The 144,179-nt window shown below is 42.8% G+C and overlaps 1 protein-coding gene across 1 annotated transcript; it reads right to left on the reverse strand.

Annotated features, from left to right (window-relative positions):
- Positions 1 to 45,816: 45,816 nt before the first annotated feature.
- CHRNB4 (cholinergic receptor nicotinic beta 4 subunit) lies at positions 45,817 to 98,825 on the reverse strand. Its single transcript, XM_075855133.1, has 6 exons — positions 98,062 to 98,825; positions 63,791 to 63,936; positions 54,861 to 54,905; positions 50,823 to 50,932; positions 47,834 to 48,782; positions 45,817 to 46,103 (listed from the first exon to the last, which is right to left on the reverse strand). The coding sequence occupies exons 1-6, from the start codon at positions 98,111 to 98,113 to the stop codon at positions 45,963 to 45,965; spliced, it is 1,443 nt and encodes a 480-aa protein (XP_075711248.1). The 5' UTR covers positions 98,114 to 98,825; the 3' UTR covers positions 45,817 to 45,962.
- Between the last annotated feature and the right edge of the window lie 45,354 nt (positions 98,826 to 144,179).

Raw genomic sequence — 144,179 nt, forward strand, 5'->3', positions numbered from 1 at the left:
GTGTAATTTGTCAATTTCACCTCTACATTGCCTTAATTCCTGTGAAACGCCTAAAGGGTTAAAATACTTTCTGAATGCTGTTTTGAATACTTTGAGGGGTACAGTTTTCAAAATGAGGTGATTTATGGTGACTTTCTAATATATAAGGCCCTCAAAGCCACTTCAGAACTGAACTGGTCCCTGAAAAAATTGCCTTTTGAAACTTTCTTGAAAATATGAGAAATTGCTGCTAAAGTTCTAAACCTTGTAACGTCCTAGAAAAATAAAAGGACGTGGAAAAAAAATTATGCAAACAAAGTAGACATATGGGAAATGTTAATTAGTAACTATTTTGTGTGGAATTACTATCTGTTTTACAAGTAGATACATTTCAACTTAGAAAATTTTTCACTAAAATTTGAAGTTTGTCACAAATAAATATTGAATTTATCGACCAAATTTTTTCACTAACATAAAGTACAATATGTTACGAGAAAACAATCTCAGAATCGCTTGGATAGGTTAAAGCATTCCAAAGTTATTACCACATAATGCGACACATCAGATTTGAAAAAATCATCTGTCCACAAGGCCAAAACAGGCTGAGTCCTGAAGGGCCCCTGAAACAAGCCATCACCCCCACCCCACTCCTGCGGCACGATCGGCTGTTAACAATAAGGCTGGGTTCACACGACCTATTTTCAGGCGTAAACGAGGCGTATTATGCCTCGATTTACGCCTGAAAATAGGGCTATAATACGTCTGCAAACATCTGCCCATTCATTTGAATGGGTTTGCCGACGTACTGTGCAGACGACCTGTAATTTACGCGTCGTCGTTTGACAGCTGTCAAACGACGACGCGTAAATTGACTGCCTCGGCAAAGAAGTGCAGGGCACTTCTTTGCAACGTAATTTGAGCCGTTCTTCATTGAACTCAATGAAGAGCAGCTCAAGATTTACGAGCGTCACAGACGCCTCGCATAATACGAGGAGCAGCATTTACGTGTGAAACGAGACAGCTGTTTTCTCTTGAAAACAGTCTGTCTTTTCACACGTAAATGCCTGCTATCGTGTGAACATACCCTAATTGTTGTAGCAGCCTGGGGGCCTAATGAAAGCCACCAGGTCTGCCATCTTTGTACTCCTTTGAAGCTCTGCCTCCAGCAGGAAACATTAGTATTTTAGTATATTATGCAGTGGATGATCATTGCAGTGGATCGCTGCTTCAAGCCTACTAGGGCGACTAATAAAAAAAATAAAAAAAACAGTTAAATAAAGGTTTTTTTTATGTTCCAAAAAAAAAATAAAGTATTAAAAGTTCAAAAACCCCCCTTTTAACATTTTTTTCCTTAATTAATATAAAAAAAAAAAAAAAGTTAACATAACTGGTATCACCGTGTCTTTAAAAGTCCCAACAATCACAATATAGCGTTATTTAACCCGCTGGGGGAATGCTGGAAAAAAATGTATAAAACATGCGAATTGCTGGTTTTTGGTCACCTTAGCGCTCCAAAAAAGTGATCAAAAAGTCGCATATACCCAAAATGGTATTGATAAAAACTACATCTCGCCCTGCAAAATTTAAGCCCTCACATCGCTAAATTGATGAAAAAATGGAAAAGTTATGGCTCTCAGAATATGGCAACACAAAACATTTTTTTAATTTAGCAAATAGTTTTATTTTTTTACAAGTGGTAAAAAATAAAACAAAACATATAAATTTGGTATCGCCGTAATTGTATCAACCTTCAGAATAAGGTGAATATGTAGTTTTTACTGCCTGATGGATGCCGTAAAAACAAAACCCCCCAAAAAATTGCGTAATTGCTGTTTTTTGTCCATTTCACCCCACAAATAATTATTTTTCAGCTTCCCAGTACATTATGCGGTACAATAAATGGTGCCATGAAAAATTACAACTTGTCCCGCAAAAAACAAGACCTCATATGGCTATATAGACGGAAAAATAAAAAAAATTATGGCTTTTGGAAGTTGGGGAGAAAAAACAAAAGTGAAAATCCGAAAAATGGCTGAGGAGGGATATACTGTACGTGGTCGTAAAATGCTGTTTGGGCTCAGACGGGAAGGAGTGCCATTTAACTTTTGGAGCTCAGATTTTGCTGGACGCCATGTCGCATTTGCAAAGCTTCTGAAGTACCAATACAGTGGTAATCCCCAAAAAGTGACCCCATTTAGGAAACTACACCTCTCAGTCAATTTATTTAGGGGTATAGTGAGCATTTTGACCCCACAGGTGTTCTAGAAAATTTATTAGAATTGGGCCGTAAAAAGGAAAATACATTTTTTTTTTCAAATAATATATAGTTTTAGCTAAATTTTTTCATTTTCACAACGACTATAGGACAAAAAGCACCCTAACATTTATTACGCAATTTCTCCCGAATAATGTGGTTGTAAACTGCTGTTTGGACAAACGGCAGGGCTCAAAAAGGAAGCGCAATTTTGTTTTTTGTAATGCAGATTTTACTTTAATGGTTTTTGGACACCATGTTGCATTGTCCTGAGGTACGAGTACAGTGGAAACCCCCAAGAAGTGATTTTGCGGGACAGGGGCATAGCTAGAGGGGGGGGGGCAGGTGGAGCATGTGCCCCAGGCGCAACTAAGAGGAAAGGTGGTGGTCGCCAGGGCCGCACCGTCCACGATGGCGGCCTGCTGCTTCTCTGAGGGAGCGGCACCAATGAAACCAGCCGCCGCCACCCCCTCCTGCACTATAGGCGATGAATGACCGGGTACATTCCATGCCCAGCCATTCAGCGCCTTTCAACGACTCAAGCGGCGCGGTTACTTATTTACACTGCTTGGGTCGTTGAAAGTCGCTGATTGACAGGGCAGGTCATAATGCCCTGCCAATCAGCGCCTTTAAATTACGCAAGCAGTGCGATGACGTCATCGTACCACTTGCGGCGTTCAACCCCAGCAGACCTGCTCAGAAGAGAGCAGGTCTGCAGTGTGACAGGATGGCGTGGGAACGGGATTAAGGTGAGTATGTAAAGGTTTTTTTTTTTTATCCTAATAAAAATGTGAGTGACATTATCTACAGGGGGGGGCTATATAAGATGAGTATGTAAAGGTGGGCTATATGTTAGACACTATATACAGGGGTGGGCTATATCTACAGGGGGCTATATACAGGGGTGAGCTATATATGGAGCACTATAGGGCAAGCTATGTGAGGCACTATATACAGCAGTGGGCTATATGTAGAGCACTATTTATAGGGGGAGATATATGTAGGGCACTATCTACAGGGGTGGGCTATATGTCGGACTCTATATACAGGGGTGGGCTATATGTGGAGCACTATCTACAAGGGGGGCTATATGTGGGGATCTATCTACAGGGGGCTACATGTGGGGCCCCATTTTCAGAGGGGGCTATATGTGGGGCACTATATACAGGGGGTGGGCTATATGTAGGGTACTATTTATGGAGGTGGCTCTAAGTGGTCACTATCTACAGGGGTGGCTATATGTTGGACACTAGCTCCAGGGGGCTGTATGTGGGGCACTATCTACAAGACCTCTATGTTGGTCACTATCTACACGGGGATCTATGTAGGGCACTATCTACAGGGGGGCTCTATGGGGACACTATCTACATTGGACACGGTGTGTGTGTGTGTGTGTGTGTGTGTGTGTGTGTGGTGCTATTATAATTAGAAGTGCAGTGTATGGTGATATTATATGTAGGGGCACAATGTCTAGCACCATAAGAACTCTATCTTTGTTCATAGGTGCAGAAATGTTTGAAAAGTGAGAAGCTGAAGACATCTGAGTTGCAAGCTACAGAAATGGGCTGTGGCCGGGAAAAGTCGTCATAGAGGTCTGGACCGGATGGAGAAGAAAAGAGAAAAAGAACAACTAGAATCTGATGTCACCTGTGAGTTACTTAATGTAAATGTTTATTCTGCCTCTAATCAGCACTGTAGTCACTGTATGATCTGCAGCGAGATTATGGGTGATATGATTTTTTTTGTGAAACAGCAACTCCCTTTGTTCCGGTCATACTGGGAGCTGTACACAATTTAGTGCAAACCTATATGGCAGGTGTTGCACTAGATTGAGCTGTATTTATGCAGGTGTTGTATTTATGTACTGAGCTTGGTTCTGGTGCTGTATGTACAGTAAAGGAAATAAGTATTTGATCCCTTGCTGATTTTGTAAGTTTGCCCACTGTCAAAGACATGAACAGTCTAGAATTTTTAGGCTAGGTTAATTTTACCAGTGAGAGATAGATTATATTTTAAAAAAAACAGAAAATCACATAGTCAAAATTATATATATTTATTTGCATTGTGCACAGAGAAATAAGTATTTGATCCCCTACCAACCATTAAGAGTTCAGCCTCCTCCAGACCAGTTACACGCTCCAAATCAACTTGGTGCCTGCATTAAAGACATCTGTCTTAAATGGCCACCTGTATAAAAGACTCCTGTCCACAGACTCAATTAATCAGTCTGACTCTAACCTCTACAACATGGGCAAGACCAAAGAGCTTTCTAAGGATGTCAGGGACAAGATCATAGACCTGCACAAGGCTGGAATGGGCTACAAAACCATAAGTAAGATGCTGGGTGAGAAGGAGACAACTGTTGGTGCAATAGTAAGAAAATGGAAGACATACAAAATGACTGTCAATCAACATCGATCTGGGGCTCCATGCAAAATCTCACCTCGTGGGGTATCCTTGATCCTGAGGAAGGTGAGAGGTCAGCCGAAAACTACACAGGGGGAACTTGTTACTGATCTCAAGGCAGCTGGGACCACAGTCACCAAGAAAACCATTGGTAACACATTACGCCGTAATGGATTAAAATCCTGCAGTGCCCGCAAGGTCCCCCTGCTCAAGAAGGCACATGTACAGGCACATCTGAAGTTTGCAAATGAACATCTGGATGATTCTGAGAGTGATTGGGAGAAGGTGCTGTGGTCGGATGAGACTAAAATTGAGCTCTTTGGCTTTAACTCAACTCGCCGTGTTTGGAGGAAGAGAAATGCTGCCTATGACCCAAAGAACACCGTCCCCACTGTCAAGCATGTAGGTGGAAACATTATGTTTTGGGGGTGTTTCTCTGCTAAGGGCACAGGACTACTTCACCGCATCAATGGGAGAATGGATGGAGCCATGTACCGTCAAATCCTGAGTGACAACATCCTTCCCTCCACCGGGACATTAAAAATGGCTCGTGGCTGGGTCTTCCAGCACGACAATGACCCGAAACATACAGCCAAGGCAACAAAGGAGTGGCTCAAAAAGAAGCACATTAAGGTCATGGAGTGGCTTAGCCAGTCTCCAGACCTTAAAGGAACAGTGTCACCCAAAAAAATTTTTTAATATCAGTTTTATGTTAGGGTTTTATTAAAAACGTTTATATTTATTTGTGTATTTGTGTGTTACTTTTTTCTATTTTTACACTTTTTGTTCCCTATGGGAGCTGCCATTTTTTTTTCCATTTCTGTATGTGTCGATTAACGACACATACAGACATGGAATACGTCAGCTCCAGTCCCATAGGGACTGCGAACGGGGCCCGTTCCATCCACTTTGGTGTACGCCGTGTGTGTGGGAACGGCGCATGCGCCACTCCCACACAGTCCGATTTGAAATGCGCGCCGTCCAGCGCCATTTTCCTGTGGACCGGAAGTCGCGGCCGGGCAGTAAGATTACTACTTCCGGTCGCGGCTTCCGGACTTGTGCACATGGAGCAGCGGCAGCAGACGGAGCGGACGGACCGGAGGGAGCGGCGGCGACTGGAGCAGGTAAGTGATTTCTATGTATGTGCGTGTTTCAGTGTGTTTTACTAGTGTATGTAAACATTCTACACTGTGTGTTAGCTCAAAAAATGGCGACACACAGTGTAGGAGGTTAAACCGTTCAAACCCCTCGTTTCTCCCGGCACTAGCCAGGATAAAAGAGGGGGGGATTCTGAGAGCTCAGGGAGCGAGGGATTTTTTCCCAATTTTGCAGCATAAAGCAATGTGGTTGCTTTACCACATGCAATGCTGCAATTTTGGGAATTGCTCCATCTAGTGACCAGTGCTGGGAAATATTATAAATTGAATCCAATTTATAATATTTCCTGACTCGTGGAAAAAATAAAAAAAATTAGAACAATGTTTAATCACCTATACACTAACTGTTTAACTAAAAAAAAACAACATGTTTTTCTGGGAACACATTCCCTTTAATCCCATCGAAAATTTATGAAGGGAGCTGAAGATCCGAGTTGCCAAGCGACAGCCTCGAAATCGTAATGATTTACAGATGATCTGCAAAGAGGAGTGGGCCAAAATTCCATCTAACATGTGTGCAAACCTCACCATCAACTACAAAAAAATGTTTGACTGCTGTGCTTGCCAACAAGGGTTTTGCCACCAAGTATTCTTTTTTTTTTAAATATAATCTATCTCTCACTGGTAAAATTAACCTAGCCTAAAAATTCTAGACTGTTCATGTCTTTGACAGTTGGCAAACTTACAAAATCAGCAAGGGATCAAATACTTACTTCCTTCACTGTATGTACTGAGCTTCGTTCTGGCACTGTATATATGTACTGAGCTTGGTTCTGGCACTGTAGATATTTACTGATCTTGGTTCTGATGCTGTATATGTGTGCTGAGCTTGAAACTGGTGCTGTATATATGTACTGAGCTTGGTTCTGGTGCTTTATATATGAAATGAGCTTGCTTCTGGTGCTGTATATATGTATTGAGCTTTGTTCTTGTGCTGTATATATGTAATTAGATTGGTTCTGGTGTTGTATATATGTAATGAGTTTGTTTCTGGTACTGTATACATGTACTGAGCTTGGTTCTGGTATTATATATAGAACTATATTGCTTGTAAAATGAACAAATGGCTTTATGCTCGAGTTACATAAAAAAAATGTAAATGACACCTCATTGATTGGTAGAGAAAACAAACATGTCGAGGGGAAAGGAGATGTCGGGAAAGAGGTTTGGGGGGGTTGCCAAATGGAATCTTTGCCCTGGGTGCTGGAGAACCTTGCTACGCCTTTGGGGGGGGGGGGGAACTACACCCCTCAAGGAATTCATTTTGAACCTACAAGTATTAATGGATGTTGTAGAGTGAAAATAGCAATCTTTCCACCGATATACAGGTTTTGCCACCGTGAAACTACAGCTCTCTAATTATTATGCTGTGTTTCCTGATTTTAGAAACACCCTACATGTGGCCCTAATCTTTCCCTGGTATATGACAGGGTTCAGGAATGAAAGAGCACCATGCGCTTTTGAGGTTTAATTTGGTAATTTACACAGCATTGGTTCACAAATGTGAATGCTCTGAGGTGAAATAACAAAACAAAAGAAACCCCAAAGAAGTGACCCCATATTTAAAACTACATGCCTTTAGGCATTCATCTAGGTGGTGTAGTGAGCACTTTGACCACAATTTTTTTTCCCAGAAATGAAAAACTTTTTTCTCTCTTTTCTTTTTTCGGTGTTGCCATATTTTGAGAGCCATAATCTTTTTTTCTTTTTCTGTCGATGAAGCTTTGTCAGGGCTTTTTGCAGGGCCAGCTGTAGATTTTATTGCTATAATTTTGGGGTTCATGCGACTTTTTGATTACTTTTACCGCCATTTTTTTTGAGGCAAGGTGACCATAAATAATAGCTATGGCTGAGTAGAAGCCTAGACAGAGGGGCCACTGTGGATATAGTATTTTTGGACTTTGCAAAGGCATTTGACACTGTCCCTCACAGACGTCTAATGGCTAAATTGAGGACTATAGCCTCATGTGTATTCATTATCAGGACACTTGATTAACGTTAATCTCGTTTACCTCCGTAATCTCGCGAGATTACGCGTGGCTTGCTGGAATCTCACAGAAAAGATTCAGAAGTGTCAGGATTCTGAATACACATGACGTCCAGGCTGGATTTCATTTGTATTCATTATCAGGACACTTGATTAACATTAATATCTGTGTATGTGGCTGCACATCGCTGCTGTGTAAATGACTGGAGAGGAGTGTATGACGCTGACTGGTCACTGATTGGTCAGCATCATACACGTAAACACGCCCAGTTAAAAACACAATACTGTTGGACTTAACGAAAAAAAAACGCCCAGTTGTCCATTTCAAAGCTCATTTGCATATATATAAAATAGCTCATAACTTGATAACAAAAATGAACGTTTCTAAAAAAACAAAACGTTACTGTTATCTACATTGCACATGCATTAGGAGATAGGGATTTGAGAATCTGGTGACAGAGCCTCTTTAAATACAATATATCCCATGCAATGCATAGGGTGAAATCCGCTGAAAATCTGCAGCAAAATCAGCAACTAAATTTGCATGTAAAACATGAGGATTTTGCTCTGGATTTGTGTTGAAATCCATGGTGGAAAATGTCCATATTTCTCCTCTCTTTTGCATCCACTCTTGTGTATAGCTAGCAAAAAAAAAATTAATCAAAAACTGCACGTGTGAATCCAGCCTTAAAGTTGGGGTGGACAGTGGCCAGTTTCTAAACCAACAAGGTTATTCCCTAAACCTTGAGGCTCAAGGCAAGCATATTTAGTATTATTAATCATGTAAAAAAAATCCATAAGAAATGCTTGAAACACTTAAACCCACAATGGTCTTATAAGGCTATGTTCACATGGCATGTGTTCAGGCTGAAAAATTCAAGGCTGATTTCAAGAGAAAACAGCTTCTGAAAACCAGGCTGATATTCAAAATGATTTTCAATTTTCGCAAGCATATTTTAAGTGTATTTTGAGGCATATTTTCTAAGAGGTTTTTTAAAGCATTAATTGGAAAGACTTCAATGTAAAATTCAGCTTGTAAAAAGCTTCAAGAAGTGACGCGCCACGTTTTTCTATTTCTTTTTATGCTGCTTTTTTTTATTCAGCGGCGTAATACTACTACTTGTATTAACTACACAGCATATTTAACATTGAAATCAATTGGAAGTTGTTTACAGCTGTATTGCAAGTGTATTTCGGTGTATAAGGCCACGTTCAGATGTGGTAGAATTTTTCCGCTGCAAATGTTGGTGCAGATTCGGGGAAATTACGCAACGAATCTGCACCAACATTGGCATATCTGACAGGTAATTCAGACGTTGCAGAAATCACAGCGGACTTGCCACAGATTTCCGTTTTTGCATTGCAAAGGCTGAAATCCGCAGTAAAATTCTGCTGCTTCTCCGCAACATAATGTGCATGCTGCGGATGGAAAACTGTGCACCGCAGCCTAATTTCCGCATAGTTATTTTCCGCAACGTCTGAACTAAGTTTCCTAAATATGTATACAAAAGTATGCCGTGTGAACATTAAACTTTGACTCAGTTTCCTGCACTAGAAAATAATAGCTTCCTGAGCTGCTTCAATTAATGAAATAACACAATTTTCATTCTCAAAGTCTATTAAGCAGAGGTAAAATAAATGTTTTCTTTTTGTAGTTGCTGTGTTTTTGCTTTAATTATTATGTTGTTAGTGCTCTGTGTCATAATGGGCTTCAGACTATTCTATAATGCGTGTCAAGACCGGAACCTTGTGTCTTACATAATGTAAAACGTTCACCACATCTGCAGAGATAATGTCAAAGAGCCACAATCAATCTTTATTTTATATGGCAACCCATACACAAGGAATCATCACTGAAAAGAAAAAATAAATAAGTTACCATAATGTACATTTTGATCATCATTCTTAAAATCTGGATGACAAAATATTGAATAAGGGCGCATTTATACACAATGGGGCAGATTTACTAATCTAAAATTTAGACAGCAAAAACTTAGAGACAGTCAGCAGATGCATCAAATTTATCACAGTGATGAACGTTGTGTGATAGATTTGTTGCATCATGTCGCTATGTGTTAGACACTTTCTATTCCTTACCCCATGTCTTTGCTTAGTTTACATCACTATTTTTTTATACAAAAAAATAGTGCACGCCATTAATAAATCTGGCTCATTTTATGAATCCTGCCCTCTTTTCTAGACACTTTACAAATGTGTCTTGTGAGGCGCATATAGTGTCTAAAACACTTAATAAATGTTTTTTGGCTCAATTCTAGACAGAATTCTGGCGCATTTTTATTAGAAAATTTGCCCTAGTGTTAGGGCTTATTCACACGAATGTTGAATAAGTCCATGTGACGGCCATTAAAACAACAACCGTCACACGGACGCATATATTTCAATGGGGCCGTTCACATGGCCGTTGTTTTAATGGACCGTGTGAAGGGTCCATTGAAAATTAGAACATATCCTATTTTCTTCCAATTTCACAGATCCCTCGATAGACTCAAGTCTATGGGGATCCATGAAAACGGGTCCCATACGGGTGAAACTCAGACGTGAAAAACTGCTGTTTTTCACGTCCGTGTTTCCTCACGTTCGTCTGAATAAGTCCTTAAAGGGAACCTGTCACCAGTATTTTAGCTATAAAGCCAGCAATACCTGGTGAAAGTGGGTGAAAAATCATTGTCATCTAAGCTATAAATATGTTCTAAGTAAGTTCTGTACCTTTAGTATTCCGTTTTTCAGTGGTCCAACGCCGTATGCAAATGAGCAGAAAAGAGTCAAATCTTCATCTGAAAAGAGTCAGATTTTCATTCCTCCAGCGTCTCAGAGTGGACTCCACCTCCTTCTTTTTGATTGACAGCTCCTTTGCCAGTCAGCGGCGGACAGGTGCCGGCGGTGGGCGGGGTTAAGAAGCTGCATCCCAGAGGGAAAACGAATTACCATAAAAGGCGGGAAGAGTTTAAACGACTACATTTACCGACAGAGGAGGACTTCAGGAAAGAAGAGAACAGGAACGAACTCTGGACAGCTGTGGCCATTGAGTGGTCAGGCAAGTTTGACAGGTAAGATGTTGATGACAGGATCCCTTTAAGCAGCATTTTTCACTGCCTTTTTTTTTTGCAGCTTTTTTTTGCTGGGAGTCTGTAGTATAATCTAAGAATGTCTACATACATAGCATTTTGTTCAGCAGCATTTTGTGGCATTTATGTGGTCAGTAGCGGGTTTTTTTCAAAACACGGAATGCTGAAGATCTGGTGTTTTTTCAGTTGTTTTTCTGTACATAACACACAATTTAAAAAGCGGCACAAAAAATGTCATGTAAAAAATGCAGAGGAAAGAAACAAATACTTCTTACTTAAGGCATTTTTTACATGCGTTTTAAAACCCCACCAAAAGAAATGCTGACTGAACCCAGCCTATACACACTGCTAGGTCCACAAAGCAAAAGGAAGAAAAAAAAGTAGAAATGGACAGCCACTTTTACAAGGGTATAGTCACGGGCGGCAGAATTGTTGCAGAAATTTCTGTGATTAAAAAATCCATTCCATACATGTAAAAGGGGTTGTTTCTGTAGCATGTGCATGGAGTTCTGCAAGCATCATTCTGAGTCTCATGTGAACAAACCCTGATAGTTACATGGTGCTGCATCGTCTATAGCAGAACTCAAGTGTTAAAGGGAACCTGTCATGTATATTATGCTGCCAACACTAAGGGCAGCATAATGTAGTGACGGACATTCTGATTTCAGCGGTCTGTCACTTATTTGTTAATGTGATGCCGTTTTTCATGCAGAGCCCAGGCATCTGCTGATTCATGATGCCTCAATCAGTAGGGAGTGGGCAGAGGGAGCGGCAGCTCATGATTATACCAGACTAATCTCTGGCAACGCTGCCCCGGTTCTTCATGTCAGTTGTGAAAAGCAGCATCACTTTAGCAAATAAGTGACAGACTGCTTTAATCTAAACACAATTTATGACATGATATTTTTACAGTTAAATTTGGGCAGTATTGTGACACCATGGAAAATAGAGTGAAACCTAAAAATATGCACTTCAACATGTAAATATATATACAGATGTAGCCATCTCCATCTTGACTCATTAAGTACACAGTGGCAAGAAATTTTAACTTTACTTTTTAAATGGTTTTCAATGGCGTAAGTGATAAGATATCACACTGCATCAAGTTATCAGAGTCAAGACAAGGATTGCTACATCTGCAGGATATACACAGCAGCAGGGCGGAAACAAAGCTTTAGGATTAATCGATCTACAGCATCACTTTGTCCATGGACATTTCCGTTGGTTATTAGGCAACATTTGTAGTTAATATCTACTAATGTAGCCCCAGAGGGGTATGGATCTGTAACATAATGGGTTAGACTTACCAATGTATTTACGTCAGTTTTCTGACATGAGTGCATTGAAACTTTTGCCGTTTGGCTTGAATGCTAGATTTACCAATGTTAAAGGGCTAGTATTTAGTGGGGTTCACTGGGCTAGTGTCACTCACTATTACTATCTCATTTTATTAGGGTTACTAGTGTTATTCCTACATTTTCCCTTGTATTGCCCTTTTCTATTTACCTTATTACTAAGTGTGTGTGTGCGCGGTGATTCACGACACAATTGTATAGTAAATAAAACAAGATGTATTAACCAACAGTAATCACACTCAGTTATAAAACACAGTATACACAAAATATATATTTACAATATAGTATCAGTATACTTCAATACATATAACTATCAATATGTATTAAGTATACTAATACTACATGCAGTACAATATGACAAAAAGATATTACAATCCTATCCTAATACCCACCCACACAGGGCCGATTCTAGGTTTTCTGCAGCCTGAGGCGAAAATTGAAATGGCGCCCCCAGATTTTGATTGACATTCCCCTGGCTGTTCTACATCACTAGCAGCCTCCTCCAACACTTGCGGATGCGCTGTTGACTTGTACTGGCATGTGCGGTGCAGCCGGGCAGAGTACACCTCGCTGCACGGTGCATGCCCAAGTAGTACAAGGCAATGGCGCATCCGAGGAAGTTGGAGGAGACTGGTAGTGATGTAGAACAGCCAGGGGGATGTCAATCAAGCATGGAAATTTGGGTTTGGAGGCAGGACTATGTGACTCTTCAGGATAGCGGCAGGTTTGTATGGTGTAAAACTACAGCTCCCAGCATGGTCCAACAATGGTAAGGATATGCTAGGAGTTGCTGTTTTAGGCTGGATTCACACGACAATGTTACGTCCGTAATGGACGGAACGTATTTCGGCCGCTAATCCCGGACCGAACACAGTGCAGGGAGCTGGGCTCCTAGCATCATAGTTATGTACGATGCTAGGAGTCCCTGCCTCGCTGCAGGACAACTGTCCCGTACTGTAATCATGTTTTCAGTACGGGACAGTAGTTCCACGGAGAGGCAGGGACTCCTAGCATCGTACATAACTATGATGCTAGGAGCCCAGCTCCCTGCACTGTGTTCGGTCCGGGACCTCCGGCTGAAATACGTTCCGTCCATTACGGACGTAACATGGTCGTTTGAATCCAACCTTACAGAAAAAAAATCATACCAACTATCATATCGCTGCAGCTCATACAGTGATTACATTAATGATTAGAGGAAGAATAAACATTTATATTAAGTGGCACACCGGTGACTTTCTCACATTCTGGTTGTTCTTTTTCTCTTTTCTTCTCCATCCGGTCCAGACCTCTATGACGACTTCTCCTGGCCACGGCCCATTTCTGCAGTTTGCCGCTCAGATGTCTTCAGCTTCTCACTTTTCAAACATTTCTGCACCTATGAACAAAGATAAAATTCTCATGATGCCACACACTACGCCTTAAATCTAAATATAATAGTGCCATACACTTTACATCTAATTATAATAGCACCATACACTGTCCCTCATTATAATAGCACCATACACTGTGTTCCCCACACACAGTGATCCCTGTGGATAGTGCCCCCATAGAGCCCCTTCTATAGATTGTGCCCAAGATATAGCCCTCCCTGCCCCTCCTGTAGATAATGCGATGCACACTTTTTAAAGTAAAAAACAACTTTACACACTCACCTGGATCCCGTTCCCACGCCGTTCTGTGTCAATGCAGGCCTGCTCTCTTCTGAGAAGGTCTGCTGGGGCTGAACGATGCAAATGACGCGATGACATCATCGCACCACTTGCATCGTTGTAAGGCGCTGATTGGCAGGGCAGAATGACTTGTCCCGCCAATCAGCGCCTTTCAATAATGGTAGCAGCGTAATGATGTCATCGTGCCGCTAGCATCGTTGAAAGGCGCTAATTGGCAGGACAGAATGACTAGCCCCGTCAATCAGCGCCTTACAACAACGGAAGCGGCGCATGTCGTTGAAAGTCGCTGATTGGTGGGGCAAGTCATTCTGACCTGCCAGTCAGTGGCATTGTAAGGCTCTGAATGGTGCCTGGCCATTCTGCGCTTGCGTTCTATAGACGCAGGTACAATTAGTGCAGGAGAGGCAGCAGGCTGCCGCTTGAGGCAAGATGCTGATCTCGGCTCATGGACAGTGCGGCCCTGCACCCACTTACCTAAATACACTTATAAAATACAATACACTTACTCACGCTTACTTCTGTGACCCTCCCCCACCTGGCTTTAACTGTCCCTGTAACTAAGGGTTAATACAATAAGGGGCTGTAGGGAAAGAGAAGGGGCAAAGAGGTTGTAATAGGATAAGGTTTGTGGGATTTGGACGTGAGCTGAGGGCTAGGGTTATAGGAATAAAGGGTTGCTGAAGTGCAGGGTTATGGTAGGACAGGATAAGGTTAAATGCAGTGAGAAAGAGCTGCAGGGGTTAAGCTATTGCTGGGGAGGGATGTAGCAGCTTGTGTAGTTATGACAGGGTAGGGAAGGTTTAGGGTTAGGAATGATACTTAGACTGCTGGTATTAGTGGTTTCAATGGTTGATGGTGCAGCAGCATCTTTTGGAGTTCAGCAGGCCTGCTTTGGTAATCCTCTGCTTCACCTTTGTGGTAAACAAGACAAGACAACTGGCCGGTGCCAGATTGTGCTGTCTCGTTTCGAGGACCCTAAAAGGAACCTGTCATGTACATTATGCTGCCCTCGCTGAAAACCTCACTGTAGTGATGGGAACGTTGAGTTAAAAAGAATAGGCTGATTATTATTTCCCTTGGTTATTCTATACAGCCCTGATGATAGGAAAGCAGGGGGTGACAATCTGACAGAATAAAGCTTTCCACCTTGATCACCTCGTTCCTCTATAATATTTACTGAATACATATGTAGCTCTCTTGATAACATTCTGCTCAACATGGATTACTGCAGTCACTCAATGATCTTGGCTGCTCGCTGCACATTTCAGCAATCATCCCCTGCCTCATCAGGAGCGGTTTTGTTTGAAAATAACTAAAGATCACATCCAGCACTGATATTGTGCTGGACATGTGATAGAATGAGGCAGTGAATGATTCATCTGATGAAACGCATAGAGAGCAGCTAAGACCAGAGAATGACTGGGGTAATCCATGTTGAGTACAATATTATCATAGAGCTACATATGTATTCAGTACATATCAGGGAAGAGCAAGGTGATCAAGGAAATTAAAATTGGATAGACAGCAATTATAAAGGCAAAATGTATACGTTTCTCGCATTATGTTTCTTTAGTACATATAAACTTAAACTACAAATGTTGTCTGATAACCAAGGGAAATGTCCATGGACAAAGAGGTCATGCTATAGACTGATTCATCCTAATGCTTTGTTCCCTCCCTGCTGTGTGTATATATATATATATATATATATATATATATATATATATATATATATATATATACATATATGTAAGTATTTAAGCGTTGATGCGCGTATTTATAAGCTTTGCTCTATTGTTATGATGTCATAATACTTTGTGGGTGTCTCTGTAGACTGAACTCTTTTGTGATATTGCCACAATAATGTTTGTATATTTATACGCTGTGCTTTATAGTTATTTTGTTACAATATTGATTTTATATTTAAATTATTTTCGTTATTGCACATAAACTGCACATAATTGGGCAGATATTACAATATTGTTTGTGCATGTATTTATGCAGTTTTTTTTATTGTATTGTAGTGTTTTTTTATCCCAATAGTGTGTGTGTGTGTGTGTGTGTGTATGTGTAAATGTGTTTGTATTTACAGGCACTGCGCTTCATGATGTCCCAATAGTGTATGTGTGCTTGTATTCATTTAGGAACTGTATTCGAATATGACTTTGTGTGTGTGTGTGTGTGTGTGTGTGTGTGTGTGTGTGTGTGTGGTGTGTGTGTGTGTGTCTGAAATCCCTTTAGATTGTCACAACAATGTTTGTGTTTATAGCCTGCATCAGTGGTGTTGCTAGGGTCTTAAAAGATAAGGGGCACTAGCCCCGAGACATATTTACCCCCCCCCCCCCCCACCAAGAAAAATAAATATTTTTTTTACATATATATCAGAGATAGCATATCTATAAGACTAAGACTCCTTTAGCTACACCGCTGGGTAGAATTGGATGCATTGTCTCAGCAGACAGTAACACACATGAAAGGCTTAGATACATGGCCTCAGTAGACAGTATCATACATGATAGGCTTAGGCCGAATTCACACGAGCATGTGCGTTTTGCGCGCACAAAAAACGCTGCGTTTTGCGCGCGCAAAAGGTCCATAAAAGCTCCGTGTGTCAGCAGCATATGATGCGTGGCTGCGTGATTTTCGCGCAGCCGCCATCATTATGACACTCTGATTGTATGTTTGTAAACAGAAAAGCACGTGGTGCTTTTCTGTTTTCATTCATAGTTTTGACTACTGTAGCGCGCATCACGCGCGGCACACGGAAGTGCTTCCGTGTGCGTTTTTCACGCACTCATTGACTTCAATGGGTGCGTGATGCGCGAAAAACGGGCAAATATAGGACATGTCGTGAGTTTTACGCAGCGGACATACGCTGCGTGAAAATACCTGACAGTCTGAACAGCCCCATTGACTAACATAGGTCCGTGCAAGGCGCGTGAAAATCACACGCGTAGCACGGACGTATTATACGTTCGTCTGAATAAGCCCTTAGATACATCGCCCCAGCAGACAGTATCATACATGATAGGCTTAGATACAAGGCCCCAGTAGACAGTATCATACATGACAGGCTTAGATACATGGCCCCAGCAGACAATATAATACATGATAGGCTTAGATACAGGGCCCCAACAGACAGTATCACACATGATAGGCTTAGATGACCCTAGACAGACAGAAATAACGCACAACACACGGACCCATTGATATCAATGGGGCTATTCACACATGCCTGAGTTTTCACGCAGCGAGTGTCTGTTGCGTGAAACTCACTGCATGTCCTATATTAGTGCGTTTTCACGCCCCTAGTCGCCCATTGAAGTCAATGTCAGTGTGCTGTCCGTGTTTCATGCATCAATTACATAGAAAAGTCCTTTAGACGCGTTTTTTTACGAGCGTAAATCTGTCATGTCAATTTAGCCTTAGATACAGGGCCCCAGCAGTAAGTATCCTTGCACTAAACCTCAGGGGCGAATTTGGCGTTTCTAGGGCCCCAAGCAAAGTTATGTCTCGGGGCTCTAAGTGTCACAACCCCCTGTAGGGTTCCACACACAGTCCCCCTGCCATTCATCACCCTTGTAGACCGTGCCATGCAGTCCCCTGTAGGTAGTTCCACAAACCCACCTTGTCTCAGCAGACAGTATCATACATGATTGGCTTAGATAAATGTACCAGTAGACAGTATCACATATGATAGGCTTAGGGTATGTGCACACACACTAATTTCGTCCGTAATTGACGGACGTATTTCGGCCGCAAGTAGTGGACCGAACTCAGTGCAGGGAGCCGGGCTCCTAGCATCATACTTATGTACGATGCTAGGAGTCCCTGCCTCGCTGCAGGACAACTGTCACGTACTGAAAACATGATTACAGTACGGGACAGTTGTCCGGCAGCGAGGCAGGGACTCCTAGCATCGTATATAACTATGATGCTAGGAGCCCGGCTCCCTGCACTGAGTTCGGTCCGGACGTAATTAGTGAGTTACGGACGTAATTAGTGTGTGTGCACATACCCTTAGATACAGGGCCCCAGGAGTCAGTATCACACATGATAGACTTAGACACAGGCCCTCAGCAGTAAGTATCCTTGTACTAACATATGTCCACCCCCCCAAAAAAGTGTGCGTGTATGTATGTGTGTGTGTATGTATATGTGTGTACATATATATAAATATATATATATATATATATATCTCTCTGAGACAGCATATCTGTAGCAGTCTGACCCTAAAGCTATGGATAGGATTAGATACATTGGCTCAACAGACAGTATCACACATGATAGGACTAGATATAGGGCCCAGATCGCTGACATTGTGGCTCCAGCGCTGGACCCAGGAAAGGTAAGTATAAGAATTGCTTTGCTTTTTTATGTGTTACTAATTTTTTTGTGTTTTTTTACAGGTTCTGTTATTGGACTACTTCGGATTCGAGGACTACTTCGATTGCGGCTTTTTTTATTCTCAATAAAATGGTTAATGAGGGTTTTGTGGGGGTTTTGTATTTCAAAAAAATATTTTTTTTATGTCTTTGTATTTTTTTTAACCCCTTCCCGACCACCCCACGTAGATTAACGGGCTGCAGCACTGGTCCTTGTACCTGCAGCCGTTAATCTACGTGTGCTCCTTAGGGCACAGCCAGACGTGGCGGAAATGCTGTGGAATTGCGCTGTGGACAGTCCGCAGTGGAATTCTCCAGCGGTCGTTTTTTACAGTTGTTTCAATACATTTTTAGGCAAGTTAGTTCAGACATTGCGGAAAACTCTGCTGCGGACCATAGGCTGCGGTGCGTAATTTTCCCTCCGCAGCATGCACTGTCTGTTGCGGAAAAGAAGCGGAATTTCACTGCGGATTTCAGCCTTTGCAATGCAAAAACTGAAATCTGTGGCAAGTCCGCTGTCTTTTCTGCAACGTCTCAATTACCTGTCAAATATGCAAATGTTGGTGCAGATTCGTTGCGTAAATGCCCCAAATCTGCACCAACATTTGCTGCGGAAAAACTCTGCCACGTCTGGCCGTGCCCTAACGCAGAGGCGTAGCTAGGTTCTCCTGCACCCGGGGCAAAGATTCAGTTTGGCGCCCCCCCCAACTTATTTCCCGACATTTCCTTCCCCCTCGCCATGTTTTCTTTCCCTACCAATCAATGAGGAGGTCATGCGGCGCAGGCAGCGGCGGAGTTCCTTCTGACTAGGGTTGGTGACAGCGAAGGCCGGCCTTAGCTTGGATGGCGCCCTGTGCGGGACTCTCTATTGCCGCCCCCTACACAAACCAAAACGTAACCACATATATGGACACACTAGAACATATATACTGTACATACATAAAGACAGATATTTAGACATACAGGCAAATATACATACACACATCTGGAATATATACACACAGGTAAATATATAGACGTACAAACACATACACACACACACACACACACACACACACACACACACACACACACACACACACACACACACACACCGGCAGATAAATACACAGACAGGAACATATACAAATACATAAAAGGCACAAATATACAAGCACAAAGACACATTCACAAACAGACCCATATATACACACACAGGCACATATCTAAACAGCACAGATAATGTAGTAGTGTTACCTGCAGTCCTATGTAACACCACAGATAACACATAGTTATAACTCTCTGATTACAGATAATGTAGTAGCTGTTGCCTGCAGTCCTATGTAACACCGCTGATAACACAGTGATAACTCTCTGAGTACTGATAATGTAGTTGTGTCCCCTGCAGTCCTATGTAACACCACAGATAACACATTGTGCTAAATTACAATCTCAGCTCTGCTACACAGTACAGATAATGTAGTAGATGTTACCGGCGGTCCTATGTAGCACTACAGATAGCACCAGGGGCGTAACTAGGAAAGACTGGGCCCCATAGCAAACTTTTGACTGGGGCCCCCCCTCCCCTGGGTGTCACACAACCCCCCCCTTGTAGATAGTGCATTTTTTACAGCCCCCCCTGTAGATATCTACAAAGGTGGCTGTATGGCGTTATCTACAGGGGGGGGGCTGTACGGCGTTCCCTACAGGGGGGGGCTGTATGGCGTTCCCTGCAGGGGAGGCTGTATGGCGTTCTCGACCGAGGGGTCTGTATGGCGTTCTCTACAGGGGGGTCTGTATGGCGTTCTCTACAGGGGGGGCTGTATGGCGTTATCTACAGGGGGCTGTATGGCGTTATCTACAGGGGGGGTCTGTATGGCATTATCTACAGGGGGGGCTGTATGGCATTATCTACAGGGGGGTCTGTATGGTGTTCCCTACAGGGGGGGCTGTATGGCGTTCCCTGCAGGCGGGGGCTCTATGGCGTTATCTACAGGGGGGGCTCTATGGCGTTATCTACAGGGGGGCTGTATGGCGTTCCCTGCAGGGGGGGCTGTATGGCGTTATCTACAGGGGGCCTGTATGGCATTATCTACAGGGGGCTGTATGGCGTTCTCTACAGAGGGGGCTGTATGGCGCTAACGCCATACAGCCCCCCTTGTAGAGAACGCCATACAGCCCCCCTGTAGAGAACGCCATACAGCCCCCCCCCCTGTAGGGAACGCCATACAGCCCCCCCTGTAGGGAATGCCATACAGCCCCCCCTGTAAGGAATGCCATACAGCCCCCCCTGTAGGGAACGCCATACAGCCCCCCCTGTAGGGAACGCCATACAGCCCCCCCTGTAGGGAACGCCATACAGCCCCCTGTATGGAACGCCATACAGCCCCCCCTGTAGATAATGCCATACAGACCCCCCTGTAGATAACGCCATACAGACCCCCCTGTAGATAACGCCATACAGACCCCCCTGTAGATAACGCCATACAGACCCCCCTGTAGATAACGCCATACAGGCCCCCCCCTGTAGGGAACGCCATACAGCGTCCCCCCTCCCAAAAAAATGCGACCTAAAGTGTGTCCTACTAAAAGACATGTATCCCCTATCCACAGGATAGGGGATACATGTGTGATCACTGGCAGCGATAAGGAGAACGGGGGACTGAAAGTCCCCTGAAGTTCTCCATGACAAACCTCTGACTTCCGGCGTCTGCGCAGCTCAATAAAAATGAAAGGAGCGCTGGTCACGCATGCGCACAAGCGCGACCGGCGCTCCATTCATTTCTACAGAGCTGCCGACACAGACCACAGAAGTCCGAGGTTTGTGATGGAGAACTTCAGGGGACTTTCGGTCCCCCGTTCTCCCTATCAATGCCAGCGATCACACATGTATCCCCTATCCTGTGTATAGGGGATAAATGTCTTTTGTTTAATGGCAGAGCGGGGAGATACCTCCCTGCTCTGCCGTAGTGTTCAGTGGCGTCGCGCTGTAGCAGCCATAGAGGCTGCTAGCGGAGCCTCCGGCCATGCCGCGGGCCCCGTAGCAGCCGCTACGGCGGTAGTTACGCCACTGGATAGCACACTGATAACTCTCTGAGTACTGATAATGTAGTTGTGTCCCCTGCAGTCCTATGTAACACCACTGATAACACATTGTGCTAAATTACAATCTCAGCTCTGCTACACAGTACAGATAATGTAGTAGATGTTACCTGCGGTCCTATGTAACACTACAGATAGCACACTGATAACTCTCTGAGTACAGATAATGTAGTAGATATAAGAGACAAACACATGCAGAGACACAGACAGACAGAGACACACACACACACACACACACACAGTAACATATACACATACAAACACAGAGACACACACTGTATTCATACTACAGACACTCACCATGTCTCCTTGCTAACAGGTCAGGACGGGCTGTGTGTGGGCGGAGCTTCCTCTCTGCTTCTCGCAGAGCACAGAGTAGAGGCAGATGCAGGGAGGCTGCAGCACGGGAGTGGACCTGTCCCCTGACCTGAGTCTCATCTGACCTCATGTCACTGATGTGAGGTCAGGTGACAAGTCAGGTGACTGGACTGGTCCACTCCCTGGCCATCACAGAGCCCAGTCAGAACGCCCTAATTTCCTGGCTTTTCCTAAGCTGTTGCAGGTGTCCGACATACGGGGTGCTTGTCAGCAGCGATCAGCTGCTCCTCGGGCGACCCCCCTTCCCTTGCGCCCGGGGAACATGCCCCGCCTGCCCCCCCCCCTAGCTACCCCCTGCCTAATGGAGCGCACAGGCACTCCCCGCAGCCCGGCATCTCCCAGTACAGGCTGCTACTAGCAGCCTTAGGGTATGTGCACACAAACTAATTACGTCCGTAATTGACGGACGTATTTCGGCCGCAAGTAGTGGACCGAACACAGTGCCGAAATACGTCCGTCAATTACGGACGTAATTAGTGTGTGTGCACATACCCTTACTACTGGGGGAAAACAGCCGTGATCCTCGCCGATTAACCCCTTAAATGCGGCGATCAATAGCGACTGCCGCATTTAAATTGTTATAGCAACATCGGCACAACGCGGTGCGATTGCGGGGGCTGATTGTTGCTATGGCATGCGAAAGCCTAACAAAGGCTTCCGGTCTGCCATCTATGGAAGGCGATTAGGTCCTGGTTAATATGCCTACTGTCAGTGTGAAACTAACTGGTATAATACCCTGCAATACATTACTATTGCAGGGTATTATAACAACAATCCAACAGTTGGATCTTCAAGTCTCCAGTGGGACTAAAAAAAAGGAAAGTTAAAAAAGTTACAAAAAAATTTACAAAAGTAAAAAAGTAAAATGTCAAAATAACAACATTTTAAAATCGCCCTTTTTCCCTTATAAAGTCCTTTATTATTAGAAAAAAAAATAATAAAAACAAACTATGCATAATTGGTATCGCCACGTCCGTAACGGCCTAAACTATAAAAATATAATGTCATTTATCCCGCACGGTGACCGCCATAAAAAAAAACCCAAAAAACTATACCGGAATCGCTATTTTTAGTCACTTCAGCTCCCCATAAATTGCATAAATAGGGATCAAAAAGTCGCATGTACCCAATAATGGTACCAATAAAAACTACAGTTTGTTCTGCAAAAAACAAGCCCTCACACAGCTTTCTTGATGGAAAAATAAAAAGTTGCGGCTCTTAGAATATGGCGACACTAAAACATAATAATTTTTTTAAAACCGTGATTTTATCGTGCAAACACCATAAAACATAAAAAACCTATATACATATGGTATCGCCATAATCACATCGACCCACAGAATAAATTAAATATGTCAATTATAGCGCACGGTGAACAGCGTAAAAAAAAAAGAATAAAAAAACAATAGAAGTTTTGACGGCCTAATTACACTAAATTCAGCAAAAAACCTATGGGATCAAAATGCTCACTATACACCTAGATAAATCATTTTTAGGGCTGTAGTTTCCAAAATGGGGTCACTTCTTGGGGGTTTCTACTGTTTTGATCCCTCAGGTGCTTTGCAAATGCGACATGACACCCGAAAACCAATCCAGCAAACTTTAGCTCCAAAACCCATATAGCGCTCCTTCCCTTCTGAGCCCTGCCATGTGTCCAAACTGCCGTTTATTACCACATATGTGGTATTGCCGTAATCAGGAGAAAGTGCTTTACAAATCTTGGGGCACTTTTTCTTCTTTATTCCTTGTAAAAATGTATAATTTCTAAGTTTTATTGTAAAAAAATTTAGATTTTAATTTATACGGACTAATTCCACTAAATTCAGCAAAAAACCTGTGGGGTTAAAATGCTCACTATAACCCTTGATGAATTCCTTGAGGGGTGTAGTTTGCCAAATGGTGTCTTTTTGGGGGTGTTTCCACTGTTTTGGCACTACAAGACCTCTTCAAACCTGACATGGTGCCTAAAATATATTATAAAAAAAGGAGGCCCCAAAATCCTCTAGGTGCTCCTTTGCTTCTGAGGCCGGTGCTTCAGTCCATTACCACACTAGGGCCACATGTGGGATATTTCTTAAAAACTGGGCTGCTTTTTCTTCCTTTATTCTTTGTGAAAATTCTAAAATTCAACATTTTAGTGGGAACAATGTTGATATTCATTTTCACGGCCTAATTGTAATAAATTCTTAAAAAGACCTGTGGGGTCTAAATGCTAACTATACCCCTAGATAGATTCCTTAAGTGGTGTAGTTTCCAAAATGGGGTCACTTTTATTTATTTTTTTACTGTTTTGGCACCACAAGACCTCTTCAAACCTGACATGGTGTCTAAAATATATTTTAGAAAAAAGGAGGCCCCAAAATCCTCTAGGTGCTCCTTTGCTTCTGAGGCCGGTGCTTCAGTCCATTACCACACTAGGCTCACATGTGGGATGTTTCTTAAAAACTGCAGAATCTGGGCAATAAATATTGAGTTGCCTTTCTCTGGTAAAACCTTTTGTGTTACAGAAAAAAATGGATTAAAATATATTTTCCAACAAAAAAAAGAAATTTGTAAATTTCCCCTCTATTTTGCTTTAATTCCTGTGAAACACCCAAAGGGTTAAGAAACTTTCTAAATGCTGTTTTGAAAATTTTGAGGGGTGCCGTTTTTAAAATTCGGTGACTTATGGGGGTTTCTAATATATAAGGCCCTCAAAGCCATTTCAGACCTGAACTGGTACCTATAAAAATAGGTTTTGGAAATTTTCTTGAAAATGTGAGAAATTGCTGCTGAAGTTCTAAGCCTTGTAACGTCCTAGAAAAAAAAAGGATGTTCAAAAAACGATGCCAACATAAAGTAGACATATGGAAAATGTTCATTAGTAACTATTTTGTGTGGTATTGCTATTTGTTTTACAAGCAGATAAATTTAAATTTCGAAAAATGCTAATTTTTGCAAATTTTCTTTTAGTGTTTAGTGTTTTAGTTTAGTGTTTTTCACAAACAAATACTGAATTTATTGATCACATTTTTCCACTAACATAGAGTACAATATGTCACGAGAAAACAATCTCAGAATAGGATAGGTAAAAGCATTCCCAAGTTATTACCACATAAAGTGACACATGCCAGATTTGAAAAAATCAGCTGCGTCCACAAGGCCAAAACAGGCACAGTTCTGTAGGGGTTAAACTTTATTACTACTGCCTTATTAATAGCTGCTGGCTCATTGACAGCATCCATTACTAAGGCGGGGCTTAATGTTAGCCAGTGCAGAGGATAACACTAACCCCCATTATCACCCCGGTAACCACCGCCACCAGGGGTACTGGGAAGAGCCGTGTACGATCCAGTACCTGACCATGTGTAGTGATGGTCGGGCACTGGGGTGGCCGCAGCCTAGTATTATTAGGCTGGGAAAAGCCCAAAACAGTGGCCCTTACCACCCTGGTAATGCTAGGCTGCTGCTGCTGTGTTGTATCTGGCTGGTTATGAAAAATGGGAGGGCCATGTGGTTTATTCAAATTATTTATTTAAGAAAATAAGTAAATGTAAAAAAAAAAATGACGTGGGGTTCCCCCCAATTTTCATATCCAGCCAGATACAACATAGCAGCAGCAGCCTAGCAATACCAGGGTGGGAAGGGCCACTGTTTTTGGCCTTTCTCAGCCTAATAATACCAGGCTTCAGCCGCCCCAGTGCCCGACCATTGCTACAGATGGTCATGCACTGGTTCGTACCCAGCTGAGGAATACCTAGTGAAACATGCGACACAATGATTAAAGAGGCTCTGTCACCAGATTTTGCAACCCCTATCTGCTATTGCAGCAGATCGGCGCTGCAATGTAGATTACAGTAACGTTTTTATTTTTAAAAAACGAGCATTTTTGGCCAAGTTATGACCATTTTTGTAGTTATGCAAATGAGGCTTGCAAAAGTCCAAGTGGGTGTGTTTAAAAGTAAAAGTCCAAGTGGGCGTGTATTATGTGCGTACATCGGGGCGTTTTTAATACTTTTACTAGCTGGGCGCTCTGATGAGAAGTATCATCCACTTCTCTTCAGAAAGCCCAGCTTCTGGCAGTGCAGACACAGCGTGTTCTCGAGAGATCACGCTGTGACGTCACTCACAGGTCCTGCATCGTGTCAGACGAGCGAGGACACCGGCACCAGAGGCTTCAGTTGATTCTGCAGCAGCATCGGCGTTAGCAGGTAAGTCGATGTAGCTACTTACCTGCAAACGCTGATGCTGCTGCAGAATCAACTGTAGCCTCTGGTGCCGGTGTCCTCGCTCGTCTGACACGATGCAGGACCTGTGAGTGACGACACAGCGTGATCTCTCGAGAACACGCTGTGTCTGCACTGCCAGAAGCTGGGCGTTCTGAAGAGAAGTGGATGATACTTCTCATCAGAGCGCCCAGCTAGTAAAAGTATTAAAAACGCTCCGATGTACGCACCTAATACACGCCCACTTGGACTTTTGCAAGCCTCATTTGCATAACTACAAAAATGGTCATAACTTGGCCAAAAATGCTCGTTTTTTAAAAAATAAAAACGTTACTGTAATCTACATTGCAGCGCCTATCTGCTGCAATAGCAGATAGGGGTTGCAAAATCTGGTGACAGAGCCTCTTTAAGTAAGTTACACATCAACTAATTTTTGTTTGCAGCTAAAAGTTACTGTCTGTCTTACCTCCACCTATGCATGATGCTCATTTAGCACTTACTGTCTGTGTTCGGAACGCTTTTTGCCTTCCATGTTCCTATTTGTATACACAGTTTCATTAAATTTTTTAACACTTTTGCATCAACTAAGACCAACTTGCTGTATAAAAGTTAGTTTGTATTCACTCTTGCTTATTAATTGCAGCTTGTGTACTTTGCTCTATGTTGACATCATTTTTTGATACATTTATTTTATAATTATGTCTATATGTATTTGACATTCATGATGTTTTAATAAATGTAAATAAAATATATTTTTTACACATGCTAATTCTTCTGGTTTTCATGCTCCCATTTGGGTATTTTTCAGTTTAACTTATTGGAATTAGTCTGTAAAAATTTTCTTAGAAATGTTTAATTTTTATAAGGAATAAATGAGAAAAAGCACCACAACATTTGTAAGGCATCTTTTCCCGATTATGGCAATGCCCCATATGTGGTAATAAACTGCTGTTTAGACCCACGGCAGGGCTCACAAGGGAAGGAGAACCATTTGGATTTTGGAAAGCAGATTTTGCTGGAATAGTTTTCAGTGCCATGTCGTCTTTGCAATGCCCTGGAGGGTCCAAAACAGTGGAAACCCCTCAAAAGTGACCCCACTTTGGAAACTACACCCCATAAGGAATATTTCTAGGTGTATAGTTAGCGTTTTGACCCCACAGGTGATTTTTGCTGAATTTATTGGAATTATGCTGTTCACAATAGATAAAGGAGAAAAAGCACCGCAACATTTGTAAAGCAAACTCTTCTGAGCAGAGCAATAACCCATATGTGGTAATAAACTGCTGTAAGGACACATGGCAGGGCTTAGAAAGGAAAAAGCACCATTTGACTTTTGGAGCTCAAGTTTTGCTGGAATGGTTTGCGGCCCTATGTCACATTTGCAAAGCCTCCGAGGGGCCAAAACAGTGCAAACCCCGCAAAAATGACCCCATTTGGGAAAGTACACCCCTCATGGAATTTATCTAGTGGTATAGTGAGCATTTTTACCCCACAGTTTTCTTGCTGAATTTATTGAAGTTAGGCAGTGAAAATGAAAATCCACATTCTAAAATGTTGAATTGTTTTCATTTTCACAAGGAATAAATGAGAAAAGGCACCCCAACATCTGTAAAGCAATTTCTCCCAAGTATGGCAATAACCCATATGTGGTCATAAACTTCTGTTTGGGCACATACCGCAGGGTTCAGAATGGCAGGAGCGCTACTTGGTATGTAGATTTTGCTTGATTTGGTTTTGGGCACCATGTCGCATTTGCAGAGCCCCTGAAGTACCAGTACAGTAAATCCCTAAGTGACTCCATTTTGGAAACTATACCCCTCAGGGAATTCATCTAGGGGTGTAGTGAGCATTTTGATCCCACAGGTGTTTCATAAATTGTATTAGAATTAGGGAGTGAAAATTAAAAAAAATTTTTTTCCAAAAATATGTAGTTTTGCTCCCTATTTTTCTTTTTCACAAGGGGTAAGAGAAAAAACAACACACAATTTGTTACCCAATTTTTACCGAGTACGATAATACCCCATCTGTGGCCCTAAACTGCTGTTTGGGCACATGGCAGTGCTCAAAATGTAAGGAGCGCCATTTGGCTTTTATGGCGCAGATTTTGCTGGACTGGTGTACAGGCACCATGTCGCATTTGCAGAGCCCCCTTAGGTATCATAGTAGGGTGGAAAACCCCAAGAAGTGACCCCATTTTGTAAACTACACCCTTCAAGGTATTTATCATTTGTCTGGACATATGACAGGGCTTAGGAGTGATAGAGCAAATGCGCATGTGAGGCCTATTTTGGTGATTTTCGCAGCATTGGCCCACCATGGCAGGGCTCTGGGGTCAAATAGTAAAACAAACCCCAAGTAGTGACCCCCATTTTGGAAACTGCACCCCTCAAGGCATTTTTTAAGGGGTGTAGTGAGCATTTTGACCCCACAGTTTTTTGTTTTTTTCTATTAGAAATGAACGCTCAGTTACATAGTTACATAGTTAGTACGGCTGAAAAAAGACACATGTCCATCAAGTTCAACCAAGGGATGGGAAAAGGGAAGGTAAACATTTTTACACATAGGAGCTAATATTTTTTTGTTCACGGGAAACTATCTAACCCTTTTTTAAAGCCATCTACTGTCCCTGCTGTGACCAGCTCCTGCGGTAGTCTATTCCATAGATTCACAGTTCTCACAGTAAAGAAGGCTTGTCGACTCTGCAGGTTGAACCTTTTTTTCTTCAGACGGAGGGAGTGCCCCCTTGTTTTTTGAGGGGGTTTTACATGGAACAGGATTTTACCATATTTTTTGTATGTGCCATTAATACATTTATATAAATTAATCATGTCCCCCCTTAGTCGTCTTTTTTCTAGGCTAAATAGGTTTAATTCTTTTAATCTTTCCTCATAACTTAGATTCTCCATGCCCCTTATTAGCTTCGTTGCTCTTCTTTGTATTTTTTCCAACTCCAGGGCATCCTTTCTATGAACTGGAGCCCAGAACTGAACTGCATATTCTAGATGAGGCCTCACTAATGCTTTGTAAAGTGGCAATATTAAATCCCTGTCCCGCGAGTCCATGCCTCTTTTAATACACGACAATATCCTGCTGGCCTTTGAAGCAGCTGATTGACATTGCATGCTGTTATTTAGTTTATGATTTACATGTACACCCAGATCCTTCTCAACAAGTGAATCCCCCAGTGTAGCTCCCCCTAGGACATATGATGCATGCAGGTTGTTGGTACCCAGGTGCATAACTTTACATTTATCTACATTAAACTTCATTTGCCAACTGGATGCCCAAACACTTAGTTTGTTTAAATCCGCTTGCAATTCACGAACATCTTCCATAGACTGAACTATATTACATAGCTTCGTGTCATCTGAAAAAATAGAAATAGTGCTATTAATCCCATCCTCTATATCATTAATAAATAAGTTGAATAATAGTGGTCCCAGCACTGAACCCTGGGGCACACCACTTATAACCGGGGACCATTCAGAGTAAGAATCATTGACCACAACTCTCTGGATACGGTCCTTGAGCCAAATCTCAATCCGATTACAAACTATATTTTCTAAAGCCATAGTCCTTAATTTACCCATTAGACGTCTATGAGGGACAGTGTCAAATGCCTTTGCAAAGTACAAAACACTATATACACTGCTGCCCCTCTGTCTAGGCTTCTGCTCACCTCTTCATAAAAACAGATCAGGTTGGTTTGACAACTTCTGTCCTTGGTAAAACCGTGCTGGCTGTAACGTATAATACTATTTTTTGTCACATAATCCTGTATATAGTCCCTCAATAGCCCCTCAAACATTTTCCCCACGATGGATGTTAAGCTTACTGGTCTATAACTACCTGGGGAAGACCTAGAGCCCTTTTTGAAAATAGGCACCATATTTGCCCGGCGCCAGTCCCTTGGCACTATACCAGTCACTAGAGAATCTCTGAATATTATGAAAAGGGGGACAGAAATAACTGAACTAAGCTCTTTAAGAATTCTAGGGTGTATCCCATCTGGTCCCAGGGCCTTGTGCACATTTATTTTATTTAATTTAGCTTGGACCATATCCACATTCATCCAATTCAGTATATCAACTGATATATTAACAGCACTGGCACCAGCTACATCAGCTGCTCTTTATTCTGTTGTATATACAGAGCTAAAGAACCCATTTAGTAACTGCTGTGAAGGATTTGCCTGACACAGCTTCTGTGTCGACGCCCGTGGTTAATCAGCCTGCATCTGTTCCTAGGTCTGCTAGTGACTCGATCTGCTACCACTCAGGCTGGTAGGCTGAGGAGTGGGAGAGCCTATCGCAGCCTGGCCAGACGGTTCTAGCTCCCGCCCCTGGTCCACTTATACCTTCATTTGCTGTTTGTCCTTTGCCTGTGATTCTCCTGTTTCCTGGCTCTGCTGTTCCTGCTGTTACTATTGACCTCTGCTTCATATTGACCCTGGCTTGACTGACTATTCTCCTGCTCTGCATTTGTTACCACGTACACTCCTGGTTTGACTCGGCTCATCCACTACTCTGTTGCTCACGGTGTTGCCGTGGGCAACTGCCCCACATTCCTTGCTTTTGTGTTCCCTTGTCTTGTTTGTCTGTCGTGCACATATTGAGCGTAGGGACCGTCGCCCAGTTGTACGCCGTCGCCTAGGACGGGCTGTGCAAGTAGGCAGGGACTGAGTGGCGGGTAGATTAGGGCTCACCTGTCTGTCTCCCTATCCTGACATTACATCTGCCTTCTCTTGATCCCCTGTGAGCAACTCCCCATTACCACTATCTAAGGGTCCTACATGTTCAGACCTTGGCTTTTTTGCATTTATATACTTGAAGATTTTTTTGAGATTTGTTTTACTATCCTTGGCCACCTGCCTTTCATTTTGTATTTTTGCTAATTTGCTAATTTTATTACATTTTTACAGATTTTATTACGCTCTTTATAATTTAAAAAGGCTACAGCTGTACCCTCAGATTTGTATTTTTTAAATGCCCTTTTTTTGTCATGTATTGCCCTTTTTACAGATGGTGTAAACTTGTTACCTATCGGAATAAATTTTGCACTATAATTACCCAAAGTAGATTTGAAAATCTCCCATTTATCAGTTGTCCCATTATTTAATATTAATTCTTCCCAGTCTAGATCTTGAATTGCAGCCCTCATCCTGGGGAAATTGGCTTTCTTAAAATTAAGTGTTTTTGCCCTCCCAGCCTGTGTTTGTTTTATACAGTATAGGTAAAATGGAACTACACTACCGTTCAAAAGTTTGGGTTCACTTAGACAATTTTGTGTTTTCCATGAAAACTCACACTTATATTTATCAAATGAGTTGCAAAATTACTAGAAAATATAGTCAAGACATTGACAAGGTTAGAAATAAGGATATTTATTTAAAATAATAATTTTCTCCTTCAAACTTTGCTTTCGTCAAAGAATGCTCCATTTGCAGCAATTACAGCATTGCAGACCTTTGGCATTCTAGCTGTTAATTTGCTGAGGTAATCGGGAGAAATTTCACCCCATGCTTCCAGAAGGCCCTCCCACAAGTTCGATTGGCTTGATGGGCACTTCTTGCGTACCATACAGTCAAGCTGCTCCCACAACAGCTCTATGGGGTTGAGATCTGGTGACTGCGCTGGCCACTCCATTACAGATAGAATACCAGCTGCCTGCTTCTTCCCTAAATAGTTCTTGCATAATTTGGAGGTGTGCTTTGGGTCATTGTCCTGTTGTAGGATGAGATTGGCTCCAATCAAGCGCTGTCCACAGGGTATGGCATGGCGTTGCAAAATGTAGTGATAGCTTTCCTTATTCAAAATCCCTTTTACCTTGTACAAATCTCCCACTTTACCAGCACCAAAGCAACCCCAGACCATCACATTACTTCCACCATGCTTGACAGATGGCGTCAGGCACTCTTCCAGCATCTTTTCAGTTGTTCTGCGTCTCACAAATGTTCTTCTGTGTGATCCAAACACCTCAAACTTCGATTCGTCTGTCCATAACACTTTTTTCCAATCTTCCTCTTTCCAATGTCTGTGTGCTTTTGCCCATATTAATCTTTTCCTTTTATTAGCCAGTCTCAGATATGGCTTTTTTTTTGCCACTCTGCCCTGAAGGCCAGCATCCCGGAGTCGCCTCTTCACTGTAGACGTTGACACTGGCGTTTTGCGGGTACTATTTAATGAAGCTGCCAGTTGAGGACCTGTGAGGCGTCTATTTCTCAAACTAGAGACTCTAATGTACTTGTCTTGTTGCCCAGTTGTGCAGTGGGGCTTCCCACTTCTCTTTCTACTCTGGTTAGAGCCTGTTTGTGCTGTCCTCTGAAGGGAGTAGTACACACCGTTGTAGGAAATCTTCAGTTTCTTGGCAATTTCTCGCATGGAATAGCCTTCATTTCTAAGAACAAGAATAGACTGTCGAGTTTCACATGAAAGCTCTCTTTTTCTAGCCATTTTGAGAGTTTAATCGAACCCACAAATGTAATGCTCCAGATTCTCAACTAGCTCAAAGGAAGGTCAGTTTTACAGCTCCTCTAAACAGCAAAACTGTTTACAGCGGTGCTAACATAATTGCAAAAGGGTTTTCAAGTGTTTTCTAATCATCCATTAGCCTTCTAACACAGTTAGCAAACACAATGTACCATTAGAACACTGGAGTGATGGTTGCTGGAAATGGGCCTCTATACACCTATCTAGATATTGCATTAAAAACCAGACGTTTGCAGCTAGAATAGTCATTTAGCACATTAACAATGTATAGAGAGTATTTCTGATTAATTTAATGTTATCTTCATTGAAAAAAACTGTGCTTTTCTTGGAAAAATAAGGAAATTTCTAAGTGACCCTAAACTTTTGAACGGTAGTGTATATTGTGATCACTGTTACCGAGGTTTTCACGAACATTGACATTCCCAACAAGATCTGCGTTATTAGAAATGGCCAGATCCAACGGAGCTTCACCTCTAGTTGGGTCTTCCACAAACTGGCCCATAAAATTTTCCTGCAACAGGTTGAGGAAATGTCTCCCCTTTGCAGTTGAAGCCGAACCATGACACCAATTAATATCACGGTAATTAAAATCTCCCATTATTACTACAGTACCCGCCTGTGCAGCCCGCTCCATCTGTTTATATAGCTGACATTCCATCTCCTCAGTTATATTAGGGGTCTATAGCTCACACCAAAAGTAATTTTTTCCGTGATTACCTCCCTTTCTAGTTCCACCCACAAGGTTTCAACTTCCTCACAGTCTTCACCCACTATTGTCTCTTTCACACTCGCCTTCATATCACTTCTCACATACAGACATACACCTCAACCTTTCCTATTTGTCCTGTCTTTCCGAAAAAGTGTAAAACCCTGTAGATTTACAGCCCAATCATGTGAAGAGTACAGCCATGTTTCAGCAACACCAACTATATCTATTTTTTCTACCTGTATCAATGCCTCTAGCTCCCCCATTTTGCGCACTAGACTTCTGGCATTTGTGAACATACACTTTAACTTGCCTTTCAGTTTTTCACTTTTATTATCAGAAATGTGATTATTTGACATTATTTGGGCATTTTTATTTACACTGCTGTTTTGTAACAAAAGGATCTCCTTATCCTGTTGTCTAGTCCTCTCCCCACAGTCTGTTTCTCCCCCCACCAATAAAGTCTGACCCCTCTCTAACCTAACTACCCCTTTATTTTCTACATTGACCTCCCTCCTCAGCCCTAGTTTAAATACTCCACCACCCCAGCTAGAATTCTCTCCCCCAGCACAGCGGACCCCCTTCCATTTAGGTGCAAATTATCTGCAGAATACAGTTTGCACCCCAATGAAAAGTCAGCCCAGTGCTCTAGGAACCCAAAGCCTTCTCCTCTACACCAAGACTTAAGCCATGCATTTAACTCCCTGAGCTCCTGCTGTCTTTCCTGTGATACGCATGGCACAGGCAGTATTCCTGAGAATACTACCTTGGAGGTCCTTCCCTACAGCTTGTAGCCTAGTTCTTTAAAATTATTCTTAAGGCTCCTCCACCTACCATTTATTCTGTCGTTGGTACCGACATGGATCACAACAGCTGGATCATCACCAGCCCCTCCCAGTAATTTGTCCACCCGTTCCACCACATGCCGAACCCTGGCACCAGGGAGACAGCAAACCATTCGGTAGAGGCGGTCTTGGCGACAAATTATTCTATCCGTCTTCCTGATTATAGAATCCCCAACAACTATCAATTGTCTTGGCTTACCTACATTACCATCTCGCAGACTACTAGCTGGGCTGTTTTCCCGGCTGTTAGCGAGATCAGTATCCACTAGGGCTGCCATTTCTGAGACCGACACCCTTGCATCATCACCCAACTTGGCAATTTTGCTTGGAATATCAGAAACAGAATTGGCCTTCCTTTTCTTGGACCCCTTTCTACTGCCCCTAACTACATTAACCCAGCTACTTGCCTGATCCTGCTCACCCATGTCTTCACCCTCCAGTTCTACCCCACTAACTGCATGCTCCGTGAGCAGCAAGCTCCGCTCAAGATTGTCTATCTTCCTCAGTGTTGCATTCTGCTCCTCCAGATCTCTAATGCGAGCTTCCAGGTGACCAACATGCTCACATCTGCCACAGAGGTATTCACCCTGGAACTCAGGCTCCAGTCGTGCATACATATGGCAAACTGTGCACTGAAGAAAACCTCCAATCCTGCTATCCATTATCCCAGTTACCAAAAAGAAAAACAGTGAACAGTTGTGGATGGTGGATGGTGCAAAGTGAAAATTGCATTTTTTCCACAGGTATATGCCATTTTAGTGCACAATATGTTGTACCCAGTTCGTGCCACTGAAGACAAATACCTCAAACTGTTAAGCGGGTTCTCCCGAGTACGGCGATGCCATATATGTGGACGTACACTTTTGTTTGGCCACTCTGTAGGGTTCAGAAGGGGGGAAAGCGTAATTTGGCATTTGGAGCGCAAATTTTGCTTAGTGGTAGTAGTTCTGTTTGGGGTTTTGCTGGTATTTCAGTTTATGATGTGAGGGCATATGTAAGCTGGGCAGAGAACATCACGGCATAATAAGAGGGTATAATAATGAGGTAAATAAACAATAATCCACAGATGTGGGGCCAGTGTCGCACTGATAAATAAAAAATCTTTTCTGCTTTTGGAATGCTCTGCACATTTTGCATCGCCATATTCTGAGAGCCCGAACTTTTCTATTTTTTCTCCACCGGAGCTATGTGAGGGCTTATTTTTTTCGCGGGACTATCTGTCGTTTTCATTGGTATCATTTTGGGGTACATGCGATTTTTTGATCACTTTTTATTTCATTTTTTGGCAAGCAATGTGACCAAAACCCAGCAATTCTGATAATGTTATTTTATTCTTTTTTTTACGGCGTTCACCATGCGCAATAAATGACAATTTTATTTTATTCTGCGGGTCGATACGATTACGGCAATACCATATGTATATAGTTTTTTTAATGTATTGCAGCTTCTGCACGATAAAATCACTTTTGTTTCAAATAATTAATTCTGAGAGCCATACATTTTTTATTTTTCCATCAAGAAAGCTGTGAGAGGGCTTATTTTTTTGCGGGACGGGCTGTAGTTTTTAATGGTATAATTTAGAGGGAACATGCAACTTTTAGATCACTTTTTTTATTGTGTTTTGGGAGGGGTAGTGACTAAAAAAACAGCGATTCTGTAATTGCTTTTTATTTTATTTTTTTACGGTGTTCACAGTGTGGGTAAAATAGCATGATATTTTTATAGTTCGGGTCATTACAGACGCGGTGATATCACATATGTGTACTTTTTTAAATGTTTTCAGTTTTTTCCTATAATAAAAGACTTATTATGGGAAAAAAGGCGGTTATTGTTTTTTTAACGTGAACCTTTAATTTTTTTACTTTTTTAAATTTTTCTTAACTTTTTTTTTGTCCCACTAGGGGACTTGAAGGCATGAAGCACTGATCGCTACCTACATAGTGCAGTGTATTAGAGCTGTCAGCTATTCACTTACAGTAATAGGCTTCTGTACTAGGAGGCCATTGTTAGGCCTCCGGTTGCCATAGCAACCATAGGCACCCCGGTGGGTGGTGAAGGTTGCCATTAGCAACCATCGGGTGCGATCTAACCACCTAGATGCAGCGATCACTTTTGATCGCTGCTTCTAAGGGGTCAATCGGCCGGTTAGCTCCGGTCCTGGCCGTTAGAGCAGGATGTCAGCTGTGACAAACAGCTGACACCCGCGGCCATGGCAACCATCAGAGATGCCAACAGGTTAGATACCCCCTAGATGCAGCAATCGGTGCATCTAAGGGGTTAATCAGCCGGATCGGAGGCTAGCTCTAGTCCTGGCCGTTACAGCGAGGTGTCGGCTGTAATATACAGCAGACACAATGCGGTGATGGCACTGGGTCAGCTTCTGAGCCTGCTTCATCACATACACGTTCTCAAGGAGCTGTGATTGGTCAGTCTGCTGTGACTGACCAATCACAGCGATCGCCGACAGGGGACCGCTGTGATTGGTCTCCTGCCGTCTTACTGTGCCGATCAACTGTCATAAACAGTTGATGGCACAGTTCTGTCACCTTGTCCTTTGATAGGGTGACAGTTGTTAGCCAGGACGCACCGGTAAGTCCCGGTGCCTTAAAGCACTGCAATACAGGACGTACCGGTGCATCCTGATGCGCTAGGAGGTTAAAACCACTGACTGGTGAAGTGAATAACATTGATTACCTGGTTACAATGACACCTGACAAGAGGTTGGATATATTAGGCACCGGGTGAACAGTCAGTTCTTGAAGTTGATGTGTTAGAAGCAGGAAAAAAATGGGCAAGTGTACAATGGGCACGTGAACATCAGAACTGGACCATGGAGGAATGGAAGAAGGTGCATGTAAGTTGTACGGATGAATCACGCTTTGTTTTACATCCTGTGAATAGCTGGGTGCGTGTATGTCGATTTCCTGGGTAAGACATGGCACCATGATGCACTATGGAAAGAAGGCATGCTGGCGGAGGAAGTATGATGCTCTTGTCAATGTTCTGCTGGGAAAACTTGGGTCCTGGTATTCATGTGAATGTCACTTTGACACGTACCACCTACCTAAATGTTGTTGCAGACCAAGTACACCACTTCATGGCAATGGTATTCTTTAATGGCAGTGGCCCCCTTTCTGCAGGATAATACACCCTGCCATACTGCAAAAATTGTTCAGGAATGGTTTGAAGAACATGACAAAAAGTTCAAGGTGTTGACTCCTTGATCTGAATCCGATCGAGCACCTGTGGGATGTGCTGGAAAAATAATTCCAATCCATGGAGGCCCCATCTCGGAAATTACAGGAAATAAAGCATCTGCTGCTAACGTCTTGGTGCCAGATACCACAGGACACCTTCAGAGGTCTTGTGGAGTCCATGCCTTGAAGGTTCAGAGCTTTTGCGGTGGCACAAGAAGGACCTACACAATATGAGGCAGGTGGTTTTTATGTTATGGGTGATAGGTGTATTTACAGGCATAGCTTTGGATAATGTTAGAAGAGTGTATGTGTGTTTTTATTTAGAAGCTGTATTGTGATGATGTCACAACAGTGTGTGTGTGTGTCCATGTGTATTTTTTAGGATGTGTTCTATTGCTATCATGTCACAATAGTCTGTGTGTTTACAGAACGCAATTTAATGTGATGAAGTCACAATATTGTGTGTATGTGTATGTAAAGGCTGCACTCTATTGTGTTGATGTCACAACAGTATATATTTATAGATGTATTTATACTGTATATTAATAGATGTGTGTGTGTTTATAATTACTGTAATACACAATAAGCTTTAGCTTTAATGCGTACCTTACTTTTCAGGGTAAGCTGTCATATATGTGTACATGAGGAATAACACTATTTCTGGCCATTATATGACTTATATTCTGCATTATTTAGCAGTTTTCCCCACTGCAGGCAATAGCCCCAATTCTTAGTAGTCTCAAAGCTAGTGGACAAAGCCCAATAGCCGTCATGGTTTCTTTGCACTGCACACAGAGAAGATGAGAATCCTGCTCTTTTATCTCTATCTATCTACATCGACTTACCTGCTAACGCCGATGCTGCTGTAGAATCAACTGAAGCCTCTGGTGCCGATGTGTCCTCGCTCGTCTGACACGATGCAGGACCTCTAAGTGACGTCACAGCGTGATCTGGCAGAAGCTGGGCGTTCTGAAGAGAAGTGGATGATACTTCTCATCAGAACGCCCAGCTAGTAAAAGTATTAAAAACGCCCCGATGTACGCACATAATACACGCCCAGTTGGACTTTTAAACACACCCACTTGGACTTTTGCAAGCCTCATTTCCATAACTACAAAAATGGTCATAACTTGGCCAAAAATGCTCGTTTTTTAAAAATAAAAACGTTACTGTAATCTACATTGCAGCGCCTATCTGTTGCAATAGCAGATAGGGGTTGCAAAATCTGGTGACAGAGCCTCTTTAAAGTATGTTTAGATGTGCTGAATATTGCAGCTCATACCCATTTAAGTGAATTCAGTTGAGCTATAATACAAGACACATCCCATGGACAAGAGTAGTACTGCATATAATTAAGTTAACTAAGTTTGAGATGTAAGGGTATGTTCACACGGCCTATTTTCAGACATAATTCGGGTGTTTTACGCCTCGAATTACGCCTGAAAAGATGGCACAATTATGCCTGCAAACATCTGCCCATTGCTTGCAATGGATTTTACGATGTTCTGTTCAGACGAGGTGTAATTTTACGCGTCGCTATCAAAAGACGGCACGTAAAAAGGCGCCCTCGTCAAAGAAGTGCATGTCACTTCTTTGGATGTTTTTGGAGCCGTTTTTCATTGACTCCATTGGACTTTCATTGACTCTAATGGACGCCGCAAAAAACGCGAGTACTTGCAAAAACGTCTGAAATTCAGGAGCCGTTTTCGCCTGAAAATAGCTCCGTAATTTCAGACGTAATTTGTTAAGACCTGTGAACATACCCTTAGAGCCACGGTGCTGCCAAAGTGACGGCACTACTTACCATCAAGATGTGCTAAACTGTTGGTTTTGCAGGGAGGCCCTCGGCCGAGGCGTGCTCCATACACATCCTAGAGACTTCCACAAACACCCTGGATACATTGGAGCAGATTAATTACTGTCTTTACGCCTCGGTTCTGGCGTATTTTGCACCTATTTTCTTGGCGCATACAGTGCTGGCCAAATGTATTAATTCAAGGTGCCAGAAAAGAACTTGATTTGCGACATGCTCGCCACGTCGGGTCACATAGAATATGGTCGTGGATTTCTCGAGACGTGAAATGCACCAGATTAAACACTTGCATGCGCCAGTTTTGTTGCGCTGGGTACTGGTCTAAAGTATACAACCCAATAGGTGGTGTAAATTAGGGAAAGGAGTCTTGCCGGACATATTTTTTTTAATCAAAAAAGTTATTATTACAAATGTAAAAAAAAGAAGACTTCCCAACCCCACCCAAATCCCCCCGCTCACAAACAAAAGTCCTGCAATGAATGTTAGCAATCATCCAGCTCGCCAGCTCGTGGATGTTCTCAGATAAAGTCCTTCAAAGAAGCACCAGCAAGGAGGTAAATAAATCACCCCCCTGTCCCTTAACATGTCATTTATGACTTAATCATGGAACACATAAGTAGCAGAGATATAGCAAACAGGTGATAAGCTAAATTAGCACACAGCCCTGATGTACATTTGGACAGATATCAAAGAGCCGGCGCCTAACGATCCGCCATCCCCCTTACAATGGGAAATTGTTAATCTATAGGGGGCCTATCCACCAGCAGTAATCGCCGGAGCCAAACCTGGGGTATCCAACCAAGAGGACCATAGGTTTTCAAATTTGGCAGGGGTACCCCTTTTGCGATACATACTTTTCCAATTGTAGCATGGTGTTAACTCTTGTTTTAAATTCAGAAAGGGTGGGCGGTTCTGTATCTTTTCAATGGGATGCAATTCGTTTTCTAGCCTGATACAGAAGGCGCATTACTGCCAGTCACTGACTCTCCGTCACAGGTAGTTTTGCCGTATGACCCAAAATACAAATCACCCCATCCAAATCCATAACACAGTCATAAATTTGATTAATGAAGTCCACCATATCCCTCCAAAACCTATCCAACCTAGTGCGACTCCACATCACATGTATCAGGTCTGCATTCAGCTCACTACATCTATGACATGAGGAGTCTGGCCTATAGCCCATTTTATAAAGCAACAATGGGGTTCTGTAAACCCTATGCAAGAGGTATAGTTGGGAACCTCTGTACATTTCACTCAAGGATGTCTTAGGAACCTGTTCCAGGACCTCTTGCCAGACCTCCTCCTCTATAAGACCCATGTCACGTTCCCATCTCTGTTTTAGAGAAAGTGACTGACCGTTATGGAAAGCCTCAAGGAAACATTTGTAGAATAATGAAATAACTCCCTTAGTACCCCCAGGCTGAGCCACCAGATCAACAAGTGAGGATTGAGGAGCCTGCGTCAATGTAGACTGCCTATTCTGTAAGTCCCAGGCATGTCTCAATTGAAGATACTGATAGAAAGCAGATTGAGGTCAGGAAAATTCTGATTGCAGGTCTTCAAATGTTCTGAATACATTAACGGTCACCAGCTGAGTAAAAGTAATGACCCCCCTGTCCCTCCACCCATCAAAACCCTCTGGTTTGTCAAATTCCTGAAAATGCACATTATGCCAGATAGGAGAGTATATAGTAAACCCCACCAGGCCTATCACTGCTTTCACCATGGCCCAGATTTTATGTATAAGTAGTAGAGTGGGTATGGATTGTCCCTTCTCTCCGAAGTGACCTGCTTCAAGGGTCTACAGTAGGAATCGTTCCCCCATAATATAGCTAGTTAATCTGCCAGTTGCAGGGAAAGGAGTCTTAGGGTATGTTCACACGGCCTATTTACGGACGTAATTCGGGCGTTTTTGCCCCGAATTACGTCTGAAAATAGCGCCTCAATAGCGCTGACAAACATCTGCCCATTGAAAGCAATGGGCAGACGTTTGTCTGTTCACACGAGGCGTATATTTACGCGCCGCTGTCAAATGACGGCGCGTAAATAGACGCCCGCGTAGAAGAAGTGACCTGTCACTTCTTTGGCCGTATTTGGAGCCGCTATTCATTGACTCCAATGAATAGCAGCGCTAATTACGGCCGTAATTGACGCGGCGTTCAAGCGCCTGCACATGCCGGTACGGCTGAATTTACGGGGATGTTTTCAGGCTGAAACATCCCCGTAATTTCAGCCGTTACGGACCCCCGCCGTGTGAACATACCCTTACATGCGCCAAGATGAACTAAATCAATCAAACAGCGTGAACGTCATTGAAAAATTTGGCAGATTTTCAGCCTAGCACCTCTAGCTTTAGACTATCCATCTTTAAGCCATTATTGATAAGTCTGCCCCATAGTGGCTGGAAAAACAACCCGACTGTGTCTTCATAGAACTCACAGAGCAACAGCTAAAGGCCCTGTTCACAAAGAGTATTTTGATGAGCTTTTTGGAGCGGAAACCGCTCCGCAAAACTCGTCAAAAAACGGCCGAAAATGCCTCCCATTGATTTCAATGGGAGGCGGGGGCGGTTTGTTTCCCGCCAGCGGTAAAACCGCCTCACGGAAGAAAGAAGGGACATGCCCTATCTTCGCACGGTTACGCCTCTGACCTCCCAATGACATCAATGGGAGGCATAAAAAGTGTATTTCGCTGAGTTTTTTGCCCGTAGTACTCAATGGTCACAAGAAAAAAACGCAGTGAAAAACGCGGCGAAAATCGCGGCAAACGCCGTGCAGGAAGGTCAAAATCTGCCTCAAATTCCCAAATGGAATTTTGAGGCAGAATTTTCCTCCTGCAAAAAAACTCTGTGTGACCAGGGCCAAAGACACACAGGTTAGTGGTACTGCTACCAAGTGCAAATATCTACAACGGTTATTGTAAACTTATGTTTCAAAAGAGACATCTTTCACTGTATAATAGAGGCAGCTTGGGTGTTGTGATATATTTATACATTCCTCAACAATTAAATTGCAACACCAAGTAGGAAAAGTTTTGGAATTGTGGAAATCACAGGAACGATAGACATGTTAATGATATGCAAATGATGAAAAATGGAAACAAAATATTCCAAATAATTTGATTTATTCAGTTTCAAGTATGAGCGCCACGCGCAGAAATATACTCACTTAAATGCCTTGGCATGCTATCAATGAGGTTATTAATGGTTGTCTGAGGAATTTTATGCCACGCTAAATGCACTTGGGCATGCAAATCATCAAGATTGGCTGCTGGCATCTCCCTTTGCAATTGCCGACCAATGACGTCCCATATGTGCTCGACGGGAGACAAGTCCGGAGACGCTGCAGGCCAAGGTAACACGTTTAGACCATGCACGCTGCTCACAGTAGTACGAACATGCGGCCTGGAGTTGTCCTGTTGAAAAATGGCTACTGGAACTTTTGGAAAAACAGCGGCACCACTAGTTCCACGGCCAAATCAATGTAATGCCGAGTTGCTAGTGTACCTGAAATGAAGACTAGAGGGGTATAGCTACCGTACATTATGCCACCCCACACCATTATCCTGGGAGTAGGACCGGTGTGACGTTCCCTTTTGAAGGCCTCTTCATGGGCGTTGTCCACGTGGTCTCCAGACCAATCTCCGGCTATCATTGCATCTGAGACAAAAGCGGGACTCATTGTTGAAGAGGATAGACCTCCATTCAAGCCTCCATTACCATCCTGCTGTGCTCCATGACACACATAGAGCTGGACGTATGGCTCGTAGTCCAATGTCGTGCCAATGCCTTCTGATTGTTTGTGTCGACACTGGTTGCCGCCTTAGGCTTGGGATGTGATGCCGAATTTCACTTGCAGTACAGAATGGATCACTACACGCCATTCTTCCAATCCATCCCAATTCACAGTTGTTCTCCCAACCTACGGGACATGCTACGTTGAACGGTGTTGACATCTCGGCCTGTGAGCGTACAGAATGGATCACTACACGCCATTCTTCCAATCCATCCCAATTCACAGTTGTTCTCCCAACCTACGGGAAATGCTACGTTGAACGGTGTTGACATCTCGGCCAGTGATCTGCTGGAGTAATAAACCAAGGTCTCTCAGTTCAAGGATTCTGTCCCTCTCAGTTTGCGACAAGTGGTAATAACTGGCACATCAAGGAAGAAGAGGAAATTTGCACAATCATCCCACACAACTGGATCCGAGGTTTCATGTGGCTAAGGCCTCATTTACACGAGCGTGTGCGTTTTGCGCGCGCAAAAAACGCTGCGTTTTGCGCGCGCAAAAGGCACTTGGCAGCTCCGTGTGTCATCCGTGTATGATGCGCGGCTGCGTGATTTTCACGCAGCCGCCATCATAGAGATGAGGCTAGTCGACGCCCGTCACTGTCCAAGGTGCTGAAAGAGCTAACTGATCGGCAGTAACTCTTTCAGCACCCTCGACAGTGAATGCCGAACACAATATACACCAACCTGTGAATAAAAAAAGACTTTCAGACTTACCAAGAACTTCCTGCTTCCCCCAGTCCGGGCTCCCGGCCGTTGCCTTGGTGACGCGTCCCTCTCTTGTCATCCGGCCCCACCTCCCAGGATGACGCCGCAGTCCATGAGACCGCTGCAGCCTGTGATTGGCTGCAGCCTGTGCTTGGCCTGTGATTGGCTGCAGCCTGTGCTTGGCCTGTGATTGGCTGCAGCTGTCACTTGGACTAAACTGTGATCCCGGGAGGTCGGACCGGAGTTATCGGTAAGTCAGAACGTCTTTTTTTTTTTACAGGTTCATGGATTTTCGGAGCGGAAGTCACTGTCCATGGTGCTGAACCAGTTTAACGCTTTCAGCACCGTGGACAGTGACTGTCTCCTGACGTCGCGTACCCGAACATTTTTTACCGGTTTCGGTCAAAACGAGTTTGGCCGAACCCGGTGAAGTTCGGTGCGCTCATCTCGAATTTGACACTCCGTTTGGATGTTTGTAAACAGAAAAGCACGTGGTGCTTTTCTGTTTACATTCAGGAGTTTGACAGCTCTTGCGCGAATCACGCAGTTCGCACGGAAGTGCTTCCGTGCGGCATGCGTGGTTTTCACGCACCCATTGACTTCAATGGGTGCGTGAGTGCGCGAAAAACGCACGATTATAGAACATGTCGTGAGTTTTTTTCTGCGCACACGCACTGAGCGCAATTCACGCATCGTCTAAACTGCCCCATTGACTAATATAGGTGCGTACGACATGCGTGCAAACCACGCGCGTCGCACGCGCGTATATTACGTTCGTGTAAATGAGGCCTAAAAAACTTTGCTTTCAATCTGGCTTCACATGCCACAGTTGAAGCTATGTGCTTGAAAATTTGACCATTTGCAGAACATTTGACAACTGCTACTTCCTCCATTTTCATAGCCTTAGGCCTCATTTACACGAGCGTGTGCGTTTTGCGCGCGCAAAAAAACGCTGCGTTTTGCGTGCGCAAAAGGCAATTGACAGCTCCGTGTGTCATCCGTGTATGATGCGCGGCTGCGTGATTTTCGCGCAGCCGCCATCATAGAGATGAGGCTAGTCGACGCCCGTCACTGTCCAAGGTGCTGAAAGAGCTAACTGATCGGCAGTAACTCTTTCAGCACCCTCGACAGTGAATGCCGATCACAATATACACCAACCTGTGAATAAAAAAAGACGTTCACACTTACCATGAACTGCCTGCTTCCTCCAGTCCGGTCTCCCGGCCGTTGCCTTGGTGACGCGTCCCTCTCTTGTCATCCGGCCCCACCTCCCAGGATGACGCGGCAGGCCATGAGACCGCTGCAGCCTGTGATTGGCTGCAGCTGTCACTTGGCCTGAATTGTCATCCCGGGAGGTCGGACTGGAGGAAGGAGCCGGGACTTATCGGTAAGTCAGAACTTCTGTTTTTTTTTACACGTATATGTATATTGTGATCGAAAGTCACTGTCCATGGTGCTGAAACAGTTTAAGTCTTTCAGCACCGTGGGCAGTGACTGTCTCCTGACGTCGCGTACCCGAACATTTTTTGCCGGGTTCGGTTAAAACGAGTTCGGCCGAACCCGGTGAAGTTCGGTGCGCTCATCTCTAATTTGACACTCCGTTTGGATGTTTGTAACCAGAAAAGCACGTGGTGCTTTTCTGTTTACATTCATCCTTTTGACAGCTCTTGCGTGATTTTCGCGCATGCAACGCAGGACCGTCAGTGTGGCATGCGTTGTTTTCACGCACCCATTGAAGTCAATGGGTGCGTGTTGCGTGAAAAACGCAAGAATATAGAACATGTCGTGAGTTTTACGCAACGCACTCACGCAGCGCAAAATTCACGCATCGTCTAAACAGCCCCATAGACTATTATAGGTGCGTATGACACGCGTGAAAAGCACGCGCGTCGCACGCGCGTATAATACGCTCGTGTAAATGAGGCCTTACAGCTGGTCCTTCTTGGTGTTGCAATTTCAATGTTATAGAGTGTAGATGTAATAAGCACAATATACATCCATTTGACTATTTTCAGATGATATAAAAGCAAAATTTAAAGTCCGTCAGCCAGACATCTAGAAGGGAAAGCAGTTAAAGGTTTTCATAACTCGCACTGATTTAATAAGAAGGTGACCACATACTCACTGACACCAGCCACTGAAAACAGGACTAAGACCCATTGCCATCTGCCAGACTCTGTCACCAGACATTTGTGAGATGTCTGATTGAAAACCTTTCAAACAGTCCAAAAATTTTTGGGATTGATGACAATTTCATTATAAAAAATTGTTTATTGGATATAAATGCAAGACAAGTCCAGACATTTCAAAGTATGCTAGATGAGAAAAAAAAAGAGCTTATAATATTAATTAGGGTATTCATAAAAAAGAAAATCATCATTGATCAATTATCATATGGACTCCAGAAAGGATCTAAATTAGGAAGCATTGTCATTACTAATGTAATATTGCAGAGCGTTCTGCCCTTTAATGACTTCCAGTTGGTGCCTGGTTATGTAGAAGTGGCTGCATGAAAAGTCCAACAGTTCCTACAACGCATACAATAATGAAAATCCATAGAAAGAGTCTGTCCACAACCATGGCAACATACTTCCAATCTTCAATAATCTGTAAGAAACATACATAAATCGGTTTAATATCATATTTTTTAATTGTACTAAATATATTATAGTCAATCTGCATATTTATAATAGTAACTTTAAGACAAAATAATCGATAGATATTTAGTGAGTAGAATTTTCCCTTGACTTCTTTTATCACGATACTATGGTTCTGTTTACACTGCATCACGGGTTTCTGCAACCGTTTCAATTGTGTTTGTTACAGGATTGTTACAGGGGCTGCGGAAAACTGACATAACTGGACCTAAATGTCTGTAAACAGAGCCTTAGGCTGGTTTCAGACAAGCATAATACGGGTACAACTTTTCACCTGTATTACGGATATGTGTTTGTTACACAAGCAATAAACTAAGTTGATCTCCCACTGGTACATTTGAATGGTCTCACTGAAGAAGAAGACGACTTTTATGCTGATTTATTCCTGATAATCAATGTGGTTAGTAAAAAAAATTGGGGAGATAATTCTCCAAAAGAAAGAAAAGATAGAACTTCAACAAGAATATACTCAAGGCTTCTTACAAACATTGAATTTAGGGTCAACCTATGCAGTACCTCATAAAAACCAAGTGTTTCATTACCTTCATTCTTTGCACTTGTGACATTGTATAATAGGATATAATATACTGCACTTTCTAGTATACTTTGAGTAAGGTTGAGTTCGCATCAGCGTCACCCTTTCATTCATGGGCTCCATTAGGCCTTTCCGTCGAAGGAATCCATAAACAGAAACCATAGCTCCCGTTTGCATTACCATTGATTTTGATGGTAATGCTTCTATTGCAATTGGTTTCCGTTTGTTCCCATTCCATAAGGTTTCCATTTTTTTAATGGAAACAATAGCATAGTCGACTACGCTATTGTTTTCGTGAAAAAAACCAAAAACTTTATGGAACAGAAACAAACTGAAGCGGAAGCATTACCATCAGAATCAATGGTAATGCAAACGGAAGCTATGGCCCGTTTGACTTTCCATTCATGGGTTCCTCCAATGGAAAGGTCTAACGGAACCCATGAACGGAAGGGTGACGCTGATGTGAACAGGCCATAAGACTGAACAGTAACTTTCTAATATACTGTCACAAAACATTTCAGTGAAGCACCTGTAAAAATATTTTTTAATGTTAATACAAATTAACATAAATGTGTTTTACTATGTTACTCTTTCTGAAATGTTGTCTTTTCAATTATTAAATGCATTTCCAATAATATATAACAAACTTTCAAAATTGACTGTCCTGAATACTACTACTGGATTGACTGCTTTCCTTAAAGGGGTAAAGGAGTATTCTAGATTCAACATATAAAGTTTATCATTAGTTGAAAAGTTACATGGTTTTCACGATCTCTGCTTGCAACCATTGACTGGGAATTGATCAAAATCTGTCCTGATAATGCGATGGTCACACAGGCAAATGGTTCATTACAGTTATCAGTGCTCTGACTTGTAACACGTGTGCACCGGTGTGTCCATCACATGAACAGGACAGATTTTCAGTCAATGGCTACAAGCAAAGATCTTGATCAATTATAAGAGGGTGATCCCCAAAAAACATTTGATATTACGTTAGAAACAGGTACATGTAAAGCTAATCCTGTCCATCCATCTAACTGATCACTTCTTCTTGCTATGACTTTTTATTTACTCACTACAGGTAGGTATCAAGAATTGGCTCCATGTGCGACAATGAATTTGAAGTATACTAGGATGGCTCTTACACTTTGGTCTTCATCATCACTTTTCATGTGATCTGCTATAAAGCTCACACCCTCCATTGCTTCTTGAACCTGTGGAGAGAACTTTCTAGGGTGTCTGTATCGTAAATCTTGGTTTCTACGATGTTCCACCTGTTCGTTCACCCTCTGATCATTTGGTCTTGAAGTTGTAGCATTAACAAAACAAGCAGAATTTTTACACGTGTCCATCTGCTTTGTCCACAACTGTCCCCGCGGTTTTTGGCTGGATGAGTTGTGCTCTGGTCTTCTCATGAACAGGAAGACTGGAAGTTTTTCCAAAAAACAATTTTTTACCCATAGTGGCATTGTGTGCGTGCTAGGAGATCTGTGGTGGACATTGAGGACACAAACACTAGTGACTATAGAAAATGTCACCAGTACCATTGTAAACATCAAGTATTTTCCAATAAGTGGAACATCAAGAGAAGTTGGTGGGACAATTTTAGAAATTAAAAGCAGAAATACAGTCAGTGCTAGGAGAACAGATATACACAAGGTCATCTTCTGTCCACAGTCAGATGGAAGGTAAAACACCAATATTGCTAATGAGGTGATAAGGATGCAGGGTATAATCAAATTAATAGTATAGAAGAGAGGCTTTCTTTTTATGATAAAATCATAAGTAACATCAACATAGGCTGGATCAAGAGGGTTGACAGTTCTCCTTCCAGGAAGTTTAATGATATCCCATTCTCCACTTGGTGTAAAATCATCCATACTGGCCGAGTCTGTACTAAGTACAAGATCAATTTCTGTATAATCATAAGTCCAGGAACGGAATTTTAAAGTGCAGTTCTGTTGGTCAAAGGGGAAATGCTTGACTTCGATTTTGCATGCACTCTTGTAAATGGCTGGAGGTAGCCAAGCAATGCTGCCATTATTCTGCACAATTGCATTGGTGAACAAGGAGACTTCATATGTTCCATCAGCACTGATAACATAAATAGCACATGTTAGAGAACACGACAGAGAGAACATAGCACTAAAGTCAGTAAAACCTCACATGTATATTTCATTACTACATAAATGTTCCTCAGTTTAGCTTCCTAGCGGAGGACAACATTAAGAACTAAAGTAGCTCCGCAAGCTATAAGAATGAATGCTTGTTTTTAGGTATATAATCTGTTCCCTTACTCAGGGGCAGGTCAAGGTTTAGGCAAATTGAGGGCGAGGAAGGAGTGCAACTTCTGGATTAAAAGAAACCCCAAGATAGGTAAAGGATGGAGGTGAGAAATAGATCAAGGAGGGGAGCTGCAGGAGCTAGTGTACACTATTACAGGTACACAGGAGGGTGACCAGCTGTCCTTGCATTCAGAACTGCACATGTGATAAAGGAATGGGAGTAGAGGGATATGCAGAGTATGCATAATAAATAAGAATGCTAGGGATTAGTGGGGAAGTGGAGGGGGGGGGGGGGAGAGAAGGTTATTAAAGTAAAAGTCCAAGTGGGCGTGTATTATGTGCGTACATCGGGGCGTTTTTAATACTTTTACTAGCTGGGCGCTCTGACGAGAAGTGTCATCCACTTCTCTTCAGAACGCCCAGCTTCTGGCAGTGCAGATCTGTGACGTCACTCACAGGTCCTGCATCGTGTCGGACACATCGGCACCAGAGGCTTCAGTTGATTCTGCAGCAGCATCGGCGTTAGCAGGTAAGTCGATGTAGCTACTTACCTGCAAACGCCGATGCTGCTGCAGAATCATCTGTAGCCTCTGGTGCCGATGTGTCCTCGCTCGTCTGACACGATGCAGGACCTGTGAGTGACGACACAGCGTGATCTCTCGAGAACACGCTGTGTCTGCACTGCCAGAAGCTGGGCGTTCTGAAGAGAAGTGGATGATACTTCTCATCAGAACGCCCAGCTAGTAAAAGTATTAAATACATAATACACGCCCACTTGGACTTTTACTTTTAAACACACCCACTTGGACTTTTGCAAGCCTCATTTGCATAACTACAAAAATGGTCATAACTTGGCCAAAAATGCTAGTTTTTTAAAAATAAAAACGTTACTGTAATCTACATTGCAGCGCCTATCTGCTGCAATAGCAGATAGGGGCTGCAAAATCTGGTGACAGAGCCTCTTTAATAATTGTCCATCCAGCATCTATCATGCTGGCCTTTAGGGATTAAGGCTGGGGGAGGGGCATTCTGATACCTCTGCCTTTGGCACCAAGATAACTTGTCCCACCCCTGCCCTTCCTAGAGTTATGTAACTACTTTCTGCCAGATTAATGTCCCCTAAACAAAGCCCAGTACCACCTCTTTAAAACTGAGGTGACATTTAGCATATATTTGATGGTGGCAAACACTGCCTAATATTTGAAGAGGAACAGTGAATAACATGAGGCTTGCTTATGTACAAAGCCTTTATAGTCACATATATTAAATATGAACATCCTGAAAGAATCTGCCATGTAACCTACAGTAGTTCTATTGTTCTCGAAGTAAATGTCAAATATTGAGGAATTTCCTAATATTCAATGAATATTTATTTCAGGAACAAAGCTATATGGATACACTGACTAGACACCTTCAAAATCACACAGGATTACATAGCTAAATTGTGCACATATATTGTATAAAAATGATTTGCAGGATGCACTACAAATTATATTTTAAGTTATTCAGCTGAATTAAAATGATGGAAGCGGTTATAAAGTTAGATTTGATCATTAGTAGAGTGATCCTGTGTGTCAGATGCACTCTGAGCCAAGTCGTCATTCACCTGGACTGACGGATTTGGGTTAAAGCACCAAGTTGAAGCATCTAAACATAGCGAAGGCATAGGAGCTGCATCTCAAAAACGAATACATTTTTTTAATAAAGATGTATTAGAAAAATGTTTTTCATGCAAAAATACATACATTAAAAAAAAAATGACAGCAAAGGTTTATATAGCCTATAGGTACAGTTATGGTTAGCTAGAATCAGCAGTGGATATGTTAATCTGCAGATATAAAGTCATTACTTATTGTAAAGCACAATGTCTGGCAGCCAGATCTGTTTTGATGGAATACGAAGTTTTCTTATGCCATCATATTCAGCTGGATTCCAGGTCAAGCGATAGTCTGCCCATTCCTAAAGAAGAGAGAAAAAAATGCTCTACCTTAAATCTGTTATATTTAGTGAGGTGAAGCATTGGCTTTTAAAATTAAATGAAAATTTCCTTCTCCACATAATCATTGATATAATACCACAAAGTCCCTCAGGAGAATAACCTTAGATGCTTACATTGGTTATGGACTTACATAATGCTATAAATGAATACTATATGTTGTGTGACATATGTTGCCACTTCCCTGCTCATATTAATGTCACAGATTTGTGTTCACAAATACAGTATATAGCAAGTCAACTACAATGGGATCAGCAACATTCATAGCTGTTGTTAGACATGTTAGCCCTAAACATGCCCTACGTCTACAGTATGAATTGACAGTATTGACACTGCAGCACATGGAAAGTGCATATAAAGTGTACGTACAATCGACTATAAACAATTTTCATAAATCAACACTGCAAGCGAAGATAAGAAACTTTGTAATATACTGTATCTTATTACACAAAGATGCCTCTTTCTCCACTTATCAGACCCCCCTTGCCTCCTTTAAAGGCTATGTAAATCTTTGAAAGGCAATTTTTTTTAAATAAAAGGGTCAGTCAGTGTGATTAGTGCAACTTTTTAAATAGTTTTTATTAAAAATTTGTTTAACTTTTTTAGATACAGCTGATCTGTATTCTCCATACATAGCAGCTGTATCTAGTGCTAAATTCTGTTCCAGTCAGGTCCGCGGGCCTGTCGGGTTCAGTGACAATGAGTCTTGCGTGTCTGACACGCAGGATTCACCTGTTATCCATCATATCTAAGTTCATAATGGCCCATAACGTTCTCGAATGGGCCAGAGAATAAAATAAATTGTGGGAGTGCTCCTTAAAGGCTGTAATGTTGTTTGATCAATTCCCTTCACTGAGGGATAAATCAGTAGTGGTGCAGATGTAGCAGTAGCCACCTGGATTGCCACAGCACGCTACCAACAGTATCATAGGGATCTACAGTAGTGTTCAAAAAAAATAGCAGTAAGTTTAAAAAAGCAAATAAAGCGCATAATCATTATTAGGGTATGTTCACACGGCCTATTTACGGACGTAATTCGGGCGTTTTTGCCCCGAATTACGTCCGAAAATAGCGCCTCAATAGCGCTGACAAACATCTGCCCATTGAAAGCAATGGGCAGACGTTTGTCTGTTCACACGAGGCGTATATTTACGCGCCGCTGTCAAATGACGGCGCGTAAATAGACGCCCGCGTCAAAGAAGTGACCTGTCACTTCTTTGGCCGTAATTGGAGCCGTTATTCATTGACTCCAATGAATAGCAGCGCCAATTACGTCCGTAATGGACGCGGCGTTCAAGCGCCTGCACATGCCGTTACGGCTGAAATTACGGGGATGTTTTCAGGCTGAAACATCCCCGTAATTTCAGACGTTACGGACGCCCTCGTGTGAACATACCCTCATAACTTTTATTTGCCTAAATGCAAATGCACTGGAAATTCTACGCATTCAATTCCAAATCAAAACAGTAACATTTATCCAGTTTGTGTTAATCCTTTACAGGAAGTAAATAAAAATGAATATTAGGCTGTTCAAAAAAAAATAGCAGTGCCGAAATTTTTCTTTAAAAACTCAAAAATGTTATGTATGAACTGAACAAATGTTTCAGATTTCACTTTACTGAACTAATATTTAGTGGCATAACCATTGTTTCTGAGAACGGCTTGACATCTGTGTTGCATGGAGTCAACCAACTTCTGGCACCTCTGAACAGGTATTCCAGTCCAGGAAGATTGGACGACATTCCACAGTTTGTCATGCCCATGGCCGCGGGCCGTCAGGCTCACTCACCTCCTGACGCCCGCAGCCATGGAACTGTGAGCGCTGGTCCCTGTCTCTTCCTCAGGAGACACCAGCACTCACTTCCGCTTCTCCCGGCCGGGTCCTGTAGGGTGCGCGCGCACGCTCGTGCCTGCTCTCAAAGGGCCAGCGTGCGCGCCTGAAATTAAGTCAAATTAGCTCAGGAGCACCCTGGACTATAAGAGGGGCCCAGCAACTTCCTGCCTTGCCTGAGCCTTGTTGTCGTTACCCTAGTCTGTCTATGCAAATGGTCTCCTAAGTGTTTTCCAGTTCCCAGTGTTTCCCGTTCCTGCTACCTGTATCCTGTGCTATCCTGGTTAAGTGCTGTGTTGAGCTGAAGTCGTGCTGTACTGTATACCATGCTTGTCCTGCTACACCACGCCTGGTGCCTGCCTGCTGCCTAGTCCCAGCCGAGCCGGTCTTGCTACTGTCTGAGCTACCACAGGTACACCATACGAACTACAGACTGTGACCCGTGTCCTGTTGGCCAGCTGCCATACAGTCAAGGCGGTACGGTCCATTAGGTCCACGTGCAGAATGTGACACAGTTCTTCTGCATTCTTGGGTTTTGCCTCATAAACCGCATTTTATATGTCACCCCACAAGTTCTCTATGGGATTGAGGTCAGGGGATTGGGCTGGCCACTCCATTACCTCAATCTGATTGTTTGCAACCAAAATATTGTTCACTTACTGGTGTGTTCTGGGTCATTGTTGTGTTAAAACACCCATTTTAAGGGCATTTCTTCTTCGGCATAGGGCAACATGATCTCCTCAAGCATTTTGATATATTCAAACTGATCCATGATCCCTTGTATGCGATAAATAGGCTCAACACCATGGTATGAGAACATCCCCAGATCATGATTTTTTGCACCACCATGCTTTACTGTTTTCACCGTGCACTGTGGCTTGAATTCAGTGCTTGAGGGTCGTCTGACATACTGTCTGCGGCCACTAGACCCAAAAAGAACAATTTTGCTTTCAACAGTCCACAAAATATTGCCATTTCTCTTTGGGCTGCAATGTTTTCCGTGGCAAACTTTAACCTATTCAGGCATGTCTTTTTTTCAACAACACGACTTTGTGGGGAGTTCTTGCTTGGCTTTACTTAATCATCTTCTGATTGTAGCGATACTCATTGGTAACTTCAGAACTTCTTCGATCTTTCTGGAAGTGATCATTGGCTGAGCCTTTGCCATTTTGGCTATTCTTCGAACAGTAGTTCCCTGCTTTCTTATGCGTCTTTCAGGTTTTGGTTGCCACTTTAAGGCATTTGAAATCATTTTAGCTGAGCAGCCTATAATTTGTTGCACTTTCCTATATGTTATACCCTCTCCATTCAACTTTTTAATCAAATTACGTTTTTCATCAGAACAATGTCTGGAACGACCCATTTTCCCCAGTATTTCAGAAGGAGATGCATTATAACCAATATGTGCAACATTTGCCACCCTCCTATCTTAAATAAGGGCCAAAATTGACACCTTTTATTCCACAGACTGAATGACTACACCAATTTAACTCCTCACTGCTATTATTTTAAACAAGTCCCTTTCAATTAACGATTCAATTACTCAGATTGATCGGCATGCATGTCCTAAATGTTGACTCTGTTTTTTTTTTCTACTACTCTACTACACTTACAAGTAAATTATTTGCTATGTAGAAATATCACTTCTACCAAAAACATTGACTTATCAGGTTAATGATGTTGGACTGCTATTTTTTTTAACACTACTGTAGATACATAAATCACTTTCCTTTACAATCCCCCTGTTGTTGGAAACTCTACAATGAAATTTGGAGAAGTGTTTGTCTATATATGATCTCAGAAATACACTCTCAAAGAATGAAAAAATTCTAATAAAAAATGCAGGTGTTTCTCATAACATCCAAAAAGCAGAAGAAAAATGCTAGCCGTGATCAGATTGGTCGCCCCAGTTTTTCTTTTGCATTAGTTTTACAACTAAACCTCATTCTATGTGGTCTACATGATATATTTATACTTTCTTCTATTTCCTTTCACCATTACACATTGCAATGTTTCAATATCACTTTATCATCGTAAAAGTGAACGTGAATTGTACTTGCCTGATTGAGCCACACATTAGTTGTCATGATTTGCTCTCGTTCATTCTAGGAAAAAACGGACAAATTGATGAGAAAGAAAATAACATTTTGATTGAATTATTAAGCATTCATAGCAGCTTTAGCTAGTATACAGTGAAGGAAATAAGTATTTGATCCCTTGCTAATTTTGTAAGTTTGCCCACTGTCAAAGACATGAACAGTCTAGAATTTTTAGGCTAGGTTAATTTTACCAGTGAGAGATAGATTATATTTTTTTTAAAAAACTGAAAATCACATTGTCAAAATTATATATATTTATTTGCATTGTGCACAGAGAAATAAGTATTTGATCCCCTACCAACCATTAAGAGTTCAGCCTCCTCCAGACCAGTTACACGCTCCAAATCAACTTGGTGCCTGCATTAAAGACAGCTGTCTTAAATGGTCACCTGTATAAAAGACTCCTGTCCACAGACTCAATTAATCAGTCTGACTCTAACCTCTACAACATGGGCAAGACCAAAGAGCTTTCTAAGGATGTCAGGGACAAGAGCATAGACCTGCACAAGGCTGGAATGGGCTACAAAACCATAAGTAAGACGCTGGGTGAGAAGGAGACAACTGTTGGTGCAATAGTAAGAAAATGGAAGACATACAAAATGACTGTCAATCGACATCGATCTGGGGCTCCATGCAAAATCTCACCTCGTGGGGTATCTTTGATCCTGAGGAAGGTGAGAGCTCAGCCGAAAACTACACGGAGGGAACTTGTTAATGATCTCAAGGCAGCTGGGACCACAGTCACCAAGAAAACCATTGATAACACATTACGCCGTAATGGATTAAAATCCTGCAGTGCCCGCAAGGTCCCCCTGCTCAAGAAGGCACATGTACAGGCCCGTCTGAAGTTTGCAAATGAACATCTGGATGATTCTGAGAGTGATTGGGAGAAGGTGCTGTGGTCAGATGAGACTAAAATTGAGCTCTTTGGCATTAACTCAACTCGCCGTGTTTGGAGGAAGAGAAATGCTGCCTATGACCCAAAGAACACCGTCCCCACTGTCAAGCATGGAGGTGGAAACATTATGTTTTGGGGGTGTTTCTCTGCTAAGGGCACAGGACTACTTCACCGCATCAATGGGAGAATGGATGGAGCCATGTACCGTCAAATCCTGAGTGACAACCTCCTTCCCTCCACCAGGACATTAAAAATGGCTCGTGGCTGGGTCTTCCAGCACGACAATGACCCGAAACATACAGCCAAGGCAACAAAGGAGTGGCTCAAAAAGAAGCACATTAAGGTCAAGGAGTGGCCTAGCCAGTCTCCAGACCTTAATCCCATCGAAAACTTATGGAGGGAGCTGAAGATCCGAGTTGCCAAGCGACAGCCTCGAAATCTTAATGATTTACAGATGATCTGCAAAGAGGAGTGGGCCAAAATTCCATCTAACATGTGTGCAAACCTCATCATCAACTACAAAAACCGTCTGACTGCTGTGCTTGCCAACAAGGGTTTTGCCACCAAGTATTAAGTCTTGTTTGCCAAAGGGATCAAATACTTATTTCTCTGTGCACAATGCAAATAAATATATATAATTTTGACTATGTGATTTTCTCTTTTTTTTTTTTTATATATAATCTATCTCTCACTGGTAAAATTAACCTAGCCTAAAAATTCTAGACTGTTCATGTCTTTGACAGTGGGCAAACTTACAAAAGGGATCAAATACTTATTTCCTTCACTGTATGTGTGATTGTCTTTAAACAACCCCATTACATAAATCTTGTAATGGTTTTGTGATCAGTCTCTGGGGCAGATTTACTAATATCGTCTACGTTTTAGGCAGTGCACACTTAGACCAGGCAGTCAGAATATGTGCCAAATTTATCAAAGTGTTTGCATGCTGTATGATAGATATGGAGAATCTAGCTAGACACGTTTCTCTTCCAGATACCACCTCTTGGTTTTCTAAAATTATGCAATTTTTTTGCACAATTTTGGCGCATGGTGTCACATTTTAAGCCATGCCCCTTTTTGATAGACCATGCCCATTTCCCACTAAGCCATGCCTCCTTTTTGAGAATGTCGAAAAAAGTGCCTTACAGTTAATAAATGTGGCACACAGTATGTATGTCAGAATTCTGTCTCGATATGAGGCAGAATTCTGACGCATATTGAATAGTAAATCTGACCCATTGTCTTCAATGACTGACACTATTCACAGAGAAATCCATCGACCACAATGAACAAATGGTATACTATAAAAAAAAAAAAAACATGTTACATATGACCATCTGTCAATAAAAACTAAAAGACATTTGGAGAGATATTTGCAAGTGTCATCTGTGAAATAATGGGGTTGAATCTAATGTAAAAATCTGTCTGTATCCAGCCTGGTAGCCACAATGTTTCAGAAGCAAGAAATGTCTTTGATATTTGTTTTAAGAAACAAATATTTAGCTGGCAGTGACCTCAATGTTGTTGGGCTTTACAGTTACACACCAGAGTGTTGTCTGAGTCAGAGAACAGAACTTGTAGTTAAATTCAATAAAATGCATAATGCATATGAAATCTAATAGACCTTGTAATTTCATTTGAAAGCAACTTACTGGTTTGTAAGAGCACATTTCAAGCTACCCTGAAAAGTCTACATGACATTAATTATACTGCTTCCTCTTTATACAGTCATTTCGAAGCACTGGACGACAACCTCAAATTAACCTATAATCAGGAAGACTTGCAATGGAGTTGACACATTGGAGCCCATTTACTGAAATTATCTCTAAATTTCATATTATATTCACAGAAAACAAGGAAATGCAGCCGTTAGCTTTCTCTTGCGGCATCTAACCATACTTAACCCCTTGGTGCCGCAGCCATTTTTTTGATTTTCATTTTCAATTTTTCCTCCCCGCATTCCAAAAGTCATAACTTTTTTATCTTTACGTCAACATAGCTGTAAGAGGGCTTGTTTTTTTGTGGGGCGGGCGGTAGTTTTTATTTATTACCCATTTGAGGTACATGCGATTTTTTGATAACTTTTTATTCCATTTTTTTGGGGAGCTAAGGTAACTAAAAAACTGAAGTTCTGGCATTATTTCTTTATTTACAGTATTTATTTATTTTTACAGCGTTCACCGTGCAGGCTTTTTATATTAGAACAGTTTGGACTGTTACGGTGATACCAATTATTATGATCATTTTACATATTTTTTTACATTACTTTAGGGCAATAATGGGAAAAAGTTTTTTGTTTTTTTTTTAACATTTAATTATTTTATTTACTTTGTTTTAGTCCCCGTAGGGAATTTGAACAAGCAGTCGTTTGATCACTGGTATCATACACTGCAATAATAACAATGCTAATAAGGGGCATGGAGAATCTAAGTTATGAGGAACTAAACCTATTTGGCCTTGAAAAAAGACGACTAAGGGGGGACTTGATTAATTTATATAAATATATTAATGGCACATACAAAAAATATGGTGAAATCCTGTTCCATGTAAAACGCCCTCAAAAAACAAGGGGGCACTCCCTCCGTCTGGAGAAAAAAAGGTTTAACCTGCAGAGGCGACAAGCCTTCTTTACTGTGAGAACTGTGAATCTATGGAATAGTCTACCACAGGAGCTGGTCACAGCAGGGATAGTAGATGGTTTTAAAAAAGGCTTAGATAATTTCCTAGAACAAATTTTTTTTCGCTCCTATGTGTAGAAATGTTTACCTTCCCTTTTCCCGTCCCTTGGTTGAACTTGATGGACATGTGTCTTTTTTCAGCCGTACTAACTATGTAACTATATGTAACTATGTAACTTATGTATTGCAATGTATGGTACTTTTACAATCTCCTATTCAGGCCTGGCCAGGCTTAATAGGAGCATAAAGACGGCAGACCTGGGGGCCCTCATTAGGCACCCAGGCTGCCATGACAACCATCAGCACCCGCCATCGCGTCTTGTGAACGGGCGAGGAGCTGACGGAGCCACCCACTCTTTCTAATGGCTTAGATGCCGCTGTCGCTATTGACCGTGGCATTTAAGTGGTTAAACGGCCTGGATCGCTATAACATACAACGGACACCCTCTGATTATTCAATCTGTGAGCCCGCTCCATACAACCCTGGGCGGCTGTGGTGTACAGTTAAGTCACATGTTGCCAAAGGGTTAAAGAGATTGTATGCTTAAAAAAAAAAAAAAAAAAAGAAGAAATCTGCTTTATTTTTCCAGAAACAGCACCACTCCTGTCCATGGGCTATTTCTGGTATTGCATTCTAGTGAATAGGCAGAGTGGAGTGGTTTCTGGAAAAAAAAACAAGGGGTTGTCTAATCATGAGAACCCCTCCTGAAAATAAAGCTAGTGCAGCAATCACATGATTGCCATGGTTCCAGCTTATGAAATGTAGTATTACAAGGCATCCATTTAAATTATACTGAGTGGCTCTTCGTTCTAGCTCATAGAGCTGGTTTCCAAGCAATGGAGCCCCCTCTATGATGTCTATATATCCGAACAGGGCATATCATCATATGGACAGGGGTTGTCCTAATGGGACAACTGCTTTAATCATATAATCAGACCGCCAGTAAGTATTGCAAGAAAGTAATATTTTTTACATCCCATATCATAGAAAAGTACTACTAAAAATGGTAAAAGGGAATCCCTGTTAAATTTATCCCAGATATAAATATATCAGTAGAGGAAAACACAAAATCGTAGACTAGCTCAATGGTATCCAAATTGCATGTTCTACATAGGTGTGCACAATGTAATTATATAATATACAAAGTAACTGTCAGCCACAGGCTGACATGCGCCACTGAGATGTTCCTCCTGCTCGCCAGGCAACATGTTAACCTGTCCAGAACCGTGGCGCCCCCATAACGAGATGCCACGGCTCTCTTCTGCTTGTAATGCGTAGTTCTAGCCACGGGATCGGGAACCAGCTACACGTATGACATCATCTGATGGAATCCTTTAAAAGTTTTGACCTAGCTTTCGTCTTGACTATGCTTGATCTGATTTATCAGTGTACTGACATCTGGCCTGAACCTGATCTTTTCTCCAGATAACGATTACTGTTCCTGATGCTGCCTGCCTGTTACCGACCTGGATCTGTTTGACCACAAAACGTTTCGTACCCGCCATCTACAGCCCGACGGTCTGTTGGGGACTATCCTAGGTAACGCGACCTATGAATCTTGCCGGCAAAGTCCATACTTTCTTGCAGAGATTAAGTTGAAGAATGTGGGATTCCTTAGTCTTCCCGAACCCCAGGTTAGCCTGTGCCAACTTAATAACGGTCTCATTCATTCATTGTCACTTCATGCCCCCAAACTTGTCCAGCGCAGGAGAGCAACTCCTCTGACATCTGTGCATGGTGCCACTGAAGTCTGTCCCACTATGCTATGGTGCTCTGCGTCACTGTCCTCGACATGTCATCCAAGTTCTGATTATCCTAGAGGGGACCAGGATCCAGGTTTGCTTGTAGTCTAATTCCAAGCATTACAGTAACCACATATCCCTATGATGAATTTCAAGGTCAATACAGCAATAAATAAATAATAAAAATTAAAGTATATCCCTAGCAGACATCCTGGATATCTAGAAGATTGTTTTCCTTCACTGTGCCCCAAGGTGCATTTCCCCAACCGCTGCCAACTTTTCCCTGTACCATTTTTGTTTGTCTTTTTTTCAATATGTGATACAATAACTTTTACGTTTTGCTATACCGATTATATGTACATGCCGTACTATTTGGACATTCGCCAAACAAATATAGTTTTGACTAGAAAATTGCTGCTGCTCTAGATCAAGAATGGGCATGAGAAAGCTTGTTATTTAGTACGAGTTTCCATTTGAAATTTTCAATCATAAGTTATGTTATATTTCTTTATTAACAAAATCAGAAATTGAAAATATTTCAAGATCTTTAAAATCAACTGTCCTGCTCTGCCTTTATGCAGGGCACATGTTCAATTATTATGGCTCAACATACAATCAACATTTGTTTAATGCCAATACTTTAAGAAAATCAGAATGACAAGAAGTAAGGCGTAAGCCTTCAGAAAGTTGTTTCACCCTTTAACTTGCCCTTCTGACGTATCATATCATTGTATGTACAACGTGTCAAAAGATGTTTCTTTGCAGATGTCCTTAAGAGATTTGGTTTCTGTGACACATGAAGACTCTAGGTTCAAGCTGCACACTGTCACCAAAAATATACTTATCCCTGAAAGCATGGACATCTGGATAGCAAACAGAACACAAAACATGACAGCAAACAGATGCAATCTCTCACAGTGGAACATGTACTAGAGGCTAATATAATCAAGGATGCTCATAATCAGATTATACCCTGCCCAGACAACAGTCATTCAGACATACAACATATGTAAGGGACACATTAAAGGATATTTCCAGAGATTCCAACATAAACCGATTAGGGTATCTATCCTGGGGTGTACAATAAAAATGCTACATTTATAGTAAAAATCTCATCATGCGATTGATTTATAATGACAAATAAGTAGGAGGCTAAGCTCAGCCTCAGTGCTGTTAAAACGAAACTACAGTTCCCAGGATGCCTTGTGTTTAGCTTGTTAAAAGATCTTATAACCTATAAATTAGGGTGAAAGCTTTGATCTGTCTGAAATATATCTGATCGGCAAATAACCATACCAGATCATGTTTTCCACTCTTCAAGCATAGATTTAATTAAGTTTGTTCCTGCAAAGTGAGAGGAAAGGGAAGTTTATCTCTACATAGTGAGAGGGAATGGAGGGGTTGACTACCAGAGAGACCTGAGAGATAAGGGCAACATGATGACTGTGTGACAGAAAACTTTGTCCCATCAAAGTTAATATGGATGACAAGTAATTGTCAGAACTTTACTTCTAGACCAATAAATATTTGGTAGAAGAAATCTCTTTCCAGACTCAAAAGCATCTATAAGTTTCTTACTGTTTCTTAGTAAGGGTATGTGCACACGATAGCAGGCATTTACGTGTGAAAAGACAGACTGTTTTCGAGAGAAAACAGCTGACTCGTTTCACACGTAACTGCTCCTCCTCGTATTATGCGAGGCGTCTGTGACGCTCGTAAATCTTGAGCTGCTCTTCATTGAGTTCAATGAAGAACGGCTCAAATTACGTTGCAAAGAAGTGCCCTGCACTTCTTTGCCGAGGCAGTAAATTTACGCGTCGTCGTTTGACAGCTGTCAAACGACGACGCGTAAATTACAGGTCGTCTGCACAGTACGTCGGCAAACCCATTCAAATGAATGGGCAGATGTTTGCCGACATATTGTAGCCTTATTTTCAGACGTAAAACGAGGCATAATACGCCTCGTTTACGTCTGAAAATAGGTCGTGTGAACCCAGCCTAAGTTTCTTACTAAGTTATCAACGTGCTCTTTGGATCATATGCATTACATCTGGTGAACCTCATATTTTTTTTTAGCCCTTCAAAAGGAATGTACCACATGGGCATGCTCTGTGACCTGTGCAGAGGTGATTGTCCAGGAAGATATAGGAGGGGAGCTGTGTCAATCACCGGTGGCGTAACTACCACCGTAGCAGCTATAGCGGCTGCTACGAGGCCCGCGGCATGAGCCGCTATGGGTTCTACAGCGGTAGCGAAACCACATTCAATAGTATCTGCGTCCTTAGGACGCAGATACTATTGAACACTATGGCAAAGCAGGGATGTATCAGACGGAAGAGGGGGGCGTGTACCCGCCTCTCAGTGATGCCACACCACAAACAAAAGCAAAAAACAAGTGCTGTGACGCAATGTGTCATCCACCGGTAACTATGATGGTGGGAACAATGTCCGCCTACCCGAGCCGGACAGAGTTCACAGTGCATCACCAGGTGATTTGTTTTGGGCCGTAAAGAAACGCAATGGGAGAACAAAACTAATGCATTGTTTTTGATGATCTAAACTGAACCTGACAATGAAACGGGTAGGAGGGCACTGGCCCCAAAGCTGTATCATTACTATTTTTCTCACAAAGAGATAAATGGTACATGCATACATACAAATAAGGCGAGCTAGGATTGAAAAACGTGTAAAATGCTTTATAACACAATTTTAAGAAGGATCATTAGTAAAAGCTATGTTTTATAAAATGCCGATTCCATTTCTCTTTTTGTTATTATTGCGGAGGACCTTCTAAAAAAACACGGGAATTCCTTTAAATAAAAGTATATGGCCCAGGATAAGTTTTATTTTAACATGGGAGCTTATGGGTGACGTATGCCACTGTATGGCATATGTCACAGGGCATGTCACAGCCATACATTTAATGTATTCCTCATGGGCTTTTTAATAGCTTTTCATTACATATACATTAAACGTATACCATTATAGTCTACGGGTGACATAAGGTTCTCCACTTTCCACCCAACTCTAAATACATACTCAAGGGAATTTATTAAGACTGGCATTGCATATGCCAGTCTTAATAGGAAACACACTGGATTAAGATGCGACACGGAGTGAATTCAATACCAGCCAGGAGCCGGCCTTATATCACCACTATAATTTATGCCAGTTTCTGGTGTAAATTATTGTAAATGCGGGCATTTGTGGCTTTTCTATGACAGAAAAACCAACGTGGAAGTTGTTAAATTCCCCCTACTAAGTTAATTGCTTCCTATGAAATTGGCCCCAGTGTGCATAGTTGGGTTCTCACGCTGAGGTTTTCATGTGTTTTTCACCGGAATTACCAAAAATCGCAGCAAAATGCTGCGGTTTTGCATATAACAAGGCACTTCACTGCAATTGCAGCAAAAAATGCAGCAAAACCGAAGCATGAGGACTGATGTAAATTATGACAATCTTTCTGCAGCACTGCGGAATATGTTAGCGATATATAAACAAATAAGAAAAACAACATAAAGTATTTGTACTGTGTTTCTAGACATGTAATAAACAATTCTAAAGAATCTTACCACACTGATTAGTTGAGCCAGTGACAACTGGAGCTGGATGGAGACCCGCTGTGTATCATTATATGCTGGACGGATGAGTTTATTATATGTATCATTCATTAAAAGGGTATCCATTAATCTCTCTTCTGAATCCGCTGCTTTGCTATCTAGATAATGGGACAACATAACACAGATATAGTATTGTTAAACATTTACTTGACAGAAAATAACATAATAATTATCGCCAGCGTCGGACTGGCCCAGCGGAGAACCGGAGCATCCTCCAGTGGGCCCGGGCAGTGAGCTGCTTTACATTGTCTCGCTGCCCCGCTGCTTACTCTGTATGGACAGCAGGCCAGGATTGGGGGGGGGGGAACTAGACAATTGCCCAGGGCTCCCTGCCAACTACAGCAACCATAGCGGCTGCTACGGAGCCCGCAGCATGAGGGCGCCCTCTCCACCCGACACATAATATTTATGGGCCGGGCAGCATGGGCCCCCTCATGCCCGGTGGCATTGCTAGACTGGAAGGGGCCCCGGTGATAGCGACTGCCACATTCAATTGTATCTGCGTCCTCAGGACGCAGATACAATTGAATAGCATATGCTGCAGGCCACGTTAAGCCTATAAGACGCTGGGACGGAGTCCCTGCACAGGCCGGCATGATGACGTCATTGCATCATGCTGGCCTACGCAAGAGTCCGGTTTGAGACGATGGAGAGCTCTGTACATCGGGAGGACAGGGCTAGGTAAGTACAAGTTTTTTTTGAGGGGGGCTGTGTGGCACTATATACTAGGGGGGCTGTATGGCTCTATCTACTAAGTGGGAGATGTGTGGCACTACAGAGGGGGGCTTTTTGGCACTATCTTCTAGGGGGACTGTGTATCACTATCTACAAGAGGAGGGGCTGTGTGTAGCACTATATACAAGAGGGGTGCTGTGTGTGACACTATCTACAAGAGGGGGGGTTCGTGTGTGACACTATTTACAAGAGGGGGGCTGTGTGTGGTGCTATCTACAAGGAGCTGTGTGGGGCACTATTATTATTGTAGGGCCTAAAAGGGGTACTATTATAGTGTGTGGCACCGAGGGGGCATTATTTCCATCTGGGGTACTATAAATGGTGTGGATTTTGTAGAAGGTGGGGAGGTGCTTGAAAAGCGAGAAGCCAAAGATATTTTGTTTCAAATTCTGCAGAGGTGATTAGTGGTCGGGAGAAGGTGTCAGGGCAATCTGGGCCAAATGAAGAAGAAAAGGAAAAGTGACCAAAAAACAATCTGAGAAGACGTCACCGGTGAGTGACTGGATTTCACTCTATTGTATTAAAGGGGTTTTCCCATCTTAGACATTTATGGCATATCCACAGGAAATGCCAAAAATGTCTGATAGATGTGGGTCCCAGCTCTATCAAGAAATGACTGCAGAATCCAGGCGGAGACCAGTGGAGAGAGGGTCACGCGTCGTGCGCGCAGCTCTCTCTATTCTATTGTATGGTTGTTATGGCAACAGAAGAGCAGTTCTTGCTCGGCTGTTTCAGTAACTTCCATTAAACAGAATGGAGAGAGCTGCACGCATGTGTGACCCTTGTGAAGAACTGGTGTCTACTACTACATGGTCACTATGTGGTGGTAATTTGTATTGGTCTTTGGTTTACTACACACGTTTTACTACACAATTAAGAATGGTCGCATTATTTCTATATAGCGGATGGGTGGGCCCCAAGAATTATTCCTCTGGTAGGCCCAAGGTACTCCAGTCGACATTGATTATCGCACTTCTAAATTTTGTTCTAAATTCTTGTTCTAAATTCTGCAAAGCTATTGCATGAGGTGAATACTGGCCTATGCTGCTTAGTTAAAGGGTAACTAAACTTTCAACAAACTTCTAACATGTCATAGTGACATATCAGAAGTTTTGATTGTTGGGGGACCGAGCACTGTGACCCCCACCGATGGCTAAAACGAAGCAGCAGAAGCGCTCATAGACTTTCTCATAGACTTTCTATTGAGCCTTTACACCGTTACATCGGCTTTCCAAAAAAAGCAGATCAGAAATTAAGCAGTTCAGCGCTCACTCGAGCGCTTCTGCCGCTTCATTTTAGCGATTGGTTGGGGTCTCAGTGTTCGGACACCCACTGATCAAAACTTCTCACATGTCACTATGACATGTCAGAAATTCATTGCAAGTTTAGTTACCATTTAACGCGTGTGTTAAGACTCTCATTATATTTCAACAGAGGTTTTATTTTTGAGATGTTTTTAGAATACATGCAATATACTAGTGTAAGATAAGCATTGTTTAGACATATTGGACAACTATGTAAAGTTGGTGATATTGACAAGATATATAGATGTAAATTTATAAGCACCCATATAAATAGTGTGGTAAATATTTTCAACAGAGTAGGATATGTTAACTGGAAGATTGAAGGGTGTTTACATTTATTTATATGAATAATGACTATATAACTGTCACATATAGTCAGGCATGTTGCCGGGCTCTGATGCCACATAAAAAAAGACACCATTATTAAAAATGTCACTTGGTATTTGGGGGGCCTTCTTACAGAATTTGCACTGTGGCCCAGAATCTTTACGTTGCACCTCGCATGTAGTGCTATAACGTTCCAATATATTTTTTGTATAAAAATTCGGTCCCTGGGTGCTGATCTCACAGACTGGAGCCTCCTGTTCAAAAGTGGGATAGTTACATATTTACATATGTGTGCCCCTATAGGATGCTCTGTGGTGAATTCATCATGTCCATACAGTATTTGTATAGTCATCAATATGTAAATAAGCATTGCACCTCTTCGGTTTGAGGCTCCAATACCAATTTTAACAAACAGACACTATATTAGAAAGATCAAACACAATGTATGTTCTGTTATATAATCTTTATTTACATGAAAATAGAATTAACTGACTCATAATAAAAGGTAGACTCAGGTGAGGAAGTTTGCATTCTGGCATTTACCTTATTCATTTACATTTGCGTCCCCCATTTTGCCGCTATGCATTGCACGCTAGATGGCCCCTGTTCTGCCTACCCCTTGTCCCAGCCCTGAGGGCACTTGTCAGTTTTTTACCAGTACTTTATGGTCTAGTTCCTAATGTATGGTAACTTCCCTATATGGATAGAAGATATTGAAAGACTAATTTATAAATACAAGAATGCAAAGATGTGTCATACTGGATTAAGCAGAAATAATGATTTAGTGAATATTTCAGTGTGTAAATGCAAAGAGGTCTGCCTGTCCTTAAAAAGGCTCTGTCACCAGATTCTCAAATCCCTATCTCCTATTGCATGTGATCGGCGCTGCAATGTAGATAACAGTAACGTTTTTTGTTTTTTTTAAAAACTGTCATTTTTGGCCAAGTTATGAGCTATTTTATATATATATGCAAATGAGCTTTGAAATGGACAACTGGGCGTGTTTTTTTTCGTATGTCCAACTGGGCGTGTATTGTGTTTTTAACTGGGCGTGTTTACTTGTTTTACTAACTGAGCGTTGTGAATAGAAGTGTATGATGCTGACGAATCAGTGACCAATCAGCATCATGCACTCCTCTCCATTCATTTACACAGCAGCATCACGTTCTTATTAGAATCTTTTCTGTGAGATTCCAGCAAGCCATGCGTAATCTCGCGAGATTACGAGTTAAACGAGATTTCGTTTCCCTTGCTGGAAATCTCACAGAAAAGATTCAGAAGTGTCAGGATTCTGAATACACATGACGTCCAGGCTGGAGGTCATGTGTATTCATTATCAGGACACTTGTGTATGTGGCTGCACATCGTTCTAATAAGAACGTGATGCTGCTGTGTAAATGAATGGAGAGGAGTGCATGATGCTGATTGGTCACTGATTCGTCAGCATCATACACTTCTATTCACAACGGCCAGTTAGTGAAACAAGTAAACACGCCCAGTTAAAAACACAATACACGCCCAGTTGGACATAAGAAAAAAAACACGCCCAGTTGTCCATTTAAAACCTCATTTGCATATATATATAAAATAGCTCATAACTTGGCCAAAAATGAACGTTTTAAAAAAAACCAAAAACGTTACTGTTATCTACATTGCAGCGCCGATCACATGCAATAGGAGATCGGGATTTGAGTATCTGGTGACAGAACCTCTTTAAATCAATGAGTCAGAGGCCTGTGTAGAGATCAGTAACCTTTGTACCGCACATATTATACCAGATTCAATAAAGGGCACTTAAAAATATTTATATGTTCATAGTCCATAATTGCATTTTATCTAAGTAAATAATTCACTCTAATACAGAGAACAGATATATAAAATTTATTTTGCCGTCTTTCTGGACATTTGGAGTGCTTAATTGGATTTTAAGCCTTAGAGATGAACATCTGCCATACTCTAGATTATCATACCTATATAGTTTAATTATTGCTATTGTTCTTTTGCTGTACTCCTTGTGACATATTCATACAGACTGGTTATACATGTGAAATTCATCACCCATGGCTTATGTGATGCGGTTTTAATGGTAGAAACCTCCACCCATTGTTTTGAATGTCAATCAGTGCCATCACAGGCAGTTGCACTTGGCCAGCAGGCATATCACATGGCACCTGTCTGTCCAACAATACTTTGTTGCATTGTGCATCCTGCTACGTTTGTGGCATATGTCATCTCTAGCTCTAATAATAAAGAGAAAAACTACAATCCTGGAGTGCCATGACACACAGCCCTTATTTCTCTACGGTACGGATCAAAAGGTGAAATCCAGCACAACCTCATATAAAATATGAATCTTTATTCCATTGAGTTAAAAAAGCTTAGTCAATAATCCAAGCGTTACATGGATTACCGACAAAGCCTTTTGAACTTAATAATGATTCATATTTCATATGAGGTCATGCTGGATTTTAGCTTTTGTTCCGTATCATATTGCCGCGATGGGAGTCCACCAGTTCCTTCTGTGCACCCTCTTCGATCCAGATGCCGACGCCACGAGATATAGGCAATAGCTGGGGTGAGATGACTCTCAAATTTATTCCCATACACTTAGAACTCTTAACCCCAACTATCCCAACATTTACCTAAACCAGTGTATCCGCAATGAAATACCAACAGTCTTATGTGCATATTTTGCTTTGGACTTCACCCCTTCTACATTGTAATGCTGAACAAAATGTTGCATATGACGTGCAGATTTTCTGTGCGTATTTCCCTGCAGCAAATCTGCAGGTTAATACAGTACCAGAAAAGTAAAAATTTACGGAAATTTTCACTACATAAATTGACCTGCGGTGCGGATTTTAAAATACCCAGCATGTCAATATAGCTTGCGTTTTCATCTCAGCATTGTAAGACAAGTTTAAAAAAAAAAAAAAGGCAACAAAATCCATCCACAGCATTAAATCTACACCTGTTTCCGCCTCAAAATGTAAAAAACACACCTAAAGACAGATCAAAGTTTGGATTTTACCTACGGAATTACCTGCATTTATCTGCCGTTTTTATGTGTATTTTCCACATCAAATTCCGCATTGTGTGCATGTAGCCAAAAGGGTAAAATCTGCAGTGAGCATCCATAACAGAATGAGCATGCAGCGTTTTTGAAAATCCTTAGCATGCTCTGATTTCCGTCCAGAAAATGTTCAGCAGCGTGTAGATGAGGTTTGTTCAAAGCTCATCCACACGGCTGGGACTGTGATCCACTGCAGATGTTAACGAGAACCTTTCACATTGAACTGTCAATGGGGCGTTTCTATCTAACTAAATGGCAAGGGGGCGGGATCTCTTCGCTCTGACACTGTCCAATCCGCTACGGACAGGGTCAGGACGGCTTGCGCTGTGTTCCCTCCCACGAGAACACATACAGACTGAGAGAGCGCTCTCTGCAGAATCACCAGCCTGTGTGTGTTCTCGCGGGAGGGAACACATTGCAAGTCGTCTGACACTGTCCGTAGCTGATTGGACAGTGTCAGAGCGAAGACATCACGCCCCCTTGCCATTTAGTTAGATAGAAACGCGCCATTGACAGTTCAGGGGCTTATTTACAAATCGGGCGCCAAATATAACGGCACCGATATGTAAATAACAGAGGAAGATAGGAAAATAATTTAAAGTGAGACAGTTTTTGTGAAGCCCTGCCTATTACATGCTGCACATGTATGGGCAGGTAAAAGGTTCTCTTTAATCCAGCCTAAGGCCCAGTTCATACTGAGTTTTTTTTACGCCGATTTTGACGTAGAAACTGCGTCGGAATGTGCGCCAAAAATTTTCCAAAACCGCCTCCCATTGATTTCCATGGGAGACAGAGTAATTTTTATTTATCCAGGGGGGGGGCCCTTTAGCCGCTAACGGGGGGGAAAAAAGCGAGCGGCAGGTTTATTCTTGCCGCGGTTCCGCCTCCCACCTCCCATTGAAATCAATGGGAGGCAGAAAAAGCATTTTTTTGGTCTGCGGTCCTCAATGGCCGTGGCGAAATATGAAAACTGAAGCAAGAGCCTGCATGCAGGGCAAAATCTGTTTTTTTGCGCCTGCAAAATACTCCATGTGAACAGGGCCTAAAAATATGTTCACAATTAGAGTAAACACTGCAGATTTTCGGCAACATCTGGAAAATCCGCCGCATAATATAGTAGCAGCAGAGTGTATGAGATTTAAACACATCTCATCCACATGCTGTGTAAAAAAAAAATCAGCCAAAAAACGTTAATAAATTGACCTGCGGTGTGTTTTTTTAATCCGCAGCATAAATTGACATGTCAATTTATGTTGCGGAATCGCTGCTCTTCTGTTGCGGGTTCTCCCCATTGAATTCAATGAGGAGGTAAAATCTGCAACAAATAGCAAGTGTTGCGATTTTTGCAGCGGAAAACCTGCGATACCACTGCAAAAATCGCAAATTAAAAAAAAAAAGTAAAAACTTTTTGGGGTTTAAAATTAATAAATAGTTAATACTTAACCCGTTTTTCTGTTTTTATAGCGATGCTTTTTTCTGTTCTCTGTCCAGGCTGGCCTCCTGGAATGACGTTTCATCCCATGTGACTGCTGCAGCCAATCACAGGCTGCAGCAGTCACATGACGTGTAAAGTCATCCCAGGAGGCCTGGCTGCATGGAGAAGATAGGGACGAGTCGCTCTGACAACGGAGAACTGGGTAAGTATTAACTTTTTTTTCCCGCAGCAGATATTCTGCCCAGAAATCTGTACCACAATTTTGTGCAGTTTTTCAGCTGGAATTCCCTGCGAGTACCTTTACACAGCAGATCCGCCCTTTGTGTGTGAACATAGCCTAAGGCCCCCTGCACACGCTGCAGATTTAGTTGCAGAAATATCTGCGACTGAAAATCTATTCTATTAATTTGAATGAGGTTATTTCGGCTGTATATGGATTTCTGCAACAAAATCTGCAGCTTGTGCACGGGGCCTAAAGGCCTAGACTCCTGGAAGGAGGATTATAGATGCTGAAAATCCCTCCTCTACATGACCTGCCTAGGTAGAGTCGTGTGTTAACCTTAAACCATACTATCCCCCATCCCCATTTAGTAACGACACATGACACCGAGGTTGGATGTGAAATGGCCACAGCAGCCGTTTATTAATTTCACAGTTTTATAAAAACAATTTAAATCCGAAACATTCGGATAACTAGTTAGGAATCCACCAGAGAATTCCTCCTAATAATTCACATGACCCAACATGGGTCAGAATCATAAATAACAATTAAACGTTAACATTAACCCGAGCAGAGGAAGTCCTTGAAGCCCCTTCAGATGTTCCTTTCAAGAACACACCGAATTAGCCATCTGCAAACCACTAATTACCTCCAGCCGTAAACCAGCTCGGAAGCACCGTTCACCTCTGCAGATGGCTCCAACCACTAGAAGTCCACTTCAAGGGGATAACACCCGATGAAGCCCTCAAGTGATATACCGACCACTAGAAGTCCACTTCAAAGGGATAACACCCGATGAAGCCTTCAAGTGACATACCTTCTACCAGAAGACCACTTCAAAGGGATAACACCCGATGAAGTCTTCAACCATGTACCTTTTTTGGGGGACGCATACCCCCGATGCGACCCCCCCACCATTTTGTACTGACTGGCCTCAAGGACTCCCCCCGCCAGCTGCCATGACAACAGAACCTACTCCGGAAAAAAGAAAAACATGTTAAATAAGCACACAAAATAAAACACAACGCTCATAGCCAGACGTACATAAGACCTAAGGAGTAACAAAACAAGGGTGGGAGGGTGGGAGCTTTGCTTACTGTGTGTTACTCCTCCCGCTGCTTCCGGCTCAATGCCGAGAAACAGCGGGAAGCGCAGCAACGGCCCCCCCGCCCCCCTTAACTCCTCCCCGTCCCTCCTTCAGCTCCTTCAACTTTCCCTGACCTCGTAACATTAACCCTTTCCCTACCAGGACGGTCATGTCGGCTTCCCTTAAGCCTGCAGCTGCGTCCAGCCTCTTCTTGACCTGCCTAGGTAGAGTCGTGTGTTAACCTTAAACCATACTATCCCCCATCCCCATTTAGTAACGACACATGACACCGAGGTTGGATGTGAAATGGCCACAGCAGCCGTTTATTAATTTCACAGTTTTATAAAAACAATTTAAATCCGAAACATTCGGATAACTAGTTAGGAATCCACCAGAGAATTCCTCCTAATAATTCACATGACCCAACATGGGTCAGAATCATAAATAACAATTAAACGTTAACATTAACCCGAGCAGAGGAAGTCCTTGAAGCCCCTTCAGATGTTCCTTTCAAGAACACACCGAATTAGCCATCTGCAAACCACTAATTACCTCCAGCCGTAAACCAGCTCGGAAGCACCGTTCACCTCTGCAGATGGCTCCAACCACTAGAAGTCCACTTCAAGGGGATAACACCCGATGAAGCCCTCAAGTGATATACCGACCACTAGAAGTCCACTTCAAAGGGATAACACCCGATGAAGCCTTCAAGTGACATACCTTCTACCAGAAGACCACTTCAAAGGGATAACACCCGATGAAGTCTTCAACCATGTACCTTTTTTGGGGGACGCATACCCCCGATGCGACCCCCCCACCATTTTGTACTGACTGGCCTCAAGGACTCCCCCCGCCACCGCGAAACAGGCCTTGACCACCTTAAGCCTGTGAGTTCCTCCACACCACCACCGCCCTTTCTATGCCTTCTGCTATAGCCAAGCTCCAAATATCAATGCCAACCTCGGTCAGATGAACCCCGTCACTCCTCCAGAAATTCCCCAATCCTGACTCCAAATCCCTATGCCTCACGCAAATGCCCCCGTTCTTCGCCACAAAACGGGACACCGCCCGGTTAACTTTTATCCGAGCCTTATTGACTCTCTCCACCGATCTAGCTAACCGCCAATGCTTCCTTGGGACTATGTCCGACCACACTACCACCAACTTGGGATAAGATACCCACAAACCCAACAAATCATGTTTGATATCCCGCACCAACTCACGAAAAGGGCGGACTCCTAAGTCATTCCCACCCACGTGCAACACTAAAACCTCCGGAACCCTATCGAGCCGCACATATGTCTGGAATTCCGCCAACACCCTGTTCCACGACATACCTCTAAACCCCAGCCAATGCACAACCGCATCCTGTCGCGGAATGCGCAACTGGCGACCATCCGGGCGGACGTCCGCCCTCAAAGCCCCCCAGTGCACGTACGAATGACCCATCAACCACACCAGACAAGGAGGCGAATCTGAAACGGAAAACACAGTTAGGCACCACCATATAACATTTGCAAGCATAACAACAAAATTACAACATATGGGGGCGGACATAAGACTTAAACCTTTTAGACTCCCAACGACCAATACGCCTCACCCCCTCATCATCCAACCCCCAGCGCCCTGCTTCCGTTGCTGCGCCAATCCGGAAGGAATGAGATGAATATGAGCTTGCTGCAACCCCAACCGCCGTCAAACATTTTTTAAAAACAGCTCCAAACTGAAACCTGGACAAGAACGACCCGTCCACATGACGTAACAAAGGCAAATCTGGAGACCCCCTGTTTTTTGTAAAACCCCGCATGCACTCTACTGGGCACATGACCGACCCCGGGAGAGCGAACAAAACTATCAGTTTTCCCTTCCCTAATTGGTCAGTTTTTTGATCTACGCAACCATACCTCCAACCGATCTGCAAAAAGGCACACCTCCCCAGATCTCAGCCCCCCTGCCTGTTTAGTACTTGGCGACACCAACTCACCTACTCTAAATGCTCCGAAGAACGCCAACGAGAAAGCCAACCGAAACAAATCCATTTCATCTGAAGAACGACATACCGATGCCAATGAACCGCCCAACAAGCCCAGCAAAGCAAACGACACCGGCCTTCTACTATCCGCCTCCACCCTACCTCTGCGCAACCCCTTCAAAGCCTGCGATACCAGAAATTCCTTCGATACATCCCGCAAGCCCCGCAACTTAAGCCCAAACGCCACCGCGGATATAAACCGGTTCACCTTCGCTACTGAAAACCCCCCCTCCCAGGCATCCCCTAACCAATACAAAAGTGCCACCAACCTGTCTCTATCCGTATTGACATCACCCAACTCTCTTACCCACTCCTCCCACTGCCTCCAACAAGCAGCATAAGCCCTCCACGTCGTGCGCGCCAAAGACCTTTGTAACAGCTGCTCTACGGGACCGATACCAGATCCCATAGATGATCCGGACACGCCAAACCGAGACGTTCCGCTCCCGGGGCCAATTCCCGAAACCGGTCCCACTGCGAGCGAGAAAGAGCATCAGCAACACAATTCCGTACACCCGGGACATGCACCGCCACCACCCACGCGTTCAGCGACAAACACACCAACACTAAATGTCGCAACAATTGAACTACCGGAGGAGAGGACGCCGTGATGTTATTAATGGCAAGCACCACCCCCATGTTGTCGCAGTAAAAACGGACCTTCTTATCCCTGAGCCTGTCCCCCCAAATGGTAGCCGCCACCACGATGGGAAACAGCTCGAGCAGGGCCAGATTCCGCGTCAATCCACTGGACACCCAGCTAGCCGGCCATTGACCTGCGCACCACGGACCCCCCCCGTAAGCTCCAAAGCCACCCGCCCCAGCCGCATCCGTGAAAATATTCAGATCACTCGTATCCTGCGCTGGGGCCATCCATAGCGAGCGACCATTGTACTGGCCCAAGAAGTCATCCCAAACCTGAAGATCAGCTCGGTGCTCCTCCTTGAGCCTCACAAAATGATGCGGCGCCCGCACTCCCGCCGTTGCCGCCGCCAACCTTCTACCAAACACCCTCCCCATCGGCATAATCCGGCAGGCGAAATTCAACTTCCCCAGCAGCGACTGAAGCTCCCTCAGCGACATTTTCTTCCTTCTACAAGCCCGTCGCACCTCCAGCCTCAAAGCACCCAACTTATCCGCCGGGAGCCGACACTCCATTGCCACCGAGTCAATTTCGATTCCCAAGAAAGAAATCGTCGCTACCGGGCCCTCCGTTTTTTCCGGCGCCAAAGGGATCCCAAAATCCCTCGCCACCTTCTGCAGGGCATGAAGCAAGTTACCGCAAACCGGCGAACCCCCCGGGCCAACGCACAAAAAATCATCTAAGTAATGGATCAACGAATCGACCCCGGATACTCCCCTCGTTACCCACTCCACGAAGCTACTAAACGCCTCGAAGTATGCACAAGAAAGAGAACACCCCATCGGAAGGCACCGATCCACGTAAAAGGCCCCATTCCAAAAACAACCCAACAGCCGTTGGCTTTCTGGGTGGACCGGCAACAACCTGAACGCCGCCTCGATGTCGGTTTTTGCTAGCAGCGCCCCCGGACCCGCAGCCCGCACTAACCCCACCGCCTTATCGAATGAGGTATAAACTACGGAACACAACTCGTGATCAATCCCGTCATTTACCGACGAACCTTTGGGATACGATAAATGTTGAATCAAACGAAACTTTCCGGGCTCGCGTTTAGGGACAATACCCAAAGGGGACACAACTAAATCTTTTACCGGCGACTCCACAAATGGCCCCGACATGCGCCCCAACGAAACTTCTTTTAACAACTTTTCCGACACGACTTCCGCATGCAAGTAAGCCGATTTTAAATTTCTCCGCGTAACCGGAACCTCATAAGGAGGCGGAGGAATAACAAAACCAACACTAAACCCTTCATAAAGCAACTTAGCTGCCGCCCTATCCGGATACTCATTTAGATAAGGGGCCATCCTTTCCACCCTCACCGGCGACACCCCCTTGACCAGCCCCGTGCTGGTTCCCGGACCTCTTTTTCCGCAGACATTTTGCCGCCCCGTGTGATGCACCATTACACTCGGAGCACACGTGCTTGAACTTGCACGTGGCCCCAAACTTGCACTGGCCTTCATTGAATTGCCAGCAAAACCCCGCCTTTCCCCCGCCGCTTGGTCCACTCTGACTAGTCTGGCCTCCCTGGCCACCGCTCCCGGGAAAGGGCTGCCTAACCGGAGCCGTAACCCGTAACCAGAGAGCAATATCCTTCTGGTCCCACCGAATCGCCGGCCGAACCGCCTTCCGCTGACGGAATTGCTCATCATATCGCAGCCACGCCTGACCCCCATACGCCCTATGAGCCTCCCCAATAGCATCAAAATAACAAAATAACGCCGAACAATTTTCCGGCGCCTTTTCCCCTATCACACTAGCCAATATGGCGAACGCCTGCGACCAATTAACGAACGTCTGCGGGATAAGCCTATACCGCCGCCGTTCCTCCTCGTCCTTTTTACTCTCATCCCGCTTGCTCTTATCCAAATTGAATTTAGCCAGCGGCAAGAGAGAAAAAATTTCAACGTATTCATCTTTCCAGATCCGATCACGCACCTCCTGCTTTAAATGCGCCCCCAACGGACCCTCAAAACAAACATACACCTCCCCCCGAGCACGATCGTCCATGCGCACTCGATCGCCGTCCTTCTGTGCCTCAGTCTGCACCGACACCGCGACCCCCTCTCTAACCGCCACCACAGGACGCGCCTGCAACGATCCCACGTCCCTGGGGCCTTCCCAAACTACCGCAGGGGACACTTCCGTTACAACCGGCGCCGCGGCCCTATCAAGGCGCCCCACCAGCTCCCGTAAGCAACCCACTAAATCTGCCAAACCCGCTCCGTCGCGTCCGCCCGCGCCACTACCGGCCCCCGATGCTATGCTAGCAGCCCCCCCGCCGACACCCGACATAAAAATCGCTGGATAAGACAATAATGGAGTTATACACTCACCGGGCTGCACAGGCGCTGTGTTCCCGTCAGCCGGACCATCCTGACCTCGACGATAGACGTCCAGTTCACCTTCCTCCAGTTCTTCTCTCGCCGACGACTGTCCCTCCCAACGACATCTTCGGAAAGGGGATGAGGACGCGCTGACCGATGGGCCGGCAACCTGCCGCCCGACCGCCGGGACCCAGACTTCCGACCGGACCTGTTGCCTCGACGTCGCTGCAGATCTAGTCGTCCGTCTAGACGATCCTGACGAAGCCTGCCCCCTGGCCGGAACATCACCATGCGGGGCGGCCGTACCTTGCTCTCGACATCTTCCATCTGATGGGGGAGGGGTGACAGGGAGCCCGGCCTGCGACTCCCTGCTTACCGCCGGACCCCGTCGCGGCCTGGGATTCCTGCCAGGACGCAGGGCCTGGGAAGGGGCGGTCCTCCCAGCTGCCTGGCCTGCAGCGTCCGGGATCGGGCTCCCTCTGCGACGCCGTGTCCGCGGGACTACCTCCGGACTAAGGCGCTCTGGAGGTCGGGACCGCCGAGAGGGACGGGTCGACACAGCCTGCATCGCCGTCACCCCTGCCACCGCTCTCTGCCTGCCCAGCGCAGGAGCGGTTGTTGCCGACTCCCCCCCCGCCGCCATAGCCATGCTCGTAGGGGGGCCGGGGGAGGGGAGCCTGTCCCTTACAACAGACCCCGAACGCCGTGCCCGACGTGGCGAAACGGCGTCCGGGATCCGCGTTAATGCAGCCACGGTCTCCTCCAGCCATCCGGGACCGTGGTGCACAGCAGCGGCGCGCAGCCGCTCTAAAATCAAGGCCTCTGCCATTACTAAAAAACCGGGCAACGGGGAGCTTTGCTTACTGTGTGTTACTCCTCCCGCTGCTTCCGGCTCAATGCCGAGAAACAGCGGGAAGCGCAGCAACGGCCCCCCCGCCCCCCTTAACTCCTCCCCGTCCCTCCTTCAGCTCCTTCAACTTTCCCTGACCTCGTAACATTAACCCTTTCCCTACCAGGACGGTCATGTCGGCTTCCCTTAAGCCTGCAGCTGCGTCCAGCCTCTTCTATATATAAAGTTGCACTATAAGCAGAATGTAAATGGTATGTATTATTTTCCAGAACAGAAAATACATAGCTTCTTATAAGTGTTGAGAGCCTTTTAAAGAGTGAAATAAATTATGATTTTATAAATTATACCAGAGGCATCACAAGAACTGGGCACTTGGGGTGCATGCCCTGCTTTTCCTGCTCGACACGGTCTCTCTCAATCATTTGTGTCATAGATTGGCCAGTCACTCATCCCCTCCACTAAGATGGTGTAGACCTAGGTGACTTAGGGTGGACTAACTATATGTGCAATAGCACAGGGGTCCTGGAAGCAAGAGTGCCACCAACACCTTTAGGTGTCCCTATATGTTATTTATTCTAAATGGTCAAAAATTCTTCTTAGATTAAATTCATAACATATCTCTATGGGGGTCAGAGCTCAATTTTCCTGATATAAAGCAACAAATTCTGTTCTTCACACAGCTGTAAAGTGAAATGATAAAATTCTAGCTGCTAACAGTTGTTACTAGAATGATCTAATTGAGTTAAATGGGAGCTTTATGAATCAGTAAACATTAAGCTCCCCCTTTTGCCATTTGCAGGCAGGCAAAATATCACCATTTAAATGTTATTTCCTACCTTAGTCAGTTATGGCATATCTGTATTATCCGTAGAGGTTCGACCGCTTGAAGTCCAAGAAGAACAGAGATGCTGCAATTCCGTCTACATTTTTCTCTATACATTGAATAAGGGAAGATAATCTGATAGGTCCACTGAGGTTGACTAGTGCGGTGGATCATTTCTTACTTGCACAGGCCGTGTTCTCTCTGTGTTCCCGCCAAGTGGAGAGGCTCAGGCAAGCACTGTACTTGGGGGCACCTGACAGGCATTGTGTATGGTACACCCGGCAGGTACTTTTATTAGGTAAGCTCATTTAATTCTTGTCTATTGTGCCTTTTACTGATCTTCATCAATATTATTTTTCTTATTGATCCAGTCTGGATAATCATGATGCCCTGCAGACCACCTGTATGGCACTAGACCACCACTATGATGATGTTATTTGATCACCGTATGGCAGTTTTATTTGGTCATTATATGGCTCTGTTTTTGGTCACTCTATGGCAGCCTTAGTTGTTCACTTTATTTTGGTAGTATTCCATCATTTCAAGGCAGTATTATTTGGTTACTGTATGACAGTATTTGTCAGTTACCATATAGTAGTATTATTTGGTTACTGTATGGTGGTGATATTATTTGTTCACTATATGATGGTGTTCTTTGATCACAGTTTAACAGTATTAATTTGAGGTATAATAGACACATAAATAAATTTGTGATCAAATCCTTTGGGGTGCAGCTAAAACTCATACCTCTGCTGTGGGTGTTATGAGATTACAGTACTGGCCCTGACAGGGCAGATTCTAGCTTTTCTACTGCTTGAGGCAAAAATTGAAATGCCCCCCCCAGATCTTGATTGACATCCACTTGGCTGTTCTACATCACTAGCAGCCTCACAAAAAAAACAACAACATACCACCCACTATCTTGCTGCAGATCATACAGTGACTACAGTACTGATTAGAGGCAGAATAAACATTTACATTAAGTGATTCACAGGTGACGTCTCCATCCGGTCCAGACTTCTATGATGACTTCTCCTGGCCACAGCCCATGTCTGAAGTTTTATGCTCAGTCTTCAGCTTGTTACTTTTCTGCACCTATAAGTGAAGATAAAATTCTCATGGTGCCGCACACAACGCCCCTAAATAGAATAGCGCCATACACTGCACCTCTAAATATAATAGTGCCTTACACTGTGTCCCTGATTATAATAGCACCATACACTGTATCCCTGATTATAATAGCACCATACACCCTGTAGATGGTGCCCCCATAGAGCCCCCTGTAGACAGTGCCTCACATAGGGCCCCCTGTAGACAGTGCCCCACATAGAGCCCCCTGTAGACAGTGCCCTACATACATAGTGCCCCCTATAGAGCCTTCTGTACATACTGCCCCTGTGGATAGTGCCCTACATAGATCCCCATGTAGATTGTAGCCCCTGTAGATAGTTCCTGGGCCCTGCCATTCGGTGCTTATGCATGTAATTGTATCTGCGCCCCATAGATGCAGGTACATAGTGCAGGAGGGGGTGGCGGCTGGTTTCAATAGCCCCGCCACCCCCTCAGAGAGGCAGCAGGCCGTCGCCTGAGGCGAGATGCTCATCTCGACTCATGGATGGTGCATCCCTGGCCCCTGAATGAAATGTAAAACTCACAACATTGATAAAATACACAATATACCCAAAAAATTAAGAAGTAACAGTAAACAAACAGAGCTTATAAAGTGGCTTTGCCACCAATAAATTTTATCGCAATATCAATTACGTATGCCAATAGTGTCTAATTGGTGCGTGTCTGACTGCTGGGACCCTTGCCAATCCCGAAAAATAAAGGGGACTCAACACTCGGTAAAGCGCAGTGGCGTATTTGGCACTATATCTGAAAGAAACCAAAGAGGCTGCTGCACTAAGGGTGCTTTCACACAGACCGTTTTTATGCAGTTTTTGACGCAAAACAAACAGGTGTGGATCATAAAGGCAAAGAAAGTATAAAGGACAGATTCTACTTCTCTTTTTTTAATCCACTCCTGGCTTTTGCTTCAAAAACTGCATTAAAAAAAATTGCATCAAAATGGCATGTGTGAAGTACAGTACCACTCCCAAACAGGCACTGTGGATGAATTGCAACACAGTCCCATTCACTTAAAGAGGCTCTGTCACCACATTATAAGTGGCCTATCTCCTACATAATGTGATCGGCACTGTAATGTATATTACAGCAGTGTTTTTTTATTTAGAAAAAATATAAATGTTGACAGAGTTATGACCTATTTTAGATTTATGCTAATGACTTTCTTAATGCCCAACTGGGCATGTTTTTACTTTTTGACCAAGTGGTAGTTGTGGAGTGAAGTGTATGACGCTGACCATTCAGCGTCATACACTTCACTCCATTCATTTACTCTGCACATAGTGATCTTGATGGATCATGATGTGCAGTCACATACTCCCACATTAACGTTACTGAAGTGTCTTGACAGTAAATAGACATCGCTTTCAGCCAGGACGCAATGTCTATTCACAATCCCGACACTTCGGTAACGTTTGTGTGGGACTTACAGCACAGCAAGCGTAATCTCGCGAGATCACGCTGTAAATGACAGTTTACAGCGTGATCTTGCGGGATTACGCTTGCTGTGTTGTAAATTCCACACAGCCGTTACCGATGTGTCGGGATAGTGAATTGACATCGCGTCCTGGCTGGAAGCGATGTCTATTTACTGTCAAGAGCAGGGGCATAGCTAAAGGCTCATGGGCCCCGGTGCAAGAGTTCTTATTGGGCCCCCCCCCGCAAACTTCTCATGGCAGACGGTCCGCAGCTTTCAGTTGTGACCTATTTTAGATTTATGCTAATGACTTTCTTAACCCCTTCCCGCTATTGGGCGTGACTGTACGTCCAGATTCAAAGTGCATTCCCGCAATAGGGCGTACAGTCATGCCCTGTAGATAAAGCGAGCTGTGCACGCTTCATCTTCAGCGGCCGTCAAATATAATACACAGCTGACATCCCGCTGCAACAGCGGCTGTGGCAGTTACCGCCGATCGCAGCCATTTAACCCCTTCAATGCGGCTGTCAATGGCGTACGCATTGAAGTGGTTGACAGAGGGAGGGGGCTCCTTCTGTGCCCTCCCTGCGATAGATCGTGGGTGGCGATGGTTGCTATGGCAACCAGGAAGCCGTTGCTAGGCTTCCTAGTTGCCCAGGTACGGAAGCCTATTAGATCCTGCCCGAGGACATAAGTAGTGCAGTCTATTGTACCGGGGATCAGAAGACCAGATCTTCACGTCCCCAGGTCAGTGTAAAAAAAAAAAAGAAAAAAAAAAGGGAAACATTTTTAAAAATAATGTGAAAGAAAAATAAATAAAAGTTTTAACTACTAAAAACAACTCGTTTATAATAAAAAAATAAAACATGAAAAAAAACAATACATAATAGGTATCGCCGCGTTTGGAACGGCCTGATCTATAAAAAGATCACATTATTTTTACCGCAGAGTGAACACCGTAAAAAAAAATCATAAAAAACAATGACAGCATTTTATTCTTTGGTTATCTTGTCTCAAAAAAAAATGTCATAAAAAGTGATCAAAAAGTTGCAAGTAACGCAAAATGGTACCAATGGAAACTACAGTTCGTCACGCATAAAACAAGTCCTCCCGCAGCGATATAAACGAAAAAATAATAAAGTTATGGCTGTCAGAAAATGGCGACACTAAAACATGATTTTTTTTTAGAAAAGAGAAATTTTGTTGTGGGAACGTAGTGAAACGTAAAAAAAACTATATAAATTTGGGGTCGCTGTAATCGTATCGACCCGCAGAATAAAGTTAACATGTTGTTTATACTGCACGGTGAACACTGTAGAAAAAAACAAAAACGTGCTAGCATTGCTGTTTTTTGGTTTCCTCATCTCCCAAAAAATTGAATAAATGTACCCCAAAATGGAATCAATAAAAATTACAGCTCGATCCACAAAAATCAAGCCCTCACACAGCTCCGTCAGCGTAAAAATAACACGTAATGACTCTCAAAACGCAATGATGCTAAATGACGGCCGAGACCAATTTTTTAGCTCCAGTAGAATTTCACTAAATACCCCACATCGTCATTTGAAGGACCCCACAGGTGGACCCTGCAGCGGAGATTAGGAAACTTTAGGGCCTTGTGCTGCTCATAGGGCTAGTGAAGAAGTCAAAGATTAGGCAATACTGGAGCGCAGATATTTTGTATAATACCCAATAAACCCGGCCTCTGCATAAAGGATTGGTTCAAAGCGTACCAGACCAATCCATGGATTATTCATTCACACCATTATTACATCATCCTATTATGCCCTGATGTACTCCGCCCAGTTTACATATACCCTGATGTACTCCGCCCAGCTTACATATACTCTGATGTACTCCGCCCAGCTTACATATGCCCCCACAGTATAAGCTAAAATACCTGTAAAATCCAAGCAAAATCTGCGCTTCAAAAGCCAAATAGTGGTCCAACTGAGCCTGGCAGTGTGCCCAAACGGCAATTTCTGACCACATATGGGGTATTACTGTATTCTGGAGAACCCGCTTAACAATTTATGGGGTGTGTGTCTACGGTGGTACAAGCTGGGCACTGAAATGGCATATCTGTGGAAAACTGCAATTTTCAATCTGCAACATCTAATGTGTACTCATTTTTGCAAAACACTTGTCGGGTCAAAATGCTCACATTAGCTCTAGATGAATTCTTTGAGGGATCTAGTTTCCAAAATGGGGTACGTTTTCGGGGGTACCACTGTACTGGTACCTTAGCTCAATGCAACATGGTGATCAAAAAGTTGCAAGTAACGCAAAATGGTACCAATGGAAACTACAGTTCGTCACGCATAAAACAAGTCCTCCCGCAGCGATATAAACGAAAAAATAATAAAGTTATGGCTGTCAGAAAATGGCGACACTAAAACATGATTTTTTTTTAGAAAAGAGAAATTTTGTTGTGGGAACGTAGTGAAACGTAAAAAAAACTATATAAATTTGGGGTCGCTGTAATCGTATCGACCCGCAGAATAAAGTTAACATGTTGTTTATACTGCACGGTGAACACTGTAGAAAAAAACAAAAACGTGCTAGCATTGCTGTTTTTTGGTTTCCTCATCTCCCAAAAAATTGAATAAATGTACCCCAAAATGGAATCAATAAAAATTACAGCTCGATCCACAAAAATCAAGCCCTCACACAGCTCCGTCAGCGTAAAAATAACACGTAATGACTCTCAAAACGCAATGATGCTAAATGACGGCCGAGACCAATTTTTTAGCTCCAGTAGAATTTCACTAAATACCCCACATCGTCATTTGAAGGACCCCACAGGTGGACCCTGCAGCGGAGATTAGGAAACTTTAGGGCCTTGTGCTGCTCATAGGGCTAGTGAAGAAGTCAAAGATTAGGCAATACTGGAGCGCAGATATTTTGTATAATACCCAATAAACCCGGCCTCTGCATAAAGGATTGGTTCAAAGCGTACCAGACCAATCCATGGATTATTCATTCACACCATTATTACATCATCCTATTATGCCCTGATGTACTCCGCCCAGTTTACATATACCCTGATGTACTCCGCCCAGCTTACATATACTCTGATGTACGCCGCCCAGCTTACATATGCCCCCACAGTATAAGCTAAAATACCTGTAAAATCCAAGCAAAATCTGCGCTTCAAAAGCCAAATAGTGGTCCAACTGAGCCTGGCAGTGTGCCCAAACGGCAATTTCTGACCACATATGGGGTATTACTGTATTCTGGAGAACCCGCTTAACAATTTATGGGGTGTGTGTCTACGGTGGTACAAGCTGGGCACTGAAATGGCATATCTGTGGAAAACTGCAATTTTCAATCTGCAACATCTAATGTGTACTCATTTTTGCAAAACACTTGTCGGGTCAAAATGCTCACATTAGCTCTAGATGAATTCTTTGAGGGATCTAGTTTCCAAAATGGGGTACGTTTTCGGGGGTACCACTGTACTGGTACCTTAGCTCAATGCAACATGGTGTCAAAAAAGGAATCTTGAAAAATCTCCACTCCAAATACTAAATGGCGCTCCTTCCCTTTAGCGCCTTGCTGTGTGTCCAAATAGCAGTTTATGACCACATGTGGGGTATTGTCTTACTCTGGAGAGAATGCTTTACGAACGTTGAAGTGCTTTTCTCCTATATTCTTTGTGAAAATGCAAAATTTTGGGCTAGAACTACATATTTTTGCAAATGCTCACTACACCCCTAGATTAATTGCTCAAGGGGTGTAGTTTACCAAATGGAGTCACATTTCAGGGGTTCTTACTGTACTGGTACCTCAGGGGCTTTGTAAATGCAACATGGCACCCAGGAATCAATCCTGCAAAATCTGCGCTGCAACTGCCAAATGGTGCTCCTTCCCTTGTATCCTGCCATGTATCCAAACAGCAGTTTATTACCACATATGGGCTATTTCCCTTATCGGGAGAAGTTGCTTTACAAATGTTACGGTGCTTTTTCTCCTTTATTTGTTGAGAAAATGAAACATTTTGAACTAATGCTACGTCTTATTGGAAAATAATGTAATTTTTCATTTTCACTGCCCATTTCTAATAAAATCTGAGACACACCTGTGGGGTCAAAATGCTCACTACACCCCTGGATGAATTCCTCAATGGGTGTAGTTTGCCAAATGGAGTCACTTTTTGGGAGTTTCCACTGTACTGGTACCTAAGAGGCTTTGCAAATGCGGCATGGTGCAGAACAACCAATCCAGCAAAATCTGCTATCCAAAATCCAAATGGCGCTCCTTCCCTTTTGAGCCCTGATGGGTAATAATACAGTAGTTTATTACCACATATGGAGTATTTCCGTACTCTGGAGAAGTTTCTTTACAAACGTTGGGGTGCTTTTTCTCCTTTATTTGATGAGAAAATTAAACATTTTGACCTAAAGATACGTCTTAGTGGAAAAAATATAATTTTTCATTTTCACTGCCCAATTCTAATGAAATCTATGAAACACCTGGGGGGTCAAAATGCTCACTACATCCCTAGATGAATTCCTCTAGGGGTGTAGTTTCCCAAATGGAGTCACTTTTGTGGGGTTTCCACTGTACTGGTACCTTAGGAGCTTTACAAATGCGACATGGTGCAGAGAAACCAATCCAGCAAAATCTGCTCTCCATAAGCCAAATGGCGCTCCTTCCCTTCTGAGTCCCGCCGCTTGCCCAAACAGCAGTTTATGACCACATGTTGGGTATTTCTGTACTCTGGAGAAGTTGCTTTACAAATGTTTGGGTGCTTTTCCTCATTTATTTGTTGAAAAAATAAAAAATTCTGAGGTAAAGCTACATCTTATTGGAAAATAATGTGATTTTTCATTTTCACTGCCCAATTCTAATGAAATCTATGAAATACCTGTGGGGTCAAAATGCTCACTACACCCCTAGATGAATTCCTCTAGATGTGTAGTTTCCCAAATGGAGTCACTTTTGTGGGGTTTCCTTTGTTTTTGCACCACAAGACCTCTTCTAACCTGACATGGTGCCTGAAATATAATTTAAGAAAAGGAAGTCCCAAAAATCCACGAGGTGCTCCTTTGCTTCTGGGGCTTTTGTTTCAGTCCATTACCACACTAGGGCCACAAGTGAGATATTTCTAAAAACTGCAGAATCAGGGCAATAAATATTCAGTTGTGTTTCTCTGGTAAAAAACCTTCAGCATTACAATGGAATTTCTGCAAAAAAATGATTTGGGAAATTTCCCTTTCACTTTGCTTTAATTCCTGTGGAACGCATAAAGGGTTAAGAAACGTTCTAAATGCTGTTTTGAATACTTTAAGGGGTGCAGTTTTTAAAATGGGGTGATTTGTGGGGGTTCCTAATATATAAGACCCTCAAAGCCACTTCAGATCTGAACGGTTTCCTAAAAAACTAGGCTTTTGAAATTTTCTTGAAAATGTGAGAAATTGCTGCTAAAGTTCTAAGCCTTAGTCCTAGAAAAATAAAAGGATGTTCAAAAAATGATGAAAACATAAAGTAGGCAAATTGGAAATGTAAACTAGTAACTATGTTGTGTGGTATTACTATCTGTCTTACAAGCAGATACATTTGAATTTACAAAAATGCTAATTTTTTCACATTTTCTCAAAATTTTGCTGTTTTTCACAAAAAAAATATTGAATTTATCAACCGAATTTTTTCACTAACATAAAGTACAATATGTCACGAGAAAACCTTCTCAGAATCGCTTGGATAGGTAAAAACATTCCGAAGTTATTACCACATATAGTAACACGTCGGATGTAAAAGATGAGGGTCTGTCATTTGGTCCAAAAGTGGCTGCGTCCTTAACGGGCGTGTTTTTACTTTTTGACCAAGTGGGCATTGTGGAGAGAAGTGTATAACGCTAACCAATCAGCGTCATACACTTCTCTCCATTCATTTATTCTGCACATCGCGATCTTGCTAGATCTTGATGTGCAGTCACATACTCACACGTTAACATTACTGAAGTGTCTTCACCAGTGGCGTAGCTATAGGGGTCGCAGCGGTCACAATTGTAACCGGTCCCCTGTTACTGTAGTAACTGACAGTACTTACCTTCCTATTTGCGGAGCGCAGCGGAGGTCCTGACGTCACAGCGCATGACGTCACAACACTATGCGCCGCGCACAACATCGTGATCCTGGATGGAGTCAGGACAGAACTTCTGCCGCGACTCAAGAGGAGGGTAAGATTAATATCCCTGTCTGCTGAAGCTGATTGGCGAGGTCCGCCTCCCGGGAGCCGGCCAATCAGTTGTTTTGAAGGGGCCACAGCACTCGTACGAGAGCTGCTTCCCCTTCATTCCGGTCACTGGTTTACACTGCGAATCCGTGTTGGCGATTCACAGTGTGAGTGAGTAAGTGAAATGAAGGGGAAGCAGCTCTCATATGAGTGCTGTGGCCTCTTCAAAACAGCTGATTGGCCGGCTCCCGGAAGACGGACCCCGACACATCAGCTATTGATGGTCTATCCTGAGGATAGGCCATCAATGTTTAGGGACTGGACAACCCCTTTTAAGACTACGATGTTGCAGGCTTAGAGGGCCCATGAGACAGGATCACAGATTATGTGATGCTGTCTGTTGGGCCCTGTAACTAAGCCAATCACATGGTAGGCTTAGATACATGGCCCATGTGTGATCCTGTCTGATGGGCCCTGTATTTAAGCCTACCACACGGTAGGTGTAGATACAAGGCCCCAGCACACAGTAATCTTATACTGTATAAGATTACTGTCTGCTGGACCCCGTATCCAAGCCTACCTTGTCGTACACAGACAGTATCACACAGACAGTATCACACATGGGCCCTGTATCTAAGCCTAACACATGTGTTACTAATCGTTTTTTGTGTGTTTTCTTACAGGTTCAGTCGTTGGACTATGTCGGATTCCAGGATTACTTCGATGACGGCTTTTTTTATTATCAATAAAATGGTTAATGAGAGTTGTGTGTTTTTTTATTTCAATAAAATATTTTTTCTATGTCTTTGTGTTTTTTTTTAAACTATATTACTACCGACTTAGTAATGGCCTCTGGCTGATTGACAGCGTCCATTGCTAAGGCTGGGCTTAGTGTTAGCCGGCAGAGGCTAACACTAACCCCCTTTATTACCCCGGTACCCACCGCCACCAGGGGTGCTGGGAAGAACCGGGTACGATCCAGTACTTGACCATCTGTAGTGACGGTCGGATAATGGGGCGGCCGCAGGCTGGTATTATCAGGCGGGGAAAGGCCAGAAACAGCGGCCCTTCTCACCCCTGCCGCTGCTTTATTGTATCTGGCTTGTATATGAAAAATGGGGGGGGGGGGACACCACATCATTTAAAAAAATATATAATAATTGGAAAGAACGATGTGGGGTCCCCCCACCAATTTTCAGAACCAGCCAGCTAAAACACAGCAGCAGCAGGCAGCATTACCAGGTTCGGAAGGGCCAATATTTTTGGCCTTCCCCAGCCTAATACTACCAGCCTGCCGCCGCCCCGGTACCTGACCGTCACTACAGATGGTCGGCTACTGGTTCGTATCCGGCTCTTCCCGACACCCCTGGTGGCGGTGGGTACTGGGGTAATAATGGGGGTTAGTGCTAGCCTCTGCACCTGCTAACATTAAGCCCCACCTTAGTAATGGAGGTTGTCAATCAGCCAGCGGCCATTACTAAGGCGGTAATAATAACGTTTAAAAAAATACAAGCGCATTAGTAACACATAAAGAAGCGAAACAATTATTATTCTTACCTTTCCTGGGTCCAGCGTTGGAGCCGCAATGTCAGCGAGCTGGGCCATATATCTAATCCGATCATGTGTGATACTGTCTGCTGAGCCACTGTATCTAATTCTATCATGTGTGATACTGTCTGCTGGGCTACTGTATCTAATCCCATCATGTGTGATACTGTCTGCTAGGCCTTATAATCCTATCATGTGCGATACTGTCTGCTGAGCCAATGTATCTAATCCTATCCATAGTTTATAGGGTCATAGTGCTATAGATATGCTGTCTCCTATACACACACATTTTTTTGGGTGCACACCTATGTATTGGGGCTATTTCCCCTGACATTTTAAGTCCTTAGTGACGCTCCTGGCTGCTAGTGCTGTATTGATGGGTCACTTAGGAGACCCAGCGATGCAACTGAAAGCTGTGGACCGTCAGCCATGAGAAGTTTGCGGGGGGGGGGGGGCCCAATAAGAACTCTTGCATCTGGGCCCATAAGCCTTTAGCTACACCCCTGGTCTTGACAGTAAATAGACATCGCTTCCAGCCAGGACGCGATATCTATTCACAATCCCGACACTTTGGTAACGTTTGTATGGGATTTACAGCACAGCTGTAATGACGGGGGTAGGGAAACGGACAAGTGAGCCCTAATCTACCCGCCACTCTGTCCCTGCCTACTTGCAACGACCCGCCCTAGGCGACGGGGTACAACTTGGCGGCGGTCCCTACGCTCAGTAAGTGCACGAGACAAGGGAACACAAAGCAAAGGGAAAGGGGCAGTTGCCCACGGCAACACCGTGAGCAACAAGAATGGTGAACGAGCCGAGTCAAAACCAGGAGTGCACGAGGTACCAAACGCAGAGCAGAAGAGTAGTCAGTAAGCCAGGGTCAGTATGGAGCAGGATCAAATAGTCAGAAGCTGTAGCTGGGCCAGGAAACCACACGAGAAGAATCACAAGCAAAGGAGGAACAGGAAAGTCAGGTATAAATAGACAGAGGGCGGAGCTAGCTCCGTCTGGCCAGGCTGCGATAGGCTCTCCCACTCCTAAGCGGTGGAAGATGGAGTCAGTCTCAGAGACACACACTCAGGTGCAGACTGATTACCTATGGGAGTATAAACAGAAGTTGTGCCTGGCAGATCCTTTACAGTACCCCCCCTTTTATGAGGGGCCACCGGACCCTTTCTAAGTGGACCTGGTTTATTGGGGAAACGAAGGTGGAACTTCCTGACCAATACCCCAGCGTGAACATCCCGGGCGGGTACCCAAGTCCTCTCTTCAGGCCCGTATCCTCTCCAATGGACCAGGTACTGGAGGGAGCCTTGGACCATCCTGCTGTCCACAATCTTGGCCCTCGAATTCCACCCCCTCAGGGGTGAGAACGGGAACAGGAGGTTTCCTCGAGGGAGCCAAGGACGGGGAGCAGCGTTTAAGGAGGGAGGCATGAAACACGTCGTGTATTCGAAAAGACGGGGGCAACTCCAGTCGGAAGGAGACAGGATTGAGGACTTCAATTACCTTATACGGCCCAATAAACCGGGGAGCAAACTTCTTGGACCGGACCTTAAGGCGCAAGTTCCTAGACGATAACCACACCAGATCCCCGACCATAAACAAGGGGTTAGCAGAACGTCTTCTATCAGCCTGAGTTTTTTGTACCCTCTGGGACGCCTCTAGGTTCTTCTGAACCTGGGCCCAGTCTGTGCACAGTTCCCGATGAACGACCTCTACCTTGGGATTGTTGGAACTACCAGGTGAAACGGAGGAGAACCGTGGATTAAACCCAAAATTACAGAAAAATGGGGAGACCCCTGACGAGTTACTGACCCGGTTATTAAGGGAAAATTCGGCGAGGGGAATGAATGAGACCCAATCATATTGACAGTCAGAGACGAAACACCTTAAATATTGTTCTAGAGATTGGTTAGTCCTCTCAGTTTGGCCATTAGTTTCAGGATGGAAGGCAGAGGAAAAGGACAGATCAATCTCCAACTTTTTACAGAAGGCTCTCCAAAACAAGGAAACAAATTGTACCCCTCTGTCCGAAACAATATTGACAGGGACCCCATGGAGACGCAGGATGTGTTTGACAAACAAGGTAGCTAACGTCTTGGCGTTGGGTAGTTTCTTGAGGGGCACATCTTACTGAAGCGGTCTACTACCACCCACACCACCGACTTGTCTTGAGATGGAGGCAAATCGGTGATAAAATCCATGGAGATATGGGTCCAAGGTCTCTGGGGAATGGGCAAAGAACGTAGTAAGCCCGCTGGTCGGGACCTGGGAGTCTTGGACCTAGCACAAACCTCACAAGCGGCGACGTAGGCCTTAACGTCTTTAGGCAACCCAGGCCACCAATAGTTTCTGGCAATGAGGTGTTTGGTACCCAGGATGCCTGGATGACCAGATAGTGCGGAGTCATGATTTTCCCTAAGTAACCTTAGCCGGTATTGCAGGGAAACAAACAGCTTGTCCTCAGGAAGGTTCCCGGGAGCTGAACCTTGATCAGCTGCAATTTCAGAGACTAAATCAGAATCGATAGAAGAAATGATTATACCAGGAGGCAAAATACAAGCAGGATCTTCCTCCAAAGGAGGGCTGGCCATGAAGCTATGCGACAGTGCATCGGCCTTAATATTTTTAGACCCAGCCCTATAGGTAACCAAAAAGTTGAATCTGGTAAAAAATAGCGCCCATCGGGCTTGTCTCGGGTTGAGCCTCCGGGCAGATTCTAGGAAAACCAGATTCTTGTGGTCGGTAAGGACCGTTACCTGGTGCCTAGCCCCCTCCAGGAAGTGGCGCCACTCTTCAAATGCCCATTTAATGGCTAAGAGTTCACGGTTGCCAATATCATAGTTACTCTCAGTGGGCGAAAACTTCCTGGAGAAGTAGGCACAGGGGCGGAGATGGGTGAGGGAACTGGTACCCTGGGACAAGACAGCCCCCACTCCCACCTCGGATGCATCAACTTCCACGATAAATGGCTCCATTTGGTTGGGCTGAACCAGCACAGGGGCCGAGATAAAGCACTTCTTAAGGACCTCAAAAGCCTGGACAGCCTCTGGAGGCCAGTGGAGGAGATCAGCACCTTTGCCAGTGAGGTCCGTAAGAGGCTTAGCGATGACCGAGAAGTTAGCAATAAATCTCCTGTAATAATTAGTGAACCCCAAAAAACACTGTAACGCCTTCAGGGAGGCAGGTTGAACCCATTCCGCCACAGCCTGGACCTTGGCGGGGTCCATGCAGAATTCATGAGGAGTGAGGATTTGACCCAAAAATGGTATCTCCTGTACCCCAAACACACATTTTTCGGTTTTCGCAAACAGTTTGTTTTCCCGAAGGACCTGGAGCACCTTCCTGACATGCTCAATGTGGGAGGACCAGTCCTTGGAAAACACAAGAATGTCATCAAGGTACACTACAAGAAATACCCCCAGGTAATCTCTCAAAATCTCATTTATGAAATTCTGGAAGACCGCAGGAGCATTACACAACCCAAAGGGCATGACGAGGTATTCGAAATGACTTTCGAGCGTGTTAAACGCAGTCTTCCACTCATCCCCCTCTTTGATGCGGATAAGGTTATACGCCCCCCGTAGATCAAACTTAGAGAACCATTGGGCCCCCTGAACCTGATTAAAGAGATTTGGAATCAAAGGAAGGGGATACTGGTTTCTTACAGTGACCTTATTCAAGAAGCCAGCACCTACCGGAGAAGTAGAGGGGCGAATGTAACCCTTGGCCAGACATTCCTGGATATACTCTCTCATGGCTTCACGTTCGGGACAAGAGAGATTAAATATCCTACCCTTAGGGAGCTTAGCTCCTGGTACCAATTCAATTGCGCAATCGTATTCTCTATGAGGCGGTAACACTTCGGAGGCCTCCTTAGAGAAAACATCCGCGAAGTCCTGAACAAACTCAGGTAGCGTGTTCACCTCCTCAGGGGGAGAAATAGAATTAACAGAAAAACATGACGTCAAGCATTCATTACCCCATTTGGTAAGCTCCCCAGTATTCCAGTCAAACGTGGGATTATGCAACTGCAACCAGGGAAGGCCTAAAACCAAATCGGAAGATAATCCCGGCATCAACAGTACAGAGCACTGCTCCAAATGCATGGAGCCAACAAGGAGTTCGAAAACAGGGGTATGCTGTGTAAAATAACCATTAGCAGGAGGAGTGGAGTCAATACCCACTACCGGGACAGGTTTAGGCAAATCAATCAAAGGCATAGCTAGAGACATAGCAAATTTCGACAGACATGATATTAGCAGAAGACCCTGAATCCACGAAGGCACTGCCGGTAGCAGACCTACCACCAAAAGAGACCTGAAAGGGAAGCAAAATTTTATTACGTTTCATATTTACGGGAAATACCTGTGCGCCCAAGTGACCTCCCCGATGATCACTTAGGCGCGGAAGTTTTCCGGCTGCTTATTCTTACGCCTAGGACAGGTGTTCACTTGATGCTTGTCATCCCCACAATAGAAGCAGAGACCATTCTTCCTGCGGAACTCTCTACATTGTCGGGGGGACACGGAGGCCCCAAGTTGCATAGGTACCTCCGAGTCTTCCGTGGAAGAGCGAAGCAACGGGACCTCGGGAGGCATCATGGGGGAGTCAGAGGGGAAAACACAAAAACGTTCAAGCTGCCGTTCCCTGAGACGTCGGTCAAGTCGTACCGCTAAAGCCATAACCTGGTCTAGGGAGTCAGAAGAGGGATAGCTAACTAGCAGGTCTTTCAGGGCGTTCGACAGACCCAACCTAAACTGGCACCTTAAGGCAGGGTCATTCCACCGAGAAGCTACGCACCACTTCCTAAAGTCAGAACAATACTCCTCAACAGGTCTCTTACCCTGACGTAAGGTCACCAGCTGACTCTCGGCAAAGGCAGTCCTCTCAGTCTCGTCATAAATGAGTCCGAGAGTAGAAAAGAAACGATCAACGGAGGAAAGTTCAGGGGCGTCGGGAGCCAAGGAGTAGGCCCACTCTTGGGGCCCTTCCTGGAGCCGGGACATAATTATACCCACCCGCTGGCTCTCAGAACCTGAGGAATGAGGCTTTAAGCGGAAGTAAAGCCTACAACTCTCCCGAAAGGAGAGAAAAGTCCTCCAGTCCCCTGAGAACCGGTCAGGCAACTTGAGGTGGGGTTCAAGAGGTGAGGTGAGGGGCACTACCATGGTAGCGTCAGGCTGGTTGACCCTCTGAGCCAGGGCCTGGACCTGTAGGGAGAGACCCTGCATTTGCTGGGTCAGGGTCTCAAGGGGGTCCATAGTAGTGTCAGGGAGCAGGGTAGACTAGGTATATGGGCTTGTGATTATGTAATGACGGGGGTAGGGAAACAGACAAGTGAGCCCTAATCTACCCGCCACTCTGTCCCTGCCTACTTGCAACGACCCGCCCTAGGCGACGGGGTACAACTTGGCGGCGGTCCCTACACTCAGTAAGTGCACGAGACAAACAGACAAGGGAACACAAAGCAAAGGGAAAGGGGCAGTTGCCCACGGCAACACCGTGAGCAACAAGAATGGTGAACGAGCCGAGTCAAAACCAGGAGTGCACGAGGTACCAAACGCAGAGCAGAAGAGTAGTCAGTAAGCCAGGGTCAGTATGGAACAGGATCAAATAGTCAGAAGCTGTAGCTGGGCCAGGAAACCACACGAGAAGAATCACAAGCAAAGGAGGAACAGGAAAGGCAGGTATAAATAGACAGAGGGCGGAGCTAGCTCCGTCTGGCCAGGCTGCGATATGCTCTCCCACTCCTAAGCCTGCCATCCTGAGTGGTGGAAGATGGAGTCTGTCTCAGAGACACACACTCAGGTGCAGACTGATTACCTATGGGAGTATACACAGAAGTTGTGCCTGGCAGATCCTTTACAACAGCAAGAGTAGTCCCGCAAGATCACGCTGTAAACTGTCATTTACAGTGTGATCTCACGAGATTACGCTTGCTGTGCTGTAAGTCCCACACAAACGTTACCGAAGTATCGGGATTGTGAATAGATATCGCGTCCTGGCTGGAAGCGATGTCTATTTACTGTCAAGACACTTCAGTAACGTTAATGTGGGAGTATGTGACTGCACATCGTGATCTAGCAAGATCACGATGTGCAGAGTAAATGAATGGAGAGAAGTGTATGACGCTGATTGGTCAGCGTCATACACTTCACTCCAAAACGCCCACTTGGTCAAAAAGTAAAAACACGCCCAGTTGGGCATTAAGAACGTCATTAGCATAAAGCTAAAATAGGTCATAACTCTGTCAACATTTATCGTTTTTCTAAATAAAAAAAACATTGCTGTAATCTACATTACAGCGCCGATCACATTATGTAGAAGATAGGGCACTTATAATGTGGTGACAGAGCCTCTTTAAAGAGGCTCTGTCACCAGATTCTCAAATCCCTATCTCCTATTGCATGTGATCGGCGCTGCAATGTAGATAACAGCAACGTTTGTTTTTTTTAAAAAACGTTCATTTTTGGCCAAGTTATGAGCTATTTTATATATATGCAAATGAGCTTTGAAATGGACAACTGGGCGTTTTTTTTCTCGTTATGTCCAACTGGGCGTGTATTGTGTTTTTAACTGGGCGTTTTTACGTGTATGACGCTGACCAATCAGTGACCAGTCAGCGTCATACACTCCTCTCCATTCATTTACACAGCAGCGATGTGCAGCCACATACACAGAGATTAACGTTAATCAAGTGTCCTGATAATGAATACACATGACCATCCAGCCTGGACGTCATGTGTATTCAGAATCCTGACACTTCTGAATCTTTTCTGTGAGATTCCAGCAAGCCACGCGTAATCTCGCGAGATTACAGAGGTAAACGAGATTTCGTTTCCCTTGCTGGAAATCTCACAGAAAAGAGTCAGAAGTGTCAGGATTCTGAATACACATGACGTCCATATCAGGACACTCGATTAACGTTAATCTCTGTGTATGCGGCTGCAGATCGCTGCTGTGTAAATGAATGGACATGAGTGTATGATGCTGACTGGTCACTGATTGGTCAGCGTCATACACGTAAACACGCCCAGTTAAAAACACAATACACGCCCAGTTGGACATAACGAAAAAAAAACGCCCAGTTGTCCATTTCAAAGCTCATTTGCATATATATATATATATATATATATATATATATATATATATATATATATATATATATAAAATAGCTCATAACTTGGCCAAAAACGAACGTTTTAAAAAAAACAAAAACGTTACTGTTATCTACATTGCAGCGCCGATCACATGCAATAGGAGATAGGGATTTGAGAATCTGGTGACACAGCCTCTTTAAAGAGGATCTGTCTCTCTCCTGACCGGTTTGTTTTAGTAAATAATTGTATTCCCCATGAAGTAACAAATCTGGAGCAAACTTGTCTTAGGACGCTGCCGTTCCTTTATTGCTCCTCCTATAAACGTAATTATAAATTGACAACAGGGTGTTACCAATTGGGGGTGAGTCCCTTCTCAGACTGGCAGTGTCCAAACATTGCTGACAGAGTGAGACTGCGTAAGAACACACCCCTTTCACAAAAGGAATGGTAACACCCCATTGTTAATTTATTCATAAATTTCTACGAGGTATAAGAGAGGAATGGCACAACACAGCGTTCTAAGAATATATGTTCCAGAATTGTATTATATATAAATAAAAACAGTAAATAGGCAGTACTCACAAAAGCTTACAGTGAAAAAAAGAGGGTGCTTTATTGACCCCAAAAGTGCGACGTTTCGGCTCACAACCTGAGCCTTGAAAAGGGCTCAGGTTGTGTGAGCGGAAATGTCGCACTTTTGGGGTCAATAAAGCACCCTCGTTTTTCACTGTAAGCCTTTCTGAGTCCTGCCTATTTACTGTTTTTTGCCTAGAGGGACAGTGGTCAGTTCCCTAAGGCTTGCACCCCCTTTCATTTAAGCCTGTGCTGCTGGATTATATATATATATATATATATATATATATAGTTATTTTTTAATATTACCCTCACAGACTTTGCTGCCGTGACAACAAGGCTTATATTTAAAATGCATATTGGAACACCCACATACCATGCTGAATTATTTTTAGAAAACTTTTTGTACAACTCACATACAGGTAATAAACCACTAGGTGTCAGCATTGTCTAAATGTGATTGATGCTGATCACAGGGTTTGAATCTTCTTTATCGTACATTTTGTGAATCAAGAGTAGAACGGTCCATTCATCTATTCCTGATGTAAAATGTGTGCTCAGCTCTGGCCATATGTATGTGAATAGATTATATTGGATACCATAACATTCTAAAGACTTGTTACTGGATAAGTGAGATTTTAATTTAAACTATTAGAATTGCGATCATTCTGAGTTTTTATGCCATGTCTTTAACTTTGATGTTGCTGAGTACAGTGGATTACATGAAAAACAATTGGATCCTTGAACAAATCAGAATAAATTTTCTGCATAAAGCTCAAATAAAAACACTTGGGGCTGTCTTATGTTTTGTTTTATTATATTAGGACTCAGCGTACTGGAAAATACACTTATGCTTAAAATACGAAAAGGGGATGAAAAGCATAAATACCCAAACAGAAGAAATGACTTGACAGGACCTAATAAATAGAATACCACATAAGATGATCCATTTTTAACAAGTACCCATCATTATTATTATCAGCTCATGTGCCCTAAGATGCATACAGACAATTACAATAGAATAATCATTAAAATTCCTGGTTAATGTCCATTGAATGCTGACAAATACTTGGAAAAAAAGAAAGGTACTCTTGGAGTATGATAACTATATTACAGTATTACAATTTCTTACAGATTTCTCATCTTATTATTGTGTCAAGAAAACATGTAATGTTATTATCATCATGAAGTGGCACAACATGTATATGAAGGCTGAAGAATACTATATATATTCCAAGGATGTGATTATGATGATATATCTTACAGGTCACCCACCCACCAGACTATTTTGTATACAATTCTATTGTGTGCCAGCAGTTTCTTAGCTTTGCTTCATTCCCCTCAATATTGACACCAGTAATGCGGACACATTGTTGTCAGTAACAATAATGAATGAAGTCTACATTACTCACAGTCTACCAGGAGGAGAGCGGCCATGAGTAGCAGGGCGGTCAGATCCCCCATGGCACATCAGACGTCTTCTATAGCCTGGCACCAGGGTGGTTGGGTGATAGACTCTGCAGGTTTAGGATGGGGATAGCAGGCTCCAGGGTACTGCCAGCTGGATGATGTGACTGTGGGATCACATAGACTACAGCAGCTAAAGTTTGTGAGCAGCAGAAAGGGGAAGGCACAGAGGAGGTTCGTAGCTCCGGCAGCAGGTAAGCGCCTGCAGGGTGGTGAGTAGCAGGTGTACGGGAGAAGCTCCTGCTGGTGGTTACTGTCCGTGTGGAGCTTCTCCTGCTGCTGTGAGATCCGTAATGTGCACCGTAAATATGTCGGCGCCGAGTAACACGCTCACTCGACACATGTGGAACCTTCCTTTTCCTTCCATCCTTAGCAGCAGTACATGAAGAGGTTAATCCTTCTCCTGGATTGTGGTTAGCTCTTTTACAACATATATAAACAGCCTCCTCCCCTCTCCCGCTGCTGTTTGTTCCTGTCCTCTCCTGGGACAGGTGTATAAGGGGCTCAGAATGTTTCCTATTCAGTTTGACTACAACAATGATGTTCTTTTTACAGAGGTTGGAAACGTTGTTCTGGATACTTCCCTGCTGTGGCACGCAGCTAGCGCCTATGCACGTGAAGTAAGTTCCTACCACCAATCGCGGCGCACTGTCCCTGGTTTTCCAGCTCGTTCATTCCCTTTCTTAGAAAAGAGACGCAGGTAAGACTAGAGGCTTTCTCCCTTTCTGTCGAGTATCTGGTAGTTTGCATCCTGACCTTTCTGCCATGTATTACGGTTCATCTCCCACAAGTTATCCTGGGAGGCCCTCTTGTGGACTATGGCTGAATTACTTGATATTCAAATTACTATATGCTTCGTCCTAGGAGTCAAGAAGTGACTGGAGTTTCTGGGAGAATAGTTCTGGATACTAGAGCACTAGTAAACCAGTCCGCAGGTGTTGTCCAAGGAGCACAGATCCAGAAGAGGCTAATAAGGGCACGTTCAGACGTGGCGGCAGAGGCGTAGCTAGGTTCTCCAGCACCCGGGGCAAAGATTCAGTTTGGCGCCCCCCCCCCCCCCAACCTCTTTCCCGACATCTCCTTCCCCCTCGCCGTGTTTGTTTTCTCTACCAATCGACGTGTCCTTTCTTTTCCACATTTCTTTTTATGTAACTCGAGCATAAAAACATTTGTACATTTTACAAGCAATATAGTTCTATACACAACACCAGAATAGTGCTCAGTACATAAATACAGCCCCAGAATCAAGCTCAGTACATATATACAGCACAAGCACAAATACAGCTCAATTTAGTGCAACCCCTGACGTATAGATTCACACTAAATTGTTTCCAGCTCCCAGCATGGCCCGAACAATGGTAAGGATATGCTGGATGATGCTGTTTCACAAAAAATAAACCCGATCATAATCATACCACCAATCATCTCACTGCAGATCATACAGTGACTACATTACTGATTAGAGGCAGAATAAACATTTACATTAAGTGACTCACAGGTGACGTCTCAGATTCTAGTCTTTTTCTCCATCCGGTCCAGACCTCTATGATGACTTCTCCCGGTCACAGACCATTTCTGCAGTTTGCCGCTCAGATGTCTTCAGCTTCTCACTTTTCCTACATTTCTACACCTATAAACAAAGATAAAGTTCTGATTATACCACATACTGTGCCCCTAAATATAATAGCGTACCATACACACACACACACACACACACACACACCCTGCCCCCATATAGCCCACCCCTGTATAGTATCCCACATATAGCTCCCCCTATAGTGCTCTACAGATGGCCCACCCCTGTATATAGCCCCTGTAGATATAGCCGACCCCTGTATATAGTGCTCCACATATAGCCCACCCCTGTATATAGCCCCCCTGTAGATATAGCCCACCCCTGTATATAGTTCTCCACAGATAGCCCACCCCTGCATATAGTCCCCTGTAGATATAGCCCACTCCTGTATATAGTGCTCCACATATAGGCCACCCCTGTATATAGCTACCCTGTAGATATAGCCCACCCCTGTATATAGTGCTCCACATATAGCCCACCCCAGTATATAGCCCCCCCTGTAGATAGAGTCGCACCATAGAAAAAGCCCTCCCCACGTAGGTAAGGCCACCCCCCCCCCCCCCCCCCGTAGATAAAGCCACCCCAGTAGATAATGCCACACACTTTTTTATTATGATAAAATAACAAACTATTCAAACTCCCCTTAATTCCGTTCCCACGCCGTCTGGCAGAAATAGACCTGCTCTCTTCTGCGCAGGTCTCCTGGGGTTGAACGCCTCCCTGTCAATCAGCGCCTTTCCGCGGCGCAAAGTATCGCGCCGCCTCACTCGTAGAAAGGCGCTGAATGGCCGGCAGTGGCGGATTAAGTAGACCATAGGCCCTGGGCTGTTCCACAAACTTGGGCCCCCCTTCCCCACCGCCGCGTCTATAGTGAACACCACCTTTTTGTGTGAGCATTGACAAATGGTTGTTACGATTCCCCTTGTCAAAGGGCTGTGTCCCTACATACTGACAGTCTCCAACCATCGCTGACAGTATCACACTGTGCAGGGACACATCCTCCTGACAATGGGAATGGTAACATGTATTTGTCTCTTAGCTCTGGGTACACAGAAATATGTAGAATACAAGAATTACCTGCAACAGACATGTCAGGAGAGGAGATCCCCTATAGATCCAGTGACATCTTCTCTAACAGGAGCCGTTTTCTTTTCTTCTCCATCTGACGCAGATCGTTATGGCGACTTCTCCTGATGAGACATCTTTGCCCATCACTTCTGCATCCATTTCCAGCCCCTATAGAAACACACAAATTTAGACACCAAGGCCCGTTTTTATACTGATGACCTATCGATGTGACCGGACAACCCCTTTTACTTAGGCTAATAAATTTGGACCACAGACTAGATTATAGAATACATACAGACCCAGACCTTCTAAACTATTGCAGTCCCCAGACCAGACCCCCTACACAAATACAGACCCCATCACAAGCACCCTGAATAAATACAGACCTCAGACCGGACCCCTAAATACAGACACCAGACCTGACCCCCTACACGAATAATGACCCCGGACCTGACTCCCTTAATACAGACCTCAGACCAGACCCCAAAACTAATACAGACACCTAAATACAGACCCCATAAACTAATACAGACCCCTAAATACAGACCCCATAAACTAATACAGACCCCAGACCACACCCCCAAATACAGACCCCCTAAATACAGACACCAGACCTCAAACTAATACAGACCCCCTAAATACAAATTCTGGAGCAGATGTTTCTTACATTTGTTTCTGTACATTTTTAGGAAAATTAGTTCAGACGTTGCGGAATTTAGGCTGCGGTGCAGAATTTTCCCTCCGCAGCATTCACTGTCTGTTGCGGAGAAAAAGCGGAATTTCACTGCGGATTTCAGCCTTTGCAATGCAAAAACTGAAATCTGTGGCAAATCCGCTGTGATATCTGCAACGTCTGAATTACCTGTCAAATATGCAAATGTTGGTGTAGATTCGTTGCGTAATTTCCCCAAATCTGCACCAACATTTGCAGCGGAAAAATTATGCCACGTTTGAACGTGTCCTTAAAGTAAGCTATCCTGATGAGGAATACTTTTCTTTGCACGAGGCCTTCATCTTTGACATTAAAATAATTCCTGAACTCCTAAATCCGGTTAGAGCGGAGGACCCCCAAGCCCAAATCATCCGAGCCTCAGGCTATGTTTGATGCCAGCGGCTTAATGCTGATAAATCCCTGATTCAAATTAATGTGGATGTGGCAATAGGTAAACTCAAAGAGGAACATCATCCCCATTTGTTGATGGATCAAGCCTCAAAGACCGGATGGACAGGATACCTAAAAACCTGGATATATTGAGGCATCTGCGCAATGTAAGGTGGCTTGTGTCTTGTATGAAGAGCAGATATCTGAAGTCCTGGCTGTGACAAATAGAATAGAACATTGATAATGGGATCTCCAGGTCCCTAAGGCAATCAAGAACATTTCCTCCACCATAGACTTTGTGTGATACAGCTACCCAACAAGTAAGATAAACTTCTAAATACATGGGTTTATCCACCGCAAAAAGACGTGCGGTTTTGCTCAAAATGTTGGTAGCAGATATGCCAGCAGGTTTTTTTAACCGCATTTGAATATGTTGTGACTTTTTTTTTTGTAAAAAAGAGAAATCCCTTTCCCAGACTCCCCCCTAAATCAGCTTGCTCCTTTTGCAGGGAGACCACTGCAGAGATGAAGATAAAATTGCCCCTCTGATAGACAAGTTACGACCCTCCACCAGTCGTAGCGGTGCAGGAATTTATAATAGAGCCATAAGAGTCCAGGGTATACCAGGAGATTCAAATTTTGATGCAAAATGCTTAGCGGTGGGCAGTCCTCTAAACCCCCAAACCCCCCCCCCCCCCCCCCCAAGTGGTGGGATCTTGGAGGACCAAGTCTTGGGGGTCATAAGAGATGGTTACGCTTTTAAGTTCACTCGCATTCCAAGGTACAGAAGCAAACTCCGCCAAGGAGCAGTCCGTACTGAAAGTAAAAATGCCATATCGTCTGAAGAAGAAAGTCCACAAGTCTCTTCCACCATTAGAAATGGGATTCTTCACATATTCAAGGCATTTCTTGTAAAAAAAAAAAAGAAAGTTGTCAAGAGAGTGGCGGAAGATAGGAAGAGGCAAGCTCCTCACCTCAACAGATGATCGTATATAAGACCCGCAAGATTTCTAAATCTTCAGTTGTGAGATGGCTTATGGGAAACGTTCTCCTTATATTACAACCTTAATGGGAGAAATAAACCTTCTAAGATCCAAGCTCAGTGCACTCATCTTATGTCGGCTGCACAGTCAAAAAGAAATTAAATTCTAGTTCATTTAAATCTGTAGACCGGCTTTGTAGACATGGAGGAGGCACAGCACCTCCAAGCATTATAAGATAGATCTATAAAGGAGGAAGCTTTTGGTCAATTCTCAGTATTAAAGGGAACCTGTCACTAGGTTTGGAGCCACTAAACCACCAGCATGTCACTATGTAGCTGGGGTTTTGCATTCCAAACATGCAGACGTCAAAAACAGATGATGTAGCAATAGTTAGTGAAAACTCATAAGATACTGAGATGAGTCAGGATGATGATTCTAGCGTCATTGGGCGCATTGCGCAGATGGAGGACCATACCCTGCACATGCGCAGTGAAGCAATGTGTTGACGTCGGCATGTTGAGTGGCTCTTTTTCAGTTTTACTGTATGGTGTTAGTTAAAAAAAATTAAGCAATCCTATACAATAAACACATTGGACAAGAAGGAGAAGGAAGTTTGCTGTGAGCTGAGGGTTAGAAGAATAGATATCTGATTGTAAAAGTTGTAGTAATTGCTCTTGGATCTCATCCCTGAGTGCATGCCTTTTATAAGAACTTTACAAACAGTGTGTAATGCCTAATTTCCCGTGTAGTGGCACTGCTGGGAAATTTAACCCTTATTAATAGATTACCCCACAGATCACAGCTGATCGCTGGGGGTTTCAGCAGGGGGAAACTTCTGACAAGTAGGGATTGTCCAAAGCAGAGAACTCATTTAAAGGGTCTATACAAATTTGATGTTAATTGCACAAAACTGTAAAAATTAAGGTTGCCTTTACACATTCAATCAGACTAATATAAATCTGTCCTAAAAAATGTTCACCAGCTTAAAAATCTTTCTCTGCCAATCACCTATCTGACCATGATTATACCGTGTAAACACCATCTGAAAGACAACTCCATTATAGTAAGGTTTTATTTTTGAAAAATCCTAAAAGATGAGTTGAGACAAAACTGGTCCTCACAAAATAGACCATATAACTGGGTTCACATTGGGCGTTTTAGTTGCCTTTTTTGTTGTGTTTTCAAACACAGCCAAAAGAAACGCATCACAAATGTTAGGGCCTGTTCACATCACCGTTCGCTTTCTCTTCCGGGGTTCCGTCGGAGGTTTCCGTCGGGTGAACCCCGCAACGAAAAGTGACAGCACAGCTTCCGTTTCAGTCACCATTCCGGCTGGTTTCCGGTTTTCCGACAGAATCAATAGCGTAGTCGACTCCGCTATTGATTCCGTCGGAAAACCAGAAACCAGCCAGAATGGTGACGAACGGAAAGCACTAGCGATGTTTCCGTCACCATTGAGATCAATGGTGACTGAAACGGAAGCTGTGCTGTCACTTTCACTTTCCGTTGCGGGGTTCACCCGACGGAACCCTCCGACGGAACCCCGGAACCGAAACGAACGGTGATGTGAACAGACCCTTACAGCTGTAATCTGTTTTTTCAGTTGGGTTTTTGTGGCAGCGTTTCAAATTGCAACAAAAACGCCCAATGTGAACCAAGCCTATAGCCAAATTGAAGGCTGGGTTCTAATTATTTAATTTAGGTGTTTCAGCCATTGCAAACAGGTGCATAAAATCAAGCACAAAAAAATAGACAAACATTGATAGTAGTAGTATAGGTTGTACTGAAGAGCTCAGTGACTTTAAACATGGCACTGTCATAGGATATCCCCTGTGCCACAAGTCATTTAATGAAATTTCTGATCTGCTAGATCTGACCCGGTCAACTGTAAGTGCTATTATTGTAAAGTGGAAGTGTCCAGGAATAACCGCTTCGCTCAATAGACCATGCAAACTCAGCCAGGCCGACGAGTGCTGAAGCTTGTGCTCATAAATCCTATCCTCTGTTGCATCACTCATTACATGGTTTCAAATTGACCATGGAAGTGACATCCGCACAAGAACTGTATCCCGGGAGCTTCATGAAATGCGTTTCTATGGTTGAGCAGCTGCACACTTGTCTAAGATACCCATGTGCAATGCCAAGTGTGGGCTGGAGTGGTGTAAAGCACGTCCCCACTGGACTCTGGAGCAGTGGAAATGTGTTCTCTAGAGGGATGAATAACATTTTACTATCTGGCAGTCTGATGGAAGAGTCTAGGTTTGAACGCTACCTACCAGAATGCATAGTGCCTACTGTAAACTTTGGATGAGAGATAATGGTCTGGGGCTGTGTTTCAGGGTTTGGGCTAGTCCTCTTATTTTCAGTAAAGTGTAATGTTAATGCTACAGCATACAAACACATGGCAACTATGTGGCAACAAATTGGGGAAGGCCCTTTCCTGTTTCAGCATGACTGTGCCCCTGTGGACAAAGCAAGGTCCATAAAGATCCGTTTGGTGTGGAGGATCTTGACTGGCCCGCACAGAGCTCTGACCTCAACCCCATCAAACACCATTGGGATGAATTGGAATGATGATTTGCGAGACAGACCTCATCCAACATCAGTGTCTGACCTCACAAATGCTCTTTTAGCTGAATAGGTACAAATTCCCTGATACACTCAATCTTGTGGAAAGCCTTCCCAGAAATGAAGAGGTTTTTATAGCCGCAAAAGGGAGCCCAGCCCCATATTAACTCATGGTTTTGCAATGGGATGTCCAGCAAACTCATATAGGTATGGTGGTCAGGTGTCCCCATATATTTTTTCTATTGTGTGTGTGTGTGTGTGTGTGTGTGTGTGTGTGTAAACGGACAGCTCAGACTAATTTCAAGATCAATATGATCAGTCTGGTCAGAAATCATCTTGTATAAACCGAAATTAAGTAATTAAGTCTCTTTGCTATGTATTGTATTCTAAAATTGGAATAAAAAATGAAAACTAGAAAAATTATTTTATTTGGTGTGAGCTTGATCCAGGAATCTACAGCGTACTGCATAACATATCATTTAAATGTGTTACTCATAAAGTTCTAAGTGTCTGAACGCATCTTTTGTTCTAACACATCTGATAGGTCAGACTATCTCCACACATCACTTGATCCCATAAACACTAATGGAATTCCAAGGAATCACACCCATAATTGAATCAATAGGTTAGGAGGTTTCCTTGTCATTTATAATGATGAAGTGTCATTTTAAGCACATGACCTAAACTAGTCTTATTCTTCCAATCTGGTAAATATTTTCTGTAGAATGTCAACTGACAAATAACATTTTGTGAGATTACTTTAATGGCAAATGTTAATTTTGTTAGTCATTTGTTAGGCCTATTTCACATCACGTTTGTCAGCCTATGGTCGGAAACATAAGTTGGAAGGACTCCTGACGTATCCCACTGTATAGGAATACATGGGAGTACATTCATCCATACAGCCCTTTTCCCCTCTCTAGATCTTTAGCATTCAGTGGTACTTGCCGATGGCCTTACAGTATATATGCAAGATGAGTCTGTAGACAATCAGGTCACTATTTTCCGTCCCCATATGAAGAGTAAGTTTTCTTATTTTCCACCTTTAAGCCTTTGTCCCGCACTAGACTTTTTTGTTAAACTGGTTGTCCATGACTTCGAATCTCCACCTGTGAGATGGGGTAAAGACAATCTTTCCTTCCACGAAAGAAAGGTGCTAAAAGAACTCAAAAGTCTTAAGGGAATATAAATAAAACCAGCAGACAAGGGGGGGGGGGGGCAATATAGTAATTTGGCCCAAAATTATGTATGAAAAACAGGCTTTCAAATTATTAAATGTTCCGAATTGTTACAGAAAATTAAGTAGTAATCCCCTATTGTCTTTTCAAAAACAGCTATTGGAAGTTTTGGAAGGTGCCATGAATGAGGGCATCATACCTAAATCTATTTTCGAGGTCCTGATGATCAATAATCCCAGAGCTCCAACCTTCTATTTGATACCTAAGATTCATAAGAATATTTCTGATCCACCAGGAAGGCCCATTGTTTCAGGGAATGAAGGTATGTGCGAAATGGTCTGCAAATTTATAGACTACTATTTAAAACCTTTGGTTACTGAATTACCTTTTTTATCAAAGATACCACTCAATGGTCTGGAAGGCATGACTCTGGACAAAAATATGATCATTGTTACAGCAGATGTGGAATCTTTGTATACTTCTATACTGCACGTGGATGTCCTTCAAGCAGTGTCCTTGTTTTTGAGATCCAGTAATTTGGCAGGTGACCTTTGCAAGGTAGTTCTTGTTCTTTTGGAATTTATTTTGACACATAATTTTCTTTATTTTCAAGGATCGTTATTTTTTTGTAGATACAAGGCACTGCCATGGGGGCCACGTGTGCGCCTTCATACGCGAATCTCTTTTTGGGAGCTTGGGAAAAAGAAATCTACATCAATGATCCCCTTGTAGGAATTGAGAAAGTACACAATTGGATGATCTATATAGATGACGTTCTGTCTATTTGGGAGGGTACTATAAGTGAGTCAGACCTGTTAATGAAGAATCTCAACAATAATAACATCAATGTGAGACTCACATATAAAAGTGGAAAATAAGTAGATTTTTTTTTTTAGACATCAGTATCCAGATAGATGTCTGGCAATCTAGAGACAGATGTCTTTAGAAAAGAAACTGCAGTTAACTCACTACTGCATGCTCAATCTGCACACTTACCTGCTACTATTAGTGGAATCCCAGTAGGACAATTTTTTACGTATGAAGAGGATTTGCTCCACATCAAAAATATTTGAAGATCAGGCTGAGGATTTGAGAGTTAGGTTCCAAGAGAGGGGTTTTTCCAATAGGAGTATTAAAAAGGGATTCAAAAGAGCACGTTTCAAATCCAGAGCTAGTCTCGTTTGTCCTAATAAAAAGTTGAAAATAGAAAATCAATCTACAAGAATGATTACCACCTACCATTCACAATGGTCAAACATGACTAAAATATTTCAAAAATATTTGCATGTTTTATTTGCCGATCCAAATTTGGAAAATTGCATGTCTCCTTATCCTCTAATTTCAGCAAGAAGGGCAAAAAAATTTGAGAGCTCAATTAGTCCATAGTCATTATATTCCTGATATACTGAATCCATGGGGTACTAAAGGACCGAAATGGGGATGTTTCCCATGTGGCACTTGCAAAGCCTGTTCTAATATTGATCGTTTGATTTTCAAGATTCTAGACAAATGAATACTTTCAAAATCAAACAAAATATTTCCTGTAGTTCCACTGCCATTGTCTATTATGCAATCTGTCCCTGTAAAAAGATTTATGTGGGCCTTACAACTCGAGAATTTAGAGTGAGAGTACGGGAACACATTAAAGCTATAGAGAAGGCGAGAACTGAGGATGACCTTATGAAACTGAAGACCAAAGCATCCATCAAAGCAATTCCAAGCTCCTTCGCTTTCGAGGGATTGACAGACTACATCTAGGATCAAGAGGAGGTGATTGGGGTAAGAAACTGTCGCAATTGGAAAGCAAATGGATCCATAAATTGGGCACTTTAACACCCGTGGGTCTGAATGAAAGCTCTGGTTTCAATGCCTTCTTATGATTTATGATATATGTGTAATGCTTTTTTTAAAGGTTGAGGGTTTAATTCGGTACATTATACTGTATACATTGTTTTTGTATTTGTATTTTTCATTTTTTATTTATATTTGCAGTTGTGCTTAACATCTTATATTCGGGGCAGATAGGCAGCCATCAAGATCTCAAGATTTTGCATATTTTTGCTGAAAGATTATTTGGATGTTCAAGAAAGGAAACTATGATGTAAAATAAATGTCATGCTTGTTTATATATTTGTATCGCTCTTAATTAGAGTGTATTATATTGGCACATCACATGTATTACTGTGTTGTAATAGATTTTAGAATTGCACTAGGCACTTTGTTTCATGTACATAGGACGATTTCGTTTTTTTATTCTGTATTGTTGTATGTCCTATCATAAATTATGTTCACAAATGAGTGTATTTCCTAATGGCACAATTCTTTTTTTAAACAGTCACCTACCTGTTTAGTTTTTCCACGCTATCACTTCATTCACAAGCAACTTTCATGTTTTTATTAGTACAGTAATTTCACTACATTCATTATCTTTTCCTATTTCAATACCTTCAAGCCATATGCTTTTCACATCTGATTTAGTCCAGCGATCGCCCCTGCCGAGGATGACTGTGCGCACGCTTGGATTTTCCTTCCCAAAGATCGATGCACCGTCTCCGTCATATGGAGGCGTGTAGATGGGTGTTTTGTCCGCTCCCTGTTATCTGTGGAGTTACGAGACTCGCCCCTCCACATTTGCTCTTTGCGTAGTGGTGACAAGCCTATCTTGGGTGGAGATCTGCGCATGCACCACTAGTGCTTCCACGGTCGGGTGATTGCGGAGCCAATTATTGTGTAACACAGCCTTTTCTGTTCAAGACTCTGTCCAGATTGCAGTGGTTACATGCCATGTGACGCTATCAGGTGTGGATTGTCTATGGTAAGGAGGGATATCACATGTTTTTTGTAAACCTTTTCTTTGGCTGCCATTTCATTCATTAGCTCCCTGCCCTCTTTGTCTTCACGCCTCCTGAGGAATACTTAGAGAAACGCGCGTCGAGGTGGCTGGTATACTGTTACTAAGACTTACAGCCAGTTATGCCCCTGTAACTCAGTTTCAAATATTTTTTCACCACTTACTTTGTTCACATTAATTTCTTTCTATAATGTGTCACTATATCACTTTGTGTTAACGAAGGAAATTCTTTGGCAGAATTTATATATCCATTGATTATTTTGGTATTTTACCTTCATTACTTAGATTCACATAACGTAGGGGTTGCCCATTGCTTTCAACACTGGATACATTCACATTGCAATATGCCCATGTGTAGAGTCCATTACCATTGTATGCTTACCAGCTTCATGTTTCTGTTTTATATATTTTTCGTTGTGCCTCTTTTTTAATAGATAATTAATTTTAAAAAAGTACATTTTATTTCTACATAATTGTTTTTCTGGGTTATATTACTATGTCAAGGTCGAATTTTTGTATGTATATTGAGTATTGAACCGTGTTCTAACTTGTCTTGGATCACATAAGAAAATTTGTGTATTAATACATGCCTCAAATACTTCCGACAGCCTTGGAGAGGAATATGTCAACCCGCTGTGGCAGACTGACCGTCAGCGCACAGTGGATATCTAGAGCAAAATATTCTTGCTTTCTAAGTTGCAATTGCACCCAGTAAGACATGTAACTTATGGTTGACATAGTTGTCGTGACATTTTTCAAAACAAATTAGAGCAGTAACTTACAACTCAGGGAGCACTATGTGGACAGTGTCCTCATGACAGATTAAAAAAAAAACCCATGATGCACACATTTTAACACAATTTTATATATATATATATATACACATACACTCCAACCTTTTTTCAAGTGAAGAAAACCTTTATATTCACCCATCAGTATGCGTCGTTTCAGCCCCAAGCATGGGACTTTCTCAAGCTTGAGAAAGTGCTGCCTAATATGTTGAAGTGTCTATACCAAGAGGGCTGGAGGTCAAGGCCCTGAGGCTTGACCCACACCTGTTATTATAGTGCTGCTCTTTTTGGAATTTCGTGTGTGTGTGTGTGTGTATATGTAAAATATATATATATATATATATATATATATATATATATAGTGCATAAGTAGGTATATAGTTTAAACATGGGTAAATATAATAATAATTGGTATACAGTTTAAATAGTATTATATAATATAACAAACCAATTAAGTACAATCTCTTATGTTCAAATTGGCGTCCCTCACTATTTACACATTGCTGTAATCTAGTTTTTACACTCACTATGGCACAAAGTTCTTTAATGGCGTTCATTTCTTCGCATGAACTGAATCATGTTATATATATGTCTATATACTATAAGTTTGCATCACAGTACATATTATTTGTAAGTACAGTATGTTTCTTATTAGCATGGCCCTATAATTAGATCTACAAAGGCAATAGTAGGAGAAGGCCCACTTAATGTAATCAAGATCCAATTTGTGCTTCTGAGTATTAGATTTATATGAACAGAGGGACTATTCTTTAACTCTGAAAGCCAAGCTATAAAACAGACCCTTTAGAGCTTACAGAGACAGAACTAATTATGGAGAGTGAAAGATCTCGGAGGGACTCAATACAACCTAACGGATACTGAGCCATAAAATATTATGGAGTGTGCAATGCACATACTTAACTACATTAACTACTCTATACTCTGCTCAAGTATTGGAGAGAAACATATAGTAGTCAATAATATACCAGGGCTTTAATGCAGAAAGTTATTATTTATAGAGTCGTTTTTATTGCAAATAAAACACCATATAAAATATACATGCTGGTTTCATACCTATAATAAACTGTATACACATACACATTTGCAATAATAATCATTGCAATTTCAATTTTAGCCACTTTTTATTATTATATTGTAAAAATGTCACATATAAAATACAGAAAAAAGACAAGATATACATTTCCAAAACAAAACGGATTCTTGATAGTGGAGTGACATAACACTATTAATTGTAATATTTAATAATTAAATATTATTAGTGCTCATTTACACCATGATCTTTTCACTGGGATTTATTCAATTTTGTTGGAATTATTTTATTCTGTGTCTTACCTAGCACTAATATATTCCACATCCCTGTACAGAGATTGTCATTTCTTAGATCAATCCCTGATCCCAGTAGTGCTCACAGTTTAATTTCCCTATGTCACACACAATAGGGCTAAATTTATATCACTATGTTTTAGGAGGGTGGAAGGAAACCAGAGAACCCAAAGAAAACTCATGCAAACAAACCCAAGTCTCCAGTGCTGCAAGGTAAAGGGGGTTTAACACTGGGCGATTATCATGCAGACGAGCGTTCATATAACGCTCGTTACCGATAATTGCCCTGTGTAAAAAGGGCAGCGATCAGCAGATGAACGAGCATCATGCTGGTCGTATCGGTTTAACCCCTACCCGCACCAGGACGTAACTGTCCGTCGTTGCGGGAGGTTACTTCCCGCACGAGGACGTATAGTTACTGAGTTTATCCCGGTGCACACTGTCGGCGACAGTGTGCACCGGGAACCGGGAGGTCAGCTGTCGCCGACAGCTGACACTCCCCTCTTGCCGGCTAGCGGTCCTTTGCCGCTGATTTCGGCGAATTAACCCCTTAAATTCGGCGATCGGGTGCAATCTCCGAATTTTAGGCGTTTCTAGCATATCGGCAGACCCCCGTCCGAAATCGCGGGGTCTGCCGATAGTTAGTATGGCAAACGGAAGCCCATCAGGACCAACCTTCGGCTGGTCCTGATAGGCTTCCTGTCAGAGTGACAGAAAGTCACTGTGCCGTTCCCGATGCACACTGTCGGCGACAGTGTGCATCGGGAACTTGGAGATCAGCTGACACTCTCCAGTGTTGCCGATCAGCGGCTCATCGCCGCTGATTTAGGCAATTAACCCGTTACATGCTGGGCTCGATTGCGATCTCCGCATGTAGCGGGTTTGTAGCGCATCAGCTTCCCCCATGCAATCGTGGGGGCTTCTGATGCTTGTGATGGCACCCGGGGGCCAGACAACGGCCCCCAAGTCTGCCATTTATGTCGGCCTATGAGGATGAGCCTCTGCTGATCATCGTAGACCAACTGTCAGAGTGACTGTGACGTCACACTGACAGTTGGAATACGTTACACTACCTAGGTAGTGTAATGTATTCTAGCAGCGATCAGAGCTGCTTGTCAAAAAAAGAAAGTGTAAAAAGTAAAAAAAAAGTCAATAAACAAAAATATAAAGTGTAAGAAGTAAAAAAAAGTTAATAAAAATGTTTTATAAAAGCGTAAAAATAAAAGGTTTTGTTTTCCTATAATAAGTCATTTATTATAGGGAAAAAATGAAAACGTTAAAAAAAAGTACACATATTTGGTATCGCCGCGTTCGTAACGGCCCAAACTATGAAACTATAATGTTAATTTTTCCGCACGGTGAACGCAGCAAACAAAATAAACGGAAAACTGTCAGCATCGCTATTTTTTGGTCACCACCCCTCCCAAGATATAGAATAGAAAGTGATCAAAAAGTCGCATTTATCCCAAAATGGTACCAATAAAAACTACAACCCGTCCCGCAAAAAACAAGACCTCCTACAGCTTTTTTGACGAAAAAATTAAAACGTTACGGCTCAGAATAGCGTGTCCCAGAAAATAAATTATTTTATAGAAACGTAATTTTATTGTGCAAACGCTGCAAAACGTAAAAAAAAACTATACACATATGGTATCGGCGTAATCGTACCGACCGGCAGAATAAATTAAAACGTAATTTATTGCGCACGGTGAACGCTGTAATAAATAAAGAATTTAAAGCGCCAAAATTGCTGTTTTTTGGTCACCTTAGCTCTAAAAAAGATCCTGAGGGGCCAAAATGCTCACTATACCCCTAGAAAAATTCCTTGAGGGGTGTAGATTCCAAAATAGGGTCACTTTTGGGGGGTTTCCACTGTTTTGGTCCCTCCGGGGCGTTGCAAACCCGACATGGCACTGAAAACCAATCCAGCAAAATCTGCGCTCCAAAATCCAAAAGGCGCTCCCTCCCTCCTGAGCCCTGCTGTGGGTCAAAACATCCGTTTACGACCACATATGGGGTATTGCCGTAATCGGGAGAAATTGCTTTACAAATGTTGGGCGGCTTTTTCTCCTTTATTCCTTGTAAAAATGAAAAAATTCTATGTTTCCACAGAAAAATAGGTGATTTTCTTCATCACAGACTAATTCCACTAAATTCTGCAAAAAAACTGTGGGGTCAAAATGCTAACTATACCCCTAGAAAAATGCCTTGAGGGGTGTAGTTTCCAAAATGGGGTCACTTTTTGGGGGTTTCGACTGTTTAGGTACCACAAGACCTCCTCAAACCAGACATGGTGCCTAAAATATATTCCTAAAAAAAGGAGGCCCCAAAATCCACTAGGTGCTCCTTTGCTTCTGAGGCCTGTGTTTCAGTCCAGTAGGACACTAGGGCCACATGTTGGATATTTCTAAAATCTGCAGAATCTGGGCAATAAATATTGAGTTGCGTTTCCCTGGTAAAACCTTCTGTGTTACAGATTTTTTTTTTATTACAAATGAATTTCGGCAAAAAAAATAATTTGTAAATTTCACCTCTACTTTGCCTTAATTCCTGTGAAACGCCTAAAGGGTTAAAATACTTTCTGAATGTGGTTTTGAATACCTTGAGGGGTGCAGTTTTCAAAATGGGGTGATTTATGGGGACTTTCTAATATATAACGCCCTCAAAGCCACTTCAGAACTGAACTGGTCCCTGAAAAAATAGCCTTTTGAAATTTTATTGAAAATATGAGAAATTGCTGCTAAAGTTCTAAGCCTTGTAACGTCCTAGAAAAATAAAAGTACGTGAAAAAAAATGATGCAAACATAAAGTAGACATATGGGGGATGTTAACTAGTAACTATTTTGTGTGGTATTACTATCTGTTTCACAAGCAAATACATTTAAATTTCGAAAAATGCAAATTTTTTCAAATTTTTGCTAAAATTTGAAGTTTTTCACAAATAAATATTGAATTTATCGACCACATTTTTTCACTAACATAAAGTACAATATGTCACGAGAAAATAATCTCAGAATCGCTTGGATAGTTAAAACCGTTCCGGAGTTATTACCACATAAAGTGACACATGTCCGATTTGAAAAAATCGGCTGTGTCCTGAAGGCCAGAACAGGTTGTGTCCTAAAGGGGTTAAAAAAGTGAAATATTATTGTTGTTGGCAACTGTGTAAACAGGGAGACGTGCTGCCGACATGATAACGTATGGGGACAAGCGATCAGAGTAATGACCACTTGTCCCCATCCATAGCTCCGTGTGACAGGAGCAAATGAAGGACGATCAACAATTTCTCTTTGATTGGTGCTCACTGCAGCGGCCAAGTATCTTGCCGGTGTAAAAGGCCCTTAACAGTGCTAAGGGTATGTTCACACAACTTTATTTTCAGGTGAATTTTGGAGCGTAATATGCTTTTATTACGCTCCAAAATACACTTAAAATATGCCTGCAGTTTCCCGTACTGATTAGTTCATATGAGGCGTATTTTTACGCTGCTAAATGTTTTAAAAAAACCTTGTAAAAATACACTTCGTAAAAAATAAGTGACATGTCACTTCTTGAAACATTTTACAAGCTGTGGTGTCCATTGACACTACAAAAAATGCTTGAAAAATTCTTCAAATTATGCTTCAAAAATGCTTGCAGAAATCAAAAAAGTTTTGAATATCTGCCTCAAAACCGCATGGATTCAGAGGCTGTTTTCTCTGTTATCAGCCTCGTATTTTTTTGCCTCAAACATATACCATATGAATATACCCTAACAGTGCTGAGCCACCATCCAGCCCCTACATTAAAAAGGTAATATAGAGATAAAATAACCTTGTGTACTACAGCTCTGAAAGCAGTTATTCCCAAGCATTTTACCGTGGATAACCCATAAAAATATGCCCACCTCCTCCACCACTGCCCTTACCCTATCTAAAAAAAGCTTGGTATGGGAATGGGAACAACATCAACAAACAACAGCTCTATGTGCTGATGTTTCTGCACCTGACCTTCAGGCTGGGTTCACACAAGGACATCAACGTCCGTAATGGACAGATGTATTTCGGCCGGAAGTCCCGGGCTCCTAGCATCATAGTTATGTATGATGCTAGGAGTCCCTGCCTCTCTGCAGGACAACTGTCCCGTACTGTAATCATGTTTTCAGTACGGGACAGTAGTTCCACGGAGAGGCAGGGACTCCTAGCGTCGTACATAACTACGATGCTAGGAGCCCGGCTCCCTGCACTGAGTTCGGTCCGGGACTTCCGGCCGAAATACGTCCGTCCATTACGGACGTTAATGTGTTCGTGTGAACCCAGCCTTAGAAACCTATGGTAGACGGGTCAGTAAGCATGTACTAGTCCTTCTCAATGAATTAGAATATCATCAAAAAGTTTATTTCACTAATTCAATTCAAAAAGTGAAACCTATATTATATAGATTCATTACACACAGAGTATCTATTTCCAGCATTTCTTTCTTTTAATGTTGATGATTATGGCTAACCGTTAATAAAAACAAAAAAAGGTTGTATCTCAGAAAATTAGAATATTATATAAGCCGAATTTCAAAAAATTTTAATACCGAAATGTTGGCCTACTGAAAAGTATGTCCAGTATATGCACTCAATACTTGGTCGTGGCTCCTTTTGCATGAATTACTGCATCAATGCGGCGTGGCATGGAGGCGATGAGCCTGTGGCACTGCTGAGGTGTTATGGAAGCCCAGGTTGCTTTGATAGCGGCCTTCAGCTCGTCTGCATTGTTGGGTCTGGGGTCTCTCATCTTCCTCTTGACAATACCCCATAGATTCTCTGTGGGGTTTAGGTCAGGCGAGTTTGCTGGCCAATCAAGGACAGTGATACTGTGGTTATTACACCAGGTATTTGTACTTTTGGCAGTGTGGGCAGGTGCCAAGTCCTGCTGGAAAATGAAATCAGCATCTCCATAAAGCTTGTCAGCAGAGGGAAGAATGAAGTGCTCTAAAATGTCCTGCTAGGCTGCTGCGTTGTCTCTGGACTTGATATAACACAGTGGACCAACACCAGCAGATGACATGGCTCCCCAAACCATCACTGACTGTGGAAACATCACACTGGACCGCAAGCAACTTGGATTGATGCCTCTCCACTCTTCCTCCAGACTCTGGGACCGAGATTTCCAAATGAAATGCAAAATTTACTTTCATTTAAAAACAGGACTTTGGACCACTGAGCGACAGACCAGTTTATTTAGAGACTACATTTTGGGTTTTCATTAACTGTTAGCCATAATAATCAACATTAAAAGAAAAAAATGCTGGGAACAGATCCCTCTGTGTGCAATGAATCTATATAATATAGGAGTTTCACTGTTTGAATTGATTTACTAAAATAAATGTACTTTTTGATGATATTCTAATTCATTGAGAAGGACTAGTATATGTGAAGCATGCTACACCAATTAACTAAATGTTTCTTATTCCCATGTCTGACCTTTCTGACTACCATCTATATAGAAGTCACACGCTGTTCCATTACAAAATGTATTCTATAAGACTGACGTAGACAGCAACCATATGATTTGCATTCCTATTTATTTTGCCATCTGCTTCAGAGTACAGAGCAAAAACATCTCCATTACATTGGACTAGGCTGGGTGGTTTTATGTGTGCGTAAAATATAATTATTTCTACAGAAGATGATATAGGAGGTGATATGTGTGATTACTAGAGCATGGTCAATGCATCTTTTTACAGGACGAGGAAAATAGAGGGCAAGAAAAAAAAAAGCTCGAAATTACGGTACTGACAGAATGCGTTTTATTCTCTAATTCAATGTGACGGTGCAAGATCTATTGAGAATTACAACTAATGTTGATACTTTCCATAGGTTGTTATAATATGTTCTTTTTATATGTCTATAATTAATAATAGCCTCAATATTTGCAGCTGGGGAGAGTAGCCCAATGTACTTCCTGAATAGCCTACCCAAATAGGCTGCACTAGACAATGCATATACCATATGTCAGACCACAGTCACAGTCCTCACTCTTTTGTCACCCATGTCATCCTTGAATTAATATGTTAATCAGTTTACATGAATATTTATGAAATGCTACATTAAACTGACTCCACCTAAAGATACAGGAATAACATCTAATTTATTGTATACGGCCATGCTCAAACAGTATATTCTCATGTCTCCACACCACATGAGAACTAGCAACACACATATATATTTAATGGCTGTCCAACTGCGGCTGTGCCCATTTATAGCACTAGAGGGCTGGATGGGAACAATCTGGGTCCGTCATTCTCATCTAGCAGGTGGTTTTTAAAGGCCCTTCGATAGGTGAGAACTAAACTTTAAAGAAAAAACCTTTCTCAAATATAGATCATTAGGAAAATAAAAAAAATCCTCAGGTGCACAGCATTTAAAACTAACGCCGTTTCTCTAATAGAAGAAAAACTAGAGAAAGTAATTATCCTTCAAAATTGAATGAAAAATGCCTTGAAGAAAAATTTTTCATAGAAAAATGCTATTAAAGGGGCCTTTCGGTTCTAACAAGTTATCACATATCCACTGGATAAGTGATAACTGTTAGGGCTTATTCAGACGAACGTATCATACGTCCGTGCTACGTGCGTGATTTTCATCGCACGGACCTATGTTAGTCAATGGGGCCGTTCAGACAGTCCGTGATTTTCACGCAGCGTATGTCCGCTGCGTAAAACTCACGACATGTCCTATATTTGTGCTTGTTTTCACGCTGCACGCACCCATTGAAGTCAATGGGTGCGTGCAAATCGCGCTCAGCACACGGAAGCACTTCCGGGTGCCGTGCGTGATGCGCACTACAGTAGTAAATCTCTGTTTTGTAAACATAAAAACAGTGTCATCATGATGTCGGCTGCGCGGAAGTCACGCAGCCGCGCACAATATGCTGATGACACACGGAACTTTTGCGTGCACAAAACGCAGCGTTTTTTGCGTGCGCAAAATGCACACGCTCATGTGAATCCGGCCTTAGATCAGTGGGTGCTATGAGCTCGGCTGTTTCCTTCAGGGATGACACTCAATTTAACTGGCCACACATGATTTGTGTATGTTAAAAAACACTTTGGGGGTATATATCAACATGTTTACGCCAGTTTTCTGGCATAAAAAAGTTGCACATTTTGGTGCACACCATAGTTGAGTTAAAATATGTAGCTTTTTACTTTTCTCGAAAGTGTTGAGAAGAGCGGGTAGTCTTTAGCCGAAGGGGGCTGGGTTTCTGCCTGAACTACAGATTTATCGTAGTTTATGCCAAAAACTGGGGTAAATTATGCTGCAAATCTACATTTCCAGCTCATAGCAGGCGTATATTTGCATTTCTGTCGCACGGACAGCCAAATATACATCACATATAAAAACCCCTAGCCACACGAGTCAATAATTGTACGTCTTGACGAGAGGTTACTTCCCGCACCAGAACGTACAGTTACTGAACCTGTCCCAGAGCTCACTGTCCTGACGGACAGTGTCCGTGAATCGGGAGGTCAGCTGTCCCCGACACCTGACGCTCCCCTGTTATCGGCAAGCGGTTCAATGCTGGAGAACTCAGCAAGTAATACCTTAAATCCGGCAGCCAATAGCAACCACCCCATTTAAGGGGATGGAAGCAGACTAGCAGACCCACGATGCGATTGCGGTGGTGCCGATGGTTGCCATGGCAACCAGAGGCCTGACTATGGCCTCTGGGTCTGCCAAGTACGGAAGCTTATGAGGAACCCCCTCCTGCAGGTACTGATAGGCTTGCTGACAGTATTACACTGACCGCTCTAATACATTGCACTACGTTGGTAGTGTAATGTATTAGTATGGAGATCAGTGGTGCAGGCCTTTAAGTCCCCTAGTGGGACAAAATTAAAAAGTAAAAATGTTGTACAAAAATGTATATATAAAAGCTATAAGTTAAAGAAAAACAAAAACTGCCTTTTTTTTTATATGTAGCCTTTTATTATCTAAAAATGAAAACATTAAAAAAAAGTACACACATCTTTGGTATCACCGCGTTCATAAAAACCCAAACGATGAAACTATAATGTTATTTTTCCCGCATAGTGAACATCGCAAAAAAAACAAAACTAAAAAACAATGCCAGAATCGCTATATTTTGGTCACCACACCTCCTATAACATATAATAAAAAGTGATCAAAAAGTTTCATGTACCCCAAAGTAGTACCAATAAAAACTACAACCCGTAATACTCCAAGCAGAACTACTACCAAGCAAAATCTGCGCTCCAAAAGCAAAATGGCGTTCCCTCCCTTCTGAGCCTTACAGTGTGCCCAGACAGCAGTTTATGTCCACATATATGGTATCGCCATACCCGGAAGAATGTGCCTAACAGTTTAGGAGGTATTTTTCTTCAGTGGCACGAACTGGGCACAACATATTGTGCACTAAAGCAAAAGAAAGTGAGGTAGCACTACCATATATTTGGAAAACAATCCTTTTATTCCACGTGCAACGTTTCAGCTCAATGTGAGCCTTTCTCAAGCATTCTTTTGCTCTAGTTGAGGGGTCACTTTTGGACTGTGACCTAGGAGGCGTGCACCCGTCTTTGAAAATATTTTGGATCCTGTGCTGCTGATCTGTATCTGTCTAATATTGTGCACTAAAATGGCTTATCAGTGGAAAATTGCAATTTTCACTATGCGCCATCTGCTGCGCATTAATTTCTAATGAAAAAACATGTGGGGGGTCAAATTTCTCACTATATCGCTTAAAATGCCTTAAAGGGAATGTGTTGTCAGCAAAACATGTTTTTTTTTTTTTAGTTAAACAATTAGTGTATAGGTGATTAACCCCTTCCCACTCCTTGACGTACTATTACGTCATGGCAGCTGTATCGTTCGCGCTCCATGCCGTAATAGTACGTCACGGGAGTAACGGCCGTTTCGGCCGTCCTCCAGACACATACAGGAGCTGTGACGCTGCTGTCTTGTTCAGCAGCTGTCACAGCTCCTACAGCGGGGACCGATCGCTATGTCCCCGCTGATTAACCCCTTAAAAGCCGCGTTCTATAGAGATCGCGGCTTTTTAGGGGTTAAGCTGCCATCGCCGGCCTGCTACGCGATAGCGGCCGGCGATGGTGACTATGGCAACCGGACACCAAACAATGGCGTCCGGCTATGCAATAGACGGAAGCCTAGTGGGTCCTGACAACGTCAGGACCCACTATGCTTGCTGTCAGTGAGTAGCTGACAGTTCTAATACACTGCACTACGCATGTAGTGCAGTGTATTAGAATAGCGATCAGGGCCTCCTGCCCTCAAGTCCCCTAGTGGGACAAAGTAATAAAGTAAAAAAAAAGTTAAAAAAAGATGTGTAAAAATAAGAAAATAAAAGATTTAAAAGAATAAAAGTAAAAATCCCCACTTTTCCCTTATCAGTCCTTTATTATTAATAAAAATATATAAACAAACAAATAAACTATACATAATTGGTATCGCCGCGTCCGTAACGGCCTGAACTACAAAATTATTTCATTATTTATCCCGCACGATGAACGCCGTAAAATAAAATAATAATAAACCGTACCACAATCACAATTCTTTGGTCACTTCACCTCCCAAAAAATGGAATAAAAAGAGATCAAAAAGTCGCATGTACCTAAAAATGGTACTGATCGAAACTACAGTTCGTTACGCAAAAAATAAGTCCTCGCACAGCTTTATTGATTGAAAAATAAAAACGTTCTGGCTCTTAGAATAAGGTAACACAAAAAGTGATTGATTGTTTACAAAACGTATTTTATTGTGCAAACGCCATAAGACATTTAAAAAAACTATAAACATCTGGTATCGCCGTAATCGTATCGCCCCGCAGAATAAAGTGAATGTCATTTATAGCGCACGGTGAACGCTGTAAAAAAAAAAGAATAAAAAAAGAATAGTAGAATTGCTGTTTTTTAGTTACCACGCCACCTAAAAATAGAATAAAAACTGATCAAAAAGCCGCATGCACCCCAAGAAAACTACAATGGATTCCTCAAGGGGTCTAGTTTCCAAATGGGGGTCACTTTTGGGTGGTTCCCAATGTTTTGGCACCACAAGACCTCTTCAAACCGGACATGGTGCCTAATAAAAAAGAGGCCTCAAAATCCACTAGGTGCTCCTTTGCTTCGGAGGCCGGTGCTTCAGTCCATTACCGCCCGAGGGCCACATGTGGGATATTTCTCAAAACTGCAGAATCTGGGCAATACGTATTAAGTTGCGTTTCACTGATAAATCCTTTTGTGTTATAAAAAAAATGGTATAAAGAGGATTTTCTGACAAAAAAAAATATGTAAATTTCACCTCTACTTTGCTCTAAATTTTTGTGAAACACCTAAAGGGTTCATAAACTTTCTACATGCTGTTGTGAATACTTTGTGGGGTCTAGTTTCTGAAATGGGGTATTTCATAGGGGTTTCTAATATATGGGCCCCTCAAAGCAACTTCAGAACTGAACTGGAACCTAAAAAAATAAATAAATGAGGCAATACTTCATTTCTTACATTATACTGATAATGAGCCGTGCCCACCCCGAGATGACCCCCAGTTTTGACCGTTTATATAAATGGAGACCCCTATTAGACCGTTTCAGTGCCCGGTTTTCCCAAGCATACACCCCGAGAAGTGTATTTCTATTGATGAGTCCCTGGTACATTTTAAAGGGAGGGTTCAATTCCGTGAGTACCTGCCGGGTAAGAGGGCAAGGTATGGCGTGAAGATGTATAAGCTGCGAGAGTGCATCAGGGTATACCTACAGGTTTAGGCTATATGAAGGAAAGGCCACCCCCAAACAAGACTGCATCCTGGACTACAATAGGTACATGGGAGGTGTGGACTTGTCAGATCAAATCCTGAAGCCCTACAGCGCCATGCGGTGTGGTTTAAGAAGCTGGCCGGGCACATCATACAGATGGCATTGTACAATGCGTACGTGCTACGTCGATGTGCAGGCCAGACGGGAACTTTCCTGGAATTTCAAGAGGTGATTATCAAGAACCTAATCTTTAGGGACCAAGAAGGGGGGGGCACACAGTACTTCTGGAAGCGGGGCCACACGCATCGTACCAGGGCAACACTTTCCAGGGGAAGTTCCCCAAACTGGCAAGAAGGGAAAAAGTCAAAAGAGGTGCAAAGTCTGCTATAAGAGGGCGATAAGGGATGACACAATATATCAATGTGACACGTGTCCCGAATAACCAGAGCTCTGTATGAAAGAGTGTTTTAAAATTTATCATACATCCCTTGGTTTATAATTTACCCCAATTTTACTTACCCTGATGCCCTCCGCACAGCTTATGCCCCCTCGTCTTTCCCCTCTGAGCCCTGCTGTGTGCCCAGGCAGCTGATAACAGCCACATGTAGGGTATTGCCATACCCGGAAGAACCCACATTACAGTTTACGGGGTGTAGGTCTCCGGTCAAAATGCTCACTACACCTCTACATGAATGCCTTAAGGGTGTAGTTTTTAAAACGGGGTCACTTCTTGCGGGTTTCAACTGTACTCGTACCTCAGGTGCTTCTGCATACATGACCGCACTAGAAAATCCCCAGTAGGCGAAATGGTGGTCCTTTCCTTCTGAGCCCTCCCATGGGCCCAAACGGCAGCTTATCACAACAAATGGGGTATTGTGGCCCTCAGAACAAATTGCGCAACAGAATGGGGTATTTTGTTTCTTGTGAAAATAAGAATTTTTGAGCTAAAATGACATATTATTGAAAAAAAATTATATTTATTTAATTCCCAGCCCAATTCAAATAAGTTCTGTGAAGAAACTATGGGGTCTAAATGGTCACATTACCCATAAATGAATTCCTTGAGGGGTGTAGTTTCCAAAATGGGGTCACTTTTGGTGGGTTTCCATTGCTTTGATACCCCTGAGGCTCTGCAAATGCGACATAGCACCCGAAAACCAATCCATCAAAATCTGGACTCCAACAAACATATAGCGCTCCTTTCCTTCTGAGCCCTCCCATGGGCCCAAACGGCAGTTTATCACCACAAATGGGGTATTGCCACACTAAGGACAAATTGGGCAACCAAATGGGGTATTTTGTTCCCTGTGAAAATAAGAAATTTTGATCACAAATGACATTTTATTGGAAAAAATGACATTTTTTTCATTTCACATCCCAATTCAAATACGTGCTGTGAAAAAACTGTGCGGTCAAAATGGTAACAACAACCATAAATGAATTCCTTGAGGGGTGTAGTTTCCAAAATGGGGTCACTATTGGGGGATTCCTACTGTTTTGGCACCTCAACACCTCTTCAAACCTGGCATGCTGCCTAAAATATATTCTAATAAAAAAGAGGACTCAAAATGCACTAGGTGCTTCTTTGCTTCTAGGGCTTGTGTCTTAGTCCACGAGCGCAGTAGAGCCACATGTGGGACATTTCTAAAAACTGCAGAATCTGGACAATACATATTTAGTAGTGTTTCTCTGGTAAAACCTTCTGTGTTACAGAAAAAAAATGAATAAAATTGAAATTCCGCAAGAAAAATGACATTTGCAAAGTTCACCTCCACTTTGCTTTAATTCCTGTGAAATGCCTGAAGGGTTAAAATACTTTCTAAATGCTGTTTTGAATACTTTGACGGGTCTAGTTTTTAAAATGGGGTGTTTTATCAGGGTTTCTAATACATAGGCCCCTCAAAGCCACTTCAGAACTGAACAGGTACCTTAAATAAAAGGCATTTGACATTTTCTTAAAAATATGAGAAATTGCTGTTTATGTTCTAAGCCTTGTAACGTCCAAGAAAAATAAAAGAATGTTCAAAAAACGATGCCAATCTAAAGTAGACATATGGGAAATGTGAACTAGTGACTATTGTGGGTGGTATAACCGTCTGTTTTACAAGCAGATGCATTTAAATTCTGAAAAATGCTATTTTTTCAAAATTTTCTCTAAATGTTGCAATTTTTCACCAATAAACACTGAATATATCGACCAAATTTTACCACGAACATGAAGCCCAATGTGTCACGAGAAAACAATCTCAGAATCGCTTGGGTAGGTTTAAGCATCCCCACGTTATTACCACATAAAGTGAAATATGTCAGATTTGAAAAATGGGCTCTGAGCCTTAAGGCCAAAACTAGGCTGCGTCCTTAAGGGGTTAAACATTGTTCTAATTTTTTTTTTTTTTTTCACGAGTCAGGAAATATTATAAATTGGATTCAATTGGATTCTAATTTATAATATTTCCCATTGCTGGTCACTAGATGGAGCCATTCCCAAAATTGCAGCATTGCATGTGGTAAAGCAACCACATTGCTTTATGCTGCAAAATTGGGTAAAAAGCCCTCGCTCTAGTGAGCTCTCAGCATCCCCCCCTCCTTTATCCTGGCTAGTGCCGGGAGAAACGAGGGGTTTGAACGGTCTAACCTCCTACACTGTGTGTCGCCATTTTTTGAGCTAACACACAGTGTAGAAGGTTTACATACAGTAGTAAACACACACTGAAACACAAACATACATAGAAATCCCTTACCTGCTCCAGTCGCCGCCGCTCCCTCCGGTCCATCCGCTCCGTCTGCTGCCGCTGCTCCATGTGCACAAGTCCGGAAGCCGCGACCGGAAGTAGTAATCTTATTGTCCGGCCGCGACTTCCGGTCCACAGGAAAATGGCGCCGGACGGCGCGCATTTCAAATTGAACTGTGTGGGAGCGGCGCATGCGCCGTTCCCACACAGCGGCGTACATGTTAGTGCATGGAACGGGCCCCGTTCGCAGTCCCTATGTAACTGGAGCTGCCGTATTCCATGTCTGTATGTGTCGTTAATCGACACATACAGAAATGGAAAAAAAAATGGCAGCCCCCATAGGGAAGAAAAAGTGTAAAAATAAGAAAAAGTAACACACAAACACACAAATTAATCCAAACGTTTTTAATAAAGCACTAACATCTTTAACATATTAAAAAATTTTTGGTGGTAACACTGTTCCTTTAAGGCGTGTAATTTTCAAAATAGGGGTCACTACTTGGGGGTTTCTTTTACTATTTGACTTCAGAGCCCTGCAATTGTGAGCCAATGCTGTGAAAATCACCAAAATAGGCCTCAAATGCGCATGGTGCTCTTCACTTCTGAGCACTGTCATTTGTCCAGGCAAATGAGAAATGCCTTGAGGGGTGTAGATTCCAAAATGGGGTCACATCCTGGGGGCTTCCACTGTACTGAGGGGGTTTTGCAAATACGAAATTGCGTCGAAAAACCAATCTATCAAAATCTGCATGCCAAATAGATCTCCTGCGTTTCTAAACCTTGCCATGTGTCCAAACAGCAGTTTATACCCGCATGTGGGGTATTGCCGTACTAGGGAGAAGTTGCTTTACAAATTTTGGGGTTCTTTTTCTCCTTTAAAAATTAAAAAATGCAACATTTTAGTGGACAAAACGTTGATACTCATTGCTCACTATACCAGGGGCGTCGCTAGCACGGACCTCCGTGGCCCAAGCCCCGGATCTTTGGCCCAGTGCCCCGGATCTCCGGGCGACTGCCGCTACAGGGGTCGCAGTGGTCGCAATTACGACCTGGCCGTGGTCATGATTGCGACCGAGCCATGGCCCCCGCACCCCGTCTATAGAAATTTACTATAGTAACTGGGGCCTATGTCATAAAATACATGGGCCCCTGTTACTATGGTAATACCACTATACTTACCCTCCTTCCCAAGCACAGTGAAAGTCCTGACATTTTCTCGCGTCATGATGCTGTGCACCACGCATGATGTCACGACGCTGGATGGTGTCGGGACATGCGCTGCACGGAAGAGCTGGGTAAGTGAAACATCCTTACTGCCTGATGCGATCCTGTATCTAAGCCTGCCTTGTGGTAAGCTTAGATACAGGGTCCAACAGACAGCATCACACATGGGCTTAGATACAGGGCTCATGTGTGATATGGTCTGTTGGACCATGTATCTAAGCTTACCACAAAGCTGGCTTAGATACAGGACCCCAGCAACCCTTATACTGTATAAGATTACTGTCTGCTGGGGCCCTGTATCTAAGCCTAACATGTGGTAGGTTTAGATACAGGGTCCAACAGACAGTATCACACATGGGCCCTGCATCTAAGCCCATGTTTGATGCTGTCTGCTAGACCATGTATCTAAGCTTACCAGAAGGCAGGCTTAGATACAGGACCACAGCAGACAGTAATCTTATACAGTATAAGATTACTGTCTGCTGTGGTCCTGTATCTAAGCCTGCCTTATGGTAGGCTTAGATACATGGTCTAACAGACAGTATCACACATGGGCCCTGTATCTAAGCCTACCACATGTGTTACTCATTTTTTTTGTGTTTGTGTTTTTTTACAGGTTTGGTCGTTGGACTACGTCGGATTCGAGGACTACTTCGATGACAGTTTTTTTTATTTTCAATAAAATGGTTAATGAGCGTGGTGTGTTTTTTTTTAATTTCAATAAAATATATTTTTTCTATGTCCTTGAAATAAAAAAACTCCCACACATCACTCACTAAATATTTTATTGAGAATAAAAAAGCCGTAATCTAAGTAGTCCTCGAATTCGACGTAGTCCAACAACCGAACCTGTAAAAAAACATAAACACACAAAAAAAAAATTGTAACATAAAAAAGCAAAACAATTATTATTAATACCTTTCCTGGGTCCAGCGCTTGAGGCGCCAGGTCAGCGATCTGGGCCCCATATCTAAGCCTATAATGTGTAATACAGTCTGCTGAGCCACTGTATCTAATCCTATCATGTGTGATACTGTCTGCTGAGCCACTGTGTCTAATCCTATCCATAGCTATAGGGTCGTAGTGCTATAGATTTGCTGTCTCACATCTATATACATATACACACACACACACATACACATACACACATTCTTTTGGGGGGGGGTGAACATATGTTAGCACAAGGATACTTACTGCTGGGCCATGTATCTAAGTCTATCATGTGTGATACTGTCTGCAGGACCATGTATCTAAGCCTATCATGTACGATACTGTCTGCTGAGACAAGGTGGTTATGTGGGACTACCTACAGGGGACTGCATGGCACTGTCTACAAGGGGGATGTGTGGCAGGTAGACTGTGTGTGGAACCATACAGGTGGGTTGTGACACTATATACAGGGGGCATTGGGTGGGGAACTCTCTACAGGTGTCTTTGATTAGACATGAGACATAACTTTGCTTGGCACCCCAGAAATGCCAAATTTGCACCTGAGGGTTAGTACAAGGATACTCACTGCTAGGGCCCTGTATCTAAGGCTATATTCACACGAGCGTGACAGATTTACGTGCGTAAAAATCACGCGTAAATCTGGTCTTGTGGATTGTGTTTTGCATCAGTGTGCTTCACAGGTAGCATGTGTATTTCACGCACTCGCAAGCACTTTTTTTTTTCAGTGTAATTGATGTGTGAAACACGGACAGCACAAGGATGCTGCAGTTTCCGTAGCGGACAATACGCGTCATTGCGCTGCTAATGTCATTGAAAGGCGCTGATTGGCAGAGCAGACTGATTTGCGACTCCAATTAGCGGCTTTCAACAACAGAAGTGTCATTGCGGCCTTGGATTAGTTGAAAGGCGCTAATTGGAGGGGCAAGTCATTTTGCCCTGCCAATTAGCGTCATTGTAAGGAGCTGAATGTTCGGGCATGGAACATGCCCGGCCATCCAGCGCTAATTCACGTAATTGTATCTGCATCCTATAGATGCAGGTACAATTAGTGCAGGAGGGGGTGGCGGCGGGTGGTTTTAGTGGAACCGCTACCCTCTCAGAGAGGCAGCAGGCCACTGCCTGAGGCGAGAAGCTCATCTCGCCTCATGGACGGTGCGGCACTGGGGGCATTATACTGTGTGGAGTCAACTATTTGGTATTATACTGTGTGGGAGGCACGATGGGAACCTGATACTGTGTGGGCTTAGAGGCGTGGCTTAAAATAAAATAAATTGCTGCCCGCAGCATCGTTTGTCCCTCTTTGTGATGGTTGATAGTTGGGAGGTATGTACTAAGGCAGAGGAGGGAGATATCTCCTTGCGCTGCCATTTTCTAGGCTACAGCCTACAGGCCACGTTCGGCATGCAACCTATCAATGTGTCACGAGAAAATAATATCAGAATCGCTTGGCTAGGTAAAAACATTTCGAAGTTATTACCTCATAAAGGAAAACATGTCAGATTTGAAAAACGAGGCTCTGTCAGGAAGGTCAAAAGTGGCCAAAGCGGGAAGGGGTTAAAATGGCAATAGAACACGGGTGTGAGGAAGGAGCAGTAAAAACATTGACTACAGATTTCTCCATACAAGCATCTGCATTGGCAAGCCTGTTTCTGTAGAAATCAATATAACGCCAGGGCTACATCTAGACTTTCTATAGCGCTAACTGATTGACTTTAACTCTTGAGCGACTGCTGCAGTCCACAAGATTGCATGCAACTCAATATATTCATAAAATCCATCAGTAGCACTACAAAAAGTCTAGATGTAGCCCTGGTCTAAACAGGCTCATCCTTTTGCGTACAATTTAACCTAATTTAGGATTAGTACAGACGCCATTTAAGAAGCCCTAAGACATGTTTATTCTAATGTATTTATTGAATGTTTTAATGCTCAAGACATCTTAATAAATTGTTTGTTGCAATGGGATTTTTGCTGCCTAAGCTCGCAAATCACACTGAGATACTCAGAGACAGACAACTGATCCACCGGGCTGACATAGCAGATCCCCTCAGGATTCCTACTATCTATTTTTCCATGGGAATGATACAGAGTCACTTGGATGAACATCATTTCAGATGAGAAACTGTAGGAAAGCTGGAGGGTCATTACAGAGTGAGCAGCTAATTCTTCTCGACGACTTTAGACACGGCATATGTGTGAAGCATAAAAAGACGAGGCTGATTTCATTATAAGATAGCCTCTGAATCAAGGCATTTTTGAAGCTGATTTTCAACCCTTTTTTTATTTTTGCAAGCACTTTTGAAGCATATATTAAACGTTTTTAAAGCGCATTTTGAGGCTTATTTTCAGGAAGTGACATTTTTTACAAAGCGTATTGTTTTTTTTAACTCAGCAGCGTAAAATAACACCTGGCATAAACAACATAGTGAATTTTCCATAGAAATCAATGGAAAGTTGTTTGCAGGCGTATTTCCAGAATAATTAGAAGTGTAATGCTCCAAAATACGGCTAAAAATAAGCCATGTGAACATGCCCAAAGAATTATATTGAAAGGTTAGGAAATACTGAAGGCACAGGCTGAAATTTCATACACTAGCCTAATAAAGTCTATCTTGAGGATTTATTAAGTTTTAGGCCCCGTGTACACGACCGTAGATTTCATCCATAATTACAGACACATTGATTTCTATGACCAATGGACTTAAAATTATGGGTATGGGAGAAGAAGAAGAGGAGCAAGAAAAAATATATATTTGAGGTCGCCTTCAATTATTATAACGATTGATACCGACAATTTATAGGGAAGGATTATCTGATGCAATGTCCCCTTTCAATTGCACTGGCAAAATACCTTTATTATTATTATTTTTATTTTTTTTGTGTTATTTATGTTGGTGTTACTATATTCTGTTATTCAATTCCCATTGAGTTGAGACACCATCCTGTGTGCATGGTTGTGTCCGTATCAAGAGCATACCTCCCAACTTTTGAATTTGGAAAGGAGGGACATTTTAAGCCATGCCCCTAACCATGCCCAATATCCCGCATAAACACATCAAATCACGGCCAGATCCTTCTGCAAATAACACGTGAAAATTCTCACTGCGGACCTCTAGACTTTCTGGATATCACAGATATTATATTTCAGATTCTGTCGTCTTTGTGTTACTTTTCCTATGGGCTGTGTGGCACTATCTACAGGGGGCTGTGTGTTTCGCTATCTACAGGGGGCTGTGTGTGTGGTGATATCTACAGGAGGTGTGGCGCTATCTAAAGGGGGGTGTGGCACTTTCTACAGGGAGGTGTGTGTGACTATTTACAGGGGGTCTGTGTGTGGCACTATCTACAGGGGGGTGTGTGGCACTATCTAGAGGGGGCTATGTGTGGCACTAAGTACAGGGGGGGTGTGGCGCTATCTAAAGGGGGTGTGTGTGTGGCACTATCTACAGGGGGTATGTGTGTGGCACTAGTTACAGGGGGCTGTGTGTGGTGCTATCTATACGGGTGTGTGTGTGTGTGATGCTATCTACAGGTGCTGTGTGTGACGCTATCTACACGGGGTCTGTGTGGCGCTATCTATAGGGACAGTGGTGTAAGGGATTCTTTCATAATTTGTGTTTATAACTGTCTATTTTACTGGTTGACTTGTAATATTATAGTTTAAAAAAAAAAAAAAGTATTTAACCCCTTTAGGACACAGCCTGTTTTGGCCTTCAGGACACAGCCGATTTTTTCAAATCAGATATGTGTTACTTTTTGTGGTAATAACATTGGAATGTTTTACCCATCCAAGCGATTCTGAGACTGTTTTCTTTTGACATGTTGTACTTTATGTTAGTGAAAAAATTTGGTCGATAATTTTGGTATTTATTTCTGAAAAACACCAAAATTTAGAAAAAATGTGCATTAGAATTTTTCTAAATTTAAACGTATCTGCTTGTAAAACAGATAGTAATACCATGCAAAATAGTTAATAGTTCACATTTCCCATATGTCTACTTTATGTTTGCATAGTTTTTTGAACGTTCTTTTATTTTTCTAGAGCGTTACAAGGCTTAGAACTTTAGCAGCAATTTCTCATATTTTAAAGAAAATTTCAAAAGGCCATTTTTTTCAGGGACCAGTTCAGCTCTGAAGTGGCTTTGAGAGCCTTATATATTAGAAAATCTTTTGAAAACTTCACCCCTCAAGGTATTCGAATCAGCATTCAGAAAGTGTTTTAACCCTTTAGGCGTTTCACAGGAATGAAAGCAAAGTTGAGGTGAAATGTACAAATTTTCTTTTTTTTCTAATACATTTTTTTTTTGTAACACAGAAGGTTTTACCCGAGGAATGCAACTCAATATTTTATTGCCCAGATTCTGCAGTTTTTCGAAATAACCCACATGTGGCCCTAGTGCACTGATGAACTGAAACACTGGCATCAGAAGCAAAGGAGCACCCAGTGGATTTTGGGCCTCCTTTTTTTTAGAATATATTTTAGGCACCTTGTCAGGTTTGAAGAGGTCTTGTGGTGCCAAAACAGTGGAAACACCCCAAAAGTGACCCCATTTTGGAAACTACACCTCTCAAGGAATTTATCTAGGGGTATAGTTAGCATTTTGACCACACAGATTTTTCGCTAAATATATTGGAATTAGTCTGTAAAAATGAAAATCTACAGATTTTTCTGAAATAACATAGAAATTTGTAATATTTGCAAGGAATAACGAAGAAAATACACCCCAAAATTTGTAAAGCAATGTCTCCCGATTACGGCAATACCCCATATGTGGTAATAAACTTCTGATTGGACCCACAGCAGGGCTCAGAAGGGAAGGAGCGCCATTTGGATTTTGGAGCACGGATTTTGCTGTGTTGGTTTTCAGTGCCATGTCGCGTTTGCAACGCCCTGGAGGGACCAAAAAAGGGGAAACCCCCCAAAAGTGACCCCATTTTGGAAACTACACCTCTCAAGGAATTTATCTAGGGGTATAGTTTGCATTTTGACCACACAGGTTTTTCGCTAAATACTGTAGATTTGAATTAGTTTGTAAAAATTAAAATCTACTCTTTTTCTGAAAAAACATAGAAATTTTTAATATTTACAAGGAATAACGAAGAAAATGCACCCCAACATTTGTAAAGCAATGCCTACTGATTACGGCAATACCTCATATGTGGTAATAAACTGCTGATTGGACCCACAGCAGGGCTCAGAAGGGAAGGGGCGCCATTTGGCGCACAGATTTTCCTGGAATGGTTTTCGGTGCCATGTCTCGTTTGCAACGCCCTGGAGGGACCAAAACACTGGAAACCCCCAAAGTTACCCCATTTTGGAAACACCCGTAAGGAATTTTTCTAGGGGTATAGTGAGCATTTAGACCACACAGGTCTTTTGCAGAATTTATTAGAATTAGGCCGCGAAAATGAATATCACAATTTTTTTCCACTAAAATGTTGCATTTTCTCATTTTCACAAGGGATAAAGGAGAAAAAAACAACCAATTTTTGTAAAGCAATTTCTCCCGAGTACGGAAATACCCCACATATACCTGATGTATTGCAGTATATTGTTATTTTTGCAGGCTTCTGTAACCGCACGATCGCTGTTCCTGTCCGTTAGTCCTGGGTGTCAACAGTAATACACAGCTGACACCCGCAGCGTATGGTGCGGGCTCAGCACGTTAGCCCGCTCCATACATCAACTCCCGCACCATGACGTGCTATTAAGTCATAGTGCACATAGGGGTTAATGCACAGCGGATGATGTGAATATTGCAATTTTCCACTGATATGCCATTTTAGTGCATATGTCGGGCCCAGTTTGTGCCACTGGAGACAAATACCTCATAAAACGTTAAGCGGGTTCTCTTGGGTATGGCGATGCCATATATGTGGGTGCAAACTGCGGTTTGGGCATGCTGTAAGGCTCAGAAGGGAGGGACGCCATTTTGCTTTTGGAGTGCAGATTTTGCTTGGTAATAGTTCTGTTTGGGGTTTTGCTGGTATTTCAGTTTATAATGTGGGGGCATATGTAATCTGTGCGGAGTACATCAGGGCATAATAAGAGGGTATAATAATGCAGTAAATAAATACTAATGCATAGATATGGGGTCGGTGTCGCACTGATAAATGGCGCCCGATCTTATCCGATTTTGGAACACTCTGCACATTTTGCATCGCCATATTCTGAGAGCCAGAACTTTTTTATTTTTTTCACCACCGGAGCTGTGTGAGGACTTATTTGTTGTGGGACAATCTGTAGTTTTCATTGGTACCATTTTGGGGTATATGCGATTTTTTTGATCACTTTTTATTAATTTTTTTTGCTAGCCGGGTGACCAAAAACAAGCAATTCTGACAATGTTTTTTAGTTTATTTTTTGCAGTGTTCACCGTGTGCTATAAATGACAGTTTTACTTTATTTTGCCCGTCGGTACTATTACGGCGATACCATATGTATATAGGTTTTTTTATGTTTTGCAGCGTTTGCGCAATAAAATCACTTTTTTATAAAATAATTTATTTTCTGTGCCACCATTTTCTGAGAGCCGTAACATTTTTTTTTTGAGTCAAAAAAGCTGTTTAAGGGCTTGTTTTTTGCGAGACGGGTTGTAGTTTTATCTGTACTATTTTTGCGTATATGCGACTTTTTGATCACTTTTTATTCTCTATTTTGGGAGGGGTGGTGATCAAAAAATAGCAATTCTGGTGTCGTTTTTTATTGATTTTTTGGGGTTTTCATCGTACGGGAAAAATAACATTATAGTTTTATACCAAATATGTGTACTTTGTTTTCATGTGTTAATTTTTTTCCTATAATGAAAGTCTTATTATAGGAAAAAAAGCATTTTTTGTTTATATAACTTATAACTTTTATTTTTACACTTTTTTTTAAAACATTTTAATACTTTTTTTTACTTCTTTTTACTTGTCCCACTAGGGGACATTAGACTTTCAGCTTTGATCTCTGCTAGAGTACATTACACTACCTACGTAGTGTAATGTATTCTAACTGTCATTGTGACGTGACAGTCACACTGACAGGAAGCCGAGGAGGACCGGCCGGAGGCTGCTCCTTCGAGGCTTCCGTACATGGCAACCCGGAGGTCATTGTCTGGCCTTCGATTGCCACAACAAGCAGCCCCCACAATCCCTTTGTAGGGGCTGCCGATGTGCTTGAAACCCCTTAAATGCGGCGAACGCAATCTGTCGCCGAATTTATTTAATTGCCGAAATCAGCGGCGATGGTCCGCTGACCGGCAAGACTGGAGTGTCAGCTGTCGGGGACAGTGTGCGCCGGGAAATACTCCGCAATTGTATGTCCTGATGCGGGAAGCAAGCCCTCTGCAGGACGTACAGTTTCGGCACAGCGCGTGAAGAGGTTAAAACTAATTTAAAATATGTTTTCTTATTCTCCTATTTAGTCGCTATATTAGTGTGGGTATTACTCTTGGTCATCCGATTGCCCACCATTGATGGAGACTTGCCCTGCTCCCTAACTGCTTCGCTCAGGACTGCCAAGACTTAGAGGGAACATTGCCCGCATCTATCTGACATTTATGACATATCCCGTGCATATGTCATAAATGTCCCTCATGGGAAAACGCCTTTAAGGCCTCATGCACACAACCGTAAGTTTTATCTGCAATTATGGATCCGTAATTGCGGATAAAAATACTGATGCATTAATTGCTATGGCCGACGGACATCTTCCCGTATATTTACAGGTATGTGTCCGGGCCATAATAATAATCCGCAAAAAATAGGACGTCCTAATTTTTTTCATTTACGGACTGTGCTCCTATACTTCATAATGTAAGAACGGCCCACATATGCGGGTGACAGTCCGAGCCCCACCAGCGGCCCATTTGTGGAGTATTTACGGACCTTAAATACTCTACGGACGTGTGCATGAGGCCTTATAGAGTAGGAAATCATACAGTTTTCTAATATACATGTATTAGAAATTCTGCTCACATACCTTTATTATAGTGCATGAGGCCCCTGTCACAGTAAAATTGTATAGCTCACAGATTAGTCCTGTGTAATGTATCCACAGGATTACTGAATATGACTAAACATGGCGTCAGTCATGTGACCACAACACACGCATCATGTGACCCCTAGCATTCAGGTAGCAACAGGTTTACATGACTACATGGGATGGTCAACAAGGAGGACACATCCATGGGCTAAGTGAATAGGACCAATGGTGGAAAATCATGAACAACTACAGTGGAGGAAATAAGTATTTGATCCCTTGCTGATTTTGTAAGTTTGCCCACTGTCAAAGTCATGAACAGTCTAGAATTTTTAGGCTAGGTTAATTTTACCAGTGAGAGATAGATTATATAAAAAAAGAAAAGAAAATCACATTATCAAAATTATATATATTTATTTGCATTGTGCACAGAGAAATAAGTATTTGATCCCCTACCAACCATTAAGAGTTCAGCCTCCTCCAGACCAGTTACACGCTCCAAATCAACTTTGTGCCAGCATTAAAGACAGCTGTCTTACATGGTCACCTGTATAAAAGACTCCTGTCCACAGACTCAATTAATCAGTCTAACTCTAACCTCTACAACATGGGCAAGACCAAAGAGCTTTCTAAGGATGTCAGGGACAAGATCATAGACCTGCACAAGGCTGGAATGGGCTACAAAACCATAAGTAAGACGCTGGGTGAGAAGGAGACAACTGTTGGTGCAATAGTAAGAAAATGGAAGACATACAAAATGACTGTCAATCGACATCGATCTGGGGCTCCATGCAAAATCTCACCTCGTAGGGTATCCTTGATCCTGAGGAAGGTGAGAGCTCAGCCGAAAACTACACGGGGGGAACTTGTTAATGATCTCAAGGCAGCTGGGACCACAGTCACCAAGAAAACCATTGGTAACACATTACGCCGTAATGGATTAAAATCCTGCAGTGCCCGCAAGGTCCCCCTGCTCAAGAAGGCACATGTACAGGCCCATCTGAAGTTTGCAAATGAACATCTGGATGATTCTGAGAGTGATTGGGAGAAGGTGCTGTGGTCAGATGAGACTAAAATTGAGCTCTTTGGCATTAACTCAACTCGCCGTTTTTGGAGGAAGAGAAATGCTGCCTATGACCCAAAGAACACCGTCCCCACTGTCAAGCATGGAGGTGGAAACATTATGTTTTGGGGGTGTTTCTCTGCTAAGGGCACAGGACTACTTCACCGCATCAATGGGAGAATGGATGGAGCCATGTACCGTCAAATCCTGAGTGACAACCTCCTTCCCTCCACCAGGACATTAAAAATGTCTCGTGGCTGGGTCTTCCAGCACGACAATTACCCGAAACATACAGCCAAGGCAACAAAGGAGTGGCTCAAAAAGAAGCACATTAAGGTCATGGAGTGGCCTAGCCAGTCTCCAGACCTTAATCCCATCGAAAACTTATGGAGGGAGCTGAAGATCCGAGTTGCCAAGTGACAGCCTCAAAATCTTAATGATTTACAGATGATCTGCAAAGAGGACTGGGCCAAAATTCCATCTAACATGTGTGCAAACCTCATCATCAACTACTAAAAATGTCTGACTGCTGTGCTTGCCAGCAAGGGTTTTGCCACCAAGTATTAAGTCTTGTTTGCATAAGGGATCAAATACTTATTTCTCTGTGCACAATGCAAATAAATATATATAATTTTGACAATGTTATTTTTTTTATTTTTTTTTATATAATCTATCTCTCACTGGTAAAATTAACCTAGCCTAAAAATTCTAGACTGTTCATGTTTTTGACAGTGGGCAAACTTACAAAATCAGCAAGGGATCAAATACTTATTTCCTTCACTGTACTTCATTGTGCGTGTATTTACTAGTATAAAATGTCTCCCTATCTCTGATGTTGTAATGTTAATAAAGCTAATGATGATGAGACACTGCTGTAGGTAGAAATACTTCTGACTACCTACAGTATATGTGTGGGTGGTAGGACACATGACTGACACCATGTTTAGACCATTCATGGATGCATTACTATGGATGAAAATGTGGGCTATACTATTTATTTTTTATTTTATTTTTTAAACAAAGGCAACCACACTGTTATAGTAAAGATATGTCTCCATAAATTCAGTTTATAATAGATTAATTATATAGTAGAGCTCTTATTAATATTTTTTCATTAGACAGTTCCCGCATGTTATATCACCATTTTAATGCTCTATGTCATAACACTGCAAATTTGTGAATCCGAAATCATTGCTGATTTCTATCCTAATGGACTTTTGTTACCTCTTTTATTTCGTTGTTTATTCTTCAATGAAAAGATAATTGATAAAAAAAAATGTATGTCAGCAGACTCTCTAATACATGTATATTAGAATACTGTATGCTTTTCTATTCTACAAATAAATAGATTATACAAATAAATACTGAATAACCCCTTTAAAAAGACCTCCAGCAAAAACACAACTTTTCATCACCCCCTCCTAATTGTCTATCCAGCTCTGGACTTCTTTTATGTATATTGTACTCACTTCCATGCAGTCCGGCCTCCTCTCTGCTTCTGATCAGGCTCCGTTTTGAATTTAAGATTTCACCCTGCTTTCTCCACTGTGTACAGTTTTTTTTTGTGTTTTTCTACTTTTGCCTAATAAAACCACTTATTTTTAGAAAATAAATTTTTTTTGTGCCGCTTCATTCAAAGACCCCTTACATTTGTATTTTTCTGTCAAAGAAGCTTTATCAGGGTTTTAGTTTTTTTTGTGGGAAGAGTTATAGTTTTCATTGGTACCATTTTGGGCTACCTACTATTTTTTTAATCACTTTTTATTTCTGTTTTTTAGGGAGGCTGGATGATAATAAAATAGCAATTTCATTTTTCTTTTAAAGTATTTTGGCAGGGCTTCCGTGTATGGCAGATTTTGGGGCCCTTGTTAGGCCACTGGTTTTCATAGCAACCCATCGACAACACACGATCGTATTCGCGGGGTTCTTACGGGGTGAAAGAGGGAGCGCCCCTCTGTCACCCCGTAAGTGCCCCGCCACATGAAATTGCATGTTGTCGATGGGTTGCTATGAAACCACTTAGATGCTGCGGTCAGCATTGACCACGGCCTCTTAAAGGGAATGTGTTGCCAGAAAAACATGTTTTGTTTTTTTTAATTAAACATTTAGTGTGTGGGTGATTAAACATTGTTCAAATTTTTTTTATTTTTTTCACGAGTCAGGTAATATTATAAATTAATTCTAATTTATAATATTTCCCATTTCTGGTCACTAGATGGAGCTATTCCCAAAATTGCAGCATTGCAAAATTGGGTGAAAAGCCCTCGCTCTAGTGAGCTCTCAGCATCCCCCCCTCCTTTATCCTGGCTAGTGCCGGGATAAACGAGGGGTTTGAACGGTGTAACCTCCTACACTGTGTGTCGCCATTTTTTGAGCTAACACACAGTGTAGTAGGTTTACATACAGTAGTAAACACACACAAACACGGAACATACATTGAAATCTCTTACCTGCTCCTGCCGCCGCGGCTCCCTCCGGCCCGTCCGCTCCGTCTGCTGCCGCTGGTCCAAGTGCACAAGTCCGGAAGCCGCGACCGGAAGTAGTAATATTACTGTCCGGCCGCGACTTCCGGTCCACAGGAAAATGGCGCCGGACGGCGCCAATTTCAAATTGGACTGTGTGGGAGCGGCGCATGCGCAGTTCCCACACAGACGCCGTACACACAAGTGAATGGGACGGGAGCCGTTCGCAGTCCCTATGGGACTGTGGCTGCCGTATTCCATGTCTGTATGTGTCGTTAATCGACACATACAGAAATGGAACAAAAAATGGCAGCCCCCATAGGGAAGAAAAAGTGTAAAAATAAGAAAAAGTAAAACACAAACACACAAATAAATATAAACGTTTTTAATAAAGCACTAACATCTTTAACATATAAAAAAATAATTTGTGATGACACTGTTCCTTTAAGGGATAGACTGCCAGGATCGGAGTTCTACAGCCGACACAGGCAAGCTCTTGGGTACTAACAGCGAGCCGTGACGTGGAAAGGGGTTAATGAAACACATAGGAAAGTTTTTTTTTAATGATAAACCTTTGCTTATTATCCTGACCATTGGTATGACTGAGACCTGGATTGGTGATCCTGACTTTTATCTTGTCTTCTGACAGCAGGGCTGTCCTTTAGGAGCCTATCATGTGTGGTACTGTCTGCTGGGGCCGTGTATAAGATCCTATCATGTGGGATACTGTCTGCTGAGCTGCTAAATGCTTTCCTATTATTTGTAATACTGTCATGGAAGTCTGGCTCAAAATATATTAGACTGAAATTTAAATTAGGCTGAAATTTTGACGAGTATTCCAACAAACACTCACGCCAGGAACTTTATCCAGCATCCTAATCAGGAGATTTCATACTGATATATATCAAGAGAGGAGGAATAACACACAGACGCTACTGGTATGCTCAAAATACTCCTCTCGGGGTTTATTGCCAAACTCAATTACAATAATATCATTCAAAAGGGGTGTAGGCTTGAGGTTAACCAATCAGAGGCAATGTGACAATAACTCTGCTCAGCCAATAGCAGACCATAAGAATATATCAAATACATAATTATAATTCTTCATTAAAATGCTGACATCAGGTAACACCTGGAAACAAACGTACAATAGAGTGGTGTTAGATGTTCTTTCCCATGCGGGAGTTTGTTGCGATAACGACAAATAGTTGCACTTTATGTCTGGGCGTTCAGGCCACACGATGAACACATAGAGATAACACATTTCTTTGAGTATTGAGCAGAACTATGTAGAGGAAAGGTCATTAAAATAATGGAGAAATATCTTCGTAATTCGGCTTCCTGCTTGATAATTCATAATGTAATTTAATACAGAGAATATAAGCAAATAGACCATCCTTCACAATACTATGATGTGTGACTCAGGAGTGGGAAGGGTAAGTATATGGATGGATACTATCTGCTGGGACCCTGTTTCTAAGCCTATCATGTGTGATACTGTCTGCTGGGACCCCGTTTCTCAGCTTATTATATGTGATACTGTGTGCTGGGGCCCTGTATTTAAAGAGGCTCTGTCACCAGTTTTTCAATTCCATATCTCCTAACTAATCTAATAGGTGCTTTGCTGTTGATAACTACAGCGTGATTTGTTTTAAAAAAAATGTTTATTATTTGCAAAGTTATGAGCATTTTCCTAAATATGCTAATTTGGCTCTAATAGCCAAATAGGAGGTTACTCTTTCTTTTCACTCTGGGCGGAGTAATGTTTTCTGTATGACGCTGTCCAATCAGCATTCTCACAGCTTCTCCCCTTTCCTGCCCAGCAACACAGTCGGATCATATAGTATACAGCATCCATTCCCGACTGCGTATTCAACTGGTGATATCTCCGGCTGTGTCACAGCTAGCATGTCATATGAAAGATTAGAATTTACTCTTTCATATGCCACCAGAACTGTTGTTCTAGGTGGTCCACAGCCCGAGATATGGCTGTTTGAAGTGGTCTCCCTTCCCTCCAGCCTCAGTCTCCCACACTGTGTGAAGCAGCTTCATGCTGATTGGACAGCGTCCGAGGCTGTGAGGTAGCTCCAACTCAGGAGAATCGTGGTGTTACCTCCCAGTTGTCTAATAAAGGATTATTAGGCATATTTAACCGGTTAAGGACTAGGCTGTTTTACAGCTATATGACCAGAGCAAATTTAAAAATTTTGCTATGCGCTTCTTTAGATGACTATAACTCTGCAGGTGAATAAAGTTCATCTTTGAATTTTACACTCTTTTTAAAGGACAGATAGGGCTTTGTTTTAGTGGCATTTGTCAGTATATATCATTTTTGTTTTTTTCTCTAAAGTGGGCAAAATTGGAAAAAAATGCAAGAAGTTAGCAATTGCGTCAGTTTATGCTAGCATTTTTCACACACGGTATGAACCACGGACAAAATTAATCTCCTTTCACATTCTTCCACTTCTCCCGTGCATGGGGATACCAAATATGTGTGCCTTATTCACTGTGCAGGCATGTGCCAGGGCTTGGCATAAAAGGAGGCTTTTTGGCCTTTTCGGTCCAGGAATTTTGCATTTGATTTTATAGCCGCATACTGTTTTCTGGGGGGCGTAATGCTGCTGAAACATTAGAAACACCCCATAAATTACTTCATTCACACAAGTAGACCCCACAAGGTTTCCTTCAACTAGCCCCGAAATTATCCCCTGAGGACGCTGCTGAAGCAGCGAAACATGTCGGGGGGGCTAGCGCTTTTTTAATAATCCTAGTCGGTACAAGCTATTGGATTTCACCCAGTGTGATAAAGAGGCTCTCTAGCAGTCTGCAGCTGCTGACTGTGCCTGCCACACTATTCCTATCAGATCTCAATACACATTGGATCTCAAACGTTACGCTAACCGACCTGGAATCATTTTAACTCACTTTAATGTTGTACGTCTTGTCATTTTCTGCTGTGCTTTATTTCTAAAGTAAAATATTAAAAGTTACGTTTTAATCTTTTCAACAACTCAATAGCAGCTGGGAAACTGGGATCATTTGTGCTCCTGCACATTATTTGTTTTTCGTACCTTATTCATCCCTGCCAACTACTAGGGTCCATGCTATTTTATTCACTGTGCGGGCATGTGCCAGGGCTTGGCATAAAAGGAGGCTTTTTGGTACAGGAATTCTGCATTTGATTTTATAGCAGCGTACTGTTTTCTTGGGGGCGTAATGCTGCTGAAACATTAGAATCACCCCATAAATGACTTCATTCACACAAGTAGACCCTACAAGGTTTTCTTCAAAGGGTTTATCATATTTTTAGACAGTCCAGTTTTCTTCTGAAAGTTTCTTGAATAAGATGGATCAAAATAAAATTAGCAATTTTTTAGCAAATGCGTCGGTTTATACCAGCATTTTTCACACACAGTATAGACCACGGCCAAAATTAATCTCCTTTCACATTCTTCCACTTCTCCTGAGCATGGGGATACCAAATATGTGGGCCTTATTATCACATAGAGATGTAGGAGGGCGGACGATAGAAGAAGCTTATTTCACAAATCGCTTTTTTTCAAAGCTGGTTTTACAAAACTCAACAGAGTTTCTATAACACTTCCAAAATATCTGCTCTTGAAGCAGAAATCCCAAAATATTCATCTAGGGGTATAATGGGAATTTATTTTTTGGGGTTTTCTAAAATAAGAAATTGCAGGTACATGAGGGACAGAAATATCGGGAATCTTTGCGGTGCCCTGTCTTTTCTGCAGACGCGGCACTTTTTCTGGGGGTTGCTTCTGGTTGGTGTTGGGGGAATCCGACTGATGAAGTGTCTTTCAGTCAGTCGCGTGACATCCTCAGACTGGGGGCATTCTCGGGTGTCCTGAACATCAAAAATGAGGCCTTCAATAATTTTTTCCTGGAAATCCAGGTATGTGTCTCTGCCTCTGTTTTTTTTGTAGAGCACAAATGAGTTGTGGATGGCCACCTGTAACAAATAAATGGCCACTTTTTGTACCAGGTTTTAGTTTTGCGTTTTACTAAATAGGGCTGTAAAACCTGGTCGCTTAAATCCACCCCCCCCCCATGTACTAGTTATATTCGGACACGCTCACTGGTTTGTGCTTGTCCGATGATGCCCCCCTTTCCCTCACTGCCACTGTTCCTGCGGTATGAATCGTGCTTAGCACATACACATCTTTGCGATCCCTGAATTTGACCGCCAGCAATTCCTCAGATGCATAAGCACAGGAGTCCCCCTTTACCATGCGCTTTCCCACTAATTGCTGTGGAAAACCAATTCGGTTTTTGCGCATGGTACCACATGCCCCAGTCCTTGCAGCATGCAAATGCCTAAACAGGGGCACACTCGAATAAAAATTATCACAGTACAGGTGGTACCCCTTGTGAAGTAGAGGCTGCATTATCTCCCACACGATCTTACTGCTGGTGGAAAGATCAGGGGGGCATCCAGGAACATTTATTGTGCGGTCCCGCCCTTCATAAATTCTGAAGGCGGTGGTATATCCTGACCAGCTTTCACACAATTTGTAGAGATTAACGCCATATCTTGCCCTTTTGGAAGGTAGATATTGGCGAAAGCTAAGTCTGCCATGAAAGTTGAGGAGGGATTCGTCCACGCTTACATTCTGCTCAGGGGTGTAGAGTTGCAGAAATAAATTATTCTGGGAATTTATTAGCGGTCTTATTTTGAACAACCGATTACGGTTTGCATCGGTACTTGGGGAGGCCTGTGCGTTGTCATTGAAGTGGAGGAACCTCATTATTGTCTCATAACGAGACCTGGGCATTACTGCAGAATATACTGGGGTGGCTTGGGCTGGTCTTTTTGACCAGTAAGACCTAATGGAGGGCTTTTTGACAATACCCATATTTAGGGTGAGCCCCAATTTTTTTTTTAATTCCTGCAAATTGGTGGGCGTCCAATCTCTGGCATGGGTGGATGAAGGTTTCTGAATTATATATTGAGTGGCATATAAATTCGTTTCGTGGACAATCAGATTTAGGATGTCGTCCGTTATAAATAAATGGAAGTAATCCATTTGGACAAAATTTGTATTGTCCACGGTTATGCCAGGAGTGGCAGTAAATCCGTGGATTCTAGGCCCAAAAGATGGGGCAGGTGCCCATACAAGAGCCTGGACTGGAGGGACCAGGCTGTCCCGTGCTACAGCGCTACTTGGCCCTGTGCTTTCATGTTCTGCAGTTTCAACTGCATCAGGGATAACGTCCCCTGAAGATGAACCTGAAGTGACGCTGTCATCGTCACTACCTAAAACAGGTTCCATCTCGGACACCATCTCTGATGCGGTCTCCGACTCAGACCACAGCATGGCGTATGCCTCCTCGGCGCTAAACAACTTCCTCGCCATAACGTAACTAACACTAACACTAACTAAACAAATTTTTTTTATTTTTTTTAATAAAACACACAAACTAAC

Source organism: Rhinoderma darwinii, chromosome 3, assembly GCF_050947455.1.
Source record: "Rhinoderma darwinii isolate aRhiDar2 chromosome 3, aRhiDar2.hap1, whole genome shotgun sequence".
Classification (NCBI taxonomy): Eukaryota; Metazoa; Chordata; class Amphibia; order Anura; family Rhinodermatidae; genus Rhinoderma; species Rhinoderma darwinii.

Excerpts from the sequence above, each read along its gene's own strand:
- CHRNB4 (XM_075855133.1), bottom strand. The coding sequence starts at position 98,113 with ATGGGGGATCTGACCGCCCTGCTACTCATGGCCGCTCTCCTCCTGGTA. Across the intron at positions 63,937-98,061 it reads CGCTCTCCTCCTGGTAGACT|ATAGCAAAGCAGCGGATTCA; the intron begins GTGAGTAATGTA and ends CCCATTATCTAG. Across the intron at positions 46,104-47,833 it reads GTGATGATGAAGACCAAAGT|ATTATTGAAGATTGGAAGTA; the intron begins GTAAGAGCCATC and ends TGTTTCTTACAG.